The 133,214-nt window shown below is 38.1% G+C and overlaps 3 protein-coding genes and 2 pseudogenes across 3 annotated transcripts; 1 reads left to right on the plus strand and 4 right to left on the minus strand.

Moving 5' to 3' along the window:
• Positions 1–2,163: 2,163 nt before the first annotated feature.
• Positions 2,164–18,071, minus strand: LOC129242560 (uncharacterized). The gene is made up of 3 exons (XM_054879265.1): positions 17,472–18,071; positions 8,397–8,765; positions 2,164–3,049 (listed from the first exon to the last, which is right to left on the minus strand). Exons 1-3 carry the CDS (start codon positions 17,884–17,886, stop codon positions 2,832–2,834), a joined length of 1,002 nt encoding a protein of 333 aa, XP_054735240.1. The 5' UTR covers positions 17,887–18,071; the 3' UTR covers positions 2,164–2,831.
• Positions 18,072–38,648: 20,577 nt separating this feature from the next.
• LOC129243217 (U2 spliceosomal RNA) lies at positions 38,649–38,834 on the minus strand (annotated as a pseudogene).
• A 587-nt stretch (positions 38,835–39,421) lies between these two features.
• Positions 39,422–39,605, minus strand: LOC129243212 (U2 spliceosomal RNA; annotated as a pseudogene).
• Positions 39,606–67,667: 28,062 nt separating this feature from the next.
• Positions 67,668–113,142, plus strand: LOC129242813 (GTP-binding protein Rhes). Its single transcript, XM_054879669.1, has 4 exons — positions 67,668–68,134; positions 91,074–91,267; positions 109,541–109,724; positions 112,740–113,142. Exons 1-4 carry the CDS (start codon positions 67,668–67,670, stop codon positions 113,140–113,142), a joined length of 1,248 nt encoding a protein of 415 aa, XP_054735644.1.
• Positions 113,143–116,571: 3,429 nt separating this feature from the next.
• LOC129241898 (uncharacterized) lies at positions 116,572–117,514 on the minus strand. Its single transcript, XM_054878446.1, has 2 exons — positions 116,830–117,514; positions 116,572–116,754 (listed from the first exon to the last, which is right to left on the minus strand). The coding sequence occupies exons 1-2, from the start codon at positions 117,079–117,081 to the stop codon at positions 116,572–116,574; spliced, it is 435 nt and encodes a 144-aa protein (XP_054734421.1). The 5' UTR covers positions 117,082–117,514.
• Positions 117,515–133,214: the final 15,700 nt, after the last annotated feature.

Genomic DNA, 133,214 nt, shown 5'->3' on the forward strand with positions numbered 1-133,214 from the left:
CTCATCATTTGATGAAAAACGCTTTCTACCCAGCAATTTTTTTAGGTCTGAAAAGAGATGGAAGTCTCCAGGGACCAAACCTGTATGTTGTATGTTATATGTGAGACAAAATTTTAAGAAAAATAAGACTCAATTGAAGAAAATTAGTAATCGACTATATTATGTCTATGTTATTTATCTTAATCGATTTTCAGGTGTAGGAAAATTTAGAAACATGAAAATTTTAAAATGCGATATCTCAGCGAAAAAAAAGATATTTGAGCAAACTCAACGCCATTTGAAAAAAGAAAGCTCGTATTTAAAGATGCCATCCTTTAATTTTGGTGAAAGAAAACATCTCAAATATGGGCAAAAACGGTGCTTTTTGCACTTTTAGGTTAGGATATCTCGAAAACCAGAGCTGATAGAGGAATTCTGATCAGAATTCTGATCAGGAATTCGGCCAGATTTGGATTCAGCGCATCATAAACCTTCAGAAATATATAGTCTGGTTTCTGGGTCTGAGATGCTGCCGGCCTGTGTAATTTAAGTAGGCTGCTAATTTATTGATCTTCCACACTTTCTATGGTTCAAAACGATGCTGAATCTAAGCAGTTTATTCTTCTTTTGGTAAGTCCAGGGCAGTGGCAGAGTAGGTGTTCCAGATTTCCTCTCGCGCTTCCCTAGCTTCAGTTTGGCAGCGTACGATGGATGGATAAAGTCCCGTCAGTATCCCCACTACTCGATTGCACTCTCTCCTGGGAAGAGATAAAATATACTTTGTGATTGTGCCTGCGTAGCATGATTTTCGCAATCCTGCATGAGCTGGATATATCCCAACTTGTGTTTGCTTCTTGAATCTTGTTGCTCCATCTCGATCCAGTCGTAGTTTGAAGAGAGCTGGTTGTGGTGCTAGCTACATGGAGATTTGCGCCTACTTTGGCTAGTATATCCACTTTCTCGTTTCTTTCAATTCTCTTTTATATTGGAACCCAGTAGATCGTGGCTTATTTCTCAGTTCTTACCTCATCCAACCTGTTCCTGCATTGTCGAACGCAGTTTGAGTTTGTCATTACACCTGCTATTGCTTTGATGGTTACTGGGCTTTCAATGTAAATGTTTATTTGAGAGTTTGCCTAAGTCTGCTGCTTTCGCTACTGCGTAGATCTGAGGTTGGAACAAACTGTAGTAGTCTGTCAATTTGTATGAATGTTCATATCCTAATACCGAACAGAATACTGCGGCTTCAGCAACCTCTTCCATTTTGGAACCGTCTGTATACATGTTAAGGGTGTGACACGTTGAAAGTTGTCCCTTCCGCTATCCGTCCCTTTCTAATATTACCTTTGGTTCTCCGTTGAAATCAGTTTCAGAAATCGCGTAGTCTGAGTTAGCCTTGAAATACCAAAGTTTTTTCTAATAGCGGTCGCCTCTCGGCAGGCAATGACAAACGTCCGAGTGAATTTCTGCAATGAAAAATATCTGCTGTTCGGAATCGGCATAAAACTGTGGGTTCCTCCATTTGTGGAACAGCATCTAGACGCATTGGAGGAGGAGCTCGGCCAAACACTCAAAAAGTGCGGTTTTTCATTGGGGGAGGATTTCTACGTGGCGGATCCCAAACGCAGCGCACAATCAAATACCCTGAATTGTTTCACCTTTTCACATTATCTCACTCTCGAGCGGATGTTCGGAAGCTACACGAGGATACTTGGGTGAAGCGCGGAAGTTATGAGCTGATTGGACCGCATGCAGATAAAAAGATTACTCTATTAGCGAATTTGAAAGTTGAATTGTTGAGTTGGAATTATTTTAGAGTTTAGTTTGCAAGCAATATGTTAATGTGAATTCTATTCCTGCCTTTTCGTTTCGCTATTTCAGTTTCTATTAATATAATCTAATTATTTATTTGGCCATTTTGACACCATTTATCCAGTTTTTTCTCATAGGTCGTTCAAAATAGCAGCACAAAATTTTTTTTCGAAATTCCAAATCAGTCAGGGTAATCCCCTATTATATTTTTCTTAAAGAACTTTATTAAAATTTTATCACATTTTTTTTTAAGAAGTTTTTGAACTTTTGTTTGTCCAACTGTTTTAAAATTTCGCTCGTATGCTTGCCTGCATACTCGTATTAATATGCCAGGCCACCTACATTAAACAAAAAAAGATGCATATGTTTTATTTGGTCTTTAGTCTCCCACAAACCTCCAATATTTAATAAATTTAAAACCGAAAAAGTAAAATTAAATTCATATTTCTCTTACATATATACATACATAAAAATATATTTAACTTAAATGTTAAAAAATCAAAACATTGCTTGATAGCAGAAGCTCCTCATTTTCCGCTTCAATTCGTTTTACATTTCGTACGTTCGTGATATACCATTTCTTGCTGTTGTTGTTATGCATGCCTATTAGAGTACCCTTCCGGCTGTGGTAAACACTTCCTATTCAATTTCGACTTTGAATATTTTCACACACACATACACACAAGCAAATGTGTTCAATCATTCAATAACACAACCATTCACACACACACATGCGCACTTCAGCGCAATTTTCCACAAAAATTGTGAGTATAGTACAGATTAAAAATAGCCTATAGTTACTTATAAACATATTATATAAACATGTACAATATGTACAACTACAACTACAAACATATATCGTATACAACACAATTGCATGCATTGTTGCCGACTCCAGCAAAAAGATTTGCACCTCAACTGCGCCAATATTTTCGTGTCTGAAACTGCTACCTACATTCGAGTAAAATCGACTTTTTTACTGAGTATTAATTCTTTGTTCAAGCACTGACCCGGCCCATTCACACTTTCGGCCTCTCCCTTCACTTTAATTCCGCCAAACAATCCTCCATACGACGCACGAATACGGGCGATAAGTTCCACTCGGTCTGCGCACAACCTCTGGGGCCAAGCAGATGGAGTGCAATATGATCGCGGCACTCGATTATGCCGTCCCCATTGCAATCGCGCGCATATTTGCTGATGTAGGCAGCGACAGCGCGGGTCGCGCAGTAAATGTTGTTGACACAGTGGTAGTAAGCTGTAAGAAGAGCACAAAAAAAAGCATGTAATTCATGTTGAAAAAGGTAGGCGGCTTAGTAACTGGATGAGTTTGTTTGTTGGATGGCGAACTTATTGCATTAAATATAGCTTGGCGATGGGTCGAAGCAATGGTTGATAGCAGATGCAGACTATCAATTTACGCTGACCCCTTGCGCTCTGTTGACTCGCAAAGGTGGTAAATGTAAGTTCAGCTTTTCAATCAACATGTTAATGTCAAACTTTTGCCCCGCCTTCACCGTGCAATAAAGTGTGCGTGCGCTGTGGCAATAGAGGCAATTACTTTTTTTTTTGCTGTTGACTTTGCTGATTGACTTTGTTCAATCGTAGTTTGGTACGCGCATATTGGAAAACTGTAAAGTTTTTAAGTTATTTTTTTAAGTCATTTGACTGCAGCTCTAAGCATACACTGCTGCTTTTGAAGGTTTAAAATACATATATACGTATGTATGTTTGTATTTATTTCTGCTCACTAAGGCTGCTAGCAGAGATGCTGCGTTCTGAAGGGGTTGTGTACAAAATTTATGTTATATTATTCCTTCAATGCCATTTATAACTAACGGGGGTTGCTTAACATACGCCAGTCCCTGCTAAAAATGTCAATTAGACTCAACAACAAAAAAGACAAATTTAAGCAATAAATAAGGAACAGTTAGAGAAGTCTGTATATTTAATGAAAAAAAAAAAACAAATTTGGGGAAAAAGAAATGCATTATTTTCTTGGTAGATAGCTGCAGTGATCAATATCTCGTAAGGTATCGATCAAAAAATTTTAAGTTTATGCTGATTGTCACTAAAAAAATATTTTCCTGTTTTTCTTCACTCCATTCAGCTGTGAGTTACAGGGTGTTAACAATGGAAGTCAGCAAAGAGAAAACTCGGTATATTTTATAATTTTTTTTTTTGCAATTTCAAAAGTGCAAGCCTGGCCGCTGAAATTCTGAATGGTTTTTATGCTGCCGATTCATCCACATGGTGTCGACTCATCCTTATGATACTGGATCACTGTACACCCACCCTAAGTCCGAGCGGAACTTTTTCCATTCATATTCCTTCAAGGGAAGAGTGGAAGAGGTGTAACATTTGTAGGCAGAGCATGACAAACATATTTACGGTTGACTCATAGTTGGACAGAAGAGTTGGTGGGGGAGTATTCTGCGAGGAGCTCCACATCAAGCTCAAATTTTGGCTTCTGGACCACTGTAGTGATTTCTAAGCGGAAATAGATACAATTAAGGAAGCAGTGGATTGGCTGATCGCTTCGATAATTACTGTAAAGGAGGTAAACATCTACTCAGACAGCCAAGCAGCAATTAGGGTCTTGGGCACGTGTTCGAAACTAGTTGGGGAATGCCTTAGTTCTCTCTCGATTGCATCGGAATACTTCGATATTAGGCTCATTTGGGGTTCCGATGACAGCGGCATAAAGGGAAACTGCTGGACCGATGAGCTGGCTAGAGAGGAGATCCTGAAGATGGCCTCACCGCAACTCGATAGGATTGGAGTTCCCTAGAGAATCTGTGGTCTGCTCCTGGAAAGATGGGCCTCACGTCAACTCAGCGAACGCTGGGCTAATGCGCAAGCGTACAAAGTCGCCAGATACTTTTGGCCACGGGTAGATCGGGGGCGCTCGGGAGAACTTCTCAGACTAACAAAGGCGCAGCTATCGAGTTTGGCAGGTATCTTTACCAGACATTCCCCTTTAGGTGTCCATGCGGTGCGGCTTGGGTTTGCTTCACGTCCTTTCTGCAGAAGCTGTGTGGGGGACGAGGTGAAACCATCTCAGCGCCTTCTTCTTAGCTTCCCTACTCTCGTCGGGTAAATGTTTAGACATCTGGGTTCTCACTTTTTCACAACACCGGTGCATATTGGGGGTTTAAATATCACACATCTGGTGAAACTCATCAGCAGCCTGAAGCGGTTAATATAAACGTAAATTGCGAATGTTAGTCGTCATCCTCTAGTCTAAGGCCCTTCTTCCTTTTTTCTTCTACCTGTCAGGTTCCTTTCTTTCTCTTTTTCCCTTCCATTTCTCCTCTATGGTATCACAACGGACAAATTTAAAATGCTGAGAGTGCCTATTTGTAGGCTTTAAGTATATATAGACAATTTTGTTATGTGTGGTCAAGAACCCCGACTTTTTTTACATATCAAAAAACGCTATCAAGTCACTTTTTCCAAGATTTAGGTGTAATTTCTATTTATCAAAAGCCTGTTATGTCTTAGGCTTTGTACGGCGGAATGGTTCAAATCTTACAGACCCTTATACCATTGGTAGCGGCAGGCTAATCACCTACCCTGCCAGAAAGCAAATAGATTAATGAAACCAACGCAAGACTGAGTCTTGTCGAGGCACTATGAAATTGCTGTTTACTTCGTTTGTTCCTTTGGAATACGCCGCATTTTATTTGGAAGCCATGCCATACATTTTTCATCGACAGGATCGATTGTGTACAAAAAACTCTGAAAATTGTGCTAAAAAAAGAAAACAAATAAATAAAAAAAAGCTGTAAAATTTCCTGATCCTAACCCATCTTACACGTCATTTTTAAAACTCTTTAGGAAGTAGAAGATCGATTCTTGCACCCTTGTGTGTTTTCAATGTTATTAAATACAACTTTGATTGCCCATTTGTGCTTCAACGCATTAATTTTCTTAGACCACCCAGAACTTTTTGTAAAGTGGTTTCTTTCCAAATAAATAAATGTATAATAATACAAATTACACTCGTAATGCTCGTATTGAATGTCTTAGATTTCTCAGATTCTACGAAAGAGTTTTATGTACAGTTGAGCTCTATCTTTTAATTTAGTTAGGTTCGGTTGGGTATATCTAACTGACCTGAATAGATTTCACATAGACCACAAACGTTCGCACTATTACCAGTGTTGTTGGAGCTTAAACACAATTCGTTATGGTATATGTCTTGGCGAGTTTTAATAAACAGTTCAAAATTTGTTCATCATTATCCTTCAGAGATAATCCCAGGTAGTTGTAATTAGTTCTGCTTAGATAAGTGTCAAAGGAGGGGTTCTAACGTACTCCTTTCTTCTTCGCATAAATTACACGCGTCGTTCTGGATCAATCTCATTTTAGATGTGTGATGCGGAGTTAGACAATGCCCCGTCAGTACTCGAACCAATATTTTACATTCCTTCCTTGGGAGTGATAAAATAAAGTTGGTTGCTTTCATGTTGTGAGTTCATAGCACTATTTTGGCAATCCTGTTAGAAGTCGAGACTTCTCATATAAACTGTGCTTCCAGAGTAAGTTCCTTGTCTACTTGAAGAGTGAGGGATATATACTAAATATGTTTGACGTACTCATCCTAGACAAGCGGGTGTCTGCCTTAGCAAACTTGTTAACTCTCAAATTTCCCTCTATTTTCTTGTGCCCTGGTGTTCAGTGAATTCTGACCCGTCTATTCTTGCAGAGCTCGTCCATTTGTGGTCTATAGTGTTCCACGCATTCCCAGCTAATAATTACAGCCATTATTGCTTCAATAACAGTTTTTCCATCGATGAAGATGTTTGTGCGAGTGTCGAGGGGAATAAATTCCAACATAGTTCCGCTGATTTGGTTACAACATACAGGATTTGATTGAAAAGTAATGAGCCTTCCCGCGCGGAGCGTCTGCCAAGCGATCAACCGAATCGGCTGGTGGGGGAAAATAATCGTTGGACCTTCCACTTCTACTAGAAACCGGTTCCAGTTCGCTAGCAACAGCGGTGCAGTCAACATCGCTCCGCGCGTGAAAGCTGTTTTAAAAGTGTGTTAGGATTTTGCAGTGGCGAAAATGCAGCGATCGTTGGAGCAACGTTACTTGATCAAATTTTGCGTAAAGCTAAGGAGCTTGTACCTCCAGGAAGCACTGGTTCGGCCTGACCTCGTCAACAATTGGACGCTTCATCATGACAATGCGCCGGCGCACACCGCCTTCCTCTGCACCTCTGCATTGGCCAAGATGGCGGTTCCGGTGCTTCCCCACCCTCCCTACAGCCCAGACCTGTCCCCTCCGGACTTCTTATTGTTCCCGCGCCTGAAAAGAAAGCTGAAGGGGAGGCGTTTTGACTCCATCGAGGCGATCCAAAAAACTGTGACAGCCGAATTGAACGCGATTCCGCCGGATGAGTTTAAAAAATGTTTTCTGCAGTGGAAGGACCGCTACCAGCGGTGTATTGACGCTCAAGGGTGTTATTTTTAAGAATATTAGTTGTATAAGCCAAAAGGTTTAATAAAACTGCCTAAAAAAATAAGGCTCATTACTTTTGAATCAAATCTTGTAGTTTAGGTATATGTAAGTTTATAATTTAATGATGCAAATATTTTCATTATTCTGTAGGTTTACTAGTGAGTCTGAAATTATGTTTTCTTGACTTGTTGAAATAAATAAATGAACCCTATTTCTGCACCTTCCATAGATTATATTAAAAAAGCTCTGTTAAAATAGAAATATCAGTTGAGGGCCGCGAATTTCACTCTCTCATATCTGACTTAACGAATTTCTTGCCATCACTGCCTTAACATTAGCTTTTATTTCGTCGATAGACAACTCAATTTTCCTTCTACCAGGTCATTTGCATGCGGAATGCAGCGGTCCGTTTTGCATGAAGCCATTTTGTACATGACACGTTGAGACAGGAAGTTGCTTACACATAGAATATTGACAGATGTTAAGACATATTTAATAGAAGGTATACATCTGGAGTGAAGATTTCTGAGCAGTGCGAAAAGTTGAATTAAAACCTTCCCTCAACTGCTTAGTTTAAAAAACGAGCAAACTTCTGCTGTATCATAAAATTTATATTTGTGTGCCTGCGTATTTTTCTCTTGAAACTCAATCTAAATCTAAAGCAAGAAAATACTTGAAGCTCTGTATGTGACTTTTGGCTTTGAATCAAATTCTCACTGCAAACTTGAAGTGCAAATGCAACCAAGGAGCACCGAAGAAAAAGCTAAGACTACATATATGTATGTATGTATGTATGTATGTATGTATGTATGTATGTATGTATGTATGGTATATACTAGCATGTGTGTGCATAGAAACCTTTGTGTGCACTCTGAAATTTCATTACTAAACTTGGCTCCCATGTAATAGCAGCTCGCTTTAATAACCAGAGGGAGCACAGCTAACACCTAAACATAAGTACACCTGCACTACTTGAATAGCGCAGAGAAGGTAACCCACGACTTTGTGTATTCAGTAGTCATTTGTAAGTATGTATATATAGGGAATATATTTATATGAAGACATATGTACATATGTACATATGTATGTATGTATGGTTTTTGTTCATGAATGCAAGTGTTTGAAAGCGACTTACTTTTGGTCGTATTGCTGTTGTTGTGCTCATCGCCCTCAAGTGCTGGCTTACCAGCATCCAACCAGTAGGGGCGTGATATGCGAAAAACGCCACAGTCCACATCATTGCCACATGTAGCTGGGCGGCATTCGGTTGTAGTCTCGCAGATGCATTGCATACAAGCTTCGGTTATGTGTCGCGAACGACTATCCATATCAGGTAATGCATTCCATTTTGGTTGTAAATCCATTGATGTCATTGTAGCCTTAGCCGCTGTGACAGAGGAAGTTGTGAAAGAGTTGCCGGATGTTGCTGCAGCAGCTGAAGGAACTCCTGATGATGCCGGTACGGATGCCGAAGAGTGGGCGTCGATTGTCGTAGGTGTTGTTGCTGCGGATAAGATTGATTTTGTGTTGTATTAACATTTTCAACATGAAAATCATTGTCTGAGTAGTTGTTGCCTCTTGTTACCCGCTGTGAGCGTTGCCACAGTACGGTCAGAATTGTTTCTGGTGATAATGCCGTCATTATAGTCATAGTTACGGTGCCACCGTGCAACAACGTTGTCAACTATTTATGTTATAAAAGCGCTGCGGATTAAGGTTCGACATGTTGATGATTTCGATGACGATGGCTGTGGTGATGGTCGAGCTCGTAATGTTGGTGAGGATGGGAATTTTAATCATATCGGCTTATTGTTAATGGTAAACGTACGAATGGGTGAGTGTTTGGTTGGAGTTGGTGCAAGCAATGCGTCGGCTGTGTGTGAACAAATTTCAAATATTGTGAGTGAGCCAATGTGTGGTGAGTTACATGCGTAGGTGTAAAGTAGGCAAAACTACAATTGCAATGATCTTTATACCCGTGTGAATTCGTGCACAGTTGAACAGGTGCACATAACAGTTGTATGTAAGAGCATAAATGAATCGAGAAAGATAAATATATACATATAAGTACATTAAGGCGAATCTATACGGAATGGATTTGTTCGACATCATTCGGATTCGAAATTCAATTTCAAAAAAAAGTGCATTGTAGCATAGCACTAAAATAAAAAAAAAAGTTCCACATCAAATTTTAAAATATTGTAAAATATAATTTTTTTTTTAAGTTTTAGTTTGATTTATGTATAAAAGAATCAACTAGTCACTTTTTTATTACATTATTAAGGTATCACGCACTTATATATAGTGGAATATCGGTAATTCGTAACGAAGTTCGGTCTCTTGTAAAAGTTGGTTAAGTTTCAAGGGCCGGTGTTGATTTTAAATCAAATACAATTTTTTAGGAAATTATTATCATTTCTCTCTATTATGATAATATTTATATGGCTCAATTACGTATGGGAAAATATATTCGCCAAATGGAAGCCTCGGGGTCTGGGCGCACCTCCATCCGATGGTCCAAATTTTCGATGACGCTGAAGCATAATTGAGGTTCTATGCCGTTAATGTGCCGAATTATCTCATCATTTAGCTCTTTAATTATTGCTGGCTTATCGACGTACGCCTTTTCTTTCAAATATCCCCAAAGAAAGAAGTCAAACGGTGTCAAATCACATGATTTTGGCGGCCAATTGACATGGCCGCGATGTGAGATTATTCGGCCATCCAATTTTTCGCACAAAAGAGCCATTGTTTGTTTCGTTAGCTGTGTGACAAGTGGCATCGTCCTGTTAAAACCACATATTGTCCACATCCATATCTTCCAATTCGGGTCATAAAAAGTTCGTTATCATCTCACGATAGCGAACACTATTCACAGTAACTGCCTGACCGGCCTCATTTTGCAAAAAATACGGCGCAATGATGCCGCCGGCCAATAAACCGCACCAAACAGTCACTCTTTGTGGGTGCATTTTCGGCAATCTCTCTTGGATTATCGTTCACCCAAATGCGGCAATTCTGTTTATTGACGAATCCACTGAGGTGAAAATGTGCTTCATCACTGAAGATGATTGATTTGAACGCCCGTTTTCATAATAAGCCTGAATAACTTCAACGCGTTGTTCGATTGTGTGTCTTTCCATGATTCAAATTAAATTAGTCTGAAATTAAAAAAATGTCAAATGAAATGCAGAAAAAACTTGACGTTTGGGTGAGGCTCACATTCAACATCGGCCCTTGAAATTTAACCATCCTTTATAACTCCTACAAAATGTATGTAATTTTCCCCTTTACTTGCATATCTGTTTTTGAAATTTTATTGCTTTATTGCGAAATTACCTTCGAAAATACAATGTACTGACTCGCGATATTTTGCCATTATGACTGAATTCTATTACAATAAAATGAATCAATAAAATTTTTAAGCTTCCGTGGTTTATTAAGATACAGCCATGTGAGGAAATAATTAGTCATCAAAGTCCAAAAAAAAGTATCTATCCTGAACTTTCAAATAGGTTATACATAATTTGTATTTTTTATTATAGTTTTGTTTTTGTTCCAGCCATTTCTTGAGTACCTAAAACCTATAATAAGTAATATTTACTTTATAGGAGAAGGATGTATTTGTAGCCTCCTTCGATTTTGTGAGCATTTTTTTGTGAAAAAAGCGTAACAGTTTTGGTGAAGTCCACTTCAACTCATCATACGGATTTTGAAGAAACCCAAAATCCAAGGGTTAATATTCCGTGTAACTGTACTTTATGTGATTGAAAATAGCACCACAAAATATTTTTTTAATTAAAAAAAGGTAGTGATACTCAAATAAGGCTTCAAACTTTTTGGCGCTATTTTTTTAAATCCTTTAATTTTTCTCCTCCAATAATTACCCAATTTTAATTTGTAAGATCAAAAAATTAATCGGAAAAATTCATTCTTCTTTTTTTTCATAAAATGCTTAAATAATCCTTTAAGAATATGTCAAAAAATTTTCAAAATGTAAATTTAAGTATTTTTTATGTTATAGATCGTCTACCGTGACGACTCTATTCTTTGCGCTCGAGCGCTGGGAGAGGAATTTTCATGTACTCAAACTTTAGACGCATATTTCTCAAAACTATATTTTTCGATTGACCGATCTCCCTCAAATTTTGCACACATATATTTTATGATATTATGAATTTAAAGTTTTCGAAGATTTTTGAAAAAAAATAATTTTTTCGAGGCAAAAATGGTAGGAAAATTCGCCCCAAAATTCATTTTTTAAGCATTTTATTCCGCTCCATTTTTGTTTAATTTATACAGAAATTATGACATTAATAAACAAAAAAATTTTTGTCTTTTGTATTCAGCTCACTGACGCCGATGCTACAATGTGCACCGATTGAGAAGCCCTAATTGCGACCTTCCTGGAAAAATTGAGTGTACATCCGCCATTTTAAATGACTAAAATACAAAAATTTTATATTATTTTAATGTATAAATAAACTGTTTGCCAATTTTGAAAAAAATATATTGACTTCATCATTTTAAATAATTGTAATGAAAATCAGGGAAAGTATGGCCGTTTACAGGTATTTGTCCCCTTAAAATAGAAAACATCTTATTAAAAAAAAAAAAACTTAAATTATTTGTGACAAACTTAAAACAAAAAAGTGACCACTTCAGAGATATGTTTTCTTAAATTTCTCATCAAATATCAATGATTTTAAAAATGTTATCCTGGAGCCTTATTTAGCCTTCAAGAATAACTAGCGGCCGCCATAGCTAATGAAATAGGGCAGTACAGCCGTTCGGAGGTGCACAGGTATCTCCGTGCATGAAAAGGCCAAACGACTTTTTCTAATAACGGTCGCCCTTACACTAGCAGGCCTTCGAGTGCATTTTTGCCATGAAAAAGCTGCTTATAAAAACACCATTTGCCATTCACAGTCGGCCCCTCCAATTGTATTGTAGCACACCAATAAAGATGCGCACCACAAATAGGAAGAGGAGAAACTCGGCCAAACAGCCAATAGAAGGTGTAAGCTCCAATTATTTATATACATCGATAAGTTAACGCTACGAATATAGCGATGTTTACACGCTTAACAGACTTTCCGCTGACGCTATGTCTGCTAGCTTTGGGTATCATATTTCCCAAATGCACTCACCGTGAAAAATCAGCAACGCACGCGTTGGATTCATATGCTGCAAGCTTAAGTTAAGAATTATGATTAGCTGTAATTTAATTCTAAGTTGAATTTAATAAAATAAAGGTCTACTCACAGCGCGCTAAAAAATATGTTTTTAAGGTAAAATTAACTAATACAGACAGTAACTAGGACATATGCAGCTCGGTCGCCGTAGCTAAGTGGGTTTGCGCGTGACTACCTTCCGTTGGTGCCAGGTTTTGTGGACATAAAGCATGGAAAAAAAGCTCAAAGCTCGAAGTTCCTGAGAAACTCCGTTATTATGCTCTGAACGTCAGGAATAACAGATCTATTAATTGGTATATAGGGGGACCTAAGCACATTGAAGGCGGTATCTATTCGGAAAACTACGCATTTCCTTTTGTTTTCGCCTGAACCATTATTGCAGCGTAATTCGAACTATTACAAAAACCACTTTACCGATAGAAAGTGGGAAAATTTTACATTTTAATCGACAGCTAGACGGCTAAAAAATTAAAAGGAAAGAAGTAACTGACTACAAAAGCGGCTAAGAAATGCCACCGAACTGTGCATACCATACGCGCGCTACTAACCTCTATGCACTTAAAACTGGCCGCACTACTAAGTAATGCTTTCGGAGGCGAACGGATATTTCTATCGGAAAATTGATGATTTTATTCATCTGACACACTGGGATAGCATAGCTTCTTCGACAATCATATACAACTTTCGCAATCTCAAGAAGTGGCAATTTTGTATCTTAACATGACCGCCGAGCTGAAAACACTTTCTTACTTTAATCCACAAAGCAATTTACATTTGGACTACTCCGGGCTGTTTGAGGAACTTACTTTGTTTTCCCAGCTATGGGTGCACACTAGGCGCTGCTACTGATTTATTCGGTGCCAACTGCTTTATTTGTACATATATACTTGTATAAGGATATGCCTTCCATTCCATCATTTGTGGAATACTCAAGTTACGTTTCCATCAAACTTTTCCGCCCTTAGAACTCCAGTGATTGAAGTTAAGAAAAAGGAATAATACTGGTTTTAAATTTCTATTGAGATTATTTATTTTTTTCCTTGTTCACTCCTCTCGGGACCGCAGGGCCTCGACAGGACTCTTCCATCGTACACGGTTGTGTGCCTTGTTTTTGCACCGTCCCATGAAATGTCGGTATCTACTAGTTCGCGCTGCGTCGACCTTCTCCAAGTGTTTTTTGGTCGGCCGCGACTTCTGCTCCCTTGCTGGCTCCAGTCCAGAGCCATTTGCGTCATGATATCTGGTGATTGTTTCAATGTGTGACCTACCCATTGCCATTATCTGCGTTTGATTTGCCTAAGAACGGGTTCCTCGTTCGTTCATCTCTACAGTGCGTCGTTACTGATGAGGTTTGGCCAGAATACTCTGCAGATGATGCGGAGGCATTTGTTGATGAAGAATTGTAGCCTCTGTGTGATGGTGTGACACACCAGCTATGTTTCGCTTACGTACAACAATACTGACTTTACGTATGAACCGAATATTCGTAGTTTATTGCATGAAATCCAGAAATTCACTCAAAAATTACATTGTGCACTGAGAGGACACCACAACTAAGCTGCTTTAGGGCCTCAGCCAATGCATGCTAGTCAAACCTCAACGAGATTTTACCCATAGTTGATTAAGTTCTAAGTTTTTTCATCAAAAACGCATTCAAGCATTTAAAAAATCATATAAGAACTTAAATTGATTTCAAATATAATTCTTACCAACAGACGGCCCTGGCAGCTAGCATTTATTGGGTATGTGAAGAAGTTTCCGCCTTCGTAAAAGAGATGTCGCAGCTGATACTATTTTTGTGTTCACTATAATAATATACTGGTGATTTGAAGATGTATATGTGAGGTCTAGGTCGCAGTAGTTGATATTCGTTTGAAGCGTAAGGATCCTTTTTATCTATCTTAAAAATGTATACATTTCCGAAGTTTTTGCGGGAAGTCATGCTTTTAAAGAAAAGTCGTTTCGTTGCTTCCAAAGTGGCAATTTCGACGGGAGTGATAAATATCGCGAAGGGATGAAGAGGTCGAACCCTTGATGATATGTCTCAAGAGTAGGAGGTTGACAGATCAACCGTCGGTAAACGTTTTCACACGATATAAATGGTTCAGAAAGCAAGCGACTGAGTGCCACATCAATTGTGGAAGAGGGATATCGAGAGACGTTTGGTGACGTGTGAGATGAAACTTGAACGACAGAAAAAAGAAGGTTTTCTGCATCGCATCATCTATCTTGATCTATCTATATCTATTATGATGATACACCTAAGTGTCGAAAAAGTTAGTGCCCGCCAGGTGAACCAGATCCATCGACAGCGAAAAGAAATATTCATCCTTCAAAAGTTATGTTGTGCATCTGGTGGGATCAGAGGGTGTCATCTACCTATTATGAACTCCTTAAACCATCTGAAGCGATGACTGGCTATTGTTAGCTGCAGCTCAAAGAAAAGTGGTCGGAGTGGGACGGTAAATGTGACAAACTGATTTTGCTGCATCACAACGCCAGGCCACACGTTGCTAAATCGGTCCAGAAATATTTAGAGGGCTGAATTGCACCTACAGATTACCATCTGTTCTGATTAATGCAGTCGGCCCTTATTGGAGAGCGTTTCACTTCTTACGAGAGCATGGCAAATGAATAGATCAAGTCAAAAGAGTTCCAATTTTTCGCCAGAGGAATCCGTATGCTGATTGAAAGGTAGAGTAAAGTTGTGGCTTCCAATGGCACTTACTTCACATAATCGCATGTATTATTTAATTGTTTAAATAATTCGTAACTTTGGCTGGACGGTAGCTTATTCCCATACCCAATAAATTAAATTAAATAATAATCCAGAGACCAATAGTAAAATTTTGCGAGCACATTTTTGTAGAATCTTTTTAATCTACTAGGTCTGAAAATCGATCTTTCATCGAGTCCCAAACAAGTTTTTTAAAAGTACTGCAGAGGGTAGCGAAGATGTTGAAGAAAAACAAAAAATTGTATTTACAACAGAGGAAAGGTTCGAGCTGCTGCGCCTTGAGCTCAAAATTGTTTGATACGGAAAAAAACACCCAATACCGTCAGCAACAAAAAAAAAAACAATTATCAAAAATCAGCGACACTTTTGAGCTACTTCAAAATTGCATTTTATTTTAGCAAAATTTAATGGATTGCAAAAATACATACTCGAAACTTTTCTAAAAATGTGTATACAAAAGTTTGAAATTATGATGCACATTTGTTGTTTTTTTTTTTTGTAATTTGCACAGAGTTTGAAACTTGGATTTATATGGTTTTTGTGGTAGAAAAAAATTTATAAAAGTTAATTAAGAAGACTGTGAAAGAATGCAATAGGTCGCTCTCGCTTATCCAACAACACAACACCACACTTTGTTGGGTCCACGGCCACTCTGGAGTGAAGGGAATTGAGTGTGCACGGAAAGGCTCTGAGCTTGACCTTCAGAAAATGGTAGAGAATATAAGGATTCCTCTAACCCAATTGTACACTACGAATGACTTGAGTAGAAGCCAATAGAAGGCGGTCTCTGATTTCTAACTGCAGGGTCTCCAAAACTGAATCTTAAAACGGCAAAATGTTTGCTTGGACTCAACAGATCAACTACCAGCATCTTCATATGTGTTATAACAGGTCACTGTACTATTGACACCCTAGCCAGTAGCGTGAGTGTTCCTCATCATGACTTCTGCAGGAGTTGTGGAGATGAAGAAGAAATTGAGTTGGTAAAACTCCTCCTCTGTGATTATCCTGCACTTCAAAGAAGCCATCCCAAATATTTTAGCGAATATTTCTTTGAAGACCTGGGAAATTTGCGAAATGTCTCACTGGACGGACTAGTTGCCTTCTTAAAAATAATTAAGAGGTTTAAGCAACTTATTTAGGGGATTTGAAACCAAACGCAGGTGGCATAATGGAGCTTACAGTGTGTCGAGCACCGTGGAGCACCGAGTGTCTTGTCTTAGACAAGCAACCTGGCGAACCTAACATAACCAAAATAAGTAAAGTTCCTGTGCTTTAATTATAAAACACACTTTAAATAAGTATAAGAACCTTTTTAAGCTTATGCTATATTTTTTATTATAAGCTGGTAGATCATTTTTGGGATTTATTTTTGAATATAATATGGGGCATATGTCCGAGTTACGTGATCCATTCGATCAGTCCAATTTATGAGTACTTTTCCAATAAATCCGGCCGTAAAGCATCAATTATGGCTTCAATATTGGAATAAATCGATTGTTAAGAGCACTGTATGACAAGTTGTGTCGTCCTGTTAAGCCTGATTAATTTTTGAAACCAAAAATTCAGCCAGCATTTCTCAATACCGCTCGCCATTGACCGGAACGGCAACTTTTGCTTCATTTCAGAGAAATAATGACCTTTGATGTCGTCAGTGCTCTATGAAAATCGCGAACAGATTTATTATTTTTTTTTTTTCAAAGTAAATTTCCACAATTTGGAAGCGTTGTTCTGGCGTTAAACGTTTCTTGATGGCTTGTCAAAACTAACTGTACAGAAATGTCAACACAGTTTGTCATTCTCAGCTGTCAAACTATAGTTATCGATATCGATAGTTCTCATGGAGCTAAAAAAACACCTGATACATTATTCTTTTATTTTATTTTAGCATTTCGTGAGCACATTATGAGAGCATAAGTCAGATTATGAAAACCTTCTTTCCGAAATTGATTGCCGTTATAAAGAACTCTCTCAAATAACTTCTCAGGTTTTGACATGCCGTAGTTAAAAAATATACCTTTCCTTGCTTTTTGATTGCACCTTAAGACCTTAAGCCAACACAATACCCTCCTGCCTGCAATTTTAAACAACACGAATCGAATACGCAACACCAACAATAAACGAGTTATAAAACAAGCACACAAAGCTCTGCACCAACAAGATAACAATTTTTCCCACGCGTGACAAGACAAAAAACAAACATTTTTTCAGTAAGTCTGCTTGCGGCCAACTCTCAGCCATTTGCCAGTTTGGCATATTGGTTGTACTATAAACTTACCAACCGAGCCGGCTGCTGGGCTATGCTGGTCGTGATGAAGTCTACCAAGATGATGTTTCTGTCGCAAATGCAAATAAATGGAACCGCTAATCAGCAATAGCGACACAAACAGCGATGAAACGATGAAAACGCGATGCCAATTCACTTCCGCCTTGGAATTGCGGGAGCTGCCATTCCCGCCGCCATTGCCGCTAAGGCGACGATGCACTCCAGCAGCGGCATCAACAACCAGATCATTGTGACCGCCGCCATTCGTAGCAATCACCTCTAATGGGTTAGAGTTCATGTTATTATTAGCGGCGGCATTGACGCTGTTGAGCGCCGCTGCATTGTGGTTGGCAGGTCGAATATCCACTATGAACTTCGTTTCTGCAGATAATTTTGGTTTGAATGCACTTTCGTGTACAGTGCGCATGGATGCAGCGACAAATTTACCGGGTCTTTCGCGTAAATACTTTTTGAATTCGATGAAGTCTTTGAAAATGAAAAACTATGCGTTCGAAGCAATTTGCTTGCTCTTTCGATCCGTTTTAAAACGTTGCGCACAAGCTACTGTTGATCAGCTCTGACGTGAGTTGAGTGCTGACACTTGATGCTGTCTCTGTGGTTGCTTTGTTTTTTTTGTTTTCTTAATTTTATTTTAGTAAAAAGCTACTGTGTGTTTTCCGAGATTTTTGCTTTCGCTGATAACCTCTACAGCTTCTATATAGCCATTGAGTTGCTGAAAATTATCAACTGATTATTGTTTGCATGCTTTTACTGACAGTTTCTATAGCGTGATTGAAGCTAATAATCGAATGCTTGAGAAGATTGCCAGATAGGCTTGCGGTGTCTGTGTATGTATGTAGATATTTATTCCAATGGCATGTATGTCTGAGAGTTTGTTATTATTAGTAAATAAAAATACGATAACAATACAGAAACGTGTTTCCGTGCCTTTGCTGAGCATTTCTTTCTAGTACAACAATAAAAATGCTTTGAAATAAAGCCAAAACAGTCGCAAAGCTTAAATTTACATATTTTCCGTATGAATACCAGTTGTAATAACATTTTTGTCGACTTTTTGGAAATCTAAACAAAATTTTGGTGGAACACAGCTCATACATTTGGAGGGCAGTCTTCAGCTCTAAAAAAATAAATAATATTATATGTATCTATAGTCGTGCAATAGGCCACGAAATCAAATGAACCACATAAGTGACCGGTTTTTATTCGTAAGACATAAGGCAAGTTGAGTGGGTTGCTCTTATTACAACTGCTTTTAGATGTAACGGTTCTGTTTTGGAGGTTTATAACATTGTAATTTGCGATGAGTTTTTTATTCGTTTTATATACCATTTGGGTAGTCATCAGTTGCATGCCCCTGTGCCTGGAATAATCCCATTATGGGAAAAATGGTTTCTAATAGCGATTGGAGACAAACCTCGCAGTGAATTTTCTTTTGGAAAAAAGTTTTCTGCAGTTTTTTGTATGGTGAAGCCAGTTGTTTGTTACAAATAGTGGCCGACGGAAGCTGAAATTTCGGCTTAGATCGAATATATTCGGTGTCAATAAATATTTAGCTGAACACTGAAGCCGAAGCAGGACTTTCAAATAAGATTTCAAGTTTTGAAAATAAAACCCAACATTTTAGTCCTTTAATATTTATTTCATAACAAAAGGTTTTTATAATTAGTTTTTGAAAGAAAAAACCTTCGAAACCTTCCAAACTAAAATGTAAACAAAAACAATAAATCGAAAATTTTCAGTCTGGACGTATAATTGAATGATATACCTATATAAAATTAGGAAAGTTTCTATCCTATTTTGTGCTAAAATAGACCTTAAGCCTAATAAAGGGTGATCAGATTGGAGGTACTTTTTTCCAATAGAGTTTGTTTGACGGATCACGCGTGACTACAGTCAAACTAAAAACATAATTTCTTCAGTATTCATTGACATTTTATCGTGGAAAGATTCACGTCTCCACAACCTTTACAAATCGCACATTGGTGATACGAAAACCGACGCTTCGTGAGAAGTGTTCATCGCGCGCTTACTTATGGTGTTCATCGATGAGGGGTCAATAAACAAAATTGACGTAGCTGAAGCGCAACCCGAAGTCATTCAAGAACATCCATTACATCTATTGAAAATAACCTTTTGCTACGGCCTATGGGGTGGAGGCCCATATTTCTTTAAAAACAAGGCTGGCGCCAATGTAACAATGAATGGCGAATGCTATCGCGTCATGATGAACAACTTTTTGATGCTGGAAATTCAAACTGCCATACAGCCCGTGAAGCTATGAATTCACTGCGTCGCCATTTCGTGAGCAATTTAGATCTCGTCTCGGATCAGTGGATCGGCCACAAAGGCCGTGTGATATCACACATTTGGACTTTTATTTAGGGGTACTTTGTGTTTTGCCTTGGGGACCAATCAGCTTCGATTGAGGCATTGGAAGGAAACATTACTAAAGTTATTCGCGTGATACCGACGGAAGTACCCCAGCGAGTCGCGAGTCATTCAAAATTGTTGTTTACGGATGTCCGAATTACTGCGCAACTGCGGCTAACATTTAAAAGGGATTATCTTTAAACAATAAATGTCATGGATGGTTCTACACAAAAATAATGAAGATTGCCCAATCAATTTAAAATCCGACACCTCTAAATTGATCACCCTTCACATCCCTTCAAAATAAGTTATTTTTACACAGCGCCTGGAAAGTTTCTTTGAGTACTGCCCCCGCCACACCATTAAAATCGCGCTTGGCGACTTCAACTCCAGGGTGGGCAAGGAGGGAATTTTTGATTCCACCGCCGGAAAATTCAGCCTGCACAAGGAAACATCCGGTAACGGACAGAGGCTGATCGACTTCGTCAGGACCTGAAACATGGTAGTCTGTAGCACCAGATTCCAGCTAAAGGAAATAAACCAAGCAACGTGGGTGTCTCCTGATCGAAAAACACGAAACCGCGATCGATCATGTTGTGACAGATGGAAGACACGCTCCGAGGACCCAACATCAACTCGGCTCATTACCTTGTTGCAGCCAAACTACGCACACGACTCTGTGCAGCAAAACATCTCACTACGCAAAGAATGTTCGACATCGAAAAGCTGCAATCACAACAGACAGCCAGAAGATTCGCCACTCGACTTTCATTCCTGCTCTCAGAGAGTACTGCCCAACAAAACGGCATGCACGAGCAATGGAGCAACATTTTTCGTTTCCTACGTACCGCCGCCGAAGAAGAAATCGGATTACGGCGTTGGTACCAGTTGGTACGTACTGCCGCAGAAAGAAAGGATGCCGCCTATAGAGCCACGCTGCGATCGGGCGCAACGCGAGCCATGTAGGATCGATACAGAGAGCTAAGAAAGGAAGAGAGACGTATGATTCGAAAGAAGAAACGAGAGGCCGAAATACGTGAGTGCGAGGAGCTTGAGAGACTGGCCAACAGGAACAACGCCCGAAAATTCTACCAGAAAGTTCGGCGACTTACAGAAGGTTTTAAGACCGGGGCGTTTTCCTGTAAGAACAAAGACGGCGAACTGGTGACTGACATGCAGAGCAATCTTAAATTATGGAGGGAACACTTCTCGAGCCTGTTAAACAGTGATAGCTGCGCATGTCACAGAAAATGTGAAGATCCCGATACCCCAATCGTCGACGACAGAATTGTCGTTCCGCTACCCGATCATGATGAGGTGAGAATAGCGATAACGCGGCTAAAGAACAACAAAGCCGCGGGTGACGACGGACTGCCGGCTGAGCTATTCAAACATGGCGCCGAGGAGCTGGTAAGGTGCATGCATTAGCTTCTATGCAAAATATGGTCGGATGAAAGCATGCCTACCGAAGAATAATTATGATCAATCCAAAAATACTTGTATAAATCCCATGAAAAAACTTGTAGAAAAAATATTTTTTTTAATATTAAGGAAATCCGTATTTGAATATGCTAAAACTCCAAAATTATGAAAATTTAGAGACAAGAAAACCTCATGGGCTGGAGCCGAATCATGCTGGAAGATCCAACGCTATCCATTGAAGAAAGAACTGCTTAAATGCTTCAACACGCCGTCTAAGACATCGTCCTGGTACCCTTTTGCCCTGGTCTTAACCCCTTTTTCGCAGAAATGAAGATATGTAACGCCGTTACAAGACACTCCCCACTAAACTCTTACGGAGGCTGGATGGTGGCACCGATGAACCCTTGGAACAACATTTTTTGCGTCTTTAGAAGTTTTAGCATAGATTTTATTGTTTTGCTTATTAAAAATTTCGTCAGCAGCGAAAATTTTCTCATCTGTGAAAAAAGTATTTTTATGGCAGTTGACCGCGTGCCACCGAAGAAGCTGCTTACATCTGTCGAGTCTAATTTTCTTCAAGCGCGTTGTCAAAAGATGGCCAGCTAAGCGGCGGAAGGCTTTCATGTGGAGCTCATTTCTAATTAGTCTTGACATGGATCTGATTGATACATTTATTACCCTGGATATGATTTTCTGTTTTCTAAGAGATTTTGGCAAATTCTTTCTCGAGCGGCTTTTATGGCTGCATTGGTTCGAACCACGCGAGGACAACCACTTCTTTTTCTGTCTGTCACTTCAAATGTTTGGGGTAAACTCGTGCGGTAAACAAACATTCTCGAAATATTAAGTTTGCCCAGAAATTCCTAAATCTCACTTGCACTTTTACCACACTTTTGTAATGCAATCAATGCAATGCGAGTTTCCTTAGCTCCCCCACCATTGATAACAAGTGAAATTTGTCACGAAACTGAGTATAATTTATGACAATTCATATGAACAAAAGAAAAAGGACGGAACTTTTTTCTGCGAATTTTTTCACGCCGTATGTAGGTATATCTTGTTTTTGCTGTTGCTCCCTCCTATGTGGTTTCAAACAAAATTTGATATTTTAGAAACGAAATAAAGAGCAAACAATCAAGCAGCTACTCTACTGCTACTACCTGCTCAATTTGTCTTGACTAAAACTCAATGACTTTGTCACGAAACTGGTTTTGAACAAAATCGATTACCTTTGATTGCTACGAAAGCATGTGTTTTCCCTCCTTCTGGGTGAATTTTACCCATATGATTTCGTAAAGTTGGCAACATACTTTTCCTATCGAAACTACTTGGTGTCACGTTTTCCAACAGAAATCGCTTCAACTTTATAAATTTCTTATTTTACAGTCAGCTGTGTATTTGAATATTTTGGTTGTGCTCTTGTTTAGCGTTATTATGATACTGAATCTGAAATATGGCTGTGAAGACACATTTTCCAACATTTTTTAATGCGGAACTGGAACAGCTTGTGAACGAATAAGTAGATGAAGATGCGAACAGCCATGCTTTTGATGGAAGCGATTAGCTGCATGTGCGAAGCAGCGAGGCGGAAAAATCAGAAGCGCTGAAGAGGGAGAGCAACACAAATATGAAGTTATTTCGAACGAAGAAGGAGTCAATTTGGAAAAGGTAGCTGGGTAGAAAATACTTATATACATACTTAGCCGTCGTCAAGGGCGAAAGTGATAGCTATGTATGCTCAGGTGTTATTCATTGCGCCTCGCTTCGAATTGGTACATTAAAGCACTCCTTTCTAAGTTTCTTTGCGTCGTGAATTGAAAAAGTTATTACCGAACGCACAAACCCATGTAGCGAACAAATTTCATGTCCATGTTCCATTTCGTTTATTATGTCTATGGTTACAAGCCCTGCAGACGAGAGGTACAAAATAACTTAAATTTAAAAATTTAAAGATAAGACTTAAAAGATTTAAATAGTTTGATTCGAGCTTAGATAAAAATAGAGATCTTGGAAGGGAGAAATCAAGTCCGAGACTATTAAATATCCTATTAGTTCCGTTAAGAGACCTAATAATAGGTGCAATATTTAAACAATTTGATTTAAAAATTTCAACACGCCACGGAAAGCGAAATGCAAAACTTTTTGTGGATATAGAAGCTTATCTGCTTCAGTAGTTCTGGACAAATAGTGATATAACATGCAATGTAATAGATAAACATCACAAAATATCCTATAATACGCTTTAAGCAAAGTGATTTCAAATTTCTTAAAATACAACAGGCCCCATAAATGTAAAAAAATTGCAGAGAAAACAGGAGAAAGTTGGACTCTTCAATCCTTTGGGAGTAAATTGGATTCAAAATTACTGGGAAATATTCCAACTTTGAACTTACTAGATAATTTTAAAGTATTTTCCTGTCAATTTTACCCCTAATGACTGTGATTTGTTCCAACTCGTTGGAGAAAACATTTTTGAAAAGTAATTTTATTTGTAAAAAACTCGGTTTTTTAAGAAGTTTTAAAGTATACAGAATTTTATAATTCCGAAAAGCAGTATTTCATTTACTTTGTGTATTGAATGATGCCTCCAATTTTGGCGTGTGACCTTTTGGTACTGTTGTATGAGCAACGGTTATAGATATTATTTCTTATTTTCAATGTACAACATCCGATGTTTATGACGTCAGTACCTGCTGGTACCTGTTGGCCGCCGTAGGCGAATGGGTTGGGGCGTGAGTATCATCCGGAATTTAGTGAGAACGTAGGTTCGAGTCTCGGTGAAAGACTAAAATGAAGAAAAAGGTTTTTTCTAATATCGGTCGCCCCTCGGCAGGCATTGGCAAACCTTCGAAATTATTGCTGCCATTGAAAAGCTCCACATAAAAAATATCTGCCGTTCGGAGTCGGCTTGAAAATGTAGGTCCCTCCGTTTGTAAAACAACATCAAGACGCACACCACAAAATGGAGGAGGAGTTCAGCCAAACACTCAAAAAGGTTGTAAGCGTCAATTATATTGAAGGTAACTTAAAAGCAGATGAACTAGCAAGAGGAGGATCTGCCATGAATAATGCTCTTGCAGAATCGGTATTCACACCATTAGGGCAGTCAAGAATACAATTTCCCTAAAATGGCTCCGAATCGCGGATTGTAGATGAAGAGGTCAGACGAAATGCAAAATTAGCAGGCAGTCTTGGCCCACGTACAACCTTAAGCAATCCTCAACATTGATAAACATGAAACGACGGGACGCCTGGACACTAACGGCAGTCATAACTGGCTTTTTTTCTGTCGGGGAACAAGCAGCCAAAATGGGCATCCCTCACAACACATACTGTCACAGTTGTAAACAATCGGAGAAAAACGAAACAATCTTCCACTTCCTCGGTGAATGCCCTGCCGTACGGATCACCACTTAAACCAACCAACCAACCTGCTGGCGACGGCCTACACGCACTGATAATTATATTATGGAACAGAGTTCAAGATATTTATTTAATTTATTTTTCTATAAATTTATTGTTCATAATATGATTTTATTGTTCTAAGTATAATAATTATAGGTCTTAGAACCTATGGGTAGTGTGGTACGGACACTCTAACCGCCTTAGTAATGCTGAATGCCCATCTAAGCCTTTGCCGATCTATGAGTTCCGGCACCCGGTTGCAATGCAAGTCCACATTAACCAGAAACAATTTACCCGCGTTTTAGGTGCTAACCACAGCCACCACAAAAACCTCCCGAACTCTAAGAGCTCCTGTTCCCCGTGGTACCGAGATTAAGCCTTCGGTCATAGCTTGTACCCGAAGACACTACCAGTTGAGCTTCCATTCACAAGCATAACTTACCTCTAACCTCTTTTTTCAGTGCACTACCTTTAATTTTCTATGACAACGGTTTTCAAGTTTTCCATATAAACTGCAAATAACAGAAGAACTAAAGGTGAGCAAATCTGGTTTGAAACCACGGATCACCCTTGTCTCTTGGCCTACAATATGCAAATATGGTATATCACACCAGAGGTACTGCAACAGTTAGTCAAACCAACTTGCATGAGTATGTGTGTATAAGTGTGTGCATGTGTACTCGTACATAAGTATGCATGCTGATCGGTGCCGGGTTTTTATTTGCTTCTTTATTTACACACTTATTTTTGCACAGTTTTCCTTTTTCAGCTGGCTTACACTGACTGCAGCTGACGTAATTTCCATTTCCGGTCACGTACCTCGGCTTTGAGAGCAACATAGCTATTTTTGTTGCCAGCTGGTGTGCAAGGCTTTTACATCTTTCCATTGTGTTTCACATTTACATTTGCAGGCAAGTTAAATGTATGCCATTTTAACGTTTCTATTTTACCGGTACTTTCACAAGCAACTGTCCTGCCGATATGTTGCGGTTTACCGGCGCTATCTGTATTGACAACTGTTTGCAATCGAATTAAACGGAAATGTTTCTCGGGACTTACGTCAGGGTGAGTGATAACGAATTGAATTCTCATTTTGTGCAAGAGAATGTGCGTGTGCATGTGCATCTAACAGTTGGCAGTAACTTTTGGCACTGAAATTTTATTTGCTTTCCATAAGGTGACTACTGCAAATATTTAAACTCTCTTCGGTATTTTCCACTGAAATTTGTATAAATATATTTTTCTCCTATTCTGTGGGAAGAAATACAATATACAATATGTATCATATAAATAATTGGAGAAGGGCACGAGAACAGATCTCACTGTTCCTGTATTGGCATCGCATATTTTTTAATGGTTCATCTACCGATTTTCCTTTGATCAAAAAGTGTCTTTCCCGAAACCATTTTTTAATGAGCGGACAGATGGCAATTTATCGCATGAATTGAACTAAAGTTTGGTAAGTAGCTTAAGCATTAAATTGAATTTGAAAGTAAGTATGTACAGGGCGGTGCATAAAATGTTTTTTTATTCAATTAAACAAAATTACAAAAAGCAGTTTTTCTCTATATATTTTCTGTATTTTCTATATATCGAATAAACAAGCGCATTATTTATGGAACACAATTCCATTTTGCAGGTTTTGCCCTTTACGCTCATCCTGTCACCCTTGGTGATGTTTCATTTATTTATTCATTTATACATTAATGTCTAACAAAATTCTGAGTAGACATTTAAAAGACTAATTCAAAGTTGCAATACAAGTATTTTTGAATATTTAAGGTTAAAAAGTGTAGTACACTTAAATTATCAGCGAATACGGTGGTTGCTCGATGGTATTTGTCGAATTTTGGGCCAAAAAAGTCTTCACAATATAAGCTTTGTGAGACGGTGCAAGCTCCATGAGCTTTCTTTCCACAAATTGGGCCGTTTCCTACTCACATTCTCTCCATTCTCTCTCAAATGTCGCATACCTTGCAAATAATAATCTTTATTTACCACAGAACCATTTGGAGTGAATTCCGAGTGCACAACACGATGACAATAAAAAAAACGATTAGCATGACTTTCACTTTTGACCGGCTTTGACGTGTTTTTTTGGGTTTCGGCTCATGTGGATAGCTCCATTCAGCCGCCTGTTGACTGGTTTGCATGTCAAACTCATAAGCCCACGTCTTATCACCTGTTATGAGGCGCTGGATAAACGTTAATTCACTTGCTAACGCATGTTTTTAGCCACCTTCTTCCGATGAATTTTTTCAAAGAAATTGAATTCTCTTGGAACGAGTCGAGCATATACGCGTCGCATGTTCAATTGATGGTGTAAAATGTTATGAATTGTTTCGAGAGACATGCTATGATCACGAGCACCCCGTTGAAGACGTTGCCGGGCGACCAGTTCGGGGAAAATTTTCCACGACTTCTCGGCCCTTTGCAAAAGCCTTATACCACTCGTAGACAGCCGATGTAGTCCGGTGAGATAATGCAACTAATTACTCAATTCGACAACTTTGCCTAAATACCTGAATTCTTAATTGTCCTACTAGTTGCGGCACATTTTTGTCCGCGTGACTCGCGAATGTAATTTGTTGTTGGTGTCACGCGCAAACCTGTACTCGTATACGTGGTGTACTCGTATACGTGTGGGAACGGATGCGCGTTTGCTGGTGTTAATTTATATACCTAACTTTATATTTCTTGGGAACTTCAATTCGAACTGTCAAAAATGCACCAGTACTATATTCTTCATAGGCATAGGACTTTCTAGCCCGTTTACGTACCTGTAGATCATACAATGTCTTATTTAACGCTCGAGGGTTTCGATTCTCGTTCTGTTAAATGCTGAAAGGGAAAGTTTTTTCCCATATTTAAGTGTCTTTGAATAGGCGTTCAGCGAAAAAGTAAAAAAAAAAACATCAAAGTGTTTTCACGTAAAAATAGTGAAACGAAATGAAACTTTTTTCTCTTTTTCTGTTCTAAGTAGCATCGCAAACAACTGCCAAAGACTTTTTATATGCGCAGAAAATATTCCAGGGTATTTATACATACAAATATGTAGATATGTTCGATTTCTTTATTGAGCCACTGTATTTGGCTTAGATGGTAGATTGTTTGTGTGACGGAGGACTAATAAACAGTTGAAACTGAAGTATCTGTGTGCGACTGCAAAAGACGATAGTCGAGGTGTAACAGTTTGAGCTTGCATAGCAGCATCAGGGCTCGGAAAACTTAATTTTCATTGATGGCATAATGGATATTATGGACATATATCTTAGACAATTTATCTAAAAGACAATTTACTTCAGAGTGCCGAAAAGTTGGGTCTACGACGATACTTCAGCTTTTATCGAGATAATGACCTTAAGCATAAGTCGAAAATAGTGCAGCGGTGGCTTATATGGAATTGTCCACATGTTATGAAACCAACATTTCAGTCTCCTGACTAATAAAATTTATAGGCTTTATTGAAAAAAAACATCAGAAAGCATAATATTTCGCACAATTGAAAAAGGCACTGATAAATTGGAAAAATGCACACAAAATTTAGTCGATTCAATGCAAAATAGGGTTAAGGCACTCGCCTCATTTGAAAAAAAATTAATTTTTTTTTTTTCTTATTTATGTATGTAGATTAGCGGCCTCGGTAGTCTAGCGTAAGTGCACTAGTCCACCATCCTAGAGGTTGTGGGTTCGACTCCCACTTAAAGCACGGCCCTCGCACTTTTCCAAATTTACCTACTTTCCCTGTTTCTACATAAAACCAAAAAAAAAGAAACTTATTCCTCAAACCCAAAAACTTTTCCTTTCCATTCTTTCCATCCTTACTCCCGCACAATAGTCAGCGCATTATTTGCATCGCGGCTGCTAAAACAAGCAAAAACAAAAACACACCAGTGACGCCAGCAAGAGAAAGCGGGCAACCGCGGTAATAGCGCAGACACACCAAATTTAGCGAAGTCCTCAACCTTCTGTTCGATCCTTCTGGCAGAAAAATGTGAAACACAGTTGGCGCTCCAAACAGTAAACAAGACGTTCTTCCTAAGCAACGACAGGTGGGCATTCCCACTATTTAGGACTGATAGCGCCAACTTAATCGCCTACCCTATCAGAAATCAAATAGATTAACGAAACCAACGCAAGACAAGTCTTGTCGAGGCCCTATGCTCCCGAGAGGAGTAAACAAGAAAAAGAATGTATGTAGATTAAATATTCAAAATATCGTCCACAAATAATTTTTCGAAAATCCGAATATTTACAGAGATATGGCCATTTTACCTCTATAGCAAAACTTCAAAATTAGTTTTCAGGTAACCTTTTTGTCTTTTGGATTTCAGACACCTGTGAGCCCCGGAATCCACGCCGCCAGCGACATATCCACTTGTTTTGAAAACCATTTTTGAAGGATGCCAACTTTTCAAACGAATCTCGTATGGCCAAGAAAATTATTCAACATTTTTTTTATGTTTAAAGAAAAGTGAACTTGATTTCATTATTTGAAGAGACCAAACATTTTTTTTTAGATTTTTCTAAATAAATTTCTGCGAATGGCACCCTAGACTGAATCATATGGTTTATAAGCCAAGCAAGCGCTGGATATGAGGTCTGCTTTTTGTAGTTTAGAGCCGAAGATTCAGCGAAGTCGGCTTTTTAATAAGATGCTTCCACAAAAGCTCAAAGTGAGTTGCACTACTATAATTGGTGCTTTCAGCGAAGGTTATCCTAAAACGTATTCTAGCATTAGCTCTTTAAGTAACACTAATAGAATATTTATTCCCGACATGTTTTGCTTACGTTTTTTCTGCTTTGATATTTGCTTCCATAGCGCAACCACAAAGTTTTAGTGCGGCTATTAGTGCAGTTTCACAGCACAGACCAGAATTATAAAATAAGTCTTTGTGAATGGACAGAATGAAGAATGAACAGGATGAAGAAAAATTAAAAAAAGAAGTTGTCTGTAAAGTCGGTTTACTGACGCTAGTTTAACGTGACAACGTCATAAGAAAATACTGATGTAAGGGTTGCAATTTTCAAAACAAAATTTTAATTTTATTTGTTTTATAGATATTTTGTATGGATATAGAGAAGGACGTAAATGGAATCGCAATGGAATTGATCAAGTTACATTTACACAAACGTGAAAAATTACGAAACATTTATCAAATTCATGAAAGATATGTTCAATCTCGACTGTGCATCAGACGTTAATAAGTCAACAACACTAAGAGGCACCATCATCGATTTGACTTTTTCAAGACACATTACACCCGAAACACTCCCTTTCATTTCTTCCTTTTCCTATCATCGTGCTATTCTCAACAGAGAAATGGTTCATTACCATGCACACAGGAAGAAGGCATATGCAAATACAAGTATGTGAATTTATATACCTACATATGCGCATATACATACATACATATACACGCAAGTAGGACAGAACCAGATGTCGAACGTTACCGAACGCGGGGGCCGATTATGCTCTTTATCGTTCGTTCCGCGCTCTCGCTTGCAGTTCATGCAAGGTAACGACCATGAGCAAGATAACGACGAATGAGCAAGATAACGACGATTGAGCAAGATAACTACGAATGAGCAAGATAACGACCATTGAGCAAGATAATGACACATTTTTTCGTGCATGCAGCCGGCTAAATCGAATTATAAGACGTTATCACGTCAAAAAATCCTTTCACTTCACGTTATCACAGCACGAGAATTGGCACCCTAGGTTTGATATTTTACGAGAAATCTGTTCGCCAGATTCGAAGAATCACTGCATAGCCACCCTCTTAAACATAGTGCTATGCTTTTTTCCACACTGCCAGAACAAATCGCTAAAGTCAGTCGGCGTCCATCCAGAATATTTTATTGTTTTCTCGAGAGACGAAGTGGTTTTTCCACATTGGGAATTAGGGGGGGAACTTGAGCTCAAACTAGCGGTATCCCAATATTCTTCCAGGTCTAAAGGGGCTCCATTAGCCAAGGAGCGGCAACCATTAGCCACCACTAACCAAAACCAAACCCAACCTTGACCCCTTTTTTCGAGCGCCATATTAGTATTTTCCTTAAACACTTTCATAACCGAAAAACTGTATAATTTCACTAATTATCCCCCCTTTAACTTTAACTGAACTTAACTTTATGAATTTAGGCACATTTCTTTCGACCTCTTTTCTATGTTTACGTCCATAGTAATTAATTATTCACTGTGAAGTCAAATGTAAATATTGCAAATGCAACGAAAAGCAAGCGAAAACTTAATAAACCAAAGTTTTTGACCTCATTTTCTAAGCCTTTGCCTTATTTGTATGTATATGTATATATAATTCATTTATGTATATACTCGTACATAATCAGAGTAAATTTGCATTTTTCGAAGGATATGCAAGCGATACGTGCATAAATATTTAACGCTAGGTTGCAATTAATTAATAAAAGCCAAGCCATATGGCGTCAAAGCACAGCTTCATAATTACGTTTGTAAGAAGCGGACGTCTGTGTAACTGCGCTCTCTGCATGTATTAGTGTCTTGTTTTACCATTCATTACTAATTTAATTTTTCAGCGAATTAGAAATACCAAATGAATAATGTAGAAAATCGAAAATCACTGAGTGAAGGCAATTGACCTCTACTCGGAATTATCTACCTTGTGTGTGGATGTATTAGTAAAATGCATGCATATATAAGTATATATGTATGCTATGTAAAAAATTGAGATGGCAAGAAAAGCAAACTTGTAAACAAACAAATCTCCTGAATATAAAGTTGTATAAAAAGATGAGTTATGATGGGGGAAGCATCGTAAGTCAGTAAGCAGCTGCTGTTCGAGGAAGAAAAATAATTAATTGTTCGAGTGGAGAATACACATAACTCTCTTTGTAAAAAGTGAATTATTCGACATGTTTCGGATGCTTTTTTAAGAGCTCGAGAATTTAAAATGATAATATAAAAATTAAATATTGCTGGGATCAATCCATTTTTTTTATTATAATCTGTTAGATAATTCCATGAATTTTTTAAAAATAATATTCGGCATACGTCCGTCGCGTCTAAGAGTTACATGGTCCATTCGATAACTTTAAGTTTTGACTACTTTTTCCAAAAAATTTTAATAATAAATCGAAATGAGCCTAATTAGGAAAAATACGACTCAAACGATTATCATTTCACTTCAATTCTTACACGAGCTGTATTTTATAGTAACGTGAGCCAAGGTTCTTATGCAAAATTTTGCACAAAAACGAAGGACAAAGGCCAACTAGTTAAGAATGATGCTGAATAGGCATTTCGGCATCTTCTTCAACACTTCGCGAACAGATCTATTTTTTTTTTTTTTCAATGTAAATTTCCTCAATTTAAAAGCGTGGATTCATGATGATTTGCCAAATCTTACTGAGCAGAAATGTCAGCACAGTTCGCCATTCTTATCTGTCAACATTATGCATATCGATAGTTCTTGTGCATCTAAAAAACACCCGATACATATGTAGATATATTTTTTCAAATTTTTGATTTATCGCAGGAAGTATTGGTTGGGTTACTCATACGCACTGACATTCAAGGGCTTTGGTAGCTTTCGTTAACTTTTGTTCAGTTAAGCCTTTGCGGTCGGTGCCACCACAGAAAATGAAAGGTTTCCAAGGTTTAGGACAAATCAGCAGATTTGAGATCTGTATAAAGCTATGTATGTCACGCGTAATAACATTTGTGTTCGAAATTTAAATTAGATTAAATTTAAACACTATAATTCCCAAAAATTAGTCGAATGCTAAAACTTCATACCGGTGATTGTTCAGCGAAAAACCATACTTTGGAAAATTACAGAAAAACTTTCATATGCATAGATAAGTACTATTCACCACAATAAATCAGTTTCAAGCAATTCTGGGTTTTCAAATATCCATCCTTTAAATCACTAAGGGAAAAATAACTCCGAAAAGCTAAATTTGCTCCGAGTAGCAGACGAAATTCACCATTTCGGAAACTTTATAACTTTTGCATATGGCATAAGACGTTAGTCATATTTGGCACTTGTGAGTAAACATACAACCAATGAAACGCGTTAAAAAAAAATGTCTATCAATCAAAATTATTATGTTCCTTTTATTTACTTAATTATTTAAAAACAAAATTTGATGATTCATTTTTCCTCACCTTTTTCTGATCTCTATATTTGAGCGGCCGACGCCGTCGAATGGATTGGTGCGTGACTGCCATTGGGAATGGCAATGGTATTTCGTGGCAGAAATACACTCCGAGGTTTGCCATTGCCTGCCGAGGGGCGACCGCTATTAGAAAAATGTTTTTATTAATTTTGGTTTCCAAACAAATCTAGTTTTTAGCAGCTATGTTCCAGTGCTACCAACATTTGTTTCCCTACACCAGTTGCTTCATCTATTCGCCACTCACCTCATGGCGAGTCAGAGAAATAATAAGACTCTTTTTACTTTTAATTTTAATTGCTAAATATCAAAAACTAAAACAATATGAAGTCAAAAACAATATAATTAAATAATTTAAAATTAATTAAAGAAAGGTATTACGTTTTACTATTTATTTGAGTTTGAACACGGTTCCTAACTCTTTCAAATTCAAACAAAGTTTCTTCAAATTCGATACAAAGATTTTGTTGGTTAAGTCGCTATAATCCTGAAACCTTAAAAGTATATTTTTTTTTAGTTTTCGTTTATTATGTCTACAATATACTTGTATGGAATCCGTATTTTATTCTACATGGTTATATATACATATTTAATTAGCGCGTATACCCCTTTTGGGTGTTTGGCCGAGCTCCTCCTCCTATTTGTGGTGTGCGTCTTGATGTTGTTCCACAAATGGAGGGGCCCGACTCCAAACGGCAGATATTTTTATGAGGAGCTTTTTCATGGCAGAAATACACTCGGAGGTTTGCCATTGCCTGCCGAGGGGCGACCACTATTAGAAAAATGTTTTTCTTAATTTTGGTGTTTCACCGAGATTCGAACTGACGTTCTCTCTGTGAATTCCGAATGGTAGTTACGCACCAACCCATTCGGCTACGGCGGTCGCCTCTACATGGTTATAACCCTTAATTTAGCATATCAGGACATCTGTTCAAAAAGTTCAGGGATACGAAATGCGCTGGAAATAATTGCAAACATTTTTTTAAGTTTATTCATCTGTTAAATGTTTATGTGGAACATCTTTATTATTCATTTAGTACTATTTATTGCCTGATGTATTCAACGTATTTCGGTATAAAAATTTGGTAGATCAAAGCGTATCTTCTGCAGCAACATTGATAATGTTACCAATTGCCTACAGCTGAGACTGAAAAAAATATTGAAAAAGCTTACGAGTGGAATAAAGGTTCTTAAAGGAGTCCTACTGTCATTGATAACTTACCTCAACATAGTCATCTATCCCCCTTTGTGATTGATGAACATATTCAAACAGTTACGAAAATTTTACTCCGAAATATTCGTGTGAGCACCAGCTGATTTTCTTGTCTGGCTCGGATCGAGGGAGTGTTATGTGAGTGGACTTAAGCCTCTTTGAACAAAAATTATATCAATGCTATTGCGGCAGCTTCATGTTCCCTTGGCATGACACCTACGCCCTCAGCTGATTCATAAATCGGCCTATGAAGAGTTTTTGGAAGATTAGATGAAGCATTGAAATATATCTGCTAGATATTATGGTGGTTGCATTGGTAGGAACAAAATATGTATCAACCGTTTCCGTTTTATTGACCAAGTTCGAACAACATTTCCACAGATGTTCAGAGATTCACAGATTTTGACAAATTGAGAATTGAGAATCCTAAAAGTTATTTCTACGTAGTTTTAGTCCGGAAAAACTCTTTAGGTGAGGAAGTTTGAAAAATATATATGTTGCTGAACTAATCTATTTATTCTATTAACTCATTCTGAAAATTCCATAACTTAAAAAGAACTTTTTTTTACTTTACTTCGCTATTTTCCATCGGCCGCCGTAGCCGAATGAGTTGGGGCGCGACTACCATTCGGAATTCACAGAGAGAACGTCAGTTCGAATCTCGGTGAAAACACCAAATTAAGAAAAATATTTTTCCAATAGCGGTCGCCTCTCGGCAGGCAATGACAAACCTCCGAGAGTATTTCTGCCATGAAAAGGCTCCTCATAAGAAATATCTGCCGTTTGGAGTCGGCTTGAAACTGTAGTTCCCTCCATTTGTGGAACAACATCAAGGCGCACACCACAAATACGAGGAGGAGCTCGGCCAAACACCCAAAAAGGAGGTACGCACCAATTATATATACAGTGCACTCGCGATAACTCGAACTAATTAAAACAGGCGCTGTTCGATTTATCGAATTTGTTCGACTTATCAATTGAGTGTGCTATGTTAAAAAAACAGTCATCGATATCGATTTTTCGATCGATTGTTGAAAATGGAAGCCAGTAGAAAATTTCTGTAGCATAGTTTCGTTATACGAATTACATTTTGGTCCATTGGCTGGATCAATGGTGTCGCATTCGGTGGCATAAACATAGTTAAAATTAAACCATCCTCGGACTTTAATTCGATTTCGTTGGGATGTGATTGGGCATTATCAATTAGAAGAAGAGCCTTCTCAGGTAGTCCCCCATCTTTCAAATATTTTCTTACCTAAATATTAAAGTCATTTAACTTGGTTAAAAAAATTGTTTTAATGAATCTGGATTTTACCTGCGGCACGAACGAATTATGAAACCAGTCTTTGAAAATCGCCGAAGTCATCCAGGCTGATTTGGAATTTTTGTACTCCACCGGACAGTTAAAATTTTTGAAAACACGAGGATTTCTTGCTTTGTCAATAAGGAGAAGTTTAAGCTTATGGTTGCCGGTAGCGTTAGTGCAAGCCATAAATCGCCTTATCTTTCTTTTTTATAAGACTTATGGTGGACTTGGCTACCCCATATTCCTTCGCTAGAGAAGTAACACTACGTCCACGTTTAATTTTGTTAAGGACTTCAGCCCTCTCTTTTAATGTTAAACACTTCAACCTTTTACGATCCATTACTCACGTGCACTGATACACCACAAATGACAAATTTAAAGCAATTTGGTCAATGCAAGATGTTGTTCCCAGAAAACTAACGGGATATTAACGCCGAAATATTCATATGGACAATACACTAGTATACATATAATTTATATACATATACTATTACATATGTATCTATGTACAAAATGTACATGTTTGAAAAGAATGTGTGTACAAATAAATTTGTTTTTTTGTTCGAGTTATAGCGCTTTTTTATTGTTCGAGTTACAAGGAAGTCAATAGGGGAAAAAATGTGTTCGAGTTAGCACGTCGTTCGACTTAGCGGCTATTCGAGTTACCGCGAGTGCACTGTATATATATATATATATATACATGTATTATTCCAATTCAAATTGGTCTCGCTTGAGGACTGATTGCCCTAAGTTGTATTCAAAAAATTAATATATGTAGTTGAAAAAATCTTCAAAATTTAATAGAACGAGGGGAACTTTGGCAATACGGAAAATACATTTTTTGTGTTGATATTTTATTAATAACTCAAAATGCGAAGAGTAGAAGTATGTACATATTTTTATTTTAACATCTTTACTGCTAGTCGCTGTGCTATTCGGAACGCGTTGCGACCTGCACGCACAGATCGCCTGCACGCGACGTAATGAGTATAGTTGCACTGTAGGGCATAGTACAACTAAAGGGTTTTTCAAGTTCTTATTTGTTTCTAGGGATCATTTAAGATTCATCTATAATTATAAAAAATGTTATAAAAATAAAAAGGGCTTTTCACCAACTTACAGAACATTCGGAAGTGCGTAGTTAGAATCTCCGTACATGAACATCAAATAATATTATACAAAAAGTTTTTTTTAATAGCGGTCGCCCCGCGGCAGGTAATGGCAAGCCTCCGAGAGTATTTCTGCCATGAAAAAGCACCTCATAAAAAATATCTGCCGCTGGGAGTCGGTTTAAAACTGTAGGTCCCTCCATTTGTAGAACATCATCAAGACACATAACAAATTGGAGGAGCTCGGCAAAACACCTACCAAAAGTCAACGCGCCATTTCTTTACTTATTTTAATGGAAATTTTAGTTACAGATTCGTGTACATAATAAAGAAAGCAAAAACAACAATGTCAGCTAAAGGTTATTTACTGACTAATATTATTGTAATTTTTGCTTCCTTATATTAAATTATTCCTACTTAAGGTCAATTAACTGTAACTGACTGTAATTACACAGTCCAAAAATTTTACAAAAATGTTACGCAGCACGCTCAAACGCTAATTATTATGAAAGAAGAGGCTTCCCAGAGCAGCCTAGTCGAAAATATTACAAGCCCAGAGGGTAAAATTTATAATTCACGGGAGTTTGAAGTTTTAACATTTTGTCGTGCAATTAATTTATCTTAAAAATCATTTATAGAACGGCTTTTCCAACAAGAGCCGAATGGAGGAAAGGGAAGGGGATTGGTAATCTAATCGCTATTGAAGTCTACACTGACGGTTCTAAGGTGATTCTAAGAAGAAGGTATAGCAACAGGCCTCTATTTGGAGCCCCTCCAATTATCCAAATCAATTCGACTTCCTAACAATGCCAGCGTGTTCCTGACAGAACTATTAGCAATTGGAGATGCATACAAATCACTAAAACACGACAAAGAGTTTGGTGCAAGTGAACCTATTTTTGAAGACAGTCAAACAGCAATCGAGGCCTTAGATTCCCATTCCTTTCATCCAAACTAGTTTTACAGTTTAGAGAAGAATTAAAACTGCTTGGTCAATGGCTTCAAATTACTCTGATATGGGTTCCCGGTCACAGAAATATAGAGGGTAATGAGAAAGCAGACGAGCTAACATAAGAAGGTTCGGCACTAGACATAACAGAGGCAGTTGCTATCTCTTGCAACACAATAAAAACATCCATTGCTTCACACCACTTTTCTTTAGCCGAAAAAAGGTGGAGGCAATTAACTACAAGAAGAAAAATATGACCGTCGCACAGCATCCAGAGCACGAATTACCTGCCTCGCTTGAGCGAGAACGCATTTCACGTATTACTGCGACCCTTACAGGTCACTGGAAGGTAGGGGATTATACAGCCAGACTCAACTTTCCTTCCAATCCCATCTGCAGATGCTGTTAGGGGGAGGGCGTGAAGGAAGGTCTTTGCTCTTTCGGCAAGCCTTTCTTAAAGCAAATTAATGAAATCTCAAATATAGAGATAAAATTGCATTGTGCTTTTCTAAGATCGAGATTAGAGGATGCCACTGTTATTTGGAAACCATGCCAAATAGTTCTATCTAACCCCATTGAGAGAGTTCAGAAAGTTTTTCTTCGACGATACGAAACCTTGAAAATTGGCTTCTTGAGAACCAATTACGGGGTGAATACTCCGATTTCCAGGGCACGTGCGGATTTAAATCTTTTATACAATTCTTATGGTGCAGATTTTACATGGCCATATGGCTTCTTAGTTAAACATCTTAAATCGATGTTCCTAAGTAATCATTAAACTATTGTACATTAGCTTAACATACGAGTAGCCTGTAAGAATGTATCAAGTCAAAGCTAAGTAAATAAAAAAAAAAAAAAAATACCAGTCTAACGGTTAGACTTGATAGAAGTGAAACCTTCCGTAAAACAAACTGAGAGAGAATAAGACGAAAGCAGCATTAGGAGCAAGATAATTATAGGTTCATTATAATATTGCTATAAAGTTCATATTTTATTTTCTTCATTTTATCATTATTCATCCTCAATGTTTTCAATTTCAACAAATGATACGAGTGGCTTATGATAGATAAAATATGATACAAATGCTTTGGTTTCGATGTTGTCAAAAAAAATACCCAAATGGACCGAAGAAACAGACTTACAAATTTCTTCCATTTTCGTCTACTTGTATTCATATAAAAATTTATGTCTCTTCCCACCAAAGCTAAATGTATTAGGATATTTTTTCATGTATTTATTCAAGGCTGAAATCACGGCGGTACTGCAATACCGGGCCAACCCATGGCAGAGGTGGAGAGCAAGCCCCTAAAACACTCCGCCCATTTCCAAAAATTAGTTTAACATTTGTTGTCCTCCGATGGAGGATCTATCAGATGTTAAGCTGATAACCACACTACCTAGTCAATACATTTTAAATAATAAACCTAATAAACCTTTTGAGAATTACACGCTCACAAAAAAAAAATTAATGTACGAAATATTTATACCGATTCACTTAAACTGACTTTCAGTATCTAAACCAAAAATAGAAAAGCCAAAAAACTGTTTTCAATAAATAATCAGAAATGTCCTACAATGCAAATTTCAAAAAAAAAAAAATTTTATTTCTTGTGATTCGAACCAAGAATTTTGGATCGGAAGCTCACATTGCTAGCCGCTCGGCTATCGCGCCATACTGTCGGTGCTGGCCCAAAAGTTATTTAGTTCGTCGCTACGTTTATATGTTGTAATTCGTTTCACTTTTTCCCAAATCACTCCCAACGATTCTAAAGAAGTTTTCACTTCAAAAATTAATGTACGAAATATTTATACCGATTCACTTAAACTGACTTTCAGTATCTAAACCAAAAATAGAAAAGCCAAAAAACTGTTTTCAATAAATAATCAGAAATGTCCTACAATGCAAATTTCAAAAAAAAAAATTCCATTTTCGTCTACATGTATTCATATAAAAATTTATGGCTCTTCCCACCAAAGCTAAATGTATTAGTATATTTTTTCTTGTATTTATTCAAAGCCGAAATCCCGGCGGTACTGCAATACCGGGTCAACCCGTGGCAGAGAAGGAGCAAGCCCCTAACACACTCCGCCCATTTCCAAAAATCAGTTTAACATTTGTTGTCCTCCGATGGAGGATCTATCAGATGTTAAGCTGATAACCACACTACCTAGTCAATACATTTTAAATAATAAACCTAATAAAACTTTTGAGAATTACACGCTCACAAAAATTATTTATATCAACATATAATATAACGCTTCGTAACTAAATAACTTTTAGGCCAGCGACGACAACATGGCGCGGTAGCCGAGCGACTAGCAATGTGAGCTTCCGATCCAAAATCCTTGGTTCGAATCACAAGAAAAAATGAAAGTTATTTTTATTTAGTTCGTCGCTACTTTTATATCAACATATAATATAACGCTTCGTAGCCAAGAAGGTCGCTTTTTCGTTTCACTTTTCCTCAAATCACTCCCAACGATTCTAAAGAAGTTTTCACTTCAAAAATAAAAAATGTTTGCTGCTGTACTTGGATCTCACGAAATGGATCTGAATCAAAAACCAAAAATAAAATCAAAGGGAAAACAAAACTCCAAGCGAGAACAGAGGTAGTAAAATGACGCTAGTGGCTACTTGGGATTATTTCAATAGAACTACTCAAAAACTTCACTAACAACAACAACCTTCTAACTACTGCTTAAAAGGTTCTCAAAAAATTAAAAATCAAAAGTTATTAAAAGTGAAAATTAGAGGATAAAAAGTTGCACGAAAATTTTTATAAACTTACGGAGTGTCGCCGAAGATAAATAACTTGTACGGACTAAGCGTAGAAAAGCTGAGTTCAAGTTAAGGCCCTCACCTCATTTGAAATGGTGTTTTTATATTTGTTTTCGGAATTTTTTTTATCCATTGTTAGAAATTAAAAATTGTTTTGGCCATAAAAGATTCGTTCAAAAAGTTGTCAGCCTTCAAAAAATGGTCTTCCAAAAACCCGGTATGTCGCTAGCGACACGGATTCCTAGACTCACAGGTGACTGAAATCAAATAAACAAATAGTCTGAGGAACTAAATTTTGTTTTCAGTTGTTTTATGAATAATATTTTCGTTAAATTAATTGCACTTTCTCCCAAAATGTTAAAATTTCAACCCACCGTGAATAAAAAATCTCGCCCTCTGGGCTAGTACTATTTTCGATAAAACTGCTCGCGGAAAACTCCTACTTCATAATTATAAACGTACGCTCCACTCTCTGTAACCGCTATTGGACAGTGCTATTATTTGTTTATGTAGACTTACACATGCAGACTGAACGTAAGTGGGTCGGTGTATTCACCAATTACGTGTAATATTACCTGGTGTTTTAAAAATACTGGACACTAATACAGCTGCTCACTAAATCAATATGGCAAAAGTAAGCACATAAGCACCCTAAAAATATGCCCATCTGGCTTAAGGCAAACAAACAACAAATTACTTAAGCCCACAAAGTTTAGTAAAAATGGCGCACAGTCGCTAATTGAAGTGCATAAATAATTCAAAGCAAACGCTAAAAACAAAACAAATACCAAACACAATAAAATGAAAATTCAATGGAGTTTTTAAACTTGTTGTGACAGTGAAAAAGTGAATCGCTGATGTGAGGCTTTTTCTGCTGCCTATTCAGTTATTCATGGCATAGCTGGGCGGTGCAGTGGAGTATTATAAAAAGTATGCAGTTGGGAGAACCTTCACAAAAAATGTTTTATTTAATAAAAAAATGTGAAAAGTGAAATGTAGCTAGAGTGAGATTGGAAACTAAAGGGTAATCAGATTGAAGGAACTTTTTCGAATAGGGGTTTTTCCGAAGTATTCCGAAAATCGATGATCAGTGAAAAGTCTTCATCGCGCGCTGAGGTCAACTTATGGTGTTCAGCGATGAGGCCCATTTTTGGCTTAATGGCTAGGCCAATAAGCAAATTGCCGTATTTGTGCTGAAGAGTAACCCGAAACCATTCAGGAACAGCTGATTCAGCCATTAAAATCAACCGTTTGGTGCGGACTATGGACTGCAGGAATCATATTTCTTCAAAGTCGAGGCTGCCGCAATGAATGGCGAACGCTATCGCGCCATGATAAACGACTTTTTGTAGCCGAAATTGAAGCCCGTGATCTCCATAACAGAGCGGCAGATGGCGCTACCTGCCATACAGCCTGTCAGAAATGAATTTACTGCGTCGTCGTTTCGGTGAGTAATTTATCTCTGGATAAGCCACCAAGATCGTGTGATATCACACCTTTGGACTTTTATTTGTGCGGATATGTAAGTTTAAATATTTGTGAATAAACCAGCTTCGATTGAGGCATTGAAAGCCCACATTACTAAAGTTATTCACGAGATACCAACCGAAGTCCTCCAACGAGTCGTTGAAATTGGAGAAAGAGATCATCTTAAAAAAAATAACAAATGTTATGAATGATTCCACACACAAAAAATAAAAATTGCCCAATCAATTTGAATTTTCGTTGTTTTATTTAAGTTTAAAATCCGATACGTCTAAATTTATCACCCTTTACACAATTTGTACTGAAATTTGTTTAAGCTGCTTTATCTAGGCTACTGAATCCCTAATGGATAACTCGAAGCATTACTCTTTGCAAACAAAAAGTGGACGATGTTTTAATATATTTCGCTTCATATACAAGTTGGCGCTAGATTTGTTATTGAATAACTTTTTTACGGAACGAAAAAAAAGATTTTGAGTGATGGAAACTTTTATTTTGGCCTTTACGCACTCCATTGCTTGTCTGTTTGTATGCTGTAGCTGCCTATCCATATGCAAATTGCAAATATTCGATAAGATGATTAACTTTGCGCCACCTTGTACATACTGATCCACTGATCAAACATTTTTTAAGATAGAAGCAACAAATTGCTAGCAAATAAAATAAACACCCAAAAGTTTATATTACCAAATAGCACTTCTGTATAGAGGCGGCTTACGAATGAATTGAGAAGTCTTTGAGTTGGCATATGCGCTTTGGGTGAATTTTCAAACCAAAATACAGCTATTCAATCAGTGTGAAATTGCATAACCAGGCCCATTAGACTATTCCTTTTATGAAATGAAAAATATATTTCAAATGTGTACTTTATTTTTTCAGCATAATCTTCTAGAAACTCAATGCAGTTGCTCCACTGGGCTTGCAATTTATGAACTTTTCATTCGCAATTATTACTAAAAGCATTAAGCCATTCCTACTATGTTTTTAAAACTTTAAAATTTTATGATTACGGCTTACCCTAGTGGTTCCTTGCCTTTGAACTAAATCAATTAAAAAAGTTTTTGTTTTTCAGTAATAAATTTTTTCTCAAAAACATAAAATTACTTTTACAAAATGAATTAATGGAATCTTTCCACGAACAGGAGTCTACAATTTAATGCTTCACATTGGTTGGTGCCTCACCGGCTGCACACATATGCGCATACATTCATATACAATTATGTATATGTATATGTACTTGTATGTATATGAGTGTTACTAGGAAATATCAAGTATCTAGCAGCAACTATCAAATGCCAGCTACTCGCTTGCACGCAATTCAGAAAACCACAACAAGAGCGCCAGAAAGGACAAGTGGCCAACTCACGCGACGCACAATTACCACACCAGCTCACATCTGGATTAAGTGGCAAACGTTGGCATTTAAACTTTTAAGCTCTTATTCAACTAAGTAAAGCAGCCGCAAAGAGTTGGACGAACACTCTTACACGCATACACACACATATGCACATTGCGTGCAGGCATATAAACTACCTACGTACGCATAGAAAGATTACACGTACAAGTGAAAACAAGTGCATGCATATATTTATATATTTATATGTATATGGGATAGTAGGCGTCTCAGTTGGCCACGGCATAAAACCGCTTTGGTTTTGTGGGCTCACTGGGCGTACGAGTGTTAAATTTGTAAAATTTAAATTGCAAGACAAAACCATATTTTATGCTAATTTAATTATGAGACAAACAGAATTTGTGAGACAAGCTGATGAAAGAAAATAGAGAGAAGATGGGTTTAATGGAAATATAATATATCGGTCGAAATAATAAAGAAGCAGGGAGCATACAACTAATCGCGTTCGAGGCAAGTTTGTGAAAAGAAAACGTTAAGAAGTGTGTGCCTGAATAATAGCGGCTGCCTGAATATTTTGCCTCATTGCAACTTAGAAACAGTTAGCGAATACTTTGTATATTTAATTAATAAAATTTCGTGCTTGAATTGAATACAAAGGGAGAACTAAATTAGTTTTCAAAGGGAGTTTTTTATATTTTAGCAACTATGCTGAGCTCGAAATGCTTCAGTGGCTGAAGAGGTTTGTTGCATATTATATCATGCCATACTCGTATCATATCATATCGTATCGTGCTAAAGTTCTGAAAGCACGAAAAGATGCGTAAATTTGTGAAAAAAGTTAGAAGCAGCTGTCATAGAATTTTTATTTTATTTAATTTAATTTAATTTTATTTTATTTTATGTTTTTTTTTTTTATTGCATCCCAATAAAGGAGTGATTTACATTAATTGGCGACAGCTTTGCTGCAAGACAATAATTTATAACAGGTACAAATATTACAATTAAATTAATGTCTATAAATATTATATAAAATAGTTAACAATTTTACAAATAAGAAAAACGTTTACTGTAAAAAGTTTCGGACTATATGACAAGAATTGAGTAAAGCTGCTTTCTGCATGTCGAAAATTAAATATTCTGGGAGTTGAAAAGTTTTCACGTTGTCTGCTAAGTTTTTATGCACTAGTCCGTGGGCTGAGATGATAATTGGTAGTATGTGCACCTTCCTTAGCTTCCACTGGCGTTTGACATCAATGCCTTAGTCAGAATATTTGGATATTTTTTCTGCATATGTTTTTTGCATGTTTCTGTTTAGAGGAACAGCAATATCAACTATATAACCAGTCGCTTGAGATTTATAGGCCAGATATTTTCCTTATTTTATTTTATTTTATTTTCTTTCATTTTATTTTATTTTATTTTAGTTTTGACCGCCGTAACCGAATGAGTTGGTGTGTGACTACCATTCGGTAGTGAATAAGTTCGAATATCCAAGCATGAAACACCAAATGACGCAAAAAGTTTTTTTCTAATAGCGCCACTTTTCGTCAGACAATGGCAAACCTCTGTGTATATTTCTGTCATGAAAAAGCTCCTCATAAAAAACCATCATCGGAGGCGGCTTAAAATTGTAGGTCCCTCTATTTGTAGAACAGCATCAAGACACCAAAAATAGGAGGAGGAGCTCAGTCAAACACCCAACAGAAGTGTACGCGATAATTATTTATTTCTTTTTTTTTCTTATAAAGGGTTTTTCAATAAGGGCGGGTAGATGTTGAAATGGAATACAATGGCGTTTGCTGTGTGGTACGTAGCGCCGTCCTGCTGGAACCACATGTCGTCTAGGTCCATATGGTTCAATATGGGCCATAAGAAATTGGAAGGGCCCCCACGTCTAATGAAAAATGGGCACAATGCGCGCAAGGTTTGCGTTAATGAACACTCATTTTGATAATAAAGTTGTATCATTTGAACGTGCTGTTCAATCGTGTAACTTGCCATGATGATTTGGCATAAACAACTTAATAATAAACAAAAGATTTGACAGATGTCGCCAACACAAAATGGCTGCCACAGGTCGCCAAAATCGACCCGCGCCAATTGAAAAACCCTTTATTTCGTTGCCACCTCGCGCGTTCCCCAAGGCATTAATTTTGCGGCCCCTGATTATTAATGCTTATCTTTTCCCACTTTTTATTACATGTCGATGATTTAAAAATATGTTCGAGGTAACGAAATTGAATCAAATTCAAATGAAGATCTATAGTAACGTGCTATAGTAATTTAAGTATTTTTACGATAGCAAAAGTATGCTTTAAATTTTCCACATACCCCAAAAATCTTATTTATTGTTTTTCGTCACTGGCTGCATTAAAAAATTGCCAACTTCGCTAATTTTTTTCCGCTTTGCTAAAATTTTTAGACAGTTTTATAAAGAGGAAGATATAAACTTCCTTGGCAAGGAGCACTAAGATCGACTCCAATGGCAGCCTTGGGATACATACTTGACTTACCCACGATAGATGTGTTTGCAGAAAACCTTGCAGCGAAATCTTCAGGAAGACTAAAAGCCCTAAACAAACGCTCACACAGCAGCTATGGACAGAGCTCAATAAACTAGAAAAATATTGCTAATATCCACTACGTAGCTGAGGTATTTAAAGACGTAAAGGGTTTCAAGATCAGTACGGATGGCGTAAGGACTTCAAACGCAATACACTAAACTTTTATACGGACGGGTCTAAAATGACTTGTGGAGTAGATGCTGGGATATACTGTCCAGAGTTAGACGTAAGGAAGTCGTATAAGCTTCCGGACTACTGCAGTGTAGTCCAGATTGAGGTTTTCACAGTTGGAAACAAAACAGACGAAGCCCATGTAACTACTGGGACAAACTTCAAAGTAAACTTTCCCATAGATAGTCAGCCAGCCATTAAAGCAATTACTTCATTTAGTATAACGCCCAAGATCGTGATTCGGAGCAGGGAGGCAGTTGAAAGGTTGGCAGCGAATTGTGTGAGCCTTTCTATTGGATTGCAGGCCATAAGGGGTATCTTTACCCTCAGATCTTGTTAACGAAATACCAAAGGCAATATGAACACTATGCAGCGAACTAGACAAATGCATAATTAGAAAATTCAGGAGAGAGTGGGAGCACTTTTCCAGTTGCAGGAATGCAAAAGTAATTTATAAACAAAACGATGCGATTCGTATTACATTTATATTATCAGAAACACGAAGAGATTGCAAAACCAAGCGTGCTGACGGGTAGTGTATGCCTATAAGATAGGAATCTCGGACAGCGAGGCATACGGGAAATGTAGGGAACAGGGCGCAAGGGAAACTGTAGAACATCTCCTTTGCATATGTCTACATTATTCAAAACACGCTTAAAATTTTTGGGGCACCACATCATCCATTGGAAGATATCTCAGAAGTGGGTTGGAAATATCTCCTTAAATTTGCGATAGAAACAGACGCCATGCGGGTAGACTATTTCAAACCGCATACACAATGAACTCCAATTGGCATCATTATGAACTGAACCGGTCTATGCGAAGCTGCAAGTCAACCCGCTCAACCTAATCTAACATAAATCGCAATTGAAACTATTTAACTATTTTTAATTATTTCTAATTTTTTTCAACATTACTGAGAATGTAGAGTTTTCCTTCCAAAAAAATCGCTAGGTATAAAAAATCCCTATGTATATGTCTCGAAAGCATAAACTCTTCTTTATAAAACCATCAAAAAATATTGAGTCGCTCAAAAAGGAGCAAATTTATCAAAGCAAGCATCGAAAAATTGACTTTTTTTTAGCAAACCATAAAGATTTTGGGGGTATATGGAAAATTTGAAACATGCTTTTGTATTGTACTCAACCACATCTACAACATCTACTATGCCAACTCATAAGCACATAGATGACATTTCTATTATTTTGTAGCAATAGGGCCCTTCTCTCAATGCCAGCAAATGATTTCATGTTGCTTTTACTTGGTCCACCAATATTTTCGTTACCTCGTATTTAGGTATTATTTTTGATACCAAACTTTCCTTTAAAACCCACATTGACTTTTATAGTCTAAATCATAGGCTATGAAACTTTTTACATGTGCTCACATTTGGAGTATGGCGCCTTGAAATTGAAATTTGAAATTTGAAAGGAGAGCGAAGAAGCACTGAGAGACAGACTAAGAAGCCCATTGCATCCAAAGTTCTGGAAAGTAAAATGGTAGATAGTCAAGGAAGAAAAGAGGGGTGTAACAGAAAGAGAGAAATAGGATAAAATGGAGGCAGTACTGGGAGCATTTTCCTGATTCTTTGGCAAATCTGAAAATGTCTCCCTTTTTGAGAGAACGAATTTTAGACATTCTCATGACATCTGACTCCAAAATTCGTAGCCTTGGTCCAGCAAAAGCACGAAACTTACAGAGAAAATGCTGAGTGATATCCGAATCCTCTAAGACATCATGCCCTCAATGATTCCAATGATGGTCATATGCTGACCCCATGAGTTGTCTCTTGTAATAAATATTGTGATCACCTCTTCGAGAGATAACACGAACCGGAAACTTTTCCCGTAAAAGATCAATGATTTCGTTGCTTGTGTGGCACGTAGGGCCGTCTTGTTGAAAGTAAATGTTTTCCAGATCAATACCATCCAATTCCGTACATAAAAAATTGTTAACCATCTCTCGATAGCGATAGATAACACCTGTTATTGGAAAACCCTTTAGTACCGACCATCAACCGAACGTCTTTTATTCCAAGTTTAAGAACAAAGTTCGACCGTTTTCTGATCGGGTTTCTCGCAAAACACTTTGCAGTTCTGCAGCGTTCTAGACTGGACCATCGCTCTTTGGACTTCTACACATGGAACCAGCCTCCATGCTCCATGCTGCCGTACCTCATTTGAAATGGTGTTTCTTGGGTGTTTCCTTAAATGTGTGTAACACGGAAACGAAAAATACCTTTTATTTTTGTTTTCAATATTTTATTTTATTTTATTTTTTTTGATCTATTGTTAAAACTAAAAAATTTTTTTTAGCCATACGAGGTTCTTTTAAAAAGTTTGAAACCTTCAAAAAATGGTCTGCACATGAACAATGGACACGGATATGGGTCTACTAAACCGATTTTGATGAAATAAAATTTAAATGACGTAGAATTGATGTCGTTATCGTGTGAACTACAATCATTTGGAAAAAAATACTACACATTTTTTCACATTTTCAGAACTTTATAGTCAAAAAAAGGGTCAAAAACAGGTTTTCATCTTTGAACGTGCGCCATTTCGTCAAATTCAATTTTTTTTTAATATCGTAGCTCAAACGGTAAAGATATTCATACGGAACAAGAAGCGTTTTGTCTTTTTGATTTCAGACACCTGTGAGTCCCGGAAACACCTTATTTGGAAGACCATTTTGTGAAGGCTAACAACTTTTTGAACGGACCTCGTATAGTTAAAAAAATTTTAATTTTTACCAATGGATTGAGAAATAAACTACTGAAAATAAAAATGAAAAATATTTTTTCATTTCCGTGTTACACGCTTTTAAAGAAACACCCAAAAAACACCATTTCAAATGAGGCGAGAACCTTAAGCTAGAAAACTAGCGAGTTTTGAGTGTGTGTGATAGGTTCTTCCTAGATATGCTGCGCGTTCCTTATGTTTCTCCGACTCGTTTCCTTCCTGTAGTGCTCGTCCATTCAACTTAACTTGTTAGGAAAGAAAACTTTTGATTTTAGCTTTATTTGGTTAGCCACTATTTGTCCTTGTCTTGTGGAACGTACTAATTTAAATATTCCGCAAAGTGACCCTCCGGCTTCCTTATGCATTTCAAGCCAGCAATTATAATATAATCGACTTCTCACGGTCAAAGTCACCTTTTGTGAATATTTATACTCACTGCTGTAATTTATGCAAATTTATTTATTACCTTTTCACATTCTCTTATTCTGTAAAAATATTTTGAATAAATAAATAATTAACACCACATGGCATACACCTCCATATTTCAGGCTTCTTTACAACAGCTGACTGCGAGAGCCTTCTTGAGAAGTGCTTGCTTGGCTCATTTATTCAATATATTCAAAATCAAAATTCATAAAAATGTGAAGATATATGGAATTAATTAGTCATTAACTCCAGTTAAGAAAACAATGCACCTCCCCTGACAATAGGCGACACCAACAATTGAAATCTGTGCAAATTCGAGTCACGTGTAAAGCTGGCTCTTTTGCAACCAAACATTTCGCATTCGTTACCTCCTCGATTTAATTATAGCACAGATCAATTGGAGTACTTAACCCGACATCACTATTTCTTATCCCCACTATTTGTATAACTAAAGTGCTTACGTCTGTATTAGTTAACAGATTGGTAGCAATAATTTTCAGCAACCGCCAATTCAGCAACGGAGACGCCAGCCTTGCAAATGAAACTCTGTAGCAGCAACAACTTTTAGTTCATTAATCAAAGAAAGCAGCATCAGCGGTTGGAGCAACATTTATAATTACAAAAAACCATCAACAGCAGCAGCTTGCAATAAACTAAGTAACTAACCGTTTGCCTTCCTAGACTCGGAGATTAATAGCGATGACAGACGGAGCAGCCACATTTAATTGCATCAATCGTTGCTGCTGCTGCTATTTATGTAATTACAAGTGCTCATGCACTTATACATACATACACAGTCGAATAAATCTGTGCTGCTATTTGTATGTTTTCAGTTTAAATTTTCAAAAGCTTAAAGAGCTTTTCTGCAAGATTTGAGATTTATGGACTTATCAGCGAAATGCACTGTATATGTTAGTGTATGCATATACAGTATTTGGTAAAATTATGTACCTAAACATCTCAAATATTAATTCATTCCTACAATATTTTCTCTCCCAGCACCATAATAATTAAACAAAGTACAAGGAGAATTCCAAAATAAACCAGACTGGTGTCATAAAATTGTTTATGATGGTACCATCTTTTTGATGTGCCAGTGTGTTCGAAGTTATATCCCTAGCTGACTTCCAGTGAAAACCTGGTGACATTCGTTTCGGTGGAAGCGAAGTTATTGCGTCCAAAGTGTCAGTATGTTTGTGCCATCGGTACAAAAATGAGTTTCAAACAAAGAGCTAATATCAAATTTTAGTTTTAAAATCGATAAAACGTTTACCGCAACATTTTAATTGATGAAAAAATTTCATCGCGATGATTGTCTATGTCATGCCAAAGTTTATGAGTGGTTTACACGTTTCAGAGATGGTTGTGAGGACATACAAATAAATGTGAAAGAACATACGGACCCCCAAACCACCGAAAACTCCGTCGAAATTGTTCGTAAATTTATCAAAAACGAACCGAAATTATCGTTGAAGTTCATGGAATCGGAGTTGAATATCTCCAAAACATCGATTTATCGCATTTGAAATGATCATTTGGGCTTAGGAAAGCTCTGTGCACGTTTCATACCGCACAACTTCACTGAGGACTAAAAATTGGTCAGAACTCAACATTTGAAAGACATCATTAAAGAGGCGAGAAAAGACGAAACTTTCCTTTACAACATTGTAACTGAAACTAAGCGCCAAAGTGCCGAATAGAAGACCCCAGACGAACCACCACACAAAAGAACGCGTTTGGAGAAGTCAAAATTCAAGTCGATGCTCATTTGCTTTTACGATTCCAAGGGAATTGTCTATAAGGAGTTCATGCCAACGGGTCAAACCGTCAATGCAATTTTCTATCTTGGAGGCAGCTGGCACTTATTGCATGATAATGCACCATCGCGTCGATCCACTCTTGTGACTGACTTTTCGACTAGAAATAGCATTTTAACCATCAATCACTCAACGTATTTACCTGATACACCTCTCTGTGACTTCTACCAATTCGGAAAATTGCATTTGGTCATGAAAAGAAAAGGTTTTGCGTCCCCATAGAGCCGGTTCAAAAGGCTTGTACCGACATCCTGAAGGACATTCCGGTCAATGACCTGAAACAATAACCTTTTTGAAAAGCTTTTAGAATGCGCAAAACAGTGTATCGAGGCCAAAGGCGACTATTTTAAATAAATAAACTCGAAGTTATCAGAATAAAGCTCCTGTCTTTTCTATTTTAGCGCAGTTTTGTTTATTTTGGACTTCATCTTGTATAATGGCGCCTATATCCTTTTTTGGGTATTTAGCCGAGCTCGCCTCCTATTTGTGGTGTGCGAAGAAACCTACGTGGAGGAATCTACAGTTTTAAGCCACCTAAGAACAGCAAATGGTTTTTATGTGGAGCTTTTTCGTAGTAGAAAACGAAGGGCGACCGCTATAAAAAAAACATTTTCTGTCATTTGGCCTTTCATACACGGAGATTCGAACCCGAGCACTTTCAAATGATAGGTGCGCAAACATTTGACTACGGCGGCCACCGTTATATGAGAGTGCTATTTGCGAATACTAAGCATAAATTTATTGGATTAAGCGCAAAAAATACTACTGTGGGCAAAAAGTACGGTGAATTTGGTTGTAAAATGAAAAATCTTTATTTATTCCTTTAAATCAATTTCATCCCTTTCAAAATAATCCCCTCTCGATGAAATACACTTATACCAACGATTTTTCCAATCCCCGAAACATGCCAAATAGTCCATTTCCGGTATAGCCATCAGCACCTTCTTCGATTCAGCTTTTATCTCCTCAATCGACTAGAAACGCGTTCCCCGGAGTGGTCTCTTGAGTTTTGGGAATAGCCAGAAGTCACACGGAGCCAAATCAGGCGAATACGGTGGTTGCGGAACGATATGCGTGGAATTTTTGGCGAAATGGTCACGAAGAACGAGTGCAGTGTGAGACGGTGCATTATCGTGATGCAAAAACCAAGAGTTGTTGGCCCATAATTCTGGTCTTTTTAGACGAACTGCTTCTCGTAAATGACGCATAACGCTCAAATAATATTCTTTATTAACAGTTTGGCCAGGTGGAAGGAATTCATAGTGCACCACACCACGAAAATTGAAAAAAACTGTCATCATGACCTTTATTTTTGAACGACTTTGACGTGCTCTTTTCGGTCTGGCCTCGCCTTTAGCACGACATTCGCTTGTTCGATTCGATTGGTCGGTTGTTTCAGGGTCGTAAGCATAAATCCAAGTCTCATCTTCCGTAATGATGCATTTGAGCTTGTCCTGATAGTCTGAAAGCATTGTTTCACACACATCAACGCGACGACTTTTTTCCAAGAAATTGAGAGTTTTCGGTACCAAAGGAGATTTGACTTTTCGTAGGCCCAAATGGTCTTTCAAAATGGTTTTCACAGCTCCTTCTGATATTCCGATCATATCAGTAAGGTCTGTTACAGTCAACCGACGATTTTCACTTTATTGACGTGTTGGTCATCTGTTGACGTCGATGGTCGTCCGGAGCGCTCCAAGTCATCAACACGTTCTCGACCCTCTTTGAAGTCTTTGTACCACTTATAAACATTTTTCTGCGACATGGTCGAATCACCAAATGCCTTCTGCAACATGCTAAACGTTGTCGCAGCCGAAATTTCATTCCGCAAACAAAATTTGATGGCACTTCGGCACTTCTCTGCTCAATCAAATCAGACATTGTAAAAATCGAAAAATGCACTCTTGGCCGTTTGGTAAACACAAGCGTAAATATATTACTGATAATGACATTCACATGAAAGTTGGCCCAGATGTTATTAACAGTGCTGCCAACTCATGAAAAAATAACTAGAGCGAAATTTTAATCCCGCGAAGTTGACAAATAAATTCACCTTACTTTTTGCCCACAGTAGTATATATGACATGTGATTTTATATAATAGCAGAGTACCGATCCGGAGGATGGTTCCATGTGTAGAAGTCCACGCAAGTGGGGAAAGTTACTGATCGCCATTCACTTGGGAATGGCCAGGACGATTCTTCTGCATATGGTTCAAGCAGCTCACAACGGCCGGGATTAGCCCACGTATCCTCTGGGTAGCTTCCGAACATCCGTTCGGGAGTGAGCTAACGTGAGAAGGCGAAACATTCCAGGATAGCTGGTTGTGCGTTGGGTTTGGGACCCGCCACTTAAAAATCGCCCCCAATGAAAAGTTTTAAAAAGCCTCGGATGAGACCTCCCTATACTGATGACGACCCCTGCAAACGAACTAAGGATTATGATTTGAGGGCATGCACCTGGAATGTCCGGTCCCTTAATGGGGAAGGTGCCTCTGCCCGGCTGGTTGATGTCCTCGTGAGAGTAAAGGCTGACATCACTGCCATCCAAGAGATGCGATGGACGGGGCAAGGAAAGAAAACCATGGGACCTTGCGACGTCTACTACAGCTGCCATGTAAAGGAGCGCAAATTCGGTGTCGGATTTGTTGTGGGAGAGAGACTTCGTCGCCAAGTACTGTCGTTCACTCCGGTGGACGAGCGTCTCGCAACAATCCGCATCAAAGCCCGTTTCTTCAACATATCGCTAATTTGCGCCCACGCCCCGACGGAAGAGAAGGACGATGCGACCAAAGATTCCTTCTATGAGCGCCTGGAACGTTCCTATGAGCGCTGCCCCCGCCACGACATAAAAATCGTACTTGGCGACTTCAACGCCAGGGTGGGCAAGGAGGGAATTTTTGGTCCCACAGTCGGAAAATTCAGCCTGCACAACGAAACATCCGGTAACGGACAGAGGCTGATCGACTTCGCCGGGGCCCGAAACATGGTAGTCTGCAGCACCAGATTCCAGCATAAGAAGATTCACCAAGCCACCTGGCTGTCTCCTGATCGAAAAACGCGAAACCAGATCGATCATGTTGTGATAGATGGAAGACACGCTTCTAGTGTATTAGATGTACGTACGATCCGAGGACCCAACATCGACTCGGATCATTACCTTGTTGCAGCCAAACTGCGCACCCGCCTCTGTGCAGCAAAAAACGTACATCTACCTACGCAAAGAATGTTCGACATCGAAAAGCTGCAATCACAACAGACAGCCAGAAGATTCGCCACTCGACTCTCACTCCTGCTCTCGGAGAGCACTGCCCAACAACCCGGCATGCGCGAGCAATGGAGCAACATTTCTCGTTCCCTACGTACCGCCGCCGAAGAAGAAATCGGATTCCGGCGAGCCCGAAAAAACAATTGGTACGACGAGGAATGTCATGCTGCCGCAGAAAGAAAGGATGCCGCCTATAGAGCCACGCTGCGATCGGGCGCAACGCGAGCCATGTGGGATCGCTACAGAGAGCTGAAAAAGGAAGAGAGACGTATTATCCGAAAGAAGAAACGAGAGGCCGAAATACGTGAGTGCGAAGAGCTTGAGATGCTGGCCAACAGGAACAACGCCCGAAAATTCTACCAGAAAGTTCGGCGGCTTACAGAAGGTTTCAAGACCGGGGCGTTTTCCTGTAAGAACAAAGACGGCGAACTGGTGACTGACGTACAGAGCAATCTTAGATTATGGAGGGAACACTTCTCGAACCTATTAAACAGTGACAGCTGCGCATGTCACCGAGAAAGTGAAGATCCCGATACCCCAATCGTTGACGACGGAATTGTCGTTCCGCTACCCGATCATGACGAGGTGAGAATAGCGATAACGCGGCTAAAGAACAACAAAGCCGCGGGCGCCGACGGACTGCCGGCTGAGCTATTCAAACATGGCGGCGAGGAGCTGGTAAGGTGCATGCATCAGCTCCTATGCAAAATATGGTCGGATGAAAGCATGCCTGCCGATTGGAATTTAAGTGTGCTCTGCCCAATCCATAAGAAGGGCGATCCTGCAATTTGTGCCAATTACCGCGGGATTAGTCTTCTAAATATCGCCTATAAGGTTCTAGCGAGCGTATTGTGTGAAAGGCTGAAGCCCACCGTCAACCAACTGATTGGACCTTATCAGTGTGGCTTCAGACCTGGAAAGTCTACCATCGACCAAATATTCACAATACGCCAAATCTTGGAAAAGACCCATGAAAGAAGAATCGACACGCACCATCTTTTCGTCGACTTCAAAGCTGCATTCGACAGTACGGAAAGGAGTTACCTGTATGCCGCGATGTCTGAATTTGGTATCCCCGCAAAACTAATACGGCTATGTAGAATGACGTTGCTCAACACCAGCAGCGCCGTCAGAATTGGGAAGGACCTCTCCGAGCCGTTTGATACCAAACGAGGTTTCAGACAGGGTGACTCGCTGTCGTGTGACTTCTTTAACCTGATGTTGGAGAGCATCGTACGAGCCGCAGAACTTAATCGCTCAGGCACAATTTTTTATAAGAGCGTACAATTGTTGGCGTATGCCGATGATATTGACATCATCGGCCTTAACAACCGCGCTGTTAGTTCTGCCTTCTCCAAACTGGATAAAGAGGCAAAGCGAATGGGTTTGGTGGTGAACGAGGACAAAACGAAGTACCTCCTGTCTTCAAACAAACAGTCGGCGCACTCGCGTATCGGCACCCACGTCACTGTAGACAGTTATAATTTCGAGGTTGTAAAAGACTTCGTCTATTTAGGAACCAGCATTAACACCGATAACAATGTCAGCCTTGAAATCCAACGTAGAATCTCTCTTGCCAACAAGTGCTACTTTGGACTAAGTAGGCAACTGAGCAGTAAAGTCCTCTCTCGTCGAACAAAACTAACACTCTACAAGACTCTCATCATGCCCGTCCTTACGTATGGCGCAGAAGCTTGGACGATGACAACATCCGATGAAGCGACGCTTGGAGTGTTTGAGAGAAAGATTCTGCGCAAGATTTTTGGACCTTTGCACGTTGGCAACGGCGAATATCGCAGACGATGGAACGATGAGCTGTATGAGCTTTACGACGACATAGACATAGCACAGCGAATAAAGATCCAGCGGCTACGTTGGCTGGGTCATGTCGTCCGAATGGATACAAACGCTCCGGCACTGAAAGTATTCGATGCGGTACCAGCTGGTGGTAGTAGAGGAAGAGGAAGTCCTCCTCTGCGTTGGAAAGATCAGGTGGAGAAGGACTTGGCTTCACTTGGTGTGTCCAATTGGCGCCGGTTAGCACGAGAAAGAAACGACTGGCGCGCTTTGTTAAACTCGGCCAAAATCGCGTAAGCGGTTATAGCGCCAATTAAGAAGAAGAAGAGTACCGATCCTAAACACGTCCAGTAAGGAGCTTGAAAAGCCATGATTTAAGCCCAATAGCGCACTTGGGTAAAATCGATCGATCCTCTTCTCCCTCAAACAAAAGAGAATTTTTTGAGAAACTTCAAAATGCTTGAAAGAAATACCATAAACCATACTTCAAACCCTGGTCCAAAGTATGTCTCGACGCCTTCCGGCTATGAATAATGCAAAAGGTGGCAACATTAAATATATGGGTAACATGACATACTTTATGTTAATATACCAGAGTTTGCTTGCTTGTTTCGCTATTGAACATCTTTATTTTACAGGTAAAAGCCTTGCAATAAGTACTGGATTCTTTTAATTTGCTTCTTATAACCATAAAAAAATTAAAAAAATTAGTTTGATTAACGGTTTTTTTTTTGAAAAATATTTATATTAAAATTTAAAATCTCCCACATTAAGGGTACATATATTTTTAACGGCTACTGTATACCATATACCTTCATATAAGAAAGCTCTACAGTTGTATTTGCGATGGCTTTTCGTAGTTGTTTCAGCAAAACGAGAATTAACTCAGTTTGAGTTTGCTGTTAAAACTTTCGTTTCTCGTTGTTGCTTGGATTGTTGCACTTAGCCCTTCCAATTGAACTATTTACCCTAGTTGCAGTTCATTGAGCAATTTCAGCTTCGTTATACATATTTCCTTATACGATTGGTCGCATTAGGCCGGGATGCAATAATTCATTTTTATATTGGAAGCTTCCAACGAGACGTTCTACACGTTTTTACTTTTGCGACTTTTTAAAAACTTCGAGAATTTTTTTTTGTTTCTTGAGTATTTTAAAAAAATACTTTTTAATACTTCAACTAGTTTGGTTTTTAGTGAAAATTAGTTATTGTGCAGACAGCAAAATTAGGTAAAATAATGGATATGTCTGCCTGAAAGCTTGAATTTATTGCTCGATCGCCAAATCAGTTCAATTCTTAGTGCTTACAAGAATTTGCAAGACCTTAGCGAAAACTTTAAACAGCGCAATGATAATCTAGAGATGTGCGAAAGTCCAGTACTTCGAAAAAGGCTCCTAAATTTGCTGTTGGACCACAACTTCGAGGACTTAAGGAAAATACTTACCATAAGTCCAGAAACGACTGGGAGTTGCCAAAATTACCAATAAAATAGAGATGGTCCAATTGTTCACTATGTCCTGGAACCCAGATCAGAGAGATCAGGATGCCTGCGCACCTAAGAGATTAAGAAATTTGATCTCCTGCTTATAACAGTTGACTAGTTTGAATCTACACCATGGCGTTCACACCTTGACGTACCAGTTTCGAGGCAGAAACTCCAGTCCTGTTCACCTCGCTCCACTCCTGTCTACTTAGAAATATTGCTCTGGCACGATCCTCAAACTCCAATTTGCGGGTAGAGAGATCTGATCGAAGTTCAAAGAAATACGGCTTTAACTGTCCAAAAATTGTGCCATGTCCCTTGAGAGACTATCTCCAGAGGGCAACCTTCTTTAACCGGTTTGCACTTTGAGCTGCGATGGAAATAACGTGAAAGTCTATGGGAAGTAAGTGCAAAACGACATTCAGCAGCACTGGGACAAGTTCTACATGCTCGGTTGATGCCAATACATACCGTAATTTGCACCCTGCCCAGGAGGAAAGTTCAACTAATTTTTTATGTTGCTATAAAACAGCAAGAACGAAGTTGAAAATGAGGCAAATATTTTATTTTAAATGCAGCCGTACTGTATACATAAAACCTATAATTTCAAGTGCATATAAAATTTTCCCTGTCTAATTTTAACTGTCGCTCGGTGTAACCTGCACATATGATTTGTTAAGTAAATGGAAAAGCTTCTTTCGCTCCTCAAAACAGTCATCATATACGGATTTTGGATTCGTTTTCAGCAACGGTGTTTCTTATCGCTTCAATCGTCTCAAAATGATGTCCGCAAGATGGAAACTTGAGTTATGATATAGGAAAAGTCAATTTAATTCTTAGATAATGGAATGGTAATAACGCATTTTTTGTAGAAATAGTCGCACTGTGACGAGTTGCTGAAAAAAATCAGGTAACTCCCCTTGTTGAAATACAGAAGCCTTCACTGGAAAAGCGCAACACAACAGCGGTGCAGCCGCATTTTAATAGCAGCGCACTCACTGCACTGCACCTAGCGATAGGTTTTTTTCATGGATTAGTTCAATGTTCCGTTAACCAGGGGCCAGTACAAAAATGCGTGCAGAAAAATTTAATTTTGGCACTCGTAGTAAGCCGCAGCTAAAGATCACACCACGGTCTTGCACTTCGTTCCGTTTTCGCCACCCACCATTCGTAGCCATCGCCATTCTCAGGGCATCAATTCTTCTGTGAACAATACATCATTTTCTTCAAAACTAATATAAATTCTAGAATTTTTTACATCGAAAATATTACATAAGTTTCTGTTTAGGAAACCATTAAAAACAAAATTTAGTTTTTGGTGCATTATACTTCATCAAAAAAAAAATGTGGATCATTAATAAAAAATTCAGGCATGAGTATTTAAGCAATTTCTTAATTATTAGGTGCGCAACTAGTTTCTCGCTGTTTGTCAATAGATGCCGCCAGCAGTGTGTACTAGTCGATTCTAACATAACCAAAGCTTCAAAAATCAAGCTAAGACAAATGGTAAACAAACTGCTTCGACACATTAGGGATTTTGTTTTGGTATCATATACTTTTGGTTTTGTGAAAATGTCTGATTTTGTGCCGAATAATCGTCATTTGCGGGAAGTGTTGATTTTCCTCTTTTATTCGAAAAAACGGCGGCTGAAGCGCATCGAGAGCGTGAGTGAAGTGAAACAACGTGCCGAGATTGGTTCCGTCGCTTCAAAGGGGGTGATTTTAATGTTGACGACCGTCCGCGTGAAGGAAGGACAAAAACCTTCAAAGCCGCTGAATTGGTGGCATTGCACTAAGTTAACACTAAGGGATACGGAACGTCGTTTTCTCGCCTGTGAACAACTGCTCCAGCGGCAAAAAAGCAATGGGTTTCTTCATCGCATTGCGACGGGTGATGAAAAATGGATTCATTACGGCAATCCAAAGAAAATAAAGTCATGGGGACTGCCCGGTCATGCTTCTACGTCATCGCCTCGGCCGAATATTCGAGCTGCGAGGGTTATGCTATGTATTTGGTGGGACCAAGTTGGTGTCACGTTGCCAAACCTAAACACCAGTCATATTCTCCAGATATTGCGCCGTCCGATTATCACCTGTTCTGATTGATGGCACATGGTCTAGCTGACCAGTAGTTCCATTCATATGAAGACATCAGAAAATGGCTTAATCCGTGGATAGTCTCAAAAGATGAACAGTTTTACCGCGACGGTATACGAGATCTACCAGAGAGATGGGAAAATGTAGTAGCCAACGATGGATAATACCTTCAATGATTCACCTGTAACCATTTTTCCAGAATAAAGTTGCATTTTTATCAAAAAAATGGCGAGAACTTAGTTGCACACCTAATATTTAAAATGGATGCAAATTAAATTAATTTTCGAGTATAAAGCTTATTTTAATTTAAGCTGCACTGAAATTCAATCGACATATTTTTCCAGACTGGTTTAAATCTAAATAACAATTTCGTAGTACTCAGCGGTACAACTCTTAATATACGAGGGCGGATCAATAAGTCCGTGACTTTTTGTATTTCTGACCTCTTCAAAAGAAATACTGCTCCTGTCAACAGGCATCTGTCAGTTGACTCCTGTCAAAATTTCAACGTGCTGCGTTAGTTAGTTTGTGTTTTACAGCTACCTTTATCAGACTACCCAGTAATTCACAGTCGACCACTAACGCAATCGTGTAACAACTTCGCAGGAAGGTTTGGCGTTGTTTAACCGCAATATGGAGGAGTTTTTGCGCCGTTTTGTAACCGTGGATGAAACATGGATCCATCACCACACACCAGAGACCAAACAACAGTGTTTCGACTGGGTTTCTAAGGGTGAATCGGCTTAATAAGCACACGAAATTCAGTTTTTTCCATTTTCTCCTCAAATTACACAACACAAACTAACTGGCGCAGCAGGTTAAATTTTTGACTGGAGTCAACTGACAGATGCCTGTTGACAGGAGCAGTATTTCTTTTTCAGTAAAGAGGTCAGAAATACAAAAAGTCACGGACTTATTGACCCGCCCTCGTAGTTTTAATTTCCAGCAAAAATATCACATCATAAAACATAATTTTTAACCAAAGGTTACCGAGGGTTGCCTTTTGTATTTAATGAAAACACAGTAAATAAGATTGAAAATGGGTTTTCTTGATTTTCAATACATATCTGCACTTGCTTGAAGGCCATTCTCAGAAGTGGATGGCTCTGAAACGAGTTGTTTAAAGCTTTCAACAGCTTCTTCAAGCGTTCCCGTTCGATTTCTCATTTTGTTTTTGCTGTTCGGGAACGAAAAGAAATCAATAGTTGCCGAATAAGGCCCATAAGGCGAATAAACCATTAACTCGATTCTTTAAGTGCTCAATAACTCTCTTGTCAGAGCCAATACGTGACGCATTGTCCTGGAGAAGGATTATTCGTCTTCGATATACATAAATCCAAGATTCGTCACCAGTTACAATGACATAGGCATGCTCTAAACGATCCCGGCTGGGTTTCATCAACATTTTCTTGCAACAATTGACACAAGTCCTTTTTGGGCAATTTTGAAATTATCCAATGGGCACAAATCTTCTTGATTGCCAAATTTTCATTCAATATAGAATGTATAATGTTAAAGGACGCCTCAATTTCAGGATATATCACATGATGATCTCGTGTTATCAATTGACGCTCAACATCGATTGCTTCTGGCACAACAACTATTTTTGGACAACCTTCACGAAATTCATCCTACAAAGATCGAAGACCACATTGGAACTCTTTGCATTTTGATTAGGTTCCTTTGCATAGCTTTCTAATGAATTTTTTGTTAAAATATTTATAAAGACATACTTTTATATATACGTATTTGCACCTTATTGCTGGTCATGATGCATTCAATAAAATTCTGGTTCAAATAAAGCTTTTCTTTGGCAGCAGTAATTGAAAAAAATCAGTATCTTCAGCATATGCCGCTCTTCAATTCGTCTCGTCCTCAGAGATGTTCTATGATCCATCTAAGCTTATGATTTGTATATAGAAGTAATAGTTTAAGATTTTAACGCTGGTTTTCTTCCGTTGAATCGGCTTCGATGATACAAGCATTTGTATGATCTATATGTATAGGTATGATCTATGTGCAAGAGTATACGAATACATTGTCATACAATCTGAATTCTTGTTAAGTATAAATAACTGCTGGTCACCTACAAAAACGGACATGCTCTCTGATGTCTTCCAACTACTGAACATCATACGCACACGACTTTGCAGTATCGCTAGCTGTTGCTAGTTGAGTGCTGGAGAGCAATCATTGCAGTTAACAGCGAACATCATACCCAGACGACTGTAAAGCGTTTTTAACAGTTGCAATGCAAATGTGTGTCAACTGCTGTAAGGACTAGTGCAGTTAACTGCGAACATCATACGCATCGCTTGCAGTTGCAATGTAAATGTGAGACGACTGCTGTGAGAGCGACCAGAGCAGTTAACAGTGAAGAGGAATTACGTGTGAAGCTCACCTTCATCCAATTAGAATTTGTAAATAGAAGTTCTGTTGCAAATGCACCAATTTGGAGATCACTAAAGTTAGCTTTAATAAGTTTATGGTATTTTTGTAAATTATTAATTTTTATTAGGTAAATATTTAAAAAATTACTTACTATGCGTTCACACGAAAGTGAAAGTTTTTACACTTACTATGTGAAAGCTGATGGCGGCCGAATGGGTTGGTGCGTGACTAACATTCGGAATTGAGAGAGAGCGTAGGTTCAAATCTCGGTGAAACATAAAAATTAAGAAAAACATTTTTCCAATAGCGGCCGCCCCTCGGCAGGCAATGGAAAACCTCCGAGTGCATTTCTGCTATGAAAAAGCTCCTCATAAAAAATATCTGCCGTTGGGAGTCGGGTGGAAACTGTAGGTCCCTCCATTTGTGAACAACATCAAGACGCACGCCAAAAAGAGTGTACTCGCCAATTATATATATGTATATATGTGAAAGCTTTCAAAAACATAACCATTTCTATTAGAAGCAGGGCAAACTGTTAATTCAGGAAGTAATATTGAGCCAATAAACAAAAAAAAATTGTAACTATGATACAAATATTAAATATAATTGACGTACGACGCCATTTGCAAAAATTGTAAACCTTACGATAGCCTAATTAATTTTGCGCCACCTTGTACGTGCATTCATCCCTAATGTATTCCGGTACTACATTTCAAATCAACGCATTTAACCGTGATTTGACAAAAAGTTCCTCAAATGAGCCAACAAACAATCACTTCCATAGCCCATGGGGGGTAATTAAGTATTTTATGGAGGTTGCTTGTACTCGTATTTGTATTTGTATGTAGTTGTAGTTGTTGCTCCAAGTTAAGTTATTTTCTAGTAAATGCAATAAGCAAAAACTTTTTGAACCTAGCTGCATGATTTTGGAACAATTTATTGTATACAAAGTTTTTCGAGACTTGCATACATAACTGTAATATAAATACATAAATATCGCATTTGTACGTGCACGAGAGGGTAACTGGGTAATTAAATTTCGATTACAAAGTTGTTCTCAAATATGGCGAGTACACAAAAAGGGTTTAATTGTGTATGTAAATTTTCTAATTAACATAAATTCACAAATTCACTGTGAGAAAGTCTGAGTGGCAATGTCCTTACAGGTTTTGTTTTTGTAATTTATGCACGTGCTGCAGTTATTTTAGTTCAAGCGTTTAAAGTGCTATTTATCAACAAATGCCTGCACAGCATTTTTGTTTATTTTTTATTTTTTATTTATTTATTCAGTCAATCGAACAAAAAATGCTTACTAACTATGAAACAAAAGTTCCTAAAACCAATTAAAACATTTACATAGTAGGCTGTGTAATACTCCACGGGTTAGAGACGCATAGTGATTCAGAGCTCACATTCAGCAGGAAAAAAGTCATATCTCCTACCTTGAGCTTTTATTCTCAAACTCGAATACGCTTATTTTCTTTAGAAGGCACTCATTTGAAATTTTCTCTCATTACTTCTTTTAGTACCGAAATTTTAGCCTAAGTATAGTCACCAGAAAATGCAAGATGCACTATCCGTTAGATCATAAAAAATATCACAATATTAACCTTAAATGGAAGGGAATGGGAAGTATTTAAATACTGACAAAATTTTAAAGTTTTTTTTAATTTATCCATTTACATAATTTTTCCGAAAGAATGTCATCTCTAGGTAAACGTATTTTTGTGTTTTTTAACATAAATGTATTTACAAGTACACAGGTTCCAATTTCCGTGCCTGAAACAGCAAATGACAGAAAAATGTTTTTTCTAATAGCGGCAATGACAAACCTCCAAGTGTATTGCTGCCATGAAAAAGCTCCTCATACGAACCCAACTGCCCTTCGTAATCGGCTTAAAATTGTAGGCCCCTCCATTTGTGGAATAACATCAAAGCGAACGACAAAAATTGGAAGAGGAACTTGACCAAAGCCCCGACAAAAGGGTAGATACGCCCATTATATGTATAACACAAGGGCTGAAAAGTACCGGGCCTAACAAAGAAAATACGTTTTTTATTCTTGGTTAAAATTAGCTTCAATCATCAACGTACGCGTACTTTCCATCAAGAATTTCGCAATCCATCCAGCGCTGCTTTAACATTTAACTACCACTTTTGTACCACTTTTGCCTCTAAATAGGCCTCAGTTTGAGCGATAATATTTTCATTCAAATGCAATTTCTTACCGGCGAACATGTTTTTAAGTCTGCAAACACCAGGGGTCGCTGAGACTCAAGTCTGGCAAATATGGTGGAAGTGGGAGCAATTCGAAGTTTAATTCACGCAGGTTTGTCATTGTTTTGATTGACTTGTGACACGGTGCCCTGTCTTGCAAGTGAGCAAACGCAGAGCTCACTCACTCGCAGAGCTTTCCCATAGTCAAATGCTAATGCAATATAAAGCCAACTCCTTCTTTAGGTATCTTTACGATATCAGCTAACCCCCGCAACTTCACTTTTCGATCATTCAAAACGATTTTGTGGATTTTCTTTTTATGCTTTTTGGTGGTACTGCCTCATTTGCCACTGCGTTGAGCATCATCGGTGTCTCTACGACCACGTTTGAGGTTAGACAACCATCGTTTTATTGCTGTTTCTGATGGAATGGAATCCCTATAGCACTTTTCAAGCCACTGCTTCTCTTAAGCGGTACTTTTTCCTAACAAGAAGCAGTGTAAAATAAAACACGAAATCCTTTTTGATGCATTGTTTTGAAAATAACAAAGGTAGCGTCACTCTTAGCACAATAAGTCTAGAACTAATGTATAGAATATCATAAAATTTTAAGAGCAGCATTTTTAAGATTACTGAAAAAAAGGTTACTGAAAACTAGAAATCAAGGTCCATCTATGTCTTAGGGTCAGGACTTTTCAGCCCACGTGCTAGGGACGTATTACTGTGACACGAAATATAGTTGAGGTAAGAGTAACTCTTCAATACGCTGTACCTCAACCCTACATACAATCGTGGAAGAACTCGAAGAGTCTCTTCTTCAGAAGGAGTTTGCGGTAGGCGCCTTCCTCGACATTGAGGGGGCTTTTAACAACGTCCTCCCGGAGGCAATTACCAGGTCTCTAGGTGGGACGGTATCTCCATCCACCGGCAGGTGAGTAGAGGCACTCCGCAAGGTGGGGTTCTCTCACCATTCCTCTGGGTTGTTGTTCTAAATGATCTGTTGGAGGAGCTGGTGAAGGGGGGCTGCAGGGTAATTGCCTACGCGGATGACGTGGCACTAATTGTTAGAGTAGTGTTTTTGGATACTCTGTACAACTTGATGCAGGGATATCTGAATGCAGTTGTTAGATGGGCAACGGATTGTGGCCTGTCGGTGAATCCTCTTAAGACGGAGCTCGTCCTATTTACGAGGAAATATAAAATACCCAGAGGTCAACTTCCCTCACTAGGGGGCGCTCCTCTGATGCTTTCTGACAAGGTGAAGTACCTAGGTATTATCCTTGACAGCAAGCTTACATGGAAGCCCAATATTGAGGAAAGGGTGAGGAAGGCAACAATCGCCTTGTATGGGTGCAAGGGCGCAATTGGCAAAAGATGGGGCCTCTCGCCTCGAGTTGTTTTCTGGCTGTATAATACTATTGTAAAGCCTATCTTGTTATATGGAGTCATAGTCTGGTGGAACTCACTAGAGAAGACGACATTGGTGAAGAAGCTGGAAAGAGTTCAGAGGTCGGCACTCATTGGAATCAGTGGGGCGCTTCGAACGACTCCTACTCTGGCGCTCAACGCAATGTTAAATGTGGTACCCGTAGATATCGCAGGCAGAACTGCCGCTACACGTACCGCAATCAGACTGAGGGGCTGGAGCTATAAGATCAACCTCCCTTATGGGCACTCAAGCATCCTTAGAAGCTTTGAGTTCATCCCTCTGTCAACAGACCAGTGTATACCCTCGTTTAGTCCAACCGGAACATTCTCCATTCACATCCCGTCAAGGGAAGAGTGGACGGGGGGCTACACTTGGGGGCAGGGCCTGGTGAACTTGTTCACGGATGGATCGAAGTTGGAAGGAAAGGTTGGCGGAGGAGTCTTTTGCGAAGGGCTCCCCATCAGACTAAAATTCAGGTTACCGGACCACTGCAGTGTGTTCCATGCAGAGGTAGCCGCAATCAAGGAGGCAGCTGATTGGCTGCTCAAATGTGTACTAACAATCAAGAAGGTAAATATTTACTCCGATAGCCAAGGGGCAATAAGGGCCCTCGGGTCTATGACGGTGCATTCGGAATTGGTCAAGGAAGGCTTGACCTCACTTTCGACTGCGTCCGAATTCTTTGACATCAGCCTCATCTGGGTTCCCGGTCACAGCGACATTGCGGGAAACTGTGAGGCAGATGAGCTGACCAGACAAGGGACATGTGAGGTGATTTCCCCGCGGAGGGAGAAAATTGGAATCCCCCTGTCTACCTGCGGTCTGCTCCTGGAAAGATGGGCATCACGCAAACTCAGCGAGCGCTGGGCAAATGCACAAACGTGCAAAGTCACGAAATCCTTCTGGCCACGTGTGGACCGAAGGCGCTCGGGTGAGCTTCTAAGGCTAACAAAATATCAGCTCTCCAATCTAGTGGGTTTTCTCACAGGACACAATGCGCGAGGAATGCATGCGGTGAGACTTGGAATCACCTCGAGTCCTTTCTGTGCTGGATGTACGGAGGATGAGGTGGAATCATCTCCGCACCTTCTCCTTAGCTGCCCTGCCCTGGTGGGGCTAAGATTCAGGCATCTTGGCTCTTACTTCTTTGCCACACCTGCTGATATAGCTGGCGCTGACATTAAAAATCTGATGAATTTCATCAGCAGCATAAAGCGGTTGACGCAAACATAGTCATCGTTCATAATCCGCACGCTCCTAACCTTCCCATCACCACCTCTCCCCGCCCTCTCCCTGCACCTCATCGGTCCTTCCCCTCTCCTCACTTCCTCGACAATGCTATCACAAAGGACGAATCCTTCTTCGTCCAAGTGTGCTCACTCCCTGGGCAACCATACTAACCTAACCTACTAACTAACATTGCAAATCCTTGATTCGACACTTCCCAAAATAATCACTTTTGTTATGTCTAACTTTGGTTGAGCTCAAAGTCAGATTTCAAAAAGTTGACATATAAATAAATACAACGGTTCCTAAGTTTTTAAGAGCACATTTTATACAAGTTTTAAAGTCAAACTATACTTTATTTTTTAAATAAAACATTTTTTTAGTAAATGAAAATTCTTGTTTATTGCCATTCCAGATGCACCACTAATCGAATTGGATGAATAGAAACTGAACAACAACAATGCAATGTATCTGCTATCAGCAGTCAACTGCGTGGAATTGAAAATTTCATTTAAAGTGGTGCATGCCTGTGTATCCGTATCCACCGGCCATGTAAATTGCCATGCTACGACTCAATAAAAATAAAAAATCATAAAAATTACAAAAAAGAAAAAATTGGATTTTACAAAGTTCCACCGGGACTTAAATGTAACGCGAAGCGCATACTCAGAAATTAATGATGCTTGGAGCTTTTGGCACTCCAAATATTCGGATGACAATACCAGCACCAATACCAACGAGATTTTTTTATAAACCGAAATGGGCTATTTTGAACATTTGAAACTAGACCACCAACTGCAATTCTTTCGAATTTAAAACATATTTTTAAAATTCCTAGAACAAAAATCGAAATAAACAAAACACACGTAGTCACACACACACATATATACATATATATTTATATATACTACGTATTGTGCTCTGGATTAGAATAGCACGCGAATTCGAATTCGCCATATCGATTATTGCTAACAAATTTGCGAGCTTTTTACATATATATTTGCCGGTTGATGGGTGCGTTTGATGTTATAGATGTTGGCAAAATGGAGCGATGTCGAAATTGGTTTTGTGCGCGTAGTAATAATAATGACTATGCCGAGCTGGCCATAAATGATCCCCTAAAAAATCTAATCAATTCCATTTCGGATACAAAACGTGATCACGTGCGCGACACGAGTAGTAATAATGGTGGTGGCGCCATGGCCACAATAACGCCCGCAACAACAGCAGCGGCATCGACGACCCCCTCGCATGTGGTGACCTTTCTGGATGATGTTGGTGCTAGTGGTACTAATGGTGCGGTTACGACAAGTAGTCGTGTCGTGAGCCACACAGAGTTGCATACACCGTTGGCTGATGGCAATTTGGATGTAATCGAAGCAGCGGAGGATTTCGCCAATGGTGCAAGCATCGGTTTGTCACTATGTGATGATAGTGTACCATCTTCGAAGAACTGCTATCGACTCATTATGCTGGGGTAAGTGAAAGCGAATTTTGCGCGCCAATGTAAAATATTTATATGCGTAAAGAATGAGACATGGGATATTATAAATCACAACAAAAATACAAATCTATAAATTTCTCATGGCTCTCGCCTCTCAATATGTCTTTTTTAATGTCCTGCAATAAACTTTGTGGTATCCTCTCCATGCATGAAGTGCTAGAATTTCCAGCTTACGCAGATTACTTTACATATATCAGAGGTCATCAAAATTGAATCTGCGAGTGTGTTGACGGGCAGAGAGTACTGCAAGTGCACAGTGGTGAAAGGAGTAAAATGTACGAACAATGAAAAATTAATACTGTTGCATTCCACTATGATAAGCTATATATACGCCTAAGACTATATTTTAAATATTTTGTATGCATAATAAAATAAAAAACATTGATTCTGTAATCAGGTAGGTAGGTATTCGAAATGGCTGAAGAGCACCTGGCACTCCTCAAGTAGCACTATAACGCCCTTTTAATACCATTATGAGACCTCCAACAGGCAGATATCTACAGCCAACCAGAGCTGTTGATATAAAGGAGAATATTGGTTGGATTTAGGTTGACGCACTGCCACAGGCTGTCGAAGAAAGGAGCTCCCTTGTGACCTTAGTCTTCTAGCTGCCAAACCTGGACATTTACAGTGAAAATTCACAACAGTCTCCTTCTCTGAAAATTCCCCACAGCTTATGCAGTGGCGGTTAATGTTCAACCTAGCTTTTCCGCGTGTGTGCCGATCGTCCAGTGACCGGTAAACACAGCTACGAGTTTGGAAATTGAAAGGCGAGGAGTCCAAAGGCCTTCGTATATAATATAGTATTGAGGCCAAAGGGTTTCGGGAATAGCACATGAAGAAATGCGGCTTCATCTTTTCTGCGCTTTCCTGAGAAATAATTTGTGCAGTTCCCCTTTAACAGTTGTCAGGAGGATGCCGATGACCGGGTAGGAGGTCTCTGGAGCCAATTAAGTCCTCTTCCTGGCAAGCTCATCAGCAATTTCATTTCCCTCTATGTTCCTATGTCCTGGAACCCAGATCAGAGAAATGTTACCTGCACACCCAAGAGGTTTGATCTCCTCCTTACAGGACGTTACTAATTTCGTTCCGCACCATGGCGCCGTCAGAGTCTTAATCGCGGCTTGACTATCGGAGAAAATGTTAATATCTCCCTCGCTCCAGCGTTTCCTAAGCATTTTGCATGCCTGCAGGATCGCAAAGAAAAACACTAGCAGTGTTCGGCAGTTTAAAGGAGATAGATAAGTTGGCTGATTTAGAGAAAACCCCTTCTCCGACTCCCGATTCCATCTAGGAACCGTGAGTGAAGACAGAGGTACAAGCTTCGGTGCAGATTTTCCCCTCTATCCAATCCTGCCTATTTGGAAAGATTGCTCTAGCATGACCCTCAAACTCTAGTTTGCGGATAGAGAAATCTGTCCGAAGTTCGGAGAAATGCGGTGTTAACTGTCAGTCCCCAACTTCAATGAAAAATTAAGCAATTCAATTACTTCATACCATTTATTAGGTTGGGAAATAAGTTCGTAGAGTTTTTTCCGAAGACTTTTGTTTAAACAACAAACAAAATTTATATCAATAAGTAAGTCAATTATTATTATTATTCGCCGTTGCTATTTATATGGAGAGACCATGTCGACCAGTAATTTCAGTCGAATATCCTCATTCACGCGATATATCTGGACAATGTAGAGCTACTTGTAGATCGTGGCATTCTTTTCGAGCATTTCCCAGTGAACCATCCCCTCCCAGTCCCATTAAACACATATCTTTGTATGAAGATCCGGCTTGACTCTCGGCTCTGGCGTATCGTCTGGAGTCGCCCACTCCATTTCTCATCTCCCGTGACGATTCGGTACAAAAAGCGATGTTTATGACCGCGTGTTGCTCGATGGCCGGCGAGATGCTGAGAAGCAATTTGAAGGTGACTTCTTTTATTTCGTTGAGTTCGTGAGGCACCCAGGCTCCCAATTTTTCGATAAATCCTATTGAATGAACACGATTACCACATTTGTTGGTTCTACTCTAATCTAAACAAAAGTTTAAATTCTCTTAAAAGGAAAAAAACTCTTCACCTTGAAATTAAACCTCAGGTTCCCACATGCAGAAAAATATAAATTTCTTATAATACCCATTATTATAATACTTTATTGCATAGGAGGAAAGCTCAGCTTTTTTTTAAACAGCAAGAAAGGGGAAGTTGAAAAGTGAAGAATAATAATTGCAGGAAATACGCAAAGCTACGACAGCGTTATACTCCTGCGTAAGGCTCATTGGGAAAAATGGAATTTGAAACCCAGAATGATACACATCAGTAATTAGACCAATTCTTTACTACGGTATGGCAATTTAATGGAATGCCCTTGAGTAGGGCGTGAACATTAAAAGAGTTGACAAGATCCAAAGACTTCCATCTGTTCTTATAACCGGTGCAATGTCAACCACACCATCAACAGCACTGTACGCGATATTAAACTTCCTTCCGGTAGACCTGCAGGCAAAGTACATTGCGCGCAGTACAGCAATAAGGCTGTGCGCTTTAAGTAAGTGGTCAAACACAGACTATGACCTCGATAAAATCCTGGATGGCGCGTTGGGGTTTTTCGGACAGGTAGACTATACACTCCCAGGGTGGCGATAAAATCCCTCACAAAACAGTCGACAACCTCCACGGTAGCCATTAAATGCCGCGCATTTCTTAACGAGATGGCTGAGTCATTTAACCTAATGAAACAATGGGTTCCTGGCCATTGTGACATTGAGGGGAACTGCAGAGCCGATGAACTAGTGAAAATCGGTACCAAATTGAGTGATGAGTACATAGACAATGATATGGCTATACTCTTGCAAACATGTAAACTACGTATCCTCGAAGAAATTGTAAGAGTAGCGAATAAAAGATGGCGGAATGAATCCACTTGCAAAATCGCCCGATAGCTGTGGCCGACTCTCAATGCTAAACGCACGGAACTTCTACTAAAAAGAGATAAGCACAGTCGTAACACACTGATTTCAGTTATTACGGGGCACTGCCTAATTAGAAGGCACGCCCAGAAAATGAGTGTGCAAACACATGACTTCTGCAGAAGTTGTCTAAACGAGGAAGAGGAATAGACGATCTCGCACCTTCTGTGTCACTGTCCTGATCTATCCAGACGTAGACTCGCCATTTTGGGAAGACAATCCTTTAATGAATTGGAGGTATGAATCGGCTCTGTTGAAATTAAGGATGTCACAAAATTTTTTAAAAGTTCGCATTGGTGATAGCAGGGATAAGGGCTAGTGTCCCACAGTGAACAACCGCTTCAATCTAACCTCACCTAACCTTCTCTTTCACTGGATGTCCATATTATTATTCTAAAGTGAGTGTAAGTCTTTAAACAAAATTTTGAAAATTTAGTTCTTTGAAATATTAAAATTCTGTAAGAAATTCAAAAACCGATATGGCTTAATTACTAAAGGGTGGTTAAGTTTCAAGGGCCGGTTTTGATTCTGAATAAAATACAATTTTTTACAATTTTAGGAAATTATTGTCATTACTCTTTATTATGATAATATTGGTATGGCTCAATTACGTATGGAACAAAATATCGGCCAAATGGCTGCCGCGGCCTCGGCGGCACACCTCCATCCGATGGTCCAAATTTTCGATGACGCTGAGGCATGATTGAGGTTCTATGCCGTTAATGTGCCGAATTATCTCATTCTTTAGCTCTTGAATTGTTGCTGGCTTATCAACGTACACCTTTTCTTTGAAATAACCCCAAAGAAAGAAGTCCAACGGTGTCAAATCACATGATCTTGGCGGCCAATTGACATCGCCGCGACGTGAGATTATTCGGCCATCAAATTTTTCGCGCAAAAGAGCCGTTGTTTCGTTAGCTGTGTGACAAGTGGCACCGTCCTATTGAAACCACATATCGTCCACATACATATCTTCCAATTCGGGACATAAAAAGTTCGTTATCATCTCACGATAGCGAACACTATTCACAGTAACTGCCTGACCGGCCTCATTTTGGAAAAAATACGGCCCAACGATGCCGCCAACCCATAAACCGCACCAAGCAATTACTCTTTGTGGGTGACTTGGTTTTTCGGCAATCACTCTTGGATTATCATTCGCCCAAATGCGGCAATTCTGCTTATTGACGAATCCACTGAGGTGAAAATATGCCTACTCACTGAAGATGAAGATGAAGACGAGGTGGGCGATATGCATTTTGATTTGAACACCCGTTTTCATAATAAGCCTGAATAACTTTATCGCGTTGCTCGATTGTATATTTTTCCATGGTCGAATTGAGTTAGTCTGAAATTGAAGAATGTCAAATGAAATGCAGAAAAAAAACTTGACGTTTGCGTGTGGTTCACATTCAACATCGGCCCTTGAAATTGAACGACCCTTCATATACTTTAAAATCTGTAGCTTCACGTACATATACAATTTTTCGCGGATAACTTTTGCTGTTGCACAGTGTTATACATAGTATATCCCCTCAAATGAAGTGTTAGTGGTAATATAAAATAATAAAAAATATCTGTAATTGACGCATACATTCTTTGTTGAGTATTCGGCCAAGCTTCTCATTTAGTTGATGGTGTGCCTCTTGAATATTTTCTCACACATGGAGGAGATTTGCCATTGCCAGCCGAGAAGCAACCATTATTAGAATTAGAAGAAACCATTTCCCTCATTAGGTGCTTCATCATGATAACAATGGGTTTTGATTCCTGGCACAAGCCCATTCAGCTATGGCAGCCTCCTTTTATACCTGCACATAATTGCTTATATATAAACGGTTTCAATAACTCAAAACTAATTATTCGTAATCACTTATTCCTGCAGCTGATTGCCTGATAAGAAAAACAATTGAATATCAACATTCCTGCTGTATGTATATTATATGTATGCATGTATGTATATTTGTACATTTATTATTTATATGTAAATCGCACATAAATGTAAATGCTTTAGTGATGCGACGTTACCACGCAAAAATGGAAATGCGAGGTGTATATTCATTTGTGGAGAGATGCTGGTGTAAGCAGTAAACAAAAATACTCGCGCTTCCTTCGCCCCACTCTTCTTCGATGCGGAATGTCTTTATTAAATTTTGAAAGTATTGAATTTACTCGCAGTCTGTCGTGGCACATCCATGTATAAGCATGCATTAGGGCGGGCCAATTTGTTCTTCAAAAACCTCACTTTGATCAAAAAGGTTCCCGGAAAACCCACCAGGTGACACTCTAGGTCAACTTATTTGATTGATTTTTTTTTCTTGTTAAGTTGCCACATCTGTGGTTAACATTCCTAACAAAATTGTATCACCATTGCTTGATATTTGTAAAAGCTACGCCGTCTTGAATGCATTTACCCTGGCACGTGTTTTCGATTTTTTACAGTTATAAAAATGGATTTGTTAGTTGTTGCATTAAATTGTTGTTGTATTAAACCTTGTGCTAAAAAATCGATTGAATGGTGCAAAAACCGTAGAAATGTTGGGAAACTGTTTCGGCAATGATACTCTAAAGAAAACAGCCGACATCCGTTTACGAGTGGCATGAACGCTTCAGAAGATCGTGAGCCCATCGAAGATGCCAGACGACGTGGTGCGGCCCGCCGACATCGAAAACTGATAGAAACATCAATAAAGTGAACACCATCTGGATGGTATTCCACATTCATACGTCGCCTCACGAACGTCACGCCAGCTGTTCCAAATGCCTTCAGGAATGGAAAGAACCGATTTGTGTTATTTCCCCGAAATTGGGCGAGGGTAAGAAGCCATGGTTGTTCAAGAAAATCTAACTAAATGTAAACTAAACCTTCCTGGAAGCTTAATTCATCAGACCACAGCAAATTCGACCAATCTTCCTCCGTGAAATGTTGGTATCGGATTGCCCATTATAAACGCGTTTCCGATTTTTTTCTGCAAGTCAGCTCTCCGACATCCTTTTAAACCCTCTTTCAGAAGCCTTCTTCTAGCTATTCGAGCACTAATGGATTTTCCAGTTTCCTCCATCAGGGTAGCTGGAAGGGCAGAAGAGGATTTCTTACGATGCTTGAGAGACCCGCGTATAAGTTTTCAGTCTTCCCGCTCATTTGTGAGGCGCTTTCTTCCACTTTTTGCTTTATTAAGGAGACAGATACCGTTAAAGTTTCGAAAAAAAAAAATTTTTTTTCATAAAATGTTAATATAATCCTTTAAGAATATGTCAAAAAAATTTTAGAACGTAAATTTAAGTATTTCTTATATTATAGATCGTCAACCGTGCGTTCGAGCGCTGGGAAGGTATAGCCGACGTTGCCGACTTTAGACGCGTTTTTCTCAAAACTATATTTTTCAAATTGGCATACACGATAACTGGAAAAGTTATTGACCGATCTCCCTGAAATTTTGCACACATCTTTTTTATGATATTACCTTCTATGTGAATTTACAATTCGAAAATTTTTCGAAAAAATAATTTCTTCGAAGCAAAAATAGTAGGAAAATTCGTCCCAAAATTCATTATTTTTTTTTAAGCATTTTATTCCGCGAATTTTTTTTTCATCCATTTTTGTTTAATTCATATAGAAATTATGAATTTAATTAACAAAAAAAATTTTGGGTTTTTTGTATTCAGGTCACTGACGCCGATGCTACAATGCCCGCCGATTGAGAAGCCCCTCTGCGACCTTCCTGGAAGAATTGAGTGTGCATCCGCCATTTTAAATGATTAAAATAAAAAAAATTATATTATTTTAATGCATGATTCAATAATAAAAGGTTTTCTCAGTAAGCAGCTTTCTCATTCCCTCTTGACAAATCGGCTCCCTTAGCAATACACTGGGTTGCTAGCTCTAGAAATTTTGACTAAAAGTGGAGGAAAAGTAAAATTTGTAGAAAAACATTTCATTTTCAAAATGGACTGCTTACCAGCAACAATTCGCTCAAGAGTTTTCATCGGTATGTTCAAGACTATGGTAGTAAGTCATAAAATAGATACCGCTAAAGTCAGGACATGATAGAGTATTTGACGCAATCCGAGATCGAGATGGAGAATTTACAAGCTTTATTTTTTATGATGTGGTGATTTAAACGGAACTCATGTTTTGCAAAGAGGTAGCGTTTGCTAAAGAGTAACAGAAGGGAGAATTATTGAATAGCCCCGACGTAATCGATTACATTGCAGACCTCATTATAAAAAAGTTTGCAGAACTTGTTTCCAATGAGCCCACCTTCCTATGGATGGATGAAGCGTCCAGAGGAGGCTTAGCATAGCACAGTACCAGCATGAAAAAGGTCTAAATAAAACTGTAGGTCCTTTCATTTATGGAATAACATCAAGACGCGCGCTACAAATAGGAGGATGATCTCGGCCAAACACCTAACTGAATTGTACGTGCCAATTATTTATTTATTTTTCACAAAATAGTTTCATATTGGCGAAACGTCGCGATTGGTTTTAAATTTAAAAATTAATTCACAAAATAAAATCTTGGACTATGTGAAATAATTTCTTGTTTTAATATTAGACTAGGCAATTTCCGCTAATCACTTCTATCTATACCATTATTTACATTCAAATATTAATTAAAATTTATTTTTTAAACCGTTCGCAGTTTGTTTCCATTTAAGTAACAAAATACTATTTTGCTACCATTTTTACCAAAAAGGATTGAATTTTTTCTTTTTTATGCACCTTCTTAAATACAACCATTTGTAAGGGAGTGTCAAAATTTGAGTGTCACTAGTGAGCAAACCTTTAATAATTGAATCATAATTTTAATGTATAAATAAACTGTATGTCACTTTTGGAAAAAATGTATTGACAGTAGAATACTTCAGTTGCGGAAAAGAAGTAGAAAAACACTGTAAACCGCCCTAATGTAAATTGTGGGTAAATTAAATGTACTTAATTACCTTCTTATACGTCACGACTTTTAACAGCTCGAAAGCGGTGAATAATTAGCGATTGTATTCATTTGGAAGTTGAAGGCAAAATACACTCACTACTGTTTTGGTTGAAACATAAAAGGATTGGGGAGAAGTTGTACACTTCACATTGATAAAGTTGATGAAAATAATGGGAATGATAAATTTAGTAATCACTGTAGTGCACTTCTGCCGATAAATAGAATTTAAAATTTTTCACCATGATTTTTCTTCGCCTTTTTAATTGGCACGGTAACCCTTTACGCGATTTAGTCCGAGTTCATTAAAGCGCGCCAGTCACTTTTTCTCGTTCTAACCGGCGACACACCAAGCGAAGTCAAGTCCCTCTCAACCTGATCTTTCCAACGTAGAGGAGGCCTTCCTCTTCCTCTGCTACCATCAGCTGGTACCGCATTGAATACTTTCCGAGCCGGAGCGTTTGTATACATTCGCACAACTTGACCCAGTCAACGAAGCCGCTGGATCTTTATTCGCTGCGCTATGCCTATGCCGTCGTAAAACTCATACAGCTCATCGTTCCCTCGTCTACGATATTCGCCGTTGCCAACGTGCAAAGGTCCAAAAATCTTACGCAGAATCTTTCTCTCGAACACTCCAAGCGTCGCTTCATCGGATGTTGTCATCGTCCACGCTTCTGCGCCATACGTTAGGACGGGCATCTAGAGTGTTACTTTTGTTCGTCGAGAGAAGACTTTATTACTCCATTGCCTACTTAGATAGCACGTTTTGGCAAGAGAGATTCCATTAAAAAATTGGATTTGGAAATAAAAAAAAAAATGTATAATTCCCATAATTGATTGCATTTCTAGAATATACCTATTTAATAAATATTATTGTAATAACTATTTGTAAAAAGCAAAGGGAAAACATCGAATAGTTTTGGTGTAAGATTTCTAGCCTCAAATTCGAAAGCAATTAGGAAATGTTTCCAAACATTAAACCGTTAATCCATTTTGTGCTGTTTGATGTGACTACTGAAAGCTTATTTTCAGCCATACATAAATCAAAAGTGAACAGCTTTGTACTCCACTTGAGGTATATTTTTTCTATGCAGAGTGTTCATACTAATCTCAAAATAATTGTTTTTTTTAAACTTATCATCAATTTTTTTATAAATATCTTTTGAAAGACAAGAAATCTCGTAGCAAGATTACGGGTATAACAGATGTAATCCGAAAGTGCAAGTCTGCAACTACAGGGTGGCGCACGAATCGTGCTACAAAAACAAAACGTAATAACTTTTTTTCTGTGTGAGTAATCGGCTTTTGTTTTATTTTGCAGATTAGTATTTAGATTTACAAAAAATGGAGGCTTGGGATACCGAAAAGAGGATTTGGATAGTGCAGCGGTACCATGCTTTGCAGTCCATCATTTCCGTCCAAAAGGAATTTAGGCGGGAGTTTGGCGGCACTCCCCCGAGCAGATGGACCATTATGAGGCTGGTGAACATGTTTGCTGAATCTGGAAGCATCGCACGCAGACCGTACCATCGAGATCCCCATGTTCGGGTCGAAGCCACAATCGCGGCTGTAGCATCGTCAATTCAGGCAAATCCAAGAGTTTCGACTCGTAACTTGTCGGCGCAAATTGGAGTTAGCAGACGGTCATTGCAGCCGATAGTTCATGATGACTTAAGCTTGTTTCCATACAAAGTTCAAATCACAAGCAAATTAAACCCTCTGGATTTGCCTATTCGCCTGGAATTTTGCCAAAAAATTATTGAAATGGCCGAAGAAGACAACAACTTCATAAATTGCTTGTTTATGTCTGATGAGGCCCATTTTGATCTAAACGGCAATGTAAATAAGTAAAATTGCCGTATATGGAGTCAATCAAATCCGCAAATACTCCATGAGATGGAACTGCACCCAGAACGAGTCACAGTGTGGTGCGCAGTTTCATCAAGGTGCATTGTCGGGCCATACTTCTTCGAAGAAAACGGTGTAACAGCGACTGTAAATGGGGACCGTTATTTAAACATGTTGAAGGAGTTTTTTTATCCAGAACTGCGGCGAAGACGTATCCCTTTTAACAGCATTTGGTTCCAGCAAGATGGAGCAACTGCACATATAGCCAGACCGGAGCTTCAACGAAAATTTAGAAATAAATTGATATCCAGAAATTCCACTTTCCGCTGGCCCCCAAGGTCACCTGACCTCACTGCACCAGATTTTTTTTATGGGGTTATCTCAAACAAGAGGTGTATAAAGCAAAACCAAGTAATTTGACTGAATTGAAGCAGTCCATCACAACAATAATTGAGGCGATCCCGACTTCAACCCTTCAGTGCGCAATGAACAATTTTCTCATCAGGTGTCGCATATGCGTGAATGAGCATGGAGGTCATTTACGTTCTATTATTTTCAAAACTAATTAGTTACATAAAATAAAATTGAATTATCTATACAATAAAAAAACAAAAAGTTAAATACATTGATTAGAAAAAAAGTTATTACGTTTTGTTTTTGTAGCACGATTCGTGCGCCACCCTGTATAAAAACTTGGCCAAGTTCGGCATGAATTGTCTCTAATATGCGCTTAGTTATCCCATAACTGTTTTGTATATTTTTCAAATATTTATTCTAAGATATTGGCGCTGCATGAGTGCTTAAATTTTCAATGTTGTATGCATTGTTATTTTAGTCAAACTTTCAAATATTCCGTTCGCTTTTAACTCATTTGTGCATCCTTAACAAATTCGAGCTAATATTTATCAAATTTTGCAAAACAAAACTTCTCCGAAAGCATAACTAGGAAATATGTAGTATTTAGATACCTAATAGAAGCACACTTACATATTTTAAGCTCCCTCTTGAACTTCTTCAACATTTTAATAACAAGTGGCTTTCAAAAACAAGCTGTCAAAAGTTAGCTAAAAATATATAAAAATAGACTCTTGGTAATAAAATGGAGACACCTTTTATTTACTGCCGCTCTCGGTGCACGTGCCTTTTTCACACACTCAAACTAATCAGCAACTACACTTTTGTATAGCTGCCAGAATATATGTATGTACATACCTATACATATGAGCATACAAGTATACACTCCCATAGCACAATACACGTATACACGCGTGCAACCAAGGCAGGTTTTGGGGTTCAAAAAAGTCCTGGTTGGGCGCTTGCTTCTATTCATACATGAAATGCCAAAAAGGAAAATAGGAACAAAAGCCGATACAAAAGGAACAATGAGCACATTCATGCGCATACACCTATATATGTACTTGTATATATGGATAAGTGTATGTAGTATCCCTGCAGGGAAATCTGCTAGTATCAAACTTATGCACTTCTACCAGCTCACGTTCCCAACCCCTTTGTTATTTCGTAAGAAATTGTCGTCCACGTTACCTAACTCGCTTTACTCCTGTAACGATTGATAATACTGGCGTATACAGTGGGTTTTAAAACTCATTTTCCCCTTTAGCACATTGATTCGGTGGCTGGCATTACATACCAAATACGTTTAGCTCTAATTGCAAAAGGTGCTACGATGAATGTAAATAGCAGTGATGCTCGACGACTCAGGCTAAACTGATGTAAGTCCTCTTACGCCTCTTTTGTGAAAGAAGAAATTTATAACTATCAGATTGCGGAGATTAACTTTGTGCTTCTAAGGGATGACGAAATTACGATGTCTGCAGATGTCTAAACAATGAACAGTGGCATATGATCTGTCATATTTCTCTAAGAGAAATCTTCATTTCATACTTACCGACTATCATATCGTCTCTCAATTACATATACATATGAGCCGTTTTCTATAAAAATTATGAAAATGTATTTTATATTAAATGGAGATGTTTAAAATTTTGCATTTGATTAATTTGAAAAATATGGGGCAAACGAGTATGTAAATAAGTAATTTTAGTTTTATATTTTTTCAACATTAAACTGATTTAAATTTATAATGTAATCATTTTTTTAAGATATTAACAAAAATGTATTCTTTCAATGATTTCAAAACGACTTGCAGCACTTTCAAAATCAGCAAAAAAATTATAATAACTGCGGGATCTCAGTTGAAATAAACCAATTTTTTTTTATGAAATTTTTTAAATATTTTTTTTGAAGTTTTTTTTGCAATATTAACTACGAGATCTCAATTGGAACAAACCAATTTTTTGTAAAGGTTTTTTAAATACTGTTTTTGAAGTTTTTTAACAAAATTAAGTACCGGACCTCAGTTGGAACAAACCAATTTTTTATGAAGTCTTTTAAGTACTTTTTTTAAATTTTTTTTTACAAAATTAACTACGGGATCTCAGTTGGAACAAAGCAATTTTTTATGAAAATACTTTTTTTTTAGTTTTTTTTACAATACGGGATCTCAGTTGGATCAAACCAATTTTTTATGAAGTCTTTTAAATTTTATTTTTTTTTTATTTTTTTACAATATTAACTAAGGGATCTCAATTGAAACAAACCAATTTTTTATGAAGTTTTTTAAACACTTTTTTTGAAGTTTTTTTACAAAAATTACTACGGGATCTCAGGTAGAACATACTAATTTTTTATGAAGTCTTTTAAATTTTGTTTTTAAGTTTTTTTACAAAATTAACTACGGAATCACAAGTATTTCCTATTACTATTCTACTAAAATTTTGAATGATCTTATTATAATATACTATTAGTATATTTTAACTTTTTTTAAGTTTTCGATGATCAAGTTTTCGAAAATAGTCGTGGTGCATTGGAGAGATATGTGGTAATACATCAGTCATATCTGAGTGTGATCCAGACCCACCATGATGATATAAACGTGGTAGTACTATGTTTGCAAAGTTCTGTGGTTTTCCCCGTAAGAGCAATAAATTGAGTGGTTTAAAACCTCATTCTCACTAAATGAAGCTTCATGGAACATTACAAATGTCTTATTTTTTAAAACCCTTATCCAACATATCTTCAACCAATTTCTTCAACTTCTTCAGCATTGATACTTTTTCACCTTCTTAGAATCGCATCTTCTAAGGCTTTGATAGAAACTTGTTTCAAAATAAAAATTTTCATAATTTCGGCATTGTTTTATGATAGTAAAATAGACTGCCGGAACATATAATAAATCATTTTTTGTAATGCTCTCGGTAGTTCCAAACTCGATATCATTTGTCAGATAAGAGTGCTTTGAATATAAAAAATTATGGTCGATAATTTCTACGCCGTTCTTGGGGACTGAACAACTTGAAGCCACATTAAGGCCAATTGCAATTTTTATTTTGTCTAATGCAAGAGGTTAATGTGATTTGTACTGTTGCCACACTTATAAAAATACACTAAAAAATTATGTAATAGAATTTTTAAATAAATAGTAGTGAGTCTCAAAAAAATAATTAAAAGGGGTGGTTAAATTTCAAGGGCCGATGTTGATTGTGAACCACACCTAAACGTCAACAACACCGTGGGACTTCTTTCTTTGAGGTTATTTGAAAGAAAAGGTGTACGTCGATAAGCCAGCAACAATTCAAGAGCTAAAGGATGAGATAATTCAGCACATTATTGGCATAGAACCTCAATTATGCCTCAGCGTCATCGAAAATTTGGACCATCATATGAAGGTGTGCCGCCGAGGCCACGATGGCCATTTGGCCAATATTTTGTTCCACGCGTAATTGAGCCATACCAATATTATCATAATAAGGGGAAATGCTAATAATTTCCTTAAAAAAATTGTACTTTATTCAAAATCAACACCGGCCCTTGAAACTTACCCACCCTTTATTTGTAACTTCATTAACTACGAAAGTTTGTGATGATAGCAACATTGAAAATGTTAACAGTTTTTTGTTAAGAATCTATAAATAAAAAGTTCATAGTATTCATTTTCACCATGAACTAATTCTTTGTGAAATATTACATCCCAAAAAAGACGGCCCATATATGCATTTAGCTTGACGAGTGTTCAAAGAAAGTGTCTGACTATTTCACAAGTTGTCGTTAAACTTAGAGTAGCCGCTAGCAGCAGTTGTCAAATTCCTGGGTTCACTGTGTCTCTCTTAACCTGACAAATGGTTCCTCACAAGAATACCAATGGGGCACTGGACTGTTGACCAGTTTCGGAGCTCAACATATCGACTTCTCTGGGCCGTGTAAAGATGAGAAAGCGATAGAATACATTCTGCACTTACTATGCGAAACTTTCCGACTTCTAAACAAGTGCTTTGAATTTCTTCGGAACCACATTTTCGCGTATATGGGCAGAATTTCCAAACAAGCAGGGCGATTTTGATTAATGGATATGGGTGACCATCTACTGAATTCTTTTTAAGAACATCCTGCCTATGTAAAATAAAATGTTATACAACATAATTTTATATTTAATTAAATTTTTCGGAAAATTTAAATGGAACCATTAATTTGGTCTAGAAATTTGAAAAAAAATCGATTTTTTTTGCATATTTTCCCGGCTAAAATCTTCAAAAATATGCCCTTCAACGGATTGTTCAAAATTCGAATTATTTTCGGAGATACAACGGATTTTGTGAAGTGGCGTCTAAGCCGGCCGAGTGGAGCGAATCGCACAATGAACGGCAGATGTTACCGGACGTCTTGAGGACACGTTCTTTCCAGAAAATCTTTTGTATCCCACATAACTTTTATTTATTGTATACATATTGTACTTCTATAATATATACCTGGAAATTTATCGCCGATTAATCCAGAGTGAGTAGTAAATATTAGGATCTAAGTTATTCTATTGGAATTGTTGCTCAAACTTCAAACGCGATTTTCTCAAAACTACTTTTTTTGATATGGGCGTCATGATATCGCAAGTTCTACATGACCGATCGCTTTGAAGTTTGATAAGAATTTTTTATTATAATATATATCTGTCTATCGCGCCTGCCTCGGATTTTGAAAAATTTGAGTTTGAAGTATTTTTAAAAAAATTTGAAAAGGTAAAAAAAGGTTAAAATTTTTTTTTTTCGAGTTGATGCCATTTTGTGAATTTTTTTTCTTTGATTTGGCGTAATCCGATAGCGACATTCTAACTGGTGAAGAGTTTTTAAATTTGTTTGTTTTAGATCACTACAAGGGTTGGAATCATGTCAACCATGGAGCACCGTTTTGTATGTAGCCCCCGCTCCGCCGGACTGTAATTGCACGATTTTTTTATTTTATTTTTTATTTTTTTAATATTTTTCCTAAAAATAAAATTAAAAATGTTTTTCATTTTTTTTATTTTAGTTTTAAAAATACCTAAAATTAAGGCGTCTAGACCAGAATACTCGTACTCCCTTAATTTACCATTTTTCAATTGGATAGAATTGCAAATTTTTCCTGTCCACCTCATATAAGCAGGTTATTGCCTTAAAGGGCAAAGTCATCACACAATGCCATGGCCATTAAGGGATATAGCGGCAATTGTTTGTGTTTACGTGCCGGCTTTAATACTCGCAACAAACAAACGTTGCCATGCACGAAGTTTGTTTCACTAGTTCCGATTTCCTTTGCAGGTATTCAGAAGACAGTGCAAGCATTTTCATACAGTGAAACCTCGATATGGATATTAGCATTTTTAATTACCTAATGAATTAAACTTCTAATCAATTATTTTACTATACTTTATCATTATTATGCGTTTTTTTGTATGATAAAAATATTGGGTAGTCGAAAAAGTCTTTTTCGTATTTTGTCAATAGATGTCGTTGGAGTCATCTATCTCCAGTGCTACCAATCACATTGTGTCATATCATATGGTGTTAGAAAGGTGACATTTTAAGCTTCATTTAACCAAAAAAAAATTAAATTCGACGAAGTTAAAAAAAAATGTATAGCTGTTCAAAAATGAGTGAAAATAATGAAGAAATTCGCTATATTTTGAAATTTTTGTTTAAAAAAGGGAAGAATGCCACGCAAGCCACCAATGAAATTTGTGAAGTTTACGGAGACGATGCTGTATCAGTTCGTGTAGCACAACAATGGTTCGCTCGCTTCCGTTCGGGAAATTTCGATATGAAAGATGCACCTCGCTCCGGTCGACCTATCGTCGAAAAAGTCGATGAAATTATGGAGAAGATTGACCAGGACCGTCACATAAGCTGCCATGACATCGCCAAGGCACTAAACATTCATCATCAAATGGTTTTGAACCATTTAAAAAAGGCTGGTTACAAAAAGAAGCTCGATGTTTGGGTACTACATGAATTGTCTGTGAAAAATTTAATGGACCGAATTAACATCTGCGATTCTTTGATGAAATTAAATGAAATCGATCCATTTTTGTGGATAAAATACTACAATAATGTGCGAAAAAGATCATGGTACAAGGGTGGTGAAGCTCAACAAATGGTCGCAAAGCCAGGATTGACGCCTCGAAAGGTTATGCTGTGTGTTTGGTGGGATTGGAAAAGAATCATCCACTATGAGCTGCTCCAGCCTGCTCGAACGATTGATTCTACTCTCTACAGTCAACAACTGATTAGATTGAAGCAAGCAATCGAAAAAAAGGGCCAGAACTGGTCAGCAGAAAGGGCGTCGTCTTCCATCAGGACAACGCTAGGCCACACACATCTTTTATGACTCGGCAAAAACTGGGAGAGCTTGGCTGTGAAGTTTTGATGCATCCACCATATAGCCCTGACCTTGCCCCATCGGACTACCATTTGTTTCGGTCAATGCAGAACCCCTTAATGGGGTAAAGTTGGCTTCAAGAGAAGCCTGTGAAAATTACTTGTCGCAGTTTTTCGCCGAGAAACCACAAAAGTTTTATACTGATAGAATAATGTCTCTAGAAGAAAAATGGCAAAAGGTGGTCGATCAAAATGGTACATATTTGGTTTAATAAAGTTCATTATATATTAAATAAAAAAAAAATGAGTTGAAGTTTGATTAGAAATACGAAAAGACTTTTTCGACTACCCAATATTAAAAATTTTTTTTTAATTTTTAGATTCCCCTATTAATTAGTTAAATATTTATATACAAATATATTTTTATTAATCTAACTTAGTCATATACTATATTACTATACTATATTATTATAAAATAAATTGTTTATTTAGTTAAATCCATAATAAATATATTATATTAAATATTATATTTCTAATTAATAAATTAAATTAAATTAACTATTTTATGTTGCTTTAATTTTTATTAATATATAAAAATGTCAGAAAATGGTTTTATTTGTGCTAAACTTTTAACTCACAGTGCAACTGTTACTGTCGAACGTAGTATGACGACATTAATCAATGCAAGTATCGAACGAGCAGATGAATATTCGGAATATCTTAAAAAACAAAAATCTGTGACATTACACGATAATTGTAAATATTACACTCCAAAATTTTCTATTGCGGCTGCTAAAAAAAGACAACGTGAAGAAGAGGAAGCTAATACACCTGAAGTACCTATTCCCTCCTCGTACTAGATCACGTGTATTCGATTTTTGTTTTAAACAATTATGTATATTTTGTGGTCTGGAAACAAACGAAAATGAAAAAAGAAGTGGGACGTTGTCATTGAATTAGCCATGTAAGTACACTTCAATTCAAAGATTTAATTCTGGAAGTAGCTCGAAATCGTTCCGATGCTACAGCAGAAGCTGTTGTCGAGCGAATAGAATTTGAATATGATTTAGTTGCTGCTAAAGCTAAATATCATCGTGATTGCTGTGCTACTTTTATGAACCCTCCTCACAGTGGAGCTAAAGTCGGTCGTCGTAAAGACGAAACTACGGACCTGGCAATAGAAGAAATATTTACTTGCATAGAAAATAGCAATGATTGTCAGTTCACTTTGAATGAGCTAAGAGATGTTTGTAAAATTACAAATTTAGATAACAGGCTTGGTAATCAGCTAGACCCAACAGATTGGGTTTGGAGGTTGGTCGATGATACATTAGAACCGATTCAGACTTTACTGTCACCTGCACCAGAGAAAATACTACACACGAATTTTTGCAACTGTAAAAAAGGATGCAGTGCCAAATGTGGTTGCAAAAAAGTGGGTATGTATTGTTCTCTGACGTGCACAAAGTGTCAAGGCCGATCGTGTTCTAATGTTGAATCACCAACAGCAGAATATTCGTTCGGTTCCGACGAACTGGCATGCAATACGCAATTTACGTTGTTAACGCAATTTACTTGCAGACAGGATAAAGAAGAAGAAGAAGAAAAAAGAAGATCAAGAAGAAGAGGAAGAAGACTGTAACATATATGACTGTAACCCAGAATAATAAAGCTTTATCTACGATTTTTTAATTTTGATTCCGTTTTAAATCCGGAAAATCCATTTTTTACTTCCTTTGTTTTTTTTTTTTTAATCACAACAGACCCGTCGGACTGGGGAAACCACGTTAAAAAAAAACGCGCTAAGTACACTACCTCCGAGGTGGCGCCGAAATGTGTGCATATTATGACACTTGCAACTCTTTACTTCGTTATATCTTAGAAACGGTGGTATTTAGGGAAAAAATCATCCACCTTTTTTGTAGAGAATTTTATGATCTACAATTTTTGTCTAATTTGCTATTTGTTAATTTTGCAATAAAACTGACCGTTTTCGAGAATTTTACGAAAAAGCCATTTTTTTTAACCTTTGATCTGATTGGGAGCTTTAAAATTTTGTTTTTACATATGTTTTGAACATTTTCATCCACTTTCAGTTTGTTATGAATTTTAGTAGCCTTGAATGTCTAATTTGACCGGACTATGAAAATTTGGGAGAATATTCAGGGTTAAAATTCCTTAAACCAAAGCGTCCATGTACTAAAGTATCGACTCAAAAGCCTCTACAGCGAACTATGTACTTGTTGACGGTTAGAGATACGTTGGCTTAAGACTCCACAGAACGAAGTGTAGTGCGTTGGGTGTACATTGTCAGACATACAGTTTTACTTGCTGTCTAAAATGAGTTATGCAGCGATGCGCAAGTTGATTTTAATGCGCGTTAGAACTAAAATGAAAAAGCTCCACAAATTATTCGAAGCGAGGCGGTTAAATTTGTATAAACAAACTAAAATCACAGAATATTTTTACACCAATGATAATTTGATTTTCTTCAATTTGTTTGATTTCTAAACTATAATTTTGTATTTAAATCACTCTAAACTATCAAATTGTGTTTAAAGATTTTTATATTTTAGGGAATAAGTGCAAAAACAAAATATATTGCTCTTATGGATTTTGCTCTACTAATAACACCTGTGTGCTTTGGTACCAATTGAAAACTTGTATTTAATCATTAATGCCAAATCAAAATTAATTTTTCAAATTTAGAACTTTCTTATCAGGCCAATTAATACGCACTTCCCTTCATTTTCACTTGCGCCCAGCCCCTGGTTATTTCCGGTTAATATCATCTCCGTTTCTAGTCACCTCCACTTTTTGTCAATCTCCATTTCTAACCAAATTTGCGTTCAATCAGCCCTCTCTCTGCTCACTCATTTTCATTTCCGTTTATAGTGACTTGGGCTTCTCATCCATCAGCTTAGCCTCTGGTCTCTTCCGCGTAATTCCCATTTTCGTTTCTGGTAATATTCGTTTTTGAGCGTACAATTGTAGGCGTATACCGATATATCATCGACATCAGTGGTCTCAACAGCGCTGTTAGTTCTGCCTTTTCCAAAACGGATAAAGAAGCAAAGTGAACGGGTCTAGTGGTGAACGAGGACAAAACGAAGTACCGTCTGTCATCAGCAAAAAGTCGGCCCACTTGCGTATCGGCACCACGTCACTGTTGACAGTTACGATTTCGAGGTTATAAGAGACTTCGTTTGTCTAGGAACCAGCATTAACATCGATAACAATGACAGCCTTGAAGCCTAAAAGAGAATATCTCTTGCCAACAAGTGTTACTTTGGACTAAGTAGGCGATTGTGTAGTAAAGTCCTCTCTCAACGAACAGAACTAACACTTTATAAGACTCTCATCATTCCCGACCTATAGTATGGCGCAAAAGCTTGCAGGATGAAGCGTTCTTTGGAGTATTTGAGAGAAAGATTATGCGAAAGACTTTTGGATTTTTGCACGTTGCACGACAGCGAGTATCGCAGGCGATGGAACGATGAGCTGTATGAGCTTTACGACGACATAGACATAGCGCAGCGAATAAAGATCCAGCGGCTACGTTGACTGGGTCACGTCGTCCGAATGGATACAAACGCTCCGGCTCTGAAATTATTAAATGCAGTACCAGCTGGTGATAGCAGAGGAAGAAGAAACCTCTTCTGCGTTGGAAAGAGATGGAGATGAACTTGGCTTCACTTGGTGTGTCCAACCTGTCCTGAACACTTGGTGTGTCCAGCGCTGGTTGGGCTGAGAAGGAAATGACTGGCGCGCTTTGTTAAGCTCGACTAAAATCGCGTAACCGGTTATCGCGCCAATCAAGAAGAAGAATGTCCGTTCATAGTCGAACCACGCCTTTAATCTGTCCTATTTCTTATCACTTTCACTCCTCTTTCAACAAAATCTTTGCTTTGTTCCATTAGAAGTAATTTCTGGTTCTCATCATCTTTGTTTCTATTCACTCTCGCGTTTTATTAATCTCCGTTTTGACACACTTCCGGTTCTTGTTATCGCGTCTACGGTGATTTTCGTTTCTAGGGCTCCTCGGCCTCTAATATGGCCTCTTTTTGTTACCACTTCTAATTCTTGGCCTTTTGTTTTTTTTTTCCTTGTTCACTCCACTCGGGAGCATAGGGCCTCGACAAGACTCAGTTTTGCGTTGTTTTCGTTAATCTATTTGGTTTTTGACAGGTAAGATGATTAGCCTGACGTTACCAGTCCTAAGTAGTCGGAATACCCACCTGTCGTTGCTTAGGAACAACGCCTTCTTGCTGCTTGAAGCGCTATCTGTGTGTCACATTTTTCTGGCAGAAGGATCACACAAATGGTTGAGGACTTTGCTAAATTTGGTGTGTCTGCGCTATTACCGCAATTGTCCGCTTCCTGTTGCTGGCGCCACTGTTGCAATGTGTAACTGTGTTGTTGTTGCTATTGTTGTTCTAGCAGCATAAACATTCCCTTTACTTACATACGGGGAATGCTGCTGGAGTGGCAGTCCGTGGCCGGTTAAAAATACGGGTCGTTTCGGTAACGTAGAACCGACTCTCATAGAAACGTGTGTGTAACTGTGTCTTTTTCCTTAATTGCTTGCTTGTTTTAGCAGCCACAATGCAAGTAATGCGCTAACTTTTTTTTTGTGCGGTAGCAAGAATTGGAAGGATAAGGTTGTTGGGGTTGACGAATTAATTTTTATTATTATTATTATTATAATTTTTTCTTGTTTTTTGTGTGAGAAACTAGGAAAGTAGGTAAGTTTGCGAGGACCGTGCATTGCGTGGGACTCGAACCCACAAGCTATCGAATGGCAGGCTAGAGCACTTACACTAGACTTCTTTTTCTTCTTAATTGGCGCTATAACCGCTTACGCGATTTTGGCCGAGTTTAACAAAGCGCGCCAGTCGTTTCTTTCTCGTGCTAACCGGCGCCAGCTGGACACACCAAGTGAAGCCAAGTTCATCTCCATCTCTTTTCAACGCAGAGGAGGCCATCCTCTTCCTCTGCTACCACCAGCTGGTACCGCATCGAATACTTTCAAAGCCGGACAACGTAGCCGCTGGATCTTTATTCGCTGCGCTATGTCTATGTCGTCGTAAAGCTCATACAGCTCATCGTTCCATCGTCTGCGATATTCGCCGTTGCCAACGTGCAAAGGTCCAAAAGACTTATACTAGACTACCTTGGCCTTATATGCCTCTAGTCAACGTTGTCTCTCCTTTCCTTTCCTTTTAAGCTACTTCCGCTCTTATTTCATCTCCGCCTCTAACCAGTCCAGCCACCGAGCACTTCCGGTCCTCGTGCTGATATGCAATATATATAACAAAGCATTCGTCCAATCCCTCTATATTTATTATATCGAAGTTTCACTGTACTCCTATGCTCATTGTTCCACAAGCACGAGCATTGTTCTTATCTTCCTTATTAATTAATTAAAAAAAAAGGTGGTTGAAAATGAACTATGCCGATACCTACCAACCGCGACCAGATTTATTAGTTATATATTTTTTTTTATATTATATAATTAGATAATTAAGCCAGAAAGAGAAATAAATTTAAAAATAATTTAAAAGCTTTTGTCATTATTCTCTCCGAGATAATTAGAAAGTTTATTGTCTAAAATTACAAAGGCTGTGCATGTTAACCGATTGTGTGGCCTATCATAAGGCGCACAAACATCCCTATTTTTTACATGAGATGCTGGTAGCATGCAATGGATTTAATCCTCTAATATTGTAGTGAGACAACACGTAAATATCTTTTTCCGTAAATTAGTCGCACAACAGCAGTGGTTATTTGGATGCTTATTTCGCTTTTTTGTCTGCAATTTCGTTGCTGTAAATGCCAACGTATCCAGGTAGTCACATTATTTTTATATGTTTCTTACTTTGTATGGGCAGGCTGGTAATTTCTAATATTAAAGAAGTGCCCTTTATGTAGCTATCACTACATTTGATGAATTTAGTCCCCATTCGGAATGCACATTTTAGTATACAATAACGGTAAAATGGCAAAACATGCAAGAAAAATGGTAAACCTGTTTTTTTTTCGTCAAAGCAAATGTGGTGCTGTTGTCAGATTTAGTTGCGTCCGTCTAAATAAAGTCGCAATCATCACCTTCAATGTTGTTTTGTGCATTGTTTCTAAGTACTCGTTTGCGTTGGTGAAGTTCTTAGGTGCTTAAGAAGGTGGTTAATAAGCGATGGAGTTGAGGTTGTTATTAAATTTTGCTGTTTAGTTAGAATTAAACATGAAAATAAGCGTTTATAAAAACACCCGACAGCCATGGCAGCCAGCACTTCACATCTTTAAGTGAAGTGATTAGCTATAATTAATGCTGCTCTAATAATAAGCTCTAACAAATCCACTCTAAAGAAGTTACTGTTGATTTTATTATTTGCTTTCGCTGCTTTTGCATACTTTTATGCCAACTTTGGAAACTTATTTTCGTATGCCTTCACCTTTTCAGATCTTCACGTGTGGGAAAATCATCAATTGTGGCACGATTTCTCGGCAATCGCTACGACGAGGCATACACCCCAACCATTGAAGATTTCCATCGAAAGCTTTATCGTATACGTAATGAAATCTATCAGCTGGATATATTGGATACATCGGGCCATCATCCATTTCCAGCGATGCGACGTTTATCCTTTATGACCGGTGAGTAACTAAATATGTGCATTTGTCCTGTACTCGTATTATAGGATACTTTTACAAAGCTTCTTAGCGCTTAACGCAAATGTCTATTCATGCAATATGCAGTGTGAGACAAACAAATTTGCCAAGAAAAAAACCAAGTACTGAACAACAACAATCATCTATATTAATGTCAAAAAGCAACATTAAATTAAGAAATAAAACGAATAATGGGCAGCGCCCCAACTAAGAGTCTGCTGGATACTCTGCCTCATGACAAACCGCTCTGAAATGGTAGTAAAAGCATTTCGTTATGGCAGCTTGATTTAGAATGTGTCTGGCTATGAGACATGAATAGCTTTGTGAATCTCAGCACAGCGCTCAACTAGAACAAAGGGGGCAATAAACGATAGCGTGAGCCAACAACGAAAAGCAATAAAACCCATATCCCGCGCGGTTTGGCAGCAAGTAAGCTTACACAAATTTTGAAGCATCGAAATTTTGAAGGAGGATATAAAAAAAGGAAAGTGCCGTAAAAAGGTCAGCATTTGTGTTGTAGTAAACTTGCACAAGCACATATATTTGGGCTTGTCGAGTGCTGGCGAGTGGCAATTTTTTCTGCATTCGTAGGCGTAATCCAAGGACAACATATTGACTGAGTTTAGATTTAAGTAATCCTGCATAATGTTTTTGAACTAAAAAGAACTTAAGCATTTGACAATTCTGTATCCAGCAATCGGACGTTTCATTTTATTCAAGCCGAGCCCATACAAGGTGATGGCAGTAGTGCATAACCAAAATTTGCAAGTTTTTCTGTTTTTGCACGTATTTTGCTCTTGCAATTTGTTGGCTTGAGTGTAGAAATTTCAATCGAAATGTAAATAAACAAACAGAACTCCAACAAAAACGCAGGTCACTTTGACATTGAAACCATCTAATTGCAAAAACAAAAAAGCAAATCCGCTATTCTACTGCTATCACCCGGTATGGGTGCGCATCGGTTTTACGTACTCCAGCAATTTGACGTTTAGCTGGAATTTCCCAAGTACTTTCCAGCGGCCCATTCACAATAGTCTCTAAATCACCTTCATTCAATGAGATTTACCGAAAAATTGGGAGCTTGGGTGTCTCACGAGCTCAACGAAAAAAACAAAGAAAGTCGGCTTGAAATTGTTTCTCAGCATCTCGTCCGCCATCGAGCAACACTCGATCATAAACAGCGCCTTTTGTACCGAATCGTCACGGGAGATCAATATGAATGAAAGAAAGGAGTGGGTGGCTCTAGGAGATACGCCAAAGCCGAGAGTCAAGCCGGATCTTCATCCAAAGAAGATCATGATATGTGTTTGTTGGGACTGGGAAATGCTCGAAAAGAATGTCACGGTCAACAAATAGCTCTACATTGCCCATCTAAGCTGTGCGAATGAGGCTATTCGACCCAAAGGCCTTGAACGCCATGACCAAACCATAAAAAGCCAAACTCCCTCACCACAACGCCAGATCCCATGCTGCACAAGTCACCAAAGCTGCACTCCACGAGGTCCTTGAAAACTGTCTCAACAAATTCTTTGACACCAGACCAGGCGATTTTTGGCGGAACGGCTTCAGCAAATTGGTCGCGAGGGGGGAAGAGGTTGTAAACAGCAACAGCGAGTATACAGGGTGGGCCAAATAATACCTACTAATGTTAAACACAAATAACTTTTGCCATAATCATTTATTTTGGTTAATTGTTTTTGAATGAATTGTATGAAATATTACATCAGACAAATGTCCACCATTTTTCTCGATACGAAGATTGGCTCTTTTTAACGCGTTTTCCATTACACCACATAATGTTTCTGGTTGAAGGCTCAGTATTTCGTCTCGTTCTCTTCAGCTGTCTAATAGTCTCTGGTTTTATTAAGATACACTTTGTTTTTTAAATATCCCCATAAAAAGAAGTCGGGCGCAGTCAAATCTGGCGAACGAGGGGGCCAAGGGAAATCTGAATTTTTGGAAATGAGACGTTCGCCAAAAATTTTACGCAACAGGTCCATAGTTTGCCTAGCAGTATGCGCAGTTGCTCCATCTTGTTGAAACCACAAATTAGGATACTGCTCCGCCATTGGCCGCAAAAAGTTTTCAATCAATGTTCTGTAAGAAGCTCCTGAAATCGATTCCGGCGTTTCATCCTCTCTTTCGAAGAAATATGGGCCGATAACTCTAGTGGCCATAACACCGCACCAAACAGTACATTTAGATGAGTGCAACTGATGTTGGTGTGTTGCCCTTGGATTTTCAGAACCCCATTACTAACCATTTAAATGGAAATGCGCTTCATCCGACATATGCCGATATTTACGCTGTGTTAAAACAATTGATCGTTGACAAGAATAGAAAAACTCGATAATTTTAACGCGTTGTGTTGTAGGGTTCCATAATAAAGGTCCAACATATCAATTATAACCTACAAAAAGAGAAAAATAAATATGTCAAAAAATAAATAAGTTATTTGTGCTTAACATTAGTAGGTCTTATTTGGCCCACCCTGTATAACTGATTAGCTTATTGATCTTATTGACACAATTATTGTTTTTTAAATAAAAGTCTTCGGTAAAAACGCTACGAACTTATTCCCGAATTTAATATAAAAAAACTTGCAAAAATAACTTCTTAGCCAGACTGAGCCACAACAAGGCTTGATTGGATACAAGTTATATTACATAAATTATGTCTTAAAAATCAGCAAATGTGTAAAGCTAAAATACTCAAGGTCACATCAATATGCATACGTATATATGTGAATGTATGTATATGCTTACATTTCCGTTACAAAATGTAGCATTTTTATTTTATAAGCCATAGGTGAGTGCCACTTTGTAGGCGTTTGGTCTATGACCTGGCGGCAGATATTACTCTCTAAGGAGATTTGATTTCGCTGCCTGCATTAGTTTCTACGGTACTTTATGAGCTACTAAGCCGGCTATGGTCGTACAAAAATACAAAGTGTAAGTGGAACTAAAAAAAAACCATAAAATATTGAAAAGGTGTCTCAATAGGGACATAACGGAATTCGATGCGAGTAGCAGCTCAGCATTTCAAATTATCAGAAGACTTTCTGCTTCCTAGTGTAATTTGAGGTAATAAGGGTGTAGACCAAAATATTTATGCAAAATTCGTGTGCAAGAATATTGCTGAATGAGAGATTGTCAATTCCCATAAATTGTACGGAATGGTTCGAATTGGCTCATTTTGAACTGAAGCACGTCCCGCAGTGATGTTCTCGGTACTTCGACCCGTACTTCGCCTCACTGGCACAAATTTTTTCTCCATAAACTGCGTAGACTGCCTGGTGCGAATACTACGGCCGACCTAAATACCTTCAAAGTGTAAGCATTGACTCAGATTTTCAATTGTAATTTTTAATAATTTCTTGACGTTTCGAATTTCACCATCATAACCCTTGAACGACGTATCGGTATTGCCGATGAATAAGAAAAATTTAAGAGGCCATTTCTTTTTCTTCTTTCATAGCGTTACAACCCGGGGTGCGTCAAAGCTTCAAAATGCTCCTCCAAGGCGGTATATCTTGAGCTGTTGCTTCGTAGTTACGTATTCCCAGCTTCTTAAGATCGTGTTCCAGGGCATCTATCCAACTGTTCCACGGTCTGCCTTTGGCCTTCACGCCTATTAGCTTTCCTGTCAAGGCTTTCTTCATGGTACAGTCAACAGACATACGGATCACATGACGTAGACATCTTATGCGCTGCGCTTTAACAAAATGCACAGCTGTCTCGTTCTGAGTTAGATCGTTCAGTTCAGAGTTCAATCGGATTCTATAGGTACCATCATCCATTCTTAATGAGCCAAAGATCTTTCTTAAAATTTTTCTTTCCATGCGAACAAGGCATCTGTGTAGGCTGCCTCGATTTCAACAGATATTTTGTTTTGCCCTCGTTTACAAAAAGGCCAACATCGTTCGCAATTTTGTTAATTTTTAAGAAAATTTCTTTTAAGTCATTCCTATTTCTTGAGAGAATAGCGATGTCATTTGCATAAGCACATATTTGGGTTGTTTTAGTTATCAAGGTACCACCTTTGTTGACTTCCCTTACGACAAAGTGCAGCATCAAATTGAATATGACTGTTGATAGGGTATCACCTTGTTTTACACCTGTTTCAATAGGGAACGACTCTGTGAGCTTCCCTTGAATGATCACTTCTGCTTGTGTATTTGTGAGCTTTGCGCTGACGAGCCTTATTAGTTTGGCAGATATTCCAAGAATAAGCAATATGTGCTGGATCCTATCTCGTTTAACACTGTCGAAGGCTTGTTTAAAGTCAATGAACAGACAGTGAACATCTAGCCCGTATTCATAGTGTTTTTCAAACATTTGGCTAAGAATAAAACATTGGTCGATTGTAGACTTGTCTCTACGAAATCCGCATTGGTAGTCTTCAATTATTCTTTCAGCATATTCGTTGATTCGTTCATAGAGAACATTTGTAAAGAGCTTGTAGGCCGTGTTAAGCAGTGAGATACCACGATACTTATCGCATACTCTTTTATCACCTTTTTTGTGTACTGGGAAGATTATGCATCCTAGCCAATCAGGATGGGATTCTTTTTCCCATACGTCTATTATTAAATGGTGGAGGCACTTACTAATATATATGTAACTCCTCACCATCTTCTTTCAGGAGTTCAGCCGCTATAGAGTCTTCGCCGCTTGCCTTTCCATTTCGAAGCTTTTTAAGGGCCACGATAATTTCGTCAAATTCTGGTGGTGGGATGATGTTTTCAGCTGTAGCTATAGGCCCCCAAGGTGAATGCTCTTCTTGATTCTTATTATTTAGAAGATTGTCAAAATGTTGTCGTCATCTTTCTGAGATTTCTTGGTCAGTTTGAAATAGCTATATCACCATTTTCAGATAAGCAAATATTTATTCTAGGCTGAAATACTGTCGTTTGGTTTTTAATTATCCGATAAAACTGAGCCGCGGTACACTTTGCATTTAATTTTATTTTTGATGGATTCTTTATTCTTTTTATTTATAACTTTTCTAGCTGCCGATCTCTTTGAAACATATTCCGCTCGCGCTCTGCGGGTGCCGCTCGTTATAAAGTTGCGCCAGCTTTCATTTTTGGTGCTAATAAGCTCTTTACATTCATCATCAAACCATTATTTTTTTGCATTGTTTCGGTAATTAGCCAAGCACCTCCTTGGCCGAGCTAGATATGCTCTTCGCTACCGCTTTCCATTCCTCTACAGTATGATTTGGACTAAGTTCATCCAATTGCGCACCCAACGTAGATTGGAAGCTGATTTTAATTTCTTTATCTGAATAAAGCTTTTCTAAACTTTTGTGAAGGTGTCATGACTTATTGTTTTTTACGTGAAATGGGGGTGTCAGCCCTAAGTCCTTGCCTTTCAGCAAGTTTGCGGCAGGAATTTTTACCGACAGCATTTGCTCAGCGCCAGGGTGTTAGGGTTATCCCGCCTTTACTCGGTCGACATTGCCTGCCTCGTTGGCGATAACAGGCCATTTGTATTAAAATATAAACTTTTTTGTGTCTCTATTAAAAGCCCCTTTGTCCTTGATAGTAAATCGCCAGCTGCCATTTGACATGTCTAGCGATCCCCAACGCACAACATTTGAGTACTTTACGCACTAGACGACATACATACAGTGGCTATGACTATAGGTTGTTAAGTATATTTGTATATATGCATGTGTGTGCGTACCAGCAACATTGAGCTTTGCAGGAAATGCCATACAATCGAACTAAGGCGATTTGTGTTTGGATTCACGTAGTGACACTGTGAGCTATCAAATAAAAATGCACATTTATGAAATCTGTCGATTTGTACTTTTATCTATATTTGTGCTACGGGTAGACACAATCTAACCAAACGTAGCACATAAACGTAGAGCTACAATAAACATTTGTAAATATGTATAAGTAAAAATATACGAGTATGCCTGAATAGTTTTTTTTTTCATGTATTGTGTTCTAAGAAATCTTTCATTATTTCTTATTCAGCTTAAGTGCTGTTTATTCAGTTTTCTCTTTGAAGTTCTCTCAATTGCGAGGTGCGTAAAATACTGTGATTTGTATACATTTATTAGGTGAAAAAAAACATATGAATGTTTTCCGCTAGTTGCATTTATTAAGCCATATCTTATGATCTGTGAATTATGGCTAGCGAAGCGAATTTAGCAATCTCGATTTGTAAGATGCGAATTCACCACAAAATGGTGAATGAGTGTCGAAAATGAGTTTTCTGTATTGCAATTGGCGAAAAAGCCACATACGCTTCATTATTACTGTCAAAATTTGGCTACTGCTTATTCTGTACGCATTAAACAAATAGAAAGGACGTAAGTACAGGGAGCGCCATCTTTTATGTCGGTATGAAAATATTGAATAACTTTGAAAGAAAAACAACTGATTTGTATGAGTGAGGTATTTTTATTTGTTTTGGTTATTTACAATTTATTAAAACTATTTTTTGAATACAATATCAATCAAGTGGCCGGCCATCTTTATTAGCAACCACAAACTGCGATATTTTTTCTACGTTTGTCATCACCTTCTCAAGCATTTCAGATTTTATAGCGTCGATTTCGGCACGAAGTTTGCCTTAAGCTGGTCAATAGTCGGTGGCTTGTTGGCGTAAACCTTACTTTTCAGATAACCCCACAAACAGAAGTCCGGGGGAGTTAAGTCAGGTGATCTGGGGGGCCAGTCTATGTTGCCTCTTTTTGACACTAGACGTCCCGGGAATTTTCGTTGCCGAAATTCAACTCTTGCATACGCAGTGTATAACCGTCTAAACCTTTCTCACGCATTTGCGGGCAGGCATAATGAGTCAATATCCATCGATATCGGTTTCTATCGACCGTTTCGTTTTCTCGGTAAAAATATGGCCCAAAGATGGTTTTGGCGCAAATGCCGCCCCGAACAGTTACTTTCCAGTCATGCAATGGTGTTTCATGGATCTCGTTTGGATTTTCAGTTCCCCAAATGCGGCAATTTTGTTTTTTCACACTGCCAGAGAGGTTAAAATGTGCCTCGGCAGTCATTAAAATTTGCTTCCAAAAATTGGTTTCAGTGTCAACTATTCGAGCGACTGTTTGGCCGTATTCCAAGCGGCGTGAATGGTCTGTCGGCAATATTCTTTATGTCAATTGCACTTTATACCGAAACAAATTTAACCCATCCTTTAAAATGCGCCGCATTGTGGTTTCACTGACGTCAAAATGCTGAGCGCGGCGCCGATTCGACACTGTTGGCTCCTGGCAACGCTCTCCCTCACTGCTTCAACAAGTTCATTGGAACGTCTTGATCGTTTATGAACGGCATGTTAACGATCTTCTACTCCCGTGCTCAAAAAAAATCGACACCAAACGACGAATAGTATTGTCAGACGATGTCTGTTTGCCGCGATACTTTTTGCGATATACGCGTTGGGTTATAGCAATAGAACGACTATTTTCGATGCACAGCATCACTATTTCAGCGCGTTGTTTCGGTGTAAAGCGATCCATGGTTGGAATTGTACTGAATTGACGTATCGAAAACATTTATGTTGAAGTCTATCGGTTGGTAAATAACAAAGTTATTCAACGTTTACATACCGACATAAAAGATGGCGCACCCTGTACACTCTAAACTTATGTATATAGTAATATATTTAATAATTTCAAGAGCTATAGAAAAAGAAATTTAAAAAATGGCTAATTATACTAAAAAATCTACGAGCTAAAAAAGCCTGAACTAAAATTATTGGAAATAAAAGAAAAACTGTGGAGTTGGAAATGAAGCGAAAGAAGCTGGATCTCAAATACAAAACATGGATTTAGAATTAAGAACCACAGCTAATGAAAATGAAATCAAAATTAGCTGAATATGTGAAATAATTTTAAGTTGAATATTTTATGAAGTGAATAAATTTAATTTCTGATTTTTATTTATTTTTTATGAACCGGCACTCGAAGTGTAATCAGTTAAAAAGGTTATAAATTTAGTTTGAAAAATTACTTTTATTCAATTCAAAGTAAAAATTCACACACTTAATAATATAAAATTAAGACTAATAATGACCACCTTTTACCTGGACTATGGCCTTGAGACGGTCCAGAAACGAATCGCAAGCTGCCCGAATGTGACTTGTAGGTATTTTGGCCCATTCGCGGACGATGGCTTTTTTAGCTCCTTGAAACTGATGAATCTTTTAGTTCGGACCTCGCTCTCCAAAATGGTATAAAGAGAATAATCCATCGGGTTCGCGACTGGTGAGTTTGAGAGCTATTGTGTGGACGTTATGAGCTTCGGAACGTTTTTTTTTAAGCCATTCTCGGTTCACTCGAGATTTGTAAGACGGTGCCGAGTCCTGTTGAAACGTCCATGGTCTGCCACCGAAATGTTGATCTGCTCACGGCTTCAAAGTAAACTCCAGAATAATTTTCTGATAATATTTCGCATTTACCTTGACGCCAGGCCCGATGAAAACCATTGGAAAACGCCCATCTGCGGTGCCTCCTGGTGACTAATCAATAACTAAAATTCACGTATGAAAGGCCGTTCAAATAAACCCTATCGTTTTGGGAGTTTACGAATTGCTCAGTTTCAAAAATTTTCTCGTCAGAAAACACAATGTTCCGAAATTGACCGAAGCAACTTCTTTGCTCTCTCAAGTCTGACTTTTCGCTGCTTTGGTGTGAAATTATGCGCCTTTTGAATCTTATAATCTTAGACTTTGAGATAATTTTTCAGTATGCGACGGATGTTACGGTCAGATATTTTCAGTTGCAGTCTTTTGATGACCACCTCCCACACGTTTCGCGTTACTATACCAGTTAAGGTGTTCGAACTCATGAACAATCGCTGGTTGTGAATTTTCAGCGAAATATAATGCAATCACACACAAAGTAAATGATTTTCAATTTATTTAATAATTCATCCGACTACAAAACATCAGCTGCTTATCTTCTAGGGGCAGTAGGAGCATAAATCGTAATATGCGTTCCATCAACGCAACCAATCACATTTGGCATACCTGATCTCGAGAAATATTTGTTCCTTGCCTGTTGCTTCTCTTGTTCGGTCATTTCTGTGCTTATTGAGACACTGCAAATTTCCCTTTCTAAAATGGGTAGCATCTCCAGAAAGCGAAACTGTAAATTGAAATTCCTTCCCGACAGTTTGTTGGTAACTGCAAGCAAATAATCTTAGCATACAACACAATTCTAATATAGCATTGGCATTTTGAATGATGGCTGGCGGCAATGAAATTTATCCTAATTTTGTCCAGCACAAATGCATTCTTACTTGGCCGAAAGTTCGTTATTAATCTACAAATGCAAATATGTAAGTACATACATATGCAAAGCACATACTTTTCTTAAAAGCATTCATGTTTCTTCGAATCGATTATCTGCACTAAATACTTACAATGCGGTCGGCAGCCCCCTAGTATTGGAGCGATTTCTTATGAACGCCTTTGACGAAGAGGGTTAACTCCCGCTCCACAGAGACGGATAAGTTCATTCGCCATTCACAATGCAAATTTTAGATGTGTTCATCATGGCTTCGCCAAATTTGTTCGCTTCGTAAGTGACGATACCAGCCCATATTTCATCGGATCAACGAAAAAATAAAATTTGATAAATTTTTCAGTACCACTACAACCAAGGTGAGAAGTTGGAGTAAGCGGCCAAAAACATATGTGGGATTTATAGACTCAATGCAGTATCGAATGCAATAGCAAAGCGGTGGTGCCCATGTTTCCGTGTTGCTAAGATGAGCGTCAAAGTTTAGGTACGCCCTGGTAGGCCAACCGTCGATAAAATCATGGAAATGATTAAGCCACTGTCCAAGATTTTAAAATTTCTCAGGAAGCTTATTGCTATAATTTTCGATAGGATAATTATCAAAATAATTATAAAGTAAAATCAAAAAAAGTTAAAAGAATTTATGAACTTTTTACTTTACCTATTCTCTTTAAGGCGAATTGAATATCTAAGGTGGCGCCATTAAGAAACAGTTACTTTATATTTCGCGATTTTGACAAGTCTGACGCCAGCTGCCTTCGCAATACAATACAAATGAACAAAACAAACAAAAGTAAGGAAAACTACGCGTTTGTGAAAATTCAGTGAATGGCTTGGCTGTTTTGTGATTTGTGAGACTTAAACTAATCAAACTAATGAGAACGAAGTGCCGTGCGTTAAATTGTGAAAGCACAAATCAGTAGAAAGCCTCCGAATTCAGTTTGCGTTTTTATGCGGAAGACGCTGTGGCAAGAAAGTATGTGTGTATGTCATTATTTCTTGTGTTTGGTTGTTGCCATTGCTTTCGCCTACTCTTCTTCTTCACAAATAAGTAACTCGCCTTCCTTTTGCTTGTTTATTCGTGGGCTCTTACGACACGGTGAATTCGGAAGGCACAATCGTGTATACCGTCATTCTTGTAATCTCTCCATTACAGGCGAAAACATAGCTGCTTGACAGCAATGGTAAAAGTATTGGACGATATTCGAATTAATTTTGACAGTGGCGGCCTAACACTTCTTTGTTTTCTAGTTTTCTCTAATACGTTTGATTCAATGGTCTATCACCTGCTTTGTATGAAGCTGAAATACTATTTGGTTGGTTTCAAAGACAGTTCGGTGAAGCTTATAGCCAGCTATGTATATTGAGGATAGAACACAAAAAGTCAAATCAAGTAAATCAGTATTCCAACCTAGGTCGGTATAGGCTGCTGTTCCACAATGACACGTCCCCGGTCCGCCTTTATTTCGTCTCTATTAGTGATGTTTTTTTTTTGTGTATCAGGCGTATACCGATGGCATACAGTCCGGTTGGTTCACTTGATTAGAGGTAATAATTTTTATGAAATAAAATCGTAATTAAAGCAACTGTATTTGATTTAGTAACATAGGGGTTTGTTATAATTTAAGTGAAGACTGTACTTTGTTCGAGAATAAAGATGCATCAAAATATTATTCCATCTAACGGTACTTCGAAGTAGTAAAACCTCAGTAGCTGTAATGCTATGCTTGATTTATTGGTTCACTTGAGTAGAGGCACTAACCAAATAAGACAAAATCATATTAAATATAGGAACTTTTGTTTCTTTACATTTATCATTTAAAGTATAATAGTTTGTGCTGCTACCTTTTTTATAAATTATTTCGTAAATACGTTGATGAGTGATTTTGTACAAATTACCCAGATAGGCTACTGAAATTTAAAACCAGACGTTTTTTGTGCTAAACACAAATCTAATATCGCAATGGGCTAAAGCTTCTAAATATAGTGTTTATTTCCATTTTTGAGATTATTTAGAGCTAAAATTTGACGCGCATTCACCTTTGTTTTGCTATTTCAAATATAGCCTTCATCCAGTTTAAAGTACATTTTTTTGTATTTTTACTGTATTTTGTTTAGTTTAGTCTTGGAAGCTAAAAAGGTGGAGGCTTGTATTTCCTGCTGAATAGCATCAACCATAGAGTAACCTTAATTTGGGTCCCGGGTCACCGGAACATAGAAGGTAGCGAAAAAGCTGATGAACTAGCAAGAGGGGGATCTGCCATGAATAGCGCTCTTGCAGTACCAGTATTCACTCCACTAGGTGAGGTCAAGAATGCAATTTCCCTAAAATACCTTCGAATTGCAGATTGTAGATGGAGAGACCAGACGAAATGCAAAATCAGCAGAACGTCCTACTCTATGGAAGGACAGAATGTTAACCTTGGGCCAACCGCTGTTCGAGAGTCTCGAGCAACTGTCTGGCTTAGACGTCAACAACCTCATAAGGTTCCTAAACCGCACCTGCTGTAAATAACTGTTAAACAATTTGGTAACGAGGATGTGGCAACAAAATGGTGCGGAAGCGCTAGTTGGATTCTGGATGAATCACCATTCTAACCAACCAACCCACCAGCATCAACTCCGTCTTGTCAGAGTTGGCTCTGAGACCGCAACTGGCAGCCCAATTACTGAGTGTAGCCAGTACGCCTTCTAAAATTTCAGCCATTACTGATGGAAAGCGTCCTGAGAACATTAGGACCAAGTCATCAGCATATGCTACCACCTTTACCGCACCCCTGTTTAAGCGAGTTAAAGCTACTAGCCAAAGGAGAGGCGAGAGGCCGCTGCCCTGTGGTGCACCACAATGTGCGAACCTAGTGATTCTAGCCCCTCCTGCCACATCATTTATTTCTCTACCACCATGCAGAGACGAGATAAAGGTAGATAGGCCTTCCTACCCCTAGCCTATTTAGATCAGTGACAATTAACTCAGCCGTAACATTATTAAAGGCGCCCTCTATGTCTATAAAGGACGCCAAAGTGAATTGTTTTCCCACCAGAGATTTCTCTACAGTCCCTACTACTTTATGTAAAGCTGTCCCGATAGATCTACTTTTCAGGTAAGCGTATTGAGCTGTAGATAGTCTGGTTTCAAAGTGCTCTCGAATGTGATAGTCGATCACTCTTTCGAACACCTTGAGAATAGAGGAGGTAAGACTTATGGGTCTGAAGTCCCCTCCTTCCTTCCTTATGAATGTAGACCGCCTTGGTTTTCTTCCAGCTTGCAGGAAAGAGGCTTAACGAGATACACGCCAAAAATATCTTTTGAAAGACGGCAAGCGCCAAGGTTTTAGTCTTCTGAATCATCACTGGCGTGATATCATCGATACCTGGAGATTTTAAAGGGGAAAAACTATCGATTCCACAGTTTATTCTGTTGACGGACAGAACAGATGTGAGAGACATCACACGTAGCCCCTCCTGCCGATTCGCGCCTTCGTTACAGACTGGAGCAATATCATTTTCCGGGAAATGGGCATCAACAAGGATTTTTAAAGATTCACCTGCAGATTCAGCCCACTCCTCATTCTTTCTTTTGACAAGAGTTTACAAGAATGCTTCTTGGAGAGGACCCTGCTGAGTCTGGCCGACTCTTTTACGGATTTAATTGATTCGCAGTACTATTTCCAAGAGTTGCGCTTCGCATCTCTAATGGCTTTCATCTACTCTTCAGAAGGGCTACAACACCACTAAACTAGAGAGAGTGCAGAGAACTGAATGTGTGGGCATCACTGGTGCTTGTAGAACATGTCCCACTGCTTCCCTCAACGTTATTCTGCACTTACTTCCTGTGGATCTGCAAGTTAAATCCATTGCTGCTCAGAGCACTATAAGGTTGAAAGAGATTGATGACAACTTCCTGTAGGACATAATAGCATCTTGAAGCAGATCTCCCCTTCCTTCTTTGTACTTCGCACTGATCTCTCCATCCGCAAACTGGGTTTTGAGGGTTGTGCTAGGGCTATCTTTCCGACCGGGCAAGATTGGAAAGAGGGGAGAGTCGACACGGATATAGGTACCTCTGACTTCACTGAACAATGACTGATACGTGTGAAATGAGCCGTCAGAATTCTGCTGCTAAGTCCCAAACACGCATTCGAAAGTGAGCTAAAAATTATATTTTTTGTTCATTTTTTAAACCTCTCAGAAAGGAGTCTGACAGTGGAACGAACATTAAAAGTTGTCTTGTAAGATACTCTACCGCTCGATTTTTAAAAGACGAAGAAATTGTGAAGTTTTATCTGAACTTTTGACTGACGTTTGTGTTTATAAAGAGTTTCACCCTAAGATTTCCCCGATGTCAAAGCTGTTGATTACTTCGGAATAAAGCCAATTGGATATAGAGCAAGGACTGACCTCGCAGGAACAAACGGGCAATGGATTCTGATTCAGCAACCTCAAAAACATATACCTCAACTTTTTTTTTAATATTTCCGGTGGATATTCTATGCTTGACTTTGAACTGATCTTAAATACTGACGCCAAAAGGGCAAGCTGATAATGAATTCGGACTCAGCAACCCCAAAACCGGATGTATCAATGTTTTGAAAGTTTTCCGGTGAATATTCTAGGTTTGTCCATGAAAACATTTTGTTTTTAAGTTTTTATGTAGAATGGGGATGGTTTCACTTCTTAAGGGGTTATATACAGTTAAAAGGTTGAAAAAACCAAATTTTCCAGAATGTTTTCTGAAAAAACTTTTAAATTTATTGATCTAAAAATTTGCACCGTTTAACTATATTTTAAAACTTAGTATGTACTAGTAAAAATATTTATTTGAAAAAATATTTTTTTATTTTGTAAAAAAAAAATTTATTGGTGAGAAAAAATCTTCGATTAATTACTAAAAAATATATTTAAGAAGCTCGTTTTAGGATTTGAGACTAATCGGTTTAGCCGTTTTCGAGTAATGTTGGTAATCGACTTTGAGAACAACATTTTGAGAAAAACGCGCTGCCGCTCCGGCCTTGTACTTTCCGCACTCTGAAAGGCTGGAAATACAGTATACTCGCTGCGATGTATTTATTACCGTTAACTGGAACTACAATAAAAACAATGCCAAGCCGAATTTGAATACACACAATTTCTTATTTTTATAGTTTTGCTGAACTTCATTTCAATTTCCCTATTTAAGGGTGTGTTTTGATGTAATAAAAAATTAAAATTCGAGCCCATACAATCACTTTCAAAATCATTTACGAGCATTTAAAATATATTTAAATCCGTAATAATTGTATCCTGTAGCCATTCTTGAACAAAATGTGTCAAAAGATCTCCTCTTAAGACGTGGCGGTTTAAATTATCCTACCAATTTTCTTCTTCACTATAGTAAATGGCAAGCTTGGTAATCTATCATCGTTGAGTGGAACTGTTTCTAAAAATGATTTTGTCCTGGTATTTACAAGCTATAAAGAGAAAACCTAGATAAATTTCGTTTATCAATCAAATACCTTATTTTCTACTTACCTTTTAGAATACATATTGACCAGCTTGAAAGGTATGCCATTGGTTAAGGGCCAATGAATTGCTTCTTTTTTCCATATATTTAAACTCGGCATACAGCTGGCCTAACTTATTCAACAATAAATGAAGACCTTGTCAAATCTCAAAAGTCGACCCGTCCTAGTGTACGAAGAGAAATGCGCACATGCACCTGCGTTCACTATGAAAGCTCTCTTGTCTGTGTCTGCAGGTTGACATGTTTTGACAGTTCTCTTACTTTTGCGCTTGTTTGTCAATTGAAGCTTCATTCCCATTGTTCTTTTCGTCCGATATTATCTACATACTATATACATATATGTCCACGTAGATATATACGTACATATTTACAGTATAAATATGTAAGTGAACGCATATTTATGGTCCTCTGAATTGCCATTTGGCAGTAACAGCAAACAGTAACAAAAATACCGGATGTGCTGTGCATAAATTTCTTAATTTGCATTTTTTACTTGCGTGCGTAGCAAAACCAACATACACCCCTCGACAAAATGATGATCAATATATAGACCAGTTTTGGCTATTTTTCTGCTTTTTTGTTTGATGCTCGTTATTGGTTTTTTTTTTTAAGAAAAGTACAGCTCATTTTCTACCAAACAACTGTGCAAATCTGATTCTCAGTCAGAAAACCTTGAATCAAAATTTCTCGAACATCGAGAAATGCTGTCAAGGATACACCATCGAGGGGTGTAGTACCTGTTGTGGAATATTAACCGCGCGAAAGGAATGAGACTTGAATACAGTAGTTAAAGAGAATATAACTTCACTTTGTTACACTGACGGATACAAGATGGGCTGTGGCCTCGGCGCCGGTGTATATTCGAAAGGCCACGCAGCTTCCAAGTCTTTTTGCTTGGGGAACTGGACTAGTATCTTTAAAGCAGAAGTTTTCGGGATAAGGGAAGCTTGCAGGAGAATTAGAAACCATCCACAATAACTATCAGATAGTCAAGAAGTAATCTTAGCTTTAAAGTCACCTATAACCAATTCAAAAACGGTCATGCAGACATCACTCTCATCTCGGTACCTGGCCATAGGAACATATAAGGAAATGAGAAAGTTGATGAACTGACAAGACAGGTGGCATCCTATAATGAATACGAAGCAGTAGAAATAGACTGTCCCCAAGTAGTGCGCAAAAGGCAGATCTTCTCTCTATTCCAGAAGCAGGCCGTGGACAGATGGACTAACAGAGATACCTGAAAAATAACTAAACAAACGTGGCCCAATTTCAATAAATCCCGAACTGATAAGTTGTTAAGAAAGCCACGAGCAGACATTTTCAGAATTGCGTCAACAATAACCGGCCACTGGTTTCTGGGGACCATGCCAGGTAGATGGGGTGGCCGTACAATGATAGATGCAGAAGCTGCAATCAAGAAAAATCTAAGGAAATAGTCCTTCACTAACTGTGTTAGTGCCCAAGTCTGGGTGCTCTACGACATACTATAGAATGCTGGGGGAATTCTCAATGGTTAACTTGAAAGAAATTGAAGCAAGGGAAATAGACGTAATAGGCAGATTCATAGAGAAATCAAGATGGCTCGACTAATAAAAAGCAGCGGTTCTACAAGTGGTGAATTAAAATAACAACTTTTGTGCTAATTGGGTGTGGGCTGTGTCACTCAGACAACACTGCCACCAGTTACGGGAGCATCAAGGGAACTTGGGTAAGATTAAAGACTTATTTGCACAACGAAAAAGGAAAAGAACGACTCAATGGATTAGCGCTGCTAACTCTTCACCGAGATATTGTAGTCACCACCACAAAAATACTTGATATTTTGGCTAAGAAGAAAAGGAGAACCCACATTACTTTGTAAATTCACTGGTTTTTTTTTTTCATAGAAAATTCATGCGTACGTTCTACTTGTTCTGAGTGCACATTGTATACAAGTTGAAGTCCAAAATAAAGAAGACTGGCGTCATAAAAATGTTTTTGATAGCGCCATCTTTTTAATGAATTAGTGCGTTAGAAGTTATATCTCTAGCTGACTTCCAGTGATAACTTGGTGACATTCGGTTCAGTGGAAGCGAAATTATTGCGTCTAAAGTGTCAGTATGTTTGTGTCATCGGTACAAAAATGAGTTTCGAACAAAGAGGTAATATCAAATTGTGTTTTAAAATCGGTAAAACGAAAACCGAAACATTTGAATTGATGAAAAAAGTTTATGGCGATGATTGTCTACCTCGTGCCAGAGTTCATGAGTGGTATATACGTTTCAGAGATGGTTGTGAGGACATACAACTAAATGACAATCACTTACCGTATTCACCTGCTATGGCTCCCTGCGACTACAACCTATTCGAAAAATTGCATTTGGTCATGAAAGGAAATCGTTTTGCGTCCGTAGAGGCCATCCAAAAGGCTTGTACCGACATCCTGAAAGACATTCCGGATTCCGGTCAATGACCTGAAAAACTCTTTCGAAAAGCTTTTAGAACGCGCAAAACAATGTATCGAGGCGATAGGGGACTATTTTCAATAAATAAACTCGAAGTTATCAGAACAAATCTCCTGTCGTTTCTATTTTAGCTCAGTTTTGTTTATTTTGGACTTCAGAAGAATTTTCAGAGTGAACCCCCAAAAAGAATTCCTGAATCCGTTCCTGAATTTTTCTATATCTGCATTTATATGGTTTTCTTAAAAAATTAGATATACTTGAATAAAGAAAAAACCATTCACAAAAAAATAGTTTTCACCTGATGAGAGATGCTGTCCGTCGCAAACGGCCGGAAATGTGGGCAAACAATTCTTGGGTTTCGCATGATGATAACGCGCCATCGCACCGAGGACAAATTGTGATGGATTATTTGACTAAACACCAATAAATACCATCGTGCAAGCACCGTATTCACCTAATATGGCCCCGTGCGACTTCTTTCCTAAATTGAAGTTACCACTTCGTGGAAGGAAATTTCAGTCGATAGAGCAGATCAAAGAGAATGCGATGAAGGAGCGGAAGGCCATCCTTTCGTCGGCCTACCAGGGGTGCAGGTGCATGGAGGACTGGGTCAAACGTCGACACATGTGTGTTCCTCCACACGGGTCATATTTTGAAGGAGATAAAATAAATTTGCTTGAAATTTAACTCTGTTTTGTTTTATTTAAACATTTCCGGTACTTTCTGATCATAGGGTATGAATTAAGAGCATACAGTTTGACTTCTGTACACACGCACATTCATATTCGCTCACAATAAACTTGCGAACTCACTTTAGAATTAATTCATTCAACCGAAAATCGTTAGCAGCAAAATTTCTTTCCAGTTGCGAGTTCATTTATTTAGTTTTTTTTTACTAGTACTTACTACGCTTGTTCGCTTTGGAAAGTTGATCGATTTCATTTTGTGATTTCATGCGGCGAAAGCCAAATTCTTGGTTGCAATTATTTAAAAGTTTGCGAATTGAAATTTATTTTTCCCCCATTTTAGGCGATATTTTCATCTTAGTCTTCAGCATGGATTCGCGTGAATCCTTTGAGGAAGTGGTGCGTTTACGTGAAAATATACTCGAAACTAAATGGGCGGCGCTTAATCCAGGATCTGGTTTGAAGAAGAAAAGTTTGCCAAAAATTCCAATGGTTATTGCCGGAAATAAATGTGATCGTGAACCCAAGTAAGTTAAATCAACTGCATTTATAACATTTTTATTTTTATTTGTGTGACAGAGTTCGCACCGTACCCATCAACGGGGGTTTGGGTAAAAATTAAGTGACAGCTGTTGATGCGAGATAAATCCGAAAATGCGAAGAAGAATGCAAGAAGAAGAAGAAATTACACAAATGTGACGTCAACCACACAGTAGTTCTATGAAATTCGGGGTGAACTAAGTAGCGGTATCGCGATCGGTGTCGCCTTATTATTCGCCCCATCATGAATCATGCACCCACGGTGGAGAGAATTCAGAAAGTGTGGCCAACATTAGACCGTTAACCGGCTCTCAGCGAATTTTCAAGAAATCAATGGATTCGCCGACGTAATAGCGGCTTTTTTACGACAAAACTGAGATTTTGTTTGTGATATAAGAAAAAATCAACACAGCTATTGCTCATGTTACTTCTTTGCCGTGTGAAAATAGCTTATTGGAAGAGCGTTCGAATACGTGTGAAATGAGAGAATAGACTTCTACTGTCTAATCATCTATAAAGTGGCAATTGAAGTTGCTCTCACAATTTTTCTGCAGATGGCTAAACCTTGTAATCTATCAGCATTGTATGCTCCTATTATTCAGTACCTAAGGAAGATGTAGTCTGTTCTGTAGAGAACGGCCATTTTCTGTAGAGTTCGTTGATAGTTCAGCACCAGTATACAACTGAAAGCGACAAAGAGCGCTAACTACCGTAGTACGTAGGATTTGGCGAACTGTCCAAAATTCGCCTCTGTCTCGGCGATGACTTCCTGGTTTGAACTAAACTTTTTTCTCGTGAGCCACTGTTAGGGAACAAGATAAAGTCGCAGGGAGCCGGCTTGGGCGGTGAGTACGGGGGCGCGGCAGAAATTCATAAGGCAATTCATACAGTTTGGCGGCGACAACTCCGAATGAACGTGCTGGTGCATTATCGTGGTGAAACAGCACCTTCTTTTTCGCCAAATGCAGCCGTGTCCCCTTCAATTTCTTGGGAAAGTGGTCCAGTAACTCACTGCAGTATTGTCCAGTGATCGTTCTTCCTTTTCCTAAAAAATCCATGAGGACGACTACGTTGCATCCCAAAAACTCGTCGCCACGACCTTTCTAACCGATGGGGCTGGCTTCGCCTTCTTTGGAGCACATTCACCGCGAGAAATTCATCGTCTTCATTGTTGCTTAGTTTCTGGTGTGTAATGATGAAACCAGTTTTCATCAACGGTGACAACTCGTTACAAAAATTCCTTCGGATCTCGCTTAAATTGATCCAAACACTGCTTTGAAGTTAACAGCTGCATCCACCTGTTGTTGCTTGTGAGCAATCGCGGCACCCATTGGGCCGACAATTTTTTCATCGTCAACTTATCATGTAAAATATTAATTGCCGTTCCGGTGGAAACACCTATGACCTCTGTTACTTCGCGCACTTTCGTTCGACGAGACATACCTTATCAGAGCATCTTCAGCGATAGCAGTCTCATTTCGGTTGCCTTTATACAGGGTTTGATTGAAAAGTAATGAGCTTTATTCTTTTTAAGCAGTTTTATTAAACCTTTTGGCTTATACAACTAATATTCTTCAAAATAGGACCCTTGAGCGTCAATACACCGCTGGCAGGAAATATTTTTTAAACTCATCCGCCGGAATCGCGTTCAATTCGGCAGTCACAGTTTTTTGGATCACCTCGATGGAGTCGAAACGCCTCCCCTTCTGGGCTGTAGAGAGGGTGGGGAAGCACCGGAACCCCCATCTTGGCCAATGCAGAGGTGCAGAGGAAGGCGTCTGTTTGCGTCGTCGAAGGCCTTCCAGATCGCTGTTCGTCTTCGACGACCTCCCGGCCTTCCTTTAACGACTTGTGCCACCGTTTTACCTGGGCACTGGACAGAGATTGGTCCCCGTAAGCCTCCTTGAGTAGCCCAATGGTTTCGGTACTCGTTTTGTTAAGCTTTACGCAAAATTTGATCGAGTAACGTTGCTCCAACGATCGCTGCATTTTCACCACTGCAAAATCCCAACCCACTTTTAAAACAGCTTTCACGCGCGGAGCGCTGTTGCCAGCGAACTGGGACCGGTTTCTAGTGGAATGGGAAGGTCCAACGATCATTTTCCCACACCAGCCGATTCGGTTGATCGCTTGGCAGACGCGCCGCGCGGGAAGGCTCATAACTTTTCAATCAAACCCTGTATGACTATGTAATACAGCAGCTCTTACACTTTTCAACTTTGAGTAAGATGAGAAGTTGGTAAACACTGCCAAATGGACTTGCGTGGAGAATAAGCGGAAGCTGCCGAAGATGGCAAATAAGGCATCTAGACTTGTACTGACGCATAGGTTGGTTTAGGTTATGATGGTAGTCGGTCTGTACGACCAACGCATTTAGTGCCCACTGTGATACCACTGGGCCACACGGGAACCTCACTGGATGTAGTGACGCTTACATAAACCATTTAAGCATGCGCAGCTTTCGTTGATAAACTGTCGTTTTCGTTAGAACTCAAAGTTAGGAAACATTCACATTTGTAATTTCTGCGGTCACCAGCGTGTAAAACATTGGTGATTTTCAAACAGTTTTCGCAGTAGGTCACCTGGGACTATGGTGTCTGTTTTTTGTTTTTTTGATAAATTATAATGGCAACTCTCGATGGAAATCGTATGAGAAAGTCAGTATCCTATCCGCCCGGAACGAAATGGATCGTTTGCGCTTGATTAGTGTTGCTAAATATTGCAAACTTCTTTTCGAAGCCAGTGTTGTGTAGCTATGTTAATGAGCAAACCTGCCACATCTGGGAATCGGCACGTGATCTTCGAGAGCCAATGCATCGTCAAAAAGCGGCAGTTTGGTTACCACCACACGAAACCAATTTCCCTTCAAAAATGCTGCTGGAAACGACAGTTCGGTCTTAGATCAAAGCGCTACATGAATACTCACTCATAAAATATATTTACTTACTTGCTTATTTTAAATCCTATTCTAAAATTTGTTCAATTATTTTACTCTCTCGCAGAAATGTTCAACTGGACGAAGTGATGGGCTATATTGCCGGTCAGGACAATTGTTGCGTCTTCGTCGAATGTTCGGCGCGACAAAATTTTCGTATCGATGATCTTTTCTATGCACTCTTTATGGTTTCAAATTTACCATTGGAAATGGCACCGAACCATCATCGACGTGTCGTGTCGGCATTTGGAGCACCATCACCTTTGCCGCCGCACACCACCATGAGTGGATCGAAAAAGAATGCACTCTCTATTAAGCGACGCTTCAGTGATGCCTGCGGAGTGGTAGCACCGAATGCGCGACGGCCCAGCATACGAACCGATCTCAATTTGATGCGCTCCAAGACGATGGCCATGAACGAGGGCGAAGGAGCGGGTGTGACGCGTAGGAATTATTGCGGATTAATGTAAATGTAGGCAGTACTTATATATATATATATATGTGTATATTTACACGAATATCTACATATACATAATCTTATGTGTATTCGAGCGATGATTTCAGTATGTGATACAATCATAGAGAGTTCTAGTTAAACGCATGCACGTTAGGATATAAATAAATACAATAAACTTCTAGTGAAATATGAATAAATACATGCATGCAAATGCGTTAGCGAAAATGTATTTCAATACAGGTAAATATACACACATACACGTAGATAACAGATATACATACACATAATGCTGATTGTGGATATTTCGTTAGTGGTGAATCATCAGTGTTGGAAATTTGGAAATGGCCAGCGAAACAATTTTTGCCAGAATTCTATGCGTTCGTAGATTAATTGATTACATTTTAGACTTTTCTAATGATAACGGTAATAACAGAATATCAAACACTAATAAGAGTTTAAATCATTGTACCTAAATGCCCAACTAATAATTTTATAAATATATTGTAATACTTATACATATCTGCTTTAATTTAGTATCTCGTCCAAATAAAATTATAAATAAGTAAATGCTAATGCCAGCTGTAACTTAACTATATTTCCCTAAGTAAATCTAAGACATTTCAAAGGTTGGTTCAAAATGTACAGTGACGTGGTTTCGCATCGGTAACTTTCATATGAAATAGTATAGCTTATGCTTTATGGTATTTAATACCCAATATTAACCAGATTTATTATACATAACTTGGAGAATGAGAAACTCTCTAATTGAATATTTAAGATTTTTTAAATAAATCGTCATGCATTTAGAAGATCGTAAACAATTTTTTTTAAATTATATTTAATGGTATGGCAAAACGAATGAAACTCGACATGAATGGAACTCTGAATGTCCTAGCACAATAGGCCCAAGTGTCAGTACAAACTGTAAGAAGTGCTATAAGTGCTAGGACTCGGAAATTTAAGACTTAAATTTTTATTTAATATTCATTTAATTATATGTGAGGATAATGAAAATAGTTCTTGTAGCCTAGACAGACGGTGGCGTTAATAGGGATTAACGGCTTAACTCGGAATGAAATGAAATGCAACCAATGCGAGTTGACAACTAGACTTCATTCTCATAATTTAAGAAGAATTTTGCGGTGGCTACATTGCCTATATAAATTTTTATGAAATTTCAATCTAATCAAACTAAAATTGTCGAGGTCTCTGTTTATTTAGGGGTAGCTTCGGTTTTTTTACTGATTCAAATAAAAAAAATGAATACATAAGAGTTTATTTAGCTTTCGTTTTTTTAATAATTTTTTAGTTTTATTTGTTTGGAGATTTGTAAAGAGTTTGACCAGTAATAAGGGGCCCACATAATTTTGCGTTTTTCTTGTTCATGCCATTGTTAATTCAACTTTTTGAAAAGCATAAAACAAGTAGCTACTTTGGTCTATCGTTTGCTAAGTAGTTCTTATTAAAAGATTTAAGAAGCAGGTAACCTTTCAGCGGGTAATAAATTGTAAATATGACATCCACTTCAGGTTGGTATACGAGGGGGGCTCAATAAGTACCTACCTGTGCTAGAAATGAAGACACCTTTTTTCCAAAATTTTTATTTTTTTATTTTTCAACACAGTCCCCTTTTCGAACGACACACTTCTCCCAACGCTCCGTCCATTTTTTTAACCCCTCCAAAGAAGAGGATTTGTACAGCTCTAAAAAATACGCCTCTCTCTGGCGATGACTTCCTCGTTTAAACTAATTTTTTCCCCCCCGAGCCATTTCTTCATATAAGGGAACATGAAAAAGTCGGAGGGAGTTAGGCCTGGGGTGCGCCAGCAATTCATAACGCAATTCATGCAGTTTGGCGGCGAGAACTCTGGGTGAATTTGATGGTGCATTATCGTGGTGAAACAGCACCTTCTTTTTCGCCAAAATGCGGCCATGTCTCCTTCAATTCTTTTTTAAAACAGTCCAATAACTCACTGCAATATTGTCCAGTGATCAGTCTTCCTTTTTCTAAAAAATCCATGGGGATCGCATCCCAAAAAATTATAGACGTGGCCTTTCCGCCCGATGGGACAGTCTTCGCCTTCTTTGGAGCAGATTCACCGGAAGAAATCCATTGTTTTGATTGTTGATTAGTTTCTGTTGTGTAATGATGATTCCAAGTTTCATCAACGGTGATAACTCGACACAAAAATTCCTTCGCATCTCGCTTAAATTGCACCAAAATTTGCTTCGAAGTTAACAGCCTCATCCGCTTTTTCTTGCTTGTGAGCAATCGCGGCACCAATTGAGCCGACAATTTGTTCATCGCCAACTTATCATGTAAAATATATTATTAATTGCTGTTCCGGTCGAAACGCTTCGGTTACTCCGCGCACTTTCGTTCGTCGATCAGCGAGAATCATGTCGTGGAGTTTTTGAATGATTTCCTCGGTAACCACGTCTGCCGGGCGCCCTGGTCGCTTCTCATCAAAAATAGATGTTCGCCCACGTTTAAATGCGTTGAACCAACATCTAACTGTGGTTATAGATGGCGAAGCGTCCTCATAGACAGCATCCAACTTTGATTTTATCTCCTCGCAGTTTTCCCATCCAAAAACAAAAAGTGAATTACCGAACGATACTGTTCTTTTTCCATCTTAGCGAAAATCACAAAACACGAATAGCTGCCAAATCCAAACTAGCTTATCAATCAGACTGAAATTTGTTTCGCCGTCGTTTGATAGATGGCAGCACACGATTTTAACAGCAACTTCCCTCAAGAACGCCTTCTGTCATCAGACACGGGTGCTTATTGAACCGCCCTCATAAAGAGAAGAGCAGCAAAAACAGAATGCAATGTTAGTTGTTCGAAATTACATTAATTGTTTTGATATATCGGAGCAGTTTGAGAAATTGCAATTTAAATTTTAGAAAAAAAAAACTATTTCTTAGCTTTAGAGCAGCTAATAAACGTATTTGTTGCCTGCGGTCCATCTTTTAACGACAAGACTATCCAATAAGCAAATCAAGTGTTCACAAATCTGGGTAACAACCGTCTTTCACCTATAATTTAGACATCAAAATAGAGATTTTTATCACTCAAAATATTTTTTTTTCGTTCAATAAAAAAGTTATTCAAAAACACAATCGGATGATTAATTTTGCTCCACCCTTGTAGATACCTAGGGGAGATCGGGGGGTTATGAGACGGGTTTTGTTTTTTGACCATAAACATAATATAACCTATCCATTTTTCTGCACATTAAAATTTTTTAATTGTGATTAAGTATAACAACACTTTGACAAAAGATTAATTTCTTAAAATTATAGAAAAATCTCTAAGTTTTGCCTGCCTGCTCAAAAATCATTTTTTTCGGATTTTCGCATGTTCGGGGGGTTGTGAGACACAAATTTCATCAGAAAGAAAACGGCCTGATTTTATAAAAATTTTTTATTTCAATCGTTAAAAAGGCATATATTGGCTTCTACAATATAATTGATATCTCTCCACTGGATATTCAATGTTACACTTCATTGCAAACTCGTAGACCAATTTGGAAAACTCACAAATAGACAAACCGTAGTACATTTTGCTGGCACGAAGAAGATATTGCACTAACTCGTCTTCTTGTTCTACGCTAAATATCTGTCGAATATAAAATAAATTGTCTGAAGGTTGAAAAATAACGAAAATTCAATTATATCACGATTAAATATAAACCTTTTTTCCACCAGTTCTCTTGAGTAAATTTGAAACAAAATCAACAAGTTTTTCATTCGAAGTGGTTGTGGGGTCTATGTTCGCTTCCATCAGACTTGAAATGTAGCGCGCCAATTTCGACTTATCGATTTTATATGCGCTACCAACGGATCGTAGAGACTTTTTCGCGATTGTAACCTCCTTAATAGCAGCCACAAAAACATTGGCATCAATCGCAGGTTTAACAGTCTGACTATACTTATGACGCACCATAATGTCTGAAAAATAAATAATTAATTATCAAAAACCCTGTATTTATCCAATACAGTGTAAATAACACTAAACGTAACACAGAAATGCGAGATACGGCTGTAGAATACTATTAAATGTTCCTAGATTACGGAAATAGCATGTCTCATGACCCCCCGAATACGCTGTCTCACGACCCCCCAATTGCTTTATTTTCAATGTGGCCACTGTTTTATGGATGCATTTAATATTTACGCAAAACTCTTGTTGTGGGTCAAAAGGCTACTCACCAAGGAAGGTTTTGATGCATGCACTTTTATAATTAGCTTGTTCAACAAAGTGTAAGAAACAACAAAAACGATTATCAGCAAAACTTTCAATCACACAAGTGGAGTCGCGGTATGAGGACACACAAATAACCTGCATGAACAAAATATTTGTCATGTAAATATTATGATTGAAAGCTAGCAAGAAGTTACGCAGATACCAGACAGATGCCGCGCTCTTCAGTTCAGGGCTGTGAGCGTGTCTCATGACCCCCCGTGTCTCACGACCCCCCGATCTCCCCTACATATAGAAAGCAACGTTCAAAATTATATATTCAAGATCAATACTAGCAATAATTACTTTGTACTTCTATTTGAAATTTTCATTAATTAATATTTACATACACATAGGTATGCATGAATGTGTGTGCATATCTATGTATATGTGAAAAGCTCATTTTTACTACATCAATTAAAAACTCGAGAATTCTAAGGAAACGTTAGCTTTGCTGTGAAAAGAAATCAAAATTCATTTGTGAAAGGGTGCGGTTAAATAAAATATGAGATGCAAATCAAAAGCGGAAGCGATGAAATATTTTACTATGTAAGTAAATAAAGCAAACACAAATTACAAATTACCATTGTAAAACAAATGCCACTTTAAGCACACCGACTACTGTTCCAAAAGAAGCTGCAATTTATTATATCAAATAACTGAAAAAAAAGAAAAATAAATAAAAATGAAGAAAAATAAAATCAAATGAAGGAAACTAATTCCATATCTACAGAAACCCACCAAATCTTTACGCACGTGTATACATACATACGTACCTATATCTACTCTTGTATTTGCTCTAATACTTTTACATTTACTTGCTCGCCGTTCTAAATGTGGTTTCATATCAAACTAAAATACAAATGCATACTATCAATATTTAACTATACAAAATATACGTACAGACATACAGACACTAATAGACTATAATTTATATATTAAGCTAAAATTGTATTATTAGAATATATACATACCTACGTATGAGGATTGCCAAAACAAAAAAAAGAAATGTTTTCTAGGTGCTAATGGTGCTCGCACTCACCAACATAAACGTACACCCGTATCAGCTGACACGTTGAAACTAATGAGAGCCCCATGTAATTGAATTCTCACCACCGCAAATGAATTATCACCACCGTTCCGTTCTGTAGTATCGCAGATAGTTGACGTCGGCTTTGGATTGTTTCCGTAGAATCGTGACAGCTGATTGCTCTCTGGCCACACAGCGTTGCCAAACAGCACATTTCGAAATCATTTACAAAATAAACTTAGAAAAATTTCAATTTTTCTTAAATGAACTATTTGCTTTTGGTGGTTTTTGACTTTCCTTTATTATACAATGAAAAATTGTAACTGATACCGCGGATGTGTGAAAAAGTGTGTATGCAAAAATATCAATGACAACATTATGTCAATACACCCAAATACAAACTTGCACAAACCGATGTATTGTGTAAATATGTATGCGACTAAAAGTTTTTCTAAGTTTTGCTCAATTTTGTGTATCCTATGAGCAACGGAAGTTACTACGACACGTTGATGAGTGTGAGCACCATAACGCCTAAATTTATTTCATGGCCAAATAATTTATTCCCTGGCCAAAAAAATGAGAAATGTATTTTTTTATTTAATATTTACCAACGGTTTGAAAATTACCATTGAATTCTCATGCGGGAAACGCACTTTTCCGTAGATTTTGTATAAAATGTTTACAGATCGATGAACATCGTACCCTAGGCTCTATTAAAAAAAAAATAAGCCTCTAATGCAGGAAATAATAAAGCGTTGAAAAAAAAAGCTTTTCACGGTGAAAATAGCTTTAATTAATTATCAATAAGCCAAGTTAAAAGAAAAATAATGAAAAAGTTTTATATTTTGCTTATTTTTTTACGTTGCCATATATAAAAGCCAGTTTTAAAGTATAGAAAACAGTTGAAAAGCAGAAAAAGATGATATCTACTCCATGAAAATATTTTTTTTGTCAAAAAGTATTAACGATTTATTTACTCTGTTATCGTTTTTTGAAAACGAATCGCTCACATTTCGGTTCTGCTTTTTCGCCATTTGCACAAAAGTGAAGTTATGTCGAAATGTCATAAAACTATAGGCAATTTTTTGCCTAAAAGTTGCTTTGGAGCCGTGGACGAGTTGGCCAAAATACCTGCAAGTCAGATTCGGGCCGCTTTCGATTCGTTTCTGGACCGTCTCAAGGCCATAGTCAAGGCAAAAGGTGATCATATCGAGCAGAAGCAAATAAATTCTTATTTTTTGTATTATTTTCACTCATTTTTTTCTTTGAATTAAATAGAAGTAATTTTCAAAACTAAATGTATAGCCTTTTTAATTGGTTACACTTCGAGTGCCGGAACCTGTAGGTTTTTTTTGTAATTTGTTTCCTAAGAAATAGTTAATTTTGTCTTTTTTATTAACAATTCTTAGACATTCTTTAGCAGCGTTATACAACTGAAACTAATATAATAGCTCTCCATAGGGTCTGATACTGTGGTGCTTTTTAATCGTGTTCGAGAAGAACTCAGCCGAAGTAAGCTGGATGGAGGCCCGGAGTCCGTTTTGCCACTCCCTTCTGCAGCCATCAAAGCCACGGTTAGCAAATGGGTTACTACAGCCCACAAGCGAGCTTGTCAGGCTGAGAGGGGCTGCAGATGGACTAAACTGATGTTACCTGTCATGTACGAGCGACTGTCGCAAATCCTCTTGGCACGGGCCACTTTCTGTGGGCGAATCTCATGGAAAAGGTAGGCATCTCAGACAGTGTACTCTGCCCAGCTTGTGAAGAGGAGGATGAGACGGCCTCCGCCTTCGCTCGAATCAGGTTTGAAGTCTTTGGAACTAATGTGTTAAGAAGCGACCACCTTGGCTCCTTGGCACCACAAGATCTGCTCAGATTTCTTTGGAGGTCGGGTGGATTTAAAGAAAATTAAAAGGAAATCCGAGTGAAGTACAATGAACTTAATTGTGACAGCGTGCTGTACTTGTGCTAGTTGTCTCGACAAAAAAAGCTGGATGGTACATCGTGAACATGATTAGTCGTTGTTTGAGAGCCATGTCAATTGCTTTGTTACGTCAATCACGTTGGTATGCCAAGATCATGATGAAGGTCGCTATTACTTATGCGTTTACTATGCTCCGCAGAAATTTTGTTTTCCAGACGTTGGATAGAGGTGATGTATTAGGTTGGGGAATACGTTCGTAGCGTTTTTAGCTAAGACTTTTATTTAAACAAAAAACCCCTCTCGACCAATTTGTTGATGTCCTTCCGTCGAAAATCGCCTGTTCCGGTGTCAAAGAAGTTGTTGAGCCAGTTATTAAGGACGTCTTTGTTATCGAAGGTAAGGCCCTTCATATGGTTTGATAGGGTGAGGAAAAGATGGTATCCGTTGGTGCAACGTCCGCAGAATATGGCGAAAGCTGAAGAACCCTCCATTCTAGCTCTTGGAGTGTGGCTTTGACGACTTGTGCAACCGTTGTCGTGAAGGAGTGCGGGTTGACCATGTCCATCATGTCTTTCTCATTTATGCGGTGTATCTGGGCAATGTAGAGCTCCTTATTGACTCTGTCATTCTTTTGGAGCACTTCCCAGTGCACCATATTCTCTCAGTCCCACCAAACACATATCATGATCTACTTTGGATAAAGATCCGACTTGATTCTCAACTTTGACGTATCTCCTTTAGCCACCCACTCATTTCTTTGCTTCATATTGATGTATAGGCACCATTTCTCATCTCCCGTGACGATTCGGTACAAAAAGCGCTGTTTATGACCGCGTGTTGCTCGATGGCGAGCGAGATGCTAAGAAGAAATTTGAAGCCGACTTTCTTTGTTTTTTTCGTTGAGCTCGTGAGACACCCAATCTTCCAATTTTTCAGTAAATCCCATTGAACGAAGGTGATTGAGAATCGTTTTATGAACCCAGTTCCTTTTTTCTGCCAACTCGCGACTGGTTTGGCGGCCGTTCTCCTTCAAAAGTGATTCGGTTTTATTCATCGAATTCAGGAGGCCTTCCACTGCGGGACGTTTTATCGACGTCAAAGTCGCCATTTCTGAACTTTTCAAGCCATTTCCGCACTGTAGACTCGCAAATGTCCCGGGCTGCTTCGGCAGCTTTTTGACTCCGATGAAAAACAAAAAAGAGCAGATGTCGAAAATGTTGATTTTTGCCTTCTGGGTATTCCATTTTTAAGCCTCAAAACTAATAAAAAATTAAATAACTCAAAAATTCATTTAACATAGGTTTGTAGAGCAGAAAGAGTTGTATTGACTGAATACTTAACCTTTTCCAAACAGCAAACAAGTCGTTTTCAAGTAAAAGAAACTACAAAAACGCTATGAACTTATTCCTCAACCCAATATATGTACGTTAAGAAATTAATAATGAAAGATTTAATATAATTGAAAATCTTCTGAAATTAATGTGATTGAAACTTATCAGCCTTTCTTTGCTTTTTTGTTAATAAATTAAAAAATTAAAATAAATTAGTAAATAATTTTTAAAAAGTCATTGCTTGCTTATTACTAGGGCCTTTGAAAGTGTTCGGTCTAGTTTCGGTTGAAAATGGCCCAATTTCAGCCTTGAAAATCGATGTTTGGACGTTTTCTCTTAATTTTTTAAAGCGTTAGCGCCAAGGAATAGTTTTATATCTGTAAATACATAAAATAATAGGTGTCCAATTTTTTTGGCCAGAGAACAAATTTAGAGGGTAGCATTAAAAAAATGTTTTTTTTGGCTCATCCTAATAGATAAACACATATAGGTATATACGTACATATATGAACGCATAATAGCCACAATATCTAGGAACAAATACACGTACATACATTTAAATAATATTTAACTATGTAATAATGTGTTGTCGAATAACTCAATGAATGGCTTTAAAAGTACTTACATACATACAGATAAATGTATTTAAAACTCTACATATATACAATTAAATATTATATAATAAATATATTAAATTTCTCGCTTAAAAGTTCAAATGAAAATTTGTTAAATTATTGAAGTTCAAAGTGATCGATAAGTTTAAGCGAAAATTATACAATTAAAACGTCATTTTATATGTACGTAGAGTTAATTTACACACACCTACATATACATATGTATATAGTTAGTACACAAATTTTATGTACATTTCTGTAGGTGCAGTACTTATTGCATATAAAAAAGTTGAAAATGCCGCGGAAAACCTTTCTTGTATACAGTTTTTCTTTCAAAGTCATCCCCATGAGATATTATGCACTTGTGCCAACGTTTTTTCCAACCTTCGAAGCACTTCAAAAAATCATTTTTTTTATTTTGTTCAGCTCCTCCTTCGATGCCGTCTTTATCTCGTCAATCGTAGCGTAGCGTCGTCCTTTCATGAACCTCTTCAGTTTCGCGAACAAGAAGAAGTAACAGGCTACCAGACCAGGGGAATACGGTGGCTGTGGTATCATTAGTGTGTTGTTTTTGGCCAAAAAGTCGCGCACAAGCAACGATGTGAGAGCAGGGGCGTTATTGTGATGCAAGAGCCAATTTTTGTTCTTCCACAAATCCGGGCGTTTCTGGCGGATTGCTTTGCGCAAATTGCGCATAACTTGCAGGTAATATTCCTTATTGACCGTTTTACCCTGTGGCAAGAACTCATGATGCACAACGCCCCTGCAATCGAAGAAAACGGTAAGCAAAACTTTTACATTCGACCGAACTTGGCGCGCTTTTTTCGGTCTTGGTCCGTGCAGCAGCTTCCATTGAGACGATTGAGCTTTAGTTTCCACGTCATAACCATAAGCCCACGATTCGTCACCAGTTATGACCCTCTGGAGCATATTTGGGTAGTCGCGGGCAGAGTCAAACATTTAATTAGCAATGTTCATGCGATGCTGCTTTTGGTCGAAATTGAGCAGTTTTGGTACGAATTTTGCGGCGACCCGTCTCATGCCCAAATCATTGAAAAAAATTGAACGACACGAGCCAATCGATATGTCTACGTCCTAAGCAACTCCTCTAACGGTGATTCGACGATTGGCCTATACCATTTTCTTCACTTCATCAATTTTTTTTGTCGTTCACATCTTCCCGGCCTTCTGAGAACATTTTGTACCACCGAGAAACGTTGCTTTGGTCCAAAGTAGCTTCTTCGTATGACACAGTCAACATTCGGAATGCATCCGCGCACTTAATTTCGTTTTTCACACAAAATCTGATACAGGTTATTTGATCCATCTTTTTGAATAGGTAAAAATCGAAGACGAGCCGAAACACGTGCAAGCAAAGCAGCTGTCAACAATTAACTGAACATTCAAAATGGCCGAAATCGTCGGCATGAGTGAGAGATATGAGTACCAACATATCGCCACAAAAAAATCTAAATTCGAATATATGTACGTAACCTGCGAAAATTCAAAATTCGCGATACTTTTTCAACACACCTCGTACACACATATATTTATTGCAGTAAGTGAAGCAAATTTTAAAAGTGCGAAATATCAACACAGCGTCGCCAGAAAGAACTTTTTGCAAAATAAATAGGAAATTATACCAAATTCACATACGCAATCATAACTTCCTCATACACAGTTCAACTGTTATGCATAATATATGTGGCGCAAAATTAATCACCCTATGGGAAAATTAAAAATTTTTGCCTATGGCGCCTTACATCAATCATATTTGACGCTTGCGAACCAGACAGTGTCAGTACTAGGTTGTTCAATAAGTTTTGTGGTTCGACAAGGAAAACACAATTTTATGGTTTGAAGTACAATTTATTATTCAGCATAGTCTCCCTGAACATCAATACACTAGTTCCAACGAGATTCCAATTCATGAATTGAATTCCATATGCTTCCATAGATGTTATGACCTCATGATTTGATGAAAAACGCTTTCCACGTATGCAATTTTTTTGGTCTCAAAATAGATGGAAGTCGCTAGAGGTCAAATCACGGGGGATGCTCCAACAACTCGAACTTTAATGGATTTTAAATTTTCTTTTCCGCTTTTGACACAATGCATTGCCCTGTTGTAAAATATTTTTTTTTCTTTTGCAAACTGGGTATTTGTTCACGAATTTCTTCTTCAGCTAGTCTAAAAGATTACAATATTATTTAGAATTTATTGTTTTATCAGTTTGCAAGTGACCCACAAAAAAAATTATTTTTGCATCCCAAAAACTTTGATTTCTTGAACGAACTCAATTCGGAGCCGAAGAACCAAGTTCGCATCACTCTTTAGCCTACTGTTTTGATTTAGGATCATGATGATAGATCCAAGTTTCATCCATAGTGATGAATCGATGCACAAATACCACTTTATCCGCTCTTTTTTTATTGTTATTTACATTGTAACTAGTTAATAAATTATAAACTAACGAACAATTTGGATTTAATTTTGTACAATACAACTAAATTTACAAATACTCTGCACCAGACTTGCAGGGAAATGGGCTACTGCGTAGGTTGGTGCGGTTTTTTTCGCTTTCTTTCCATTTACCGCGGTCAATTAGGGCTGAGGCTTCGCTATTTACATGGGTGGCGTAGTCTCTCCATATGAGCGTTTATGTTGATCGAAGTGGCATCTGATTGGATACCAAGGTCCCATTCGATATCGGTGTTGCGTACGTACCAAGGTGCATTAACAGCGCATCGTAGTACCTTATTTTGGAATCTTTGTATGGATTTTATATTGGTTGAGCTTGAGCAGCCCCATAGGTCGATCCCATAGGTCCAAATTGGTTTAAGCACCTGCTTATTGTATAGGGATAAGGCTGATTGGTTGCCCATAAGCCAGTACATACACAGTATGTTCAATAAATAACATAACTTTTCAGATGTAGAATAAAACACGTATCGTACTGCGTTTGAAAGTTATTGAAGTGAAAACTTCTTTAGAATCGTTGGGAGTGATTTGAGAAAAAGTGAAACGAAAAAAGCGACACTCTTGGCTACGAATATTACATATACACGTAGCGACGAACTAAATAACTTTTAGGCCAGCGCCGACAGCATGGCGCGATAGCCGAGCGGCTAGCAATGTGAGCTTCCGATCCAAAATCCTTGGTTCGAATCACAAGAAAAAAAATTTTTTTATACTGTTATTTTATTTTATTTTATGATATGTTTATGAGGAGCTTTTTTTCATGGCAGAAATACACTCGGTGTTTTGCCATTGCCTGCTGAGGGGTGAGCGCTATTAGAAAACTAGTTTTCCTTAATTTTGGTGTTTTCACCGAGATTCGAACTGACGTTCTCTCTGTGAATTCTGAATAGTAGTCACGCACCAACCCATTCGGCTACGGCGTTTGTTTAATTTTACTGATGCAAAAATGAGGGAAAATATTTGAATAAAGTTTGCTTACTGTTTACACATTTTCCAAAGGTGACGGAGAACCAAAAAAAAAAGTCGATTTTCAAACAAATACGAGTGCATATGTGTAATTGTGTTAGAGTTTCGGTCACGCCCCAGCAAAAACTGCGTGCATATGTGTTTGTAACATTCAAAAAAATGTAATTGTGTTAGAGTTTCGGTCACGCAGGTTTTGCTGGGGACGCTCATAATAGCAACCGCGTGTGTATTTTTATATTCGTAAATATTTTCATTTTTAAATATTTACCGCAATTATGCCGAAAAATAATGCAGAAAAGTGTCGTGAATATCGACAGAAAAAAAATCAATAAATAGCATCACGGAATTCATTCACGAAAATTTAATAAAGTATACACCAGAAGTATCGCGGATACTTAGAAAAGATTACAATAAAGTTCCAATGATTTTAAGTGGCGATTTTAACGTAAATTTTGCATTGGACACAGCGGTTCCTTTAATTGACGTTCTCAATACAACATTCAATTTAAAAATGTGTAACAATCGCACTGAATCGACAACACGATCAAAAACAACAATTGACGCGGTATTTCAAAGATATGTTGACAACATCGAATTCAAAGCATTTGTATCATATTTTAGCTATCATAAGCCACTCGTATCATTTGTTGAAATTGAAAACATTGAGGATGAATAATAATAAAATGAAGAAAATAAAATATGAACTTTATAGCAATATTATAATGAACCTATAATTATCCCGCTCCTAATGCTGCTTTCGTCTCATTCTCTCTCAGTTTGTTTTACGGAAGGTTTCACTTCTATCGCGTCTAACCGTTAGACTGGTATTTTTTTTTTATTCAAATTAGTCTCCATTTAACTCGATACAACGTTCAGAACGATCAACCAATTTCTGCATGGACTTTTTTATGTCATCTAAGGGAATGTTCTTTAACACCTGTGTCACGGCTGCTTGAACGGCTGGAATATCATCATAAAACGCACCTTTCATGGCAGTTTTCAATTTAGGGAACAGAAAATAGTCGCATGGTGATAGATTAGGAGAATACGGAGGATGGTCGATGACACAAATATGTTTTTGCATCAAAAATTCACGAACATTCACCTGCATTATCATGCAATAAAAAAAGCTGTTTCCCCTCTGGATATTCAGGTCTTACATGAACAATTCTTGATCACAAACGATGTAAAACTTGTAAATAGTATTCTCCATTAATAGTTTGACCTTCTGCAACAAATTCCTTGTGAACAATACCCTTTAAATCGTAGAACGTGATCAACATTGGTTTGATTCTTGACTTCTGAAAACGCAATTTCTTTGCTTTTGGCTCCCCTTTCGTCTTCCATTCTGCAGATTGACGCTTAGTTTCAGGGTCATATTTGAAGCACCATGTTTCGTCACCAGTTATGATCGAATCAAGAAAATCTGGATCGTTTTCAGTTGTTGAAATGATGTCTTTACAATGCTCTACACGAGCGATTTTTTGATCTTCATTTAATTGGTGTGGAACAAAGCGTGTACAAACCTTTCTTTTACCCAAGTCATCAGTTAAAATTTTCCAAATAGTACGAGGAGATGAATTTAATTCTTCAGCCAACATTCTTACAGTGAAGTTTCCGTCAACAGCAATGATTTCGCGGACTTTTTCCACCAATTCAGCACGATTACTTGCTTCTGGACGACCAGGTCTTTCATCATCATTCCAATCTTCACGACCATTTCTAAATCGTTTAAACCAATTATATACATTTGAATGAGCTAAACAATCATCACCATAAACTTTTTGCATCTATTCGTACGTCTCACTAAATGTTTTTCCAAGTTTAACACAGAATTTAATATTTGCTCTATTTTTACGACCCAAGCACGAAACATACAGTCAATAAAAGGCTCGTAACTTTTTAACCTGTCAAACGATTTACATGAAGTTGGCTGCGGTTGAAAGCTGACGCAAAGTTTAATAGATAACTCTACGTGTTCCATGATTTAAATAAAAATTTCTGTTGAACATACTGTGTATTTCTAAATCTGTTATCTTACTCTTCTTTTTTTCTTTTAAACGTGAGCATTCCATCTAAGCTTGGTATGTAGTGTCATACCTAAGTATTTCATCTAAGCTTGGTAAGCTTTTTCGAAAACGCTCTAAATGTAGCTGAGAAAGTCACATTCGAATGTGTTTTTGTTCCATTTTTAGCGAATGCGGCGCCCATTGTGTATACAGCTTTTTCAAACCCAATACTTCAGTAATAATATTGCTTATACTGTACAATGAGATGTTTAGGGCTTCTACTAAATCTCTTTCAGTCACTTGATAATTTTCCAATACGACATCCAGTATTCTTCGTAAGATTTCTGGTATTGTTGCTGTTTTTGGGCGTCTTTGGCGTGGATGGTCTTCAATGATTCTACGACCACATTTAAGTTCAGCAACCCATTTACTATAGTAATTACAATTTGGGTCGAACTTTTTAGTTTCTTTTCTATAACTCACTTAAATTAATTTTTTCATTTACATATGTTCTGACTAAATAAATTTCTTAAGAGAAAAAATAGATATTATTATAAATAAATAAAAATAAATAAAAAACATAGCCATTTAGCTGATTCTTTCATGTAAAGGCCAAAAATGGTGATATTTTGAAATTGGGGGACATCAGAATTCGTTTTAGAGGTATGGTTCCTTCGGCAATGTTTCTTATTTTGATCCCTAGAATACGATTTTCACAGAACAATGAGCGATTTTTAAATTGACCCGCCCTAATGTATATGGATACCACCAAACTATGTAGTAAAAACTTATCTACTATACTTACGCAAAACTTATTGAACAACCTAGTATACAAACAGCCATGCAATGGATCGGGTAAAGGTTATTCATTAAAGAAGTTATTCCAAAACAAAACTGGACGACTAATTTTGCGCCACCTTGTAAAAAATCCTTTCGTATAAACATTGTTTTCTGATAAGCCTTTCCTTATACGCATTGGCTTTCTGCATTGTGTTGGTGCAGGCAAAGTCTTTCTCATATACAATAAGTTCTGTACTCAACTGGCATATAATAAATATAATATGGCTTTAATAGCTACTAACTAAGTAATTCATATTCAAAAATTAATTATGACCAATACAAACATACACACATATGCATACATGCATGTATATTTACCATATATATATAATAAATATAAGTGCATATAAAAATATACAATAAACAAGCAGCAAATTGTAAATTATGCAAAATGCAGAATTCGAATTGTTGCCTATAAACAATACGCATTAAATGCCTAATTATTATAACTGTTAAATACATTTTTGTACTTTATCGTTCAGAGGGCTGTCAACATTTTTATGACAGCTTAGATATAGATTTTTGTAATGTAAAAACCAAAACTGTGTTAAATAATTTATTTAAATCTGTTAATATTTTTTTACTTTTCATATTTTATTGTTAAAATTTGAAATTTTGAATTCAAATAAATGCCCGATAGAAAAATTGTGATAATCCGTTTTATGCCGTTATGTGTTTAAAGGTTTTTCAAAATAAACATAAAAATGGTTGCTCCCCGCAAGACGGAATAATTAAAGGTGATGTACAAGGTGAAGTCCAAAATAAATGAGTTCCAGTAAAAGCTTGGAGACATTCGGTTCCGTGAAAGCGAAGTTATTGCGTCAAAAGTGTCAGTATGTTTGTGTCATCGGTACAGAAATGAGTTACGACCAAAGAGGTAATATCAAATTTAGTTTTAAAATCGGTAAAACGTTTACCGAAACATTTGAATTGATGAAAGAATTTTAAGGCGATGATTGTCTATCTCGTGCCAGAGTTCATGAGTGGTTTACAAGTTTCAGAGATGGTTGTGAGGACATACAAATAAATGTCAAAGAACATACGGGCCGCCCAAAATCAGTAATCACCGAAAACTCCATCGAAATTGTTCGTAAATTTATCAAAAATGAATCGAAATCGTTGAAATTGATGGAATCAGAGTTGAATATCTCCAAAGCAATGATTTATCGCATTTTAACTGATCATTTGGGCTTACGAAAGGTCTGTGCACGCTATATTCCGCACAAGTTAATTCAGGACCAAAAACTGCTAAGAATTCAATATTCGAAAGACTTCATTAAAGAGGCGAGAAAAGACGAAAACTTCCTTTACAACTTTGTAACTGGTGATGGAATGTGGTGTTTCCAACATGAACCTGAAACTAAGCGTCAAAGTGTCGAATGGAAGGCCCAGACGAGCCATCACTCCAAAAATCGCGCTTGGAGAATTCAAAAATCAAGTCGATGCTCATTTGTTTTCACAATTCCAAGGGAATTGTCCGCAAGGAGCGCGTGCTAATTTTCTATCTTGGCGTTTTGAAACGTTAGTTGTATCACATTTGTCGAATTCGCCCTGAATAGCGCGAAGGAGGAAACTGGCGTTTATTGCACGATAATGCACCATCTCATAGATCCACTCTTGTGACTGATTTTTTGACTAGAAATCGCATTTTAATCATAAATTTGCCTGATATGGCTCCCTTTGTACTATTCAGAAAATTACATTTGGCCATGAAAGGAAACCGTTTTGCGTCCGTAGACACCCTACAAAAGGCTTGTACCGACATCCTGAAGGACATTCCGGTCAATGTCCTGAAACACTCTTTTGAAAAGCTTTTAGATCACGTAAAACAATGTATCGAGGCAAGATAGTCCCTTTTGAATAAATAAACTCGAAGTTATCAGAACAAAGCCCCTGTCGTTTCTATTTTAGTTCAGTATTTTTCATTTTGGACTTCACTTTGTAAGATGTTTAATTTTCACGCTTTGTCAGCCATCTTGAGCTACTTAATAAATCGGGGATGTTCTCTTGGAAAAGCTACTTTTTATATCAGAGCAAATTCTAAAGAAAAGGTACTCAAAAGCATAGAAATTAAAACTTTTTCTAAAAAGTTTTGCAGGCAATGCAGTTTTTGTTGTGTCACAAAATGTGGCCACAAGAGGGCGTTAAGTTTGTTCATGTCGCGAGAGACAAAATAAAAAGAAATATTGGATAAAATCGTGTGGGACTGGGAGTTCGCCTTGTTTCATTCTGTGCGGACAGCTAAATGGACACAACGAGAGAAAAAAAAATTAGCTGATCAGCTGATTTACCGTTACCACCTTTAATTGATTCGCCTTGGTATCGCTCTTCGGTAAAGGATTTCGAGATCGAGCCATATCGGAATAGGCCGAAGTTGTCGAGTGATGCTCTTCCGTTGCATGGTGAAAAGATGTTTATCTCTTTAACATACCGTTATTCGGGAATGAGCGAATTTGAGAGAATCAGCTGATGGCCCGACTAAATAGGGGATGTGTTTAAAACAAAAATGAGACTGTGTTGGTGATATACGAAAAACTCAACCAATGACACTTCGTTGCCGTCTGAGCCCCGACTGATTGGACGAATGTATGAATACATTTGAAATGATCATGCATAATTCGGCTGCCAAATATCTCTTGTGACGTAACAGCCGAAGTTCCGCTCACAATTTTCTTTTTCACCATAATTAAATAGCAAACCTCGTAAATTTTAATCATCTCTGCTGTCGATGTCTATCGAAATTTTGTATTGCTGGAATGAGCCCGAAACGGCCCATCTTTTAGATCACTCTTCTACGCAAATAGATTAAGTCATTTTTTATTTAAAAAGTGCAGAATTTTGATTTAGATCACATACTGATTGTCGTATGTTTCACCTGATTGGCACTTGCTGATTGGCAGATTAAAAAAGTTGGCAGACCCAATCAAAACGATTCATTGGACTTACGACGATATGGCGAAGGGAATATCCAAAATTCGTACATTAACATAGGTCTTTTGAGGAATGGAATAATATAATTTTTGTGGGAATCTTACGGTTTTTTAGATATAGGTTGGTAAAGCTTTAGTGGAGCGTACCGAAACAAGGCGAATTTATTACAGTTGATGATATCCGCACATAAGTAAAAACATACGTATTTTGTTTTTGCCTTTTAAATTCCATCACTTTACATTCCATCATCTTGCTAACAAGAACGTGTAAGGGTGATTCACATGATTTTACAGTCTGGTAAGCGTGTTGATTTCTACTAAGTGAACTTCTCGGCAATACCCCCACTCGAATATATTTCTCCACCACACGTTCTAGACTTTTCAACACGAACGATGTTGAACTGCTTGGTCTAAAGCTTGTTGCTAGGGAATAGTCATCTTTTCCTGATTTCGAAATAAATACTACTCTTACGCATTGCCATTAGGGTGGTATATAACCAAATGCAAGACAGGCTGTGAATATTCTTTCCAGGGCCTCAATCAGCCTGTATCTTCCTTTCTTAAGCATTGCTGGATATATTCCGTCAGGTCCAGGGGACTTAAAGTTCTCAAAGAAAGATAAGGAATAGCTTATCGACTATTTTGTCACTATCCGACTCGCAATATACCAGCTGTACCTAGAGGTTCCACCGTCGCTACTGTTATTGTTTATGCCACTCTCTACTTCAGAGAGTGTTCTACTACCCGGAAAATGGTTTTGGAGTAGAGCATTAAACGTTTCCGATTTGGAAATGGTGTATAAACCATCAGGTTTTCGAATGAAATCCACCCTTACTGAGCGATCTAGATGTAGGACCTTACAAAGTCTCGCTGTTTCCTTCATTTCTTCGACGTTACTACAGAGATTACTAAACTAAATCTTTATAAATACATAAATGTACCATTACATATAGAACTCCAAGGCGACCAGAGTATCTACGGTGGCGCCATTAAGAAACGGTTACTTTATTTTTTGCAATTTTGGCAAGTCTGACGTCAGCTCACTTCGCAATACAAAACAAACAAATGTTGGAAAAATTACATGTTCGCGAAAATTCAGTGAATGGCTTTGTAGTTTTGTGATTTGTGAGATTTAAACTAATCAAACTAATGAAACGAAGTGCCGTACGTTGAATTGTAAAAGCACAAATTAATATAAAGCCCCCAAATTCAGTTCGTGGTCTTACGTCACGGCGAATTCGAAAGGCGCAATCTGATCCTCTCATCATTCTTGATAGAACTCGGCGCATATAACAACTAGGCACATATGAGTAGAAAAAGCTGTGTTTAAACAGAAATGGAGGAAATTTGTAATCCGTAAATTTGTTAACTTGCACTTGTTATTATGACAGCAAAAGTTGTAGTGCCGTTCTCTATTACCTCAGGAGTTAAACAAGGAGATGCGCTTTGAACACTGATACTTAACCTGCTGCTACATGCAATACTAAGCGAAATAAACCCGAATGGAAACATCTACAACAAGCCATTCCAAATGTGTGCCTATGTAGATAACATACTAATAATAGCAAAAACTAGAAAAGAGCTGCGGCTGCGTTCAAAAAGCTGGAGGAAAGGATACATCTAGCTGAACTGATAATCAATGCAGAAAAAACTAAATATATGGTCCGATCAAACATTGTATCCAATGAACTAGAGTGTGTGGCATACACA

Source organism: Anastrepha obliqua, chromosome 3 (genome assembly GCF_027943255.1).
Source record: "Anastrepha obliqua isolate idAnaObli1 chromosome 3, idAnaObli1_1.0, whole genome shotgun sequence".
NCBI classification, from domain to species: Eukaryota; Metazoa; Arthropoda; class Insecta; order Diptera; family Tephritidae; genus Anastrepha; species Anastrepha obliqua.

Excerpts from the sequence above, each read along its gene's own strand:
- LOC129241898 (XM_054878446.1), bottom strand. The coding sequence starts at position 117,081 with ATGGTGCGTCATAAGTATAGTCAGACTGTTAAACCTGCGATTGATGCC. Across the intron at positions 116,755-116,829 it reads AGAGAACTGGTGGAAAAAAG|ATATTTAGCGTAGAACAAGA; the intron begins GTTTATATTTAA and ends TATATTCGACAG.
- LOC129242560 (XM_054879265.1), bottom strand. The coding sequence starts at position 17,886 with ATGCGCACTGTACACGAAAGTGCATTCAAACCAAAATTATCTGCAGAA. Across the intron at positions 8,766-17,471 it reads CCCAGCAGCCGGCTCGGTTG|CAACAACACCTACGACAATC; the intron begins GTAAGTTTATAG and ends TCTTATCCGCAG. Across the intron at positions 3,050-8,396 it reads CAACAGCAATACGACCAAAA|CTTACTACCACTGTGTCAAC; the intron begins GTAAGTCGCTTT and ends CTCTTCTTACAG.
- LOC129242813 (XM_054879669.1), top strand. The coding sequence starts at position 67,668 with ATGGGTGCGTTTGATGTTATAGATGTTGGCAAAATGGAGCGATGTCGA. Across the intron at positions 68,135-91,073 it reads TATCGACTCATTATGCTGGG|ATCTTCACGTGTGGGAAAAT; the intron begins GTAAGTGAAAGC and ends TCACCTTTTCAG. Across the intron at positions 109,725-112,739 it reads AAATGTGATCGTGAACCCAA|AAATGTTCAACTGGACGAAG; the intron begins GTAAGTTAAATC and ends ACTCTCTCGCAG.